This window comes from Sciurus vulgaris (assembly GCF_902686455.1).
Source record: "Sciurus vulgaris genome assembly, chromosome: 9".
Taxonomy (NCBI): Eukaryota; Metazoa; Chordata; class Mammalia; order Rodentia; family Sciuridae; genus Sciurus; species Sciurus vulgaris.
Genome location: NC_136469.1, coordinates 33,765,621 through 33,882,224, shown reverse-complemented (window position 1 = coordinate 33,882,224; position 116,604 = coordinate 33,765,621). Strand labels below are relative to the sequence as shown.

Sequence of the window (116,604 nt, the reverse complement as noted above, 5' to 3'; positions counted from 1 at the left end):
TTTATTGCCAAACAATTATAGCTACCATTATGAATCAACTCCTATGATCCAAGCACTGTTTACTCATTATCTCTAATCTTCATAACAACACCAGAACTAGAAATTAGTATTTCTAATTTATACATGATGACATTAAGGCTCACCAAGGATAATAACTTTCCTAAGGTCACAAAGCCAGTAAGCAAACATTACAAAAACCCATGTTTATTCAAATCTAAGAATGTGTTGTATCCCCTCCATTATGCCTTTTGGCATTTGCCTAGGGTCTTAGCTCAAGAATTGCCTTAGAGACTCTCTGGCACACAAATATGATATTGAGAAGGCTAATCAAATATAATCATTTAAACCAAGCATTTCCTCAGAGCAATAATACCAAATCATTTCTGCAGTTCACAGCCTGTGATCTGACTGGAAGTCAACTCTCTCATCATATGCTGCCTGAGATAAAGGTTCTTCTGTCATTTTTAAGGGTAAGGTAGGACTTACAGTCAATATGGGTTGCACTTGTTTTCACAAGTTCCACCTCAGAACAGGTTTTCTATGTTTGTTCCTTTCCTGTCAGCCTTTCTTTTTCTTACATCTCTCCTTTGGGATAAAGTGATATTTGCACAAGCAAGAGAAGTCAAAGGCATGTAATTCTGGCCAGCTCCATCTGATGTGAGGGGGACACACAGCTATCAAAGCAGAACGTGGCCTTGTCATAAATGATATTCACAGAATAAAAGACACCGGGAATACTTTCTTAGGCCATGACAATGTTAATTGTCTGCTATTCGGAATTGTTGCAGGAATGAGAAAAAGGAGTTTTAGGCTCCTACAATATATTCCAGTCATGTTAAAACATCGTTTTTGTCGACCAATCCCAGATTCTTCGGTAGTAAGGAGGAGTGTGGAATTGTCTGGGTGCCTGAAGAGAGAACGACACTGTTTTGCTGCAGCGGTTAATAATGATTCTAAGGTAAACCCATTAGTGCCGTCTCCACCGTGTGCATGCAGTCGAGCTAAAGTTTCGGTCTATTCACATTTATTCAAATGTCAGCAGAACAGAAGTGGATGGAGGTTTCCATAGAAACCACTCATGGTTTCAGGTGATTCTCGGGGCACTTGTTCCATTAACTGTTTGGAGGAAAAGGTGTACGCTGTGGCTTTTCCTGGGTGCGGTTTTCCTGGCTTTCCTTCATCCTTAGAGCTCAGCGCTGGGTTTCTGCCACGCCCCTTGGGGTTCTGCATTGGCGGACACCCGCTCACAGCTTTCCTGCCTTGGCAGAGAAGAGGGACAGGGCCAGCCTGACACAGGCTGCGCTCACTGATAGCTGATGCCACAACATTGCTTCTCCTTTGGCCAGAAAGTCTGAAAGTCTCTTACCTCGAAATTTATTAACATAATTTCTTGTTCAGAATGTATGTCATCTGTAAAGAATGTTGCCAACGTGAAGGGCAAGGACAAGCCCAATGTTCGTGGAAACCCAGTTAAAAACAAGGGCAAAAAAGAAAAAAAAAAAAAAAAAAAAAAGAAAAGAAAAGAAAATGAAAGAAGAAAAAAGAAAGAAAAGAAAATAGCAAAAGAGAGCAATTTCATGGCATTAGTAAACTTTTAGGTGTAAAATTCAAGGTTAAAGATAATAATAATAATAGTAATAATAATAATAATAATAAAAACTTCAACACAGACGCTAGGCACTTAATTGCCTAGAAATCCCTGACCATAATAAGAGAAAAAAATATTGGAGTGGGTAACCAGGGATTGAACCCGGGGTGCTTACCCATTGAGCTGCATTCTAAGTTCATTTTTTAAATTTTGAGACAGGGTCTTACTAAGTGGCTTAGGGCCCTACTAAATTGCTGAGGCTGGCTTTGAACTCATGATCCTCCTGCCTCAGCCTCCTGAGCCGCTGGGATTACGGTCAAGCACCACCATACTTGCACCTAAGGTAGAAAAAATTTTAAAGGAGAAAAAAAAAAAAAGATTCAAACTCAGAAAGAACGCAGTGACTCCCACGTGTTATTGAATGCCATGGTTTCGGTAAGCTTTATGAGAACACAGAAAACTTGGAGTGCCCTACAAAGATATGAGGGAGGAAACACATGTAATAGCAGTAAGAAACTACAAGTTAGGATCTTGGAGTCCCGAGGCAGCCTGATGTAGTTGAAAGAGCACTTCTGGGCTCTGAGGACTGAGGACTCAATAAATACCTCACCTTGTCCACGTACTTTCTGGGATCTTGAATAAGTCCCCTTAATCACCTTCCTGTCAGTCTCCACATGTGTCATGTGAGGATAATAATTCCCACCTTGGGTGATTATCTTAAGGATTAGAGATCATGGAGCAGTTCCTTCTGATCAGTGTATCCGTTATCTGAAACCCTGTAATCTCCAGGTTCTGCACAGATGCAAAATGCCTCATATCATGAAAACACTCACTGGAGAACTAATCTCTTATAAAATGGGTATTTATTCACATAGGTTACCGAGATTAACCCTTGCATCTTTCTCGGTTTCAAATTACTTGACAAGTTCTAGCTGATTCTATTTATTACTATCTGATGCAACTTGAGTGCTTGTGAATTAAAAGGAACAATGCATGCCTTGGGAAAGAGCAGGATTTTATGAAACACATGATAGTGATAAAGAACTAGAGAGGAGATATAGTGCAGACCAGTGCCAGAGTCCACTAGCATCAAATACTAGACCCAGTAGTTACTAGATGCAGAACCTGGAGCAAGGAGCTTAACTTTTCTATGCTTCAGTTTACTTATCTATAAAATGGAATGATGATACTATCTATTGCAAGGATCAGATAAAGATAAAAATAAATGTTGGTGAGGATGTGGGGAAAAAGGTACATTTATACATTTCTGGTGGGACTGCAAATTTGTGCAACCACTGTGGAAAGCAGTATGGAGATTCCTTAGAAAACTTGGAATGGGACTACCATTTGCCCTAATTATACAACTCTTCGGCATATACCCAGAGGACTTACAACCAGCATACGATAGTGACACAGACACAACAAAGTTTATAGCAGCTCAGTTCACAGTAGCTAAGCTATGGAACCCAACCTAAGTACCCTTCAACAGACAGATGGATAAAGAAAAACGTGGCTTATATACACAATGGAATATTACTCAACCATGAAGAAGAATGAATCTTTATTTTTAGTATCCTCACAAAGACTATTCCTTTTATCCTTGATTCTCTTCCCCTCTTTACCTGAATACCCATGTGGCTCACTTCTCTTCCTTCAAGTCTTTGCTCAAATTATCTCTACAAAATGGGCCCACATACTAAAAATTACAGCCACACCCAATTCACACTCATGACTCTCTTTATCTTGTTTTATTGCCCCTTACCAGTTGTAATAATTTTATTGAATGATACTTCTTTCTGGAATGCCACGTCCATGAGGTCAAAGATTTTGTCTCATCAGCCCATTATCCACTAACGTATCCTCATTGCCTAGTACAAAGACTGGCACTGAGTAGGTGCTCAGTAAATAAATAAATATTTGTTATTATGCAAGTAAAGTTAGTTCCTTGTTTTTTTAACGATACCAGTTACCCTGGGGAAAGAATGACTGCCTATATTTAAATTTCCTAAGAGGACTGTCCACAAACAAGAACTATATTTTGAAAGCAAAACTTAGTTTAAAAAAAAAAAAGAAAAAGGGTATGCATTTGAATGAGTTTTAAGAAAAGGTTAGGTGCAAAAGAACTGCTGAGGTTAACATGAACATTGACCTGTGAACTTATTATCTAAATTAAAATCTTTATCACCATACTTTCCAAAGCAATATAACTTATCAGAGATGCATATAAAAAGACTCTCATGTCTTCCTTCTCAATAGCCAGAACAGATGTACATGATTTTATTACCAATTTTGCATCAGAGAATGTTACTTACTGTACCTAGTAAAAACTAAAGATGTAAATCAGATGTTGGTTCTAAAAAATCTATGAGAGCTATGACAATCAACTGTGAAGACATCTGGAAGCCTTATTAAAAAAGATCACAGCACACTGAAAAGGCCCAGAAGAACCAGCTTCATGGACGTGTGACAGGTGCCAGAGTCTGTGCTCAGAGGGGCCCATCACTTCTGGGGTCACCACCTTGAAATTCTTAATACTCTCTGAACACAGAACCTCCATTGTCATTTTATACTGGGCCCTATAAATTATGTAGCCAACCCTAAAGCCCAGAGAGGACTACATTGCTCTTTTAGCTACCACTCAGTGATCAAGGAGTCAGGTAGAGATGGAACACTCAGAAAGGCAAAAAAGGAATTTCTCTCAGATAACTCAGGTGTATTAGCAAACTTTCCATTACTATCACAAAATACCTGAGACAATTAACTTATAAAGATGAAAGGTGTGGTGTGGTTCATGGATCTATAGGTTCTAGTCCAAGACAGAACAGTTCTATTCCTCCAGATGTTTGATGAGGACGGTACATCATGGTATTAGGGAACAGACAAATGTGAATGATGTGAACATGAGTTTAAGAGAATAATTATATAAAATGGGCCCCCATTTTATACTGACCCCCATATGCTTTCTTTTCCAAGCAGCAATTTACCTGCAGCCCTGCCTGGGTCTATGCCGAGAGGATACATCACATCCTCAGCAAACTACCTGCTATCTTCAGGAACAACACAGGCCCAAAATAATGTCAATAAGAGGAACCCAAGTTACCCTGTAGGGGGAGACTTTTGCATGCCTTCCGTAGACCAGATCCCCAAAATCAGGGAGATGAGGATAATTCCTCCTAACCATAAAATCTGTAAGAATTTATGGTCCCAATTAGAACCAGTCAGCATGGGCCAAGGTGACCTAGAGTTGTCATAGCAGTGGGTACTTGCAAGTCTGATATCATCTTGCTGTTAGTCAAAAGTCAAGAGGTGGACCTCGGCAAGACTCTGAAACTTCTCTGGGAGTGCAGAAGAAGCATGCTGTCCCTCTCCTCTCTGAGAGGATCCCCTCTGTCTTTTGAGAGTGTCCCCTTTCCCTTTTCCTATCCCTTCAATAAACTCATTCCTGTTACTCTGAGTGACATGTCTGAAATCTTCTGACTTGATCATAAGAACCGAGTTGGGAGGGGGTGTCTTCATGCTGCCTCAGTTTCCTGGAAGGCCCAGCTCTGTAAAAATGCCAGAAGTGGGTGGCAGAACAAACCACTGTGTCATGAGCCAGGAAGCAGAGTGACTGAACAGGTGGGGTCCCAGAGTCCCCTTCAAGGGCACAATCCCAGTGTCCTAAGGACCTCCCACTAGCCCCCACCTTCCAAAGGTCCTACCACCTTCCAATAGGGCCACCTTGGGACTCAAGCCTTAACACGCAGCTCTTTGGGGCCACTTAAGTTACAAACTATAGCACCATCTCTGTTTGCAGGTTGCTTTGAATGGAGGGAACTGAAGGATCCCGGCCCTGGGTCACTGCTTGTTACTCCTAAGTGGCCTGTGCAACCATCACCAGCCACATCACCTAGAAGCTTGTTAGAAAAGCAGAATCTTCACATTCCTGGAGAACCTGGGGTTGAACTATTCATAGAAGATCTGCTTCTGGAAGAAGAAAGAGGAAAAAGAGGAAGGAGAAGGAGGAGGAAGGAAATATAAACAAAGGATTAAAAAAAAAAAGCAGAATCAGGACTCACTACAAAATCAGAATGTGCGTTTCTGCTGAACATTTCCTTCTGAGTCACAAAGCTACCCTGTTCCACTTGTCACTACAGCGCATGATCAAGAACATTTGAACTCCCCAATTTCCTTAATAGAGTTCTACCTCCCAAGTCCACTAGATAATCCTTAAATGGAGAGTTGTCAGATTGGGACGTTAAACAGTTAGCTTCGAACATTTTTCCTTTTGTTCCTTCTACAGTTCATTCTCTAGGATTGGTTTAACATGAAATGATCTGAAAAACAAATGAATAAAATCAATGAGAGGAAAGCATGAATTATGGGTTATAAAGTAAACTAAGCAAGAGGAAAGCAATGTAATAAAGTAGTATTTTTTTTTAAAGTACCTTAACAATAAAGTAGCTAACACAACTCTTAAAATATATCAGGCATCTTATAAAGCATTTGCCATGGATAACTTCAGTAAATTTCATCACAAACTTAAGAAGTAGGTGCCATCTCTCTCCTTTGCAAAAAGTCCATAACATTACTCGTGAACACACTGCCATTTTCGCACGACTATAAAATTTTGTCATGTGTTTATAAACATCTGCAGCATCAATGCTTCAGTGTAAATTCACATATGTATTTCAGGTCTTGAATATTAATGCAAGTACCTTGGAAAGAAATAAAAATAAGGCCAAGTTAAATTCAACAAACGCCAGAATCATTCAATTTGAGATCAAAGGAAGAACAATAAAGAGTTTAAGTCTGGAAGTGCGTGCGGGGAGAGGTTGTACTTTCCTGTTCCTGTATGTGGCATGGCATGCCTCTTGGGCTTTTCTCTAAAAGATCAAAGGGGAAACCCTGAAACTCAAAAGCACGTGGTCAAGTCATTAAATGTCTGAAGATTTAGAAGTAAAATTAAACTATAAAACCAGCAACAATCCCAACCGCTTCCCACTAGCTGGAGGCCCAGGTATAGAGCCAGGGGACTCCACACGGAGGGTCAGCCTCTCCCCTCCAGGACCCGGCACCGCGCTGGCTCCTCCCGCCGCCCCAACCCGCGGACGGGGAGGAGCCGCGAAATCGAAAGCAGCGGCCCGGGCGGCAGCGGCTGCGGGGGCTCGGCGCGGGATGGGGCCGCGGGCGCCGCGGTGGCTCTGGATGCTCAGCTGCTGCTGCCTCCTCGGCCGCGGCGAAGCGGGTCCCCGCGCCAACGCCACGCGCACCTGGCCGCGGAGCCGCGAGCGAGAGGCAGCTGCCTTCCGGGTACGGAGCGCGCCTCCCGCGCCTCTTTCCTCCTCTCCCTTCCTATCCCCGGTCTGGGCGGGGAAAAGGGACCCCCAGCTGACACGCCTGGTGGCCGCCGGCCCGCGGCTGCGTGATGCGCCCGGGGTTCACGAGCTGCGCGTTCACAGGGAGGTTCTGTTGGCCCGTGCGCCAGGGTAACATGCATGGCTAACCAAAAGGTTTGTCCCCCGGGACTTAGGCGATCCACCCAGGGTCATCGACGGATAGCGCCACAAAATGTGGTTGATGGACAGAAGCACCCTTGTCCCTTTTAGCCGTCTCCTTGATTGGCCCCTCTCGCTGGCACAGCTGATCGATTGCACGTTTACTAGAACCAGAAACAGGGTGCTCTGTTGGCGGAAGAAGCATGTCATTTCTTCCCCCAGAAGGGGGCGCTGGTATCTTCCTCCTGTGATCAAGTTTATAAAAACAAAAAGCCCGGACTCCTGCAGGTTAAGGGTTGTCCTGCGCTGGGGACGTTTTGCTCTGAAAAAAATAAATAAATTTTCTCTTCGGATTTTTTTAGACAATTTTTCATAATACTGCGATTTTTACTGTAGCATTACGACTCTCAAAGGGATCAGTTTGCTGAGTATGAGTAAAAGTTTTTCCTGAAACTGAGGAAACTACGTGTACGGCTTTAGAGTTTGCCTCACTGTATTTCTTCTATATTTGATATTATTTAACATATTTTTAACGATCTTAAATATGTCATTATGATTTAATTATTATAAAAGAAAATTTACTCATTCTGAATCAAATAAGTCTGAATCCAGTAATGCTGCTCATTGGAAGTGTATGTATATTTTTTCCTACTGTTTGCAGGACTTGTCTATTCTGTGTTCTACCCTTGTGAGCTTGGTTGCATTTCCTGGTGAACCAAACCCCCAGGGGGAAAATAGTCAATCTTACCTATAGTGATAATGTATTCATAAGCCAAATGGATACTGGGTTTGAACGGAGATGGCTGAATAGTGTTTGTGTCCAACACTGGCTGGACACAGGACAGATGGAAAGATCCTTGCTTCTTGGCTAACCATGAGTATTAGACTTCTGGCCTTGCAGGATGTGTTAAATTATGTGGTAAATAAAACTCAGAATAACATGAATTGATTGAGTTGAGACTCCTCAGTGGTGTTTATCTACCAGTTTAATTATGTATAATGAAATGAACTTTTTAAAAATCAAAGTTTAAAAGTAAAATAGAGTAATAAGGCACTCTTTGTTGTGCTAGAGAGAACCTATAAATTATAGCTGGAAAAAGCAGGGATAGTAGATAGGTCCCATCATATTTGTAGGCTGATGGATCCACAGTGACGGCCTGAACTGTGACCTTGGAAGTATTCGGGGATGGCTACTGGAAACTGGAGTTGGAGAAAGGATCTGATTAGTGATGTCTTTCATGGCCCTGGGTTTAGAGAAGGATGTAGGTTTTTGTCATCACAGCTGCTATTGTGTGCATCTAGAATGGCCGTCAAGGACATGTGGACTAAAGGCTTGGTTACCAGCCTCTGGTGCTCTCCAGAGGTGGCAGAAACCTGTAGGAGGTGGGGCCTAGTGTAAGGAAGCTAGGGTTGGGTGGGGGGATGCCTTTGAAGAAGTTATTAGGACTCTGGCCCCTTTCTGTGTCTTTCTCTGCTTCTTGGCTGCCATGAGATGAACAGCCCTCCTCTGCTGCATATTCCCAACCTGATGTCCTCTACTACCACAGGCCCAAGCAACAACAACAACAACAAAAAAAAAAAACCATGATCTTACATAGTACCTTATGCTTCTCTAACAATTTCAGTATAAAACTTACTTCTGTGTGCATGGGATTCATCATAGGGAATACCACAATATTATATATTTAGTACAAAAAAATCACTAGTAATAGAAGACAACCCGAATATCAGTGAGGAAAAAAGACAAAATCCCCACTGCCTTCTCAGCAAATAAATAGACATAAAGTTCCTTCAAGTTTACAGATTTTCTGAGGATTCCCGGCAAGTGGAATGGCCACACCCCTCCACCAGGTACCCCTGGTGTGACTTTAGGCAAATTATATGCCTGTGCCTCAGGTGATTCATCTGTAAAAGGGAAGTAATATTAGCAATTGCTTCATTCAGGCTAATTTATATGAAGCAGGTAGAACCAATACTTGAATTAAATTTAGCACTCCCTCCGATCGCTTCAACCATATATTTAGTATAATTGATGACTGAGAACTTTCTTCTCCAAAAATTAAAAACCCAACAATTTTGTCTTAAAAGATTTGCTTACTCCTCTAAGAGACAGTTGAGTACATGCAAGAAAAATGTGTTACTTAATTTACTTTTATTTAGAGGCAGTCTGTGAGAAAGACTACATTGATATTTCTCCTCCAGGCGGTGAGTTCAGTACCACCAAATAGCTGCAGATGCTCCCATCCACCCCCACGTGCTTCCAATCTTAGAACACCAATTCCCGTTTCCCTCTCTACATATCCTAATCAAAGCAACTTCTAAGACTCTTGTTATCATAGTTGGAAAGCTGGTTGGGAGTCAGGATGCCTAAGATGAAACGAAGGACTTTCTGATTGTTTCAGAAAAAATGTTGCTCTCTAAAGAATTTTAAAACTTTAGTCTAATCTCCAGATGAGACTGGTTCCCTTCTCTTATCAGTGGAGTTAACTTTTTATTTATTATTATTACTAAAATGAAACAAGGGGTCCTTGTCTCTTATTTTAAGTAAACATTGCCCTCCCTTTGTGATTATGGGTGGGTAAGAATTTCAGAGCATTAATGAAACAGTCTATTTAGGTCTGCAAAGCAGTAAGTTAAAATACGGAAGAGCTTGCTTAGTGATACCTCACAGTTAAATTTTATTTCAAATGCGTAATCAACTCAAGCATATGAGCATACTGCTCACACATGTGTGCATGTGTGCACACACCCACACAGAGGCAACTTGAGATTTTGGTTCTTAGAAGTCTCTATAAAAGTAGCTTTAGCAACAAGGTTTTAAAGGATCAAAGCCTTATGGTGTTAATTGTTGAGATTTAGGAAACAGAATGTCTATTACTGTCCAGAGGACATATTTTCACTAGTTTTATAATAACAGGTTAATTTCCTCAAGTTATTCAATCCTGAGTCATTTTCCAGGCAGAAATCTGGCTTATCTGCTTGTAACTCAATCAATCAAACCCTTTTAAATCAAAATAAAACAAGAAGTATGTGAAGGTCACTGATTTATCACTTCTATTCAAAGACTCTTCCGGTTTATCAGCTCTAAATTTTCTCACGTGAGAGCTGATTTCCAAACTTCCGCACCTTTTAAAAGTACTAATGAGAAGTTTCCTGTATGTTCCTCAAATCTTTCCATCTTTCTTAGATGATGTTAAAGTTCACATCTGGGGGCTGAGGGTGCAGGTCAGTGGTAGAGCATGTGCCTAGCATGCCTAAGGTCTTGGGTTATATCCCCAGCACCAAAAACGAGATTTTAAAAAAGGAAAAGGTTCAGGTCTTTCAGTTTAATATCTTTAAGGCTCCAGAGATGGTAACTCTGTAATAGCTCCCTGTTCAGTCCTCTGTCGCCTTTTGTTGAGAGCATCTGTTAATTACTTCTTGACCTATGTTTGATCCCATGATACCAGTGGTTGATATGAGGAGGGGCAAGAACCTAATATACACTCACAGTTGGTGATGGTTTTATTCAATCTGCTTCAACAGCAGGATCAAAGTCAACCAGGAAAATCACCAGAATGAACAGTTAATTCAAGAAATGAAATAAATGACTTTTTAAACTCTAAATAATGTAAACCCCATGTTGGGTGGATTTGATATGTATTCTACTGTTACAGCAAAGAGGAGAATAAATGGTGTTGGATATACTTTACTGATCATATTATTTTGTTATGAAAGTAATAGATTGCTCTCCTTGATAATTACTCCTCATTTCTAATACCATGAGAAAAATTTGCTCTACTTTAACCCAAATAAAACTGAAAGGATGATCTTTGAATGACATTTTCTATAATCCAAATATTCTATGTTTAAACAAAAGGAAGATACAGCATGAGGATATTTAAATTGAACTTTTATTCTGCCAGCCTCTAAAGTGTTTTAAAAATATTTTCTTATTTAACCCCTACATTCTTCCAGGTTAGAATTACCCCATTTGACAATGAAAATGTTAAAACTCAGAGAAAATGTGAAGATAGCCAGAGACTATATGGCAATAGTAAGACATTTCAATTTGTTGCTAAGTTAAGAAGGGTTTTGAAAAGAAATCCATCCATAAATGGATATAAATGTGTGCATGTGTGTGTAGATGTGCAACAACAGAATTATGCTTTGTTCAGAAGCCTCCAGGGAATTAGGTTTAATGTTATTAGTGGTCTAATAGAATCAAACATGGGTAGAGATTGGTGGTAGGGAGAGGGAGAACCATTACACTTTGGGGTTCAGAATATTTTGCTCTTGGCAGAAAGTCAACAATTTAAATACTGAGTAGCCCCGAAATGGACCACGGAGAGATACAAAGTGACAGGAGTAATTGCACCGAAATGACATTCAAGACTCACAAATGCCATTCTTTTAGAAGCTGACCTCTACTTGAACAAGTGGCACAGTGACATTTCCACAAGTCCTGCAAATAGGTGACACCAATCAAAGAAAAATACATAAAGTGGCAGCACAAAGACTGTTGTCTTTTCAAACACTTGTATGAGACCAAAAACAAATTTTGAAATCACTGTGGAAAATTAGGGAAGTGAATATTTAAAATAAGTCAAAGGTATGTTCTTTGCTTTCTTAGTTATGCTTGTGTTATTATCGCTTCTTCACAAGCAGAGTGACTAAAAATTTGATGATGAAATGACATTCCTAAGGCAATGAGATGAAGAGAGGTACTTGGGAATTCACTGGAAGCAAGACGATGTCTGAATTTGTTGATTTCTAAGTATGTTGGCTTCAGGAAGACATTAGTAACTCAGTGACAATATTTTGTTTTTCTCATAGGATAACAAAAATCATTTAGATATCCTTGCATTAAGTCCCTAATGGAACCTAAAGTGTGGGGCTAAACTCCTGCCTCCCCTCTCAATGACACATTCATATGAGTACCCACAAATGCATCCACTGAATGCTTGCAGTTACAAACACCGATCACACCGATGAGTCTAAATGAAAGTTCTAGGCTGGGGTGTAGCTCAGAGATAGAGGGCTTACCTAAGGTGTGTGAGGCCCTGGGTTCCATCCCTAGCACCACAAATAATAATAATAATGATAATACTACTACTAATAAAACAAATAGCAAGATTTAGACTTTCTTGGGTAAACAATTAGTGCAGTTTTAAGGATTTGCAAGGCTGCGCCAATTTACAACTTGTATGTGTGTGCTGTATTCTAGTTTCCTATTATTGAAGAATGAGTTTTAGTTTTTAAACAATTTACAAATTTTATAACCAGAAATAAGATGCTATTATTATTTTATTTAGCATCATTTTACTACTAAAACTGAAGAAATTATGTATTTACTAATTGTTTTTCTATTTTTGATAAATTTTGTTATTTTCTCATACTATTGGTATTTTATTTTTTCTTATTAATTAGAAGAGACATTTGAATAATAATATTCTCAATTTTTAATTGTGGATCATTTTCATAGACTTGGTTTGCTTTTCATTTTTATTTCTGATTTTTGTGGTATACCCATACCCAAGGGTTTTTGATTTGTTTTGTTTTATTTTGTTAGTTAATCAATTCTATTGATTTTGACATTATTTTTACTTTGGTATCAAACTATAATGACACCAACTGGTCAGTTTCAAAAAAAAAATTAAGATTTTAATTGGAATGGTGTTGAAGATATAAATCATTTTGGGGAAGATAGATATCATAGAGAATACTGAGCCTTTGAAACCAGGAACATGGTATAGATCACCATTAATTGGGATCTCTTTTAATTTCTCTTTGTAACAGTTTGTAGATTTCAGTGTCCAAGTCTTACACAATTTTGTTAAATTTGCTCATTTAAAAAATAGTTAAAAATTCATTTTACTTTTCATATAAATTAAATTTTTTTTAAATTTTAAAACCTTACTTTTAATGGCTTTTTGCCAGTATAAACAATACAATTTGTTTTTTACAGTTATCTTTCATCTTATGATATTGCAAAAATTTATTTTAATAAATAAATTCAAATAGCATATTTGCCTATTTCCTTGTGTTTTCTAGTAATAGTTACCCTTTTTCCTAGAAAGAGAGTTTTATTTCTTTAAAATGTTTTTGTTTTACTTATTACTCTTTTATCAAATAGAACAGGATTTCAGTACCTTTGTAAAATAAAAGTAATGAGAACAGACACTGTTCATTTTTTCTCTTTTGAGAAAGGAAATTTTGTTTTGGGTCCTTCATTATAAAATAAAATGTAGATTTTTTCATGGATCTCTTCAATCTGAAAGTGTGTTTTCATTTTTGGTGTTGGCTGAGAATTTTTTTTTAATCAGGAAACAGCTTTTCATATTTCTTACACATTTTTTGAAAATATAATTCCATTTTTCTTATTCCCTTAGTGTTAATATAGTATATTAATTGATTTTCAAAGGTTAAACTAACAACCATTTTTGAAAACCTCACTTGATCATGATGTGTTGTCCTTTAGCTATATTGTTGGACTTTATTTTCTAATATTTTGTTAGGGTTTTCCACCTATCACCATGAGAGCTATTGGTATGTAGTTCCATTTTCTTGAGATGTCTTTTTCTGGTTCAGAATTAAGGTAATATTGATCTTGTGGGAGTTGTAAAGTATTCTCTTCTCCTTTATTTTCTGTGAGATGGGTGTTATTTCTTTCTTAATTGTATAGACTTTATCAATAAAGCCATCTGGGCCTGGAATTTTCTTCAAGCGTAGATTTTCAATTGTGAATTTAGTGTCTTTAACTGATGAAGGTCTGTTCAGGTTTTCGATTTCTCTTACATTCAACTTTCTGTGTTTTTCAGGGAATGTGTTTATTTCATATAGGTCATCAAGCTTATTGGTATAAAGTTCTCAACGTACTATTTTCTCATGCCTGAAACATCTGTAATCATGGTCCTTTCATTCCTGATATTGGTCATTTGTCTTTTTATTTTTCTATTCCTCTCTTTCTTTCTCTCTCTCTCACTCTTTCTCTCTTTTAATCAAGAGGCAATGCCTGGGAGAGAAGGGGAGAGGGCCAGAGAGAGCTGTCTGACTGCATTGTAACTCCAACCCTGAGTGAAGGCGAGAGGGAGGGAAGGTTGGGGAAGCATCCTATACTGCTGTTCAGTACAAGGGATGTTTGAAGTTTTGGCAAAGCCATCTGGGTGCTATTAATTAAGAATCAGCTGTCAAGGGAGTCCCATGTTTCCCCCAGACAGCCAGCCTCAGTGCTCAGTCATCAGCTATGTGCAGCCTGTAGAGACTGTGGCTTCCCTTCGCTCCATCATAAAAATCCAGTGAGCAGCAGTGGAACCCTGTGTGGTCTGTGAGGTACATCCCCATGGCTGCCACACCCTCCGGTGCATCCTCAACATCTGCATTCCCAGGTGGACAACTCTGGCTTATTGATTGACTGATTCCTTAGCAGTGGTCTCTGGTTTCTACGTGTTACCTCCCATATACGGAATTGCCTTGCAATTTAGTACTATGTTTATATGACTATGTCCAGATTATTTTCAGAGTTCTACTTCATCAAGATTATTTTAAATGCCTGAATTCAAAAACTATATTAATTCATTGATTAGCAATCTTTCTTGGCATTCAAAAAGGAAAAAAAATAAAGATTATGATAACTCCTAGAAATAGTTCCCTTAAAAATAAATCCCACAATCTAATCACTGCCTGAGAGTCCCACCTCTGAACCTTGCTTATTGTGAACCAGCCTTTCAAAATATGAACTTCTCAGTAGCAATTAGAGGTCCAAATCATACTACTCTTCTGAGGTTTTATTTATCCCATATGATATGATGGTGTTAAGAAATTAAAGAACCTTCATAGAAATGATGAGCCTAAGATCAATCATAATAAAATTCAGAGTTTGAGAATCTATAAATAATGATCCCATGTTTCACTCCAGATAGAAAACCCCGACTGTCTTCCTGGAAATTTCCAAGTTTGTGTCCTTTTCCCAAAGCTTTTTGCCCCAATGAGAGAGAGCTCTCTGTAAAGCTTTAATTGGAATTAGACTTGTTCATTCGTTTATTTCCTTTTTATGCTCTTCATTACTCAGCACCGAGGAAAACAAAGATGAAGAGGGCACTTTCCATACTCATAGCGTTTAATAATGAGTGAATGTCCGTCAGTCACAACTTGCCACCATTGCCTTGTCATGCTTCTCTGCAATTTGTTTTCCTTCTATGTCAGCAGTTTACCAAATAGATATGTGATGCTCTCAACACGTGTGGTGAAGAGGAACTGTACAGGGATAAGACATTTGTCCAGCCTTATTCAAAAAAGCCTGTAATTCAATGGCAGTCTCACATACAAAATGTTTATAAATCTGATATGGATATCTTATACAAATTTTCACTGTAATCTGCAGGAAATAAATCAAGCTTTGGCTTTTGCACCTAAAAAAGTGTATCTAAGTTAGCTATAAACTGATCGCTTTGGAGAGTTGATATAATAAGTATAAAATGACTTTTTTTTTTCCTTTCAGGAAAGTCTTAATAGACACCGATACTTGAATTCTTTCTTTCCTCGAGAAAACTCCACTGCCTTCTATGGAATAAATCAGTTTTCTTATTTGCTTCCTGAAGAGTTTAAAGGTATGATTGAATGATACTATTTATTGAGTTATTTCCTGGTTTAACTTCTTTGCTTAATTTTTGAGGAATTATTTAACTATAAATCTAATAAATAATAGTTGACATTTATTAAATAATTGCCAACTGTCAGGCATGTGCCATGGGCTAACCATAAGAAAAACAAATTAATGGCCACTGTCTACTAATTGTGGCTTAAGAATGAAATATTATATGTATATCAATGTCATTATAAAGGACAATTGTCTCATCACTTACGCAGTTTTCTAGCACCATTTACGTTCAGGACACCTTGGTTTCATGGATTATGGAAAGAAATGATGTCAATTATATTCATTTTTGTTATAGATGTGTTTCTATCAAACAAGTCATTTTATGTGTGAGCTCCAAACTTATTATAGGAATTCTCTTTTGTAGCTTTCAGCAGAATGCATTTAATGTTATTAAAAAAAACAAAAGAGGAAAACCTCAAATGATAGGTTCACCAAAAAGCTATTTTTGCTTGAAAAGATGCTCCAGAAAAAATCCCAAGGGGACCTCCTTATAATAGACTATTGGCTGACTTTTTTCATTTCCTGTTTCTGTTCAGCCATTTATTTAAGAAGTACACCTTCCAGGTTTCCCAGATACCCAGCAGAAGTGCAGACACCTATCCCCAATGTGTCTTTGCCGCTAAGATTTGACTGGAGGGACAAGCATGTTGTAACACAAGTGAGAAACCAGGAGATGGTGAGTTTTATATTTTTCTTGTCTTCATAGGCTAAACATTGGAATGTGCCTTGGAGGTCAAGTTCAAACTTATAGCAAATTCATTTCTCTGAGTAAAATCACACCGCAATCATCCAAAACTGACAAAGAAAGGGGGATCTTTGAGACATGAGAGGCAGATGTCAAACCCCAACTTTCCTTCCTGAAGATAAATCTTCCTTGGTGTGTTTGCTAGCTAATTGCATTTGTCACCAGCACACTAACTCAGCAGTTACCCAGATTCCACACCTGTTCATCTGTTATGGACTTCATAATATAATATAAAGCTGCTCCCCCACCCTTTATGCTGTAGTCATTTCCCTGCCTCCCAATTTACAACCTATCTTGTCAGTCTGTGAACATCCTAGGTAGCTATTGGTTCATCAGTCAGACTGACAGTCTCCTTCTCCGTTATTGGTCCTGTTAGCCTGTGGAAATCCACTGCTTAAGAAGAGCTCCCCCTCCGTTTTCTCTCTCTCTCCTCCTGGCTTTCATGCTCTCTCCTCCTGGCTTTTCACTCTCTCTCTTGTCTCTCTCTCTCTCTCTTTCTCTCTCATTTTCTTTCTTACCCTGCAGGGAGACGCTCTGCTTGTATGCTTAATAAACTCTCTTATGTGAGTTCCCGGTCTGGAGTGGTTTCGGGGTTCTTACAGACTTGCTAGTGAAAGATTGGAAAAGCAGACATGGCCACTAACTGCTTGAGAGATTCAGAAGGAAAACCATGCTGACAATGTAAAATGAGACTGCACACACTTACCCACAGAGTAGCCAGATCTTCTGGGTTCTCAGCTTCATCCTGTGTGCTCAGAGCATACAGCTGCTCGCCAGTGGTCTTTACAAGTACAATCATTTCAGCTCTAATCATTATTACTTCTATCCAGTTTCAAATTATAGAATATTCTTTGCGTCTCTGTAAATCATCCTGCTTTTTTATGGGATCCCTAATTTCATTCACTCAGTCCCCTTCCTTTCTATCGGGATCAGCCCTTTTCACTCTTTTGTTTTCTTTTGTTAAATAAAAACAAGTTAACAGACCCCTAATCAGCAAAAATGACAGCCAATATTTGGGGAATGACTAATAAGGGTTTATGTGATTAGGATATTTCAAGTGCATCCATGTTATGCATACTTAATAGGTATCTGCTGGCATTTTGATAGTCCTAATAGTAATTCATTCAATTCCTGTTTCCATCGCACGACTACAACATACATCCTCATCACTGAATCAACCTTTGGGACGGATGTGGTGTATGACAGTAGAAGCAGAGCTTCCAGGGAGAAGCAAGGATTGAAGTGTGGTGTGAAAGTCCGTACCCACTATCTCAGAGTGGAGCCGCTTAGGAACAGAAGTTATACGTTCAGCGAACGTACTAGTCTTTTAACAGATCATCAGACCAAATGTTTTCTTAATCTCTAATACTTCACTTCATCATTAAAATGATAATATAGTAAGATCACTGCATCATCTAATTTACAATAATGATCTTACTAATTTAGCTTCAATAAAGAGATGTTGGTGCTCAAAAGAGGATTTTGGCTTTCTTTTCTGTCTTAATTTGATGAGTCAGTGTAGCATTAAGTCAGTGAACATAGCTCTGAGGCTTAATTTTAAAGGGGACAAGCTTTCCTTTTTCTCTTCTCCCTCTCCCCCTCCCTAACCTGGGGGTGGGGAACAAGACCACCTTGAGTTATCTGTGCTCCACTGGAAGGAGATATCTGCCTGAGGATCTAGGAACTGAATATCTCCCAAATTAACAAGTGAATGTTAACACACCACCAGGGCACCCTGGGACCCTCTGTCAGGACACACCTGGCACTTGGCCTTTGAATAGCTCCTTTAAAACCTCCCTGTTCCTCCTGATGGGCAGAATCACAGCCTCTAGGACAGGTTTCTCCTTTGCTAGAAAAGCAAGAAAACTTCTTTTTCCTTTTTCTCAAAACCGTGTCCTTATTATTGAATTGGCATCGGGGACAAGGACCAGGCTTGTGGTCATATGTATTTTGTAAGTTTCCAGATTTTGGAAATTTTGCTGGAATTTGAGACATTGTTATATTTAGAAACATCGATCAATCGATCAATTTGACTTGGGCATTCCTGCATGATTAATCTACCCCCCCCCTCCCGCCCCCGACTTCTACTTTTGAACAGTGTGGAGGATGCTGGGCCTTCAGCGTGGTGGGCGCAGTGGAATCGGCTTGTGCCATCAGAGGGAAGCCTCTGGAAGCCCTGAGTGTGCAGCAGGTCATTGACTGCTCATACAACAACTACGGCTGTGAAGGGGGCGCTCCTGTCAGTGCTCTGAACTGGCTGAACAAGGTACCCATTCTCTCCGCCTTTTGAATTCTTTTTTTTTTTTTTTTTAATTAAAAATCATAAATTTACATAGGGTAATGTTGTTTGATTCATTCTGTTATTTTTTTCCTTCCCCCCCACCCCTCCCACCCCTCTTTTCCCTCTATACAGTCCTTCCTTCCTCCATTCTTACCACCCTCCTTATCCCTAACCCTAACCCTAACGCTAACCCCTCACACCCCCCATTATATATCCTCATCTGCTTATCAGTGAGATCATTCATCCTTTAGTTTTTTGAGATTGGCTTATCTCACTTAGCATGATATCCTCCAATTTCATCCATTTGCCTGCAAATGCCATAATTTTATCATTCTTGATTTCCGCTTTTCTTGTTCAACATGGGTTCCAAATGCAATTACTCTCATTTAGCATTGTTTCCATCGTCAGAAATGTGGATGATCAAAGCTTAAGTTAATCAGAAGATCTAAAAAAGTACTTGCTCCTAGGAAAATTAGCCACTGAGATATCAAAGGATGAAAAATCTTATCTGAGACTTGTCTTCTTCAAGACATTTATGCTTACGTCTTAACACCTCTTAATAAGTATTTTTGTGTGATTGCTTATCACATACTGTGCCAGAAAGTAATTAGAGTATTTTATCACTCATTTCCATAAGATTTCTGAAAGTTAAAGTTAAAAGAGACATTTTTAACTCTGACGAAGAAATGAGACCTGAGGGTTAAGATCATGTTGCCAAGTCAGTCACTGAGCCAGAACTGCACCTTAAATCCCCTCCCTTTAATTTCAGTACTTTGTTTAGTTAAATTCTCAATTTCATGGATTCTCTCGACATTTTTCCACGCCTAGCATCAACTGCATGAAACCAGCCAATGAGGGTTCCATTACAGTTTTGTGAAAATTTGTCAAGCTAGATGTCCCCACACCCAAGGTCCTTGCATTTTACGTTTGCTATATTTCCAATCACTAGGCCAGGATCTGCTGAACACATATTATGGGCAATGTTAAATTGTACATCCCTTTGTTTCCATTAAGCCCATTATTCCAAAAGGGAGGATCTGTATAGACAACCTAAAAATGATATGACATATTCTAGATGAATAGCAGAAAGAGGAGTGATGCAAAGAAGGCTTGACCCAGCCGTCCCCTGTGTATGCACCACTGTGCTGATCTCAAAGACTTGCTCACAGAGTCAGAAGCCCCGGAAGGAAAGTGTGTCACCATATTGTACCCATCAAAAAGATGATGAGACTTTATTAGCAGATTAGTTGGATATTTTTAGGGGTAGGGGGTACCAGGGATTGAACTCAGGGACACTCAACCACTGAGCCATATCCCCAGCCCTATTTTGTATTTTATTTAGAGACAGGGTCTCACTGAGTTGCTTAGTGCCTTTCTTTTGCTGAGACTGGCTTTGAACTCACGATCCTCCTGTCTCAGCCTCCCTAGCCACTTGGATTACTGAAGTGTGCCACCACAACTGGCAATTAGTAGTAGGTCTAAGAAGGAAAGATTATAAGAGAAACAGGATAGAAGAGAAAGAACCATGCTGATTCTAGTTGCCTAGCATGTCTGAAACAAGAACCTGAAGATTTAACTTAAGATCATAAGAACCCAAAGCGTGCCCATGTGGTGGCAAGGTAAAGATGAGCCCATTTTGAAGACTGATTTTCTATTTGATTTTTAAAATAACTGAAAACATGAACACGGTGGGTGATTGCTTTCTTTTAGACACAAGTAAAACTGGTGAGAGAGTCAGAATACCCGTTCAAAGCCCACAATGGCCTGTGTCATTACTTTTCCAGTTCACATTCTGGAATTTCAATCAGAGGTTATTCTGCATATGACTTCAGGTAAATATTCTCTTTTGGTTTTCTCTACATAGGATTAATGTGTGATGTCCTGAGTATTTGGAATTCCTTGGTTGAAGACACCACTATATACTCTTCATTACTTTAGAACCTAGTTTTTACCAGTCCGATTGGCAGTCACAATAGGGTGTAATAAGATGTTGTTTTTTTAAAGGTCTTCTTATTTTTCCAGGTGTCATTTCACTAGAAATAACAAATCCAAATTAACAAATTTCAATCCAGCTTAAGGGCTAATTTATATTTACCATATACGTCTTACCAAATTTTCATGTTATAATTCTGTGGGTGTATTTTAGTCTTACTATTGAATCAATCCAACATCACTTTGTATAGATCCTCTGGCAAACATCAGGAAGGCTACACACCAAGAAGCACTTTTTGACCCTCTACTGTCCTGGTATATCTCCAGGCTTCAGTTATTCAGAAAATGGAAACTTCTTATGAATATACCAAAGCTTTCAGATTAAAAACGAGGTAGCCAAGCATGGTGGCACATGCCTGTAATCCCAGCGACTCTGGAGGCTGAGGCAGGAGAATCGTGAGGGCAAAGTCAGCCTCAGCAAAAGGAAGGGGCTAAGCAACTCAGTGAGACCCTGTCGCTAAGTAAAATACAAAATAGGACTGGGGATGTGACTGGGGATGTGACTCAGTGGTCGAATGCCCTGAATTCAATCCCCAGTACCAAAAAAAAAAAAAAAAAAAAAAATTAAATAAATGAAAACCAAGAAGTAAAGGTGTAACATTGATGATAAATTAGGTAGCACACATTGTAAGCACCACAGGAGTGCCAGGGTGGATAAAGGTGGGCTGGGGAAAGAACTTGTGTTGGAAACTGAAGGACAGGATAACTTTGGATAGGTTTAAGGGAAAACAGGCATTAAAATATGCCTTAAAAACATGTGAAAACACAAAGCTGCACAGAGAATCATTAGAACCATTCAATGGAATGCACGAAATGTTCATGGGTTATAAGGGCCCAGGAAAACTGCATCCAGCTCTTGCTTATGTTAGGAACTCTGCACAATCTTTTGAAACAGAAAACGGGAACTAAATGAAATTTGGATAAGGGAACCAATACCTTATGAAAGAATCTAAAATATAAAAGAATCTCTTTCTTGATCCAGATGGTATCTACCCTTGGGATCTAAAGGAAACCAAGGTTGAAATTAATCCTTAAACAGTATGTAACCCTCTTAAATAAGCTAAGTGTGCCAGAGTACTGGCAGATTGTCAGCTGGCTCCTGTCTAAACCAGGCCTCCAGGGGTGACCCTAGGAACCACACAAGACAGCCTTAATTCCACTACTGGCAAGCCATCTAGCATCTATGATAGGGTGTGAGGGTCACTGGGTACCTTGGTCACTGTCTCCTTTGGGCGTAAAGGTAATGCCCTTCCTAAAGTGAAAAAGTGTGCCTCTCTAATCTGCCAGTTCCAGGGTAGAAGGAAGGGCGTGTGCAAAAGGAATCATATTTCTGAAATGTGAGTGGATCAGATCCAGAGGATCTCTTGTCATGGGTAGTAAATTGAAAAAACTAGGAAGAACAAAAATAATCTGCACTAGACTGAATTAGCAGGAAGCTAAAGAGCATGTACAAAGATTATTGGCATTGATTTTTGATTAACAAGGAAGAGACCCCAATAAAATAAAAATCTCTGGTTTTTTTTTTTTTTTTTTTTTTTTTTTTACTATGAGGGGTCAAACCCAGGGCCTTGCACATGCTAGGAAAGTACTCTACCACTGAGCCACAGGCATGACCAAAATCGTTTCCATATTTTAACACTGAACATCATACTCTTACTGTACTCTGTGATAGTACAATCTGCAGATGATTGTATTAGACTGCAAACGATCATTCATTGTTTTCATTCAGTCAGATATTTACTGAACACTGTTCAGGTTCTGGGGATTTAACAGTGAACAAAACAGATATAACCCCTACTTTTGTGAACTATATTTTAGTAATCAAGGCAGGAAATAATAAACAATAATATGTATGCTATGCTAGTTGTAGTAATTTCTAAAAGAAAAAAAAAAACAAAAATAAAGGGAAATGGAAGCATGTAATTTTAGAAAATTTTAGTCCCTCCCTGGGAAGGTGACCTTTGAATGAAGATTTGAAGATATGTGGCAACATAACCAGGCAGACATCTAGGAGAATATTGTTTCAAACAGAAGGAACTGTAAGTGAAAAGGTCCTGAAGTAGGGACATGTCTGGCATGTTTGAATAACAGTAGCAAGAAGAACAAAATGAGCCAAAGACACTAAATAATAACCTTCGAACAGGATATTAGCAGAAGGGTTTTGAAGACAAAGGATAATAGGTAAATAACCCACAAAGAGGGTTAAGCCCTATGCAGTTTTTATGGTAGATAGGAAAAAAGAGATTCAAAGAGGATTCCAGGCTTTGGGGTTGGAAAAACTAAACTAAAATAAAACAAAATAAAATAAAAATTAATTACCATTAACGAAACATCAAAGTCTAAGACAAAAAAATTAGAAGGAAATATCAAGCGTTCTGCTGGAAAATGTAAGAAGTGTAAGAGACTGGTAGGAGATGGAGAAATGAGCCAAAACAGGGAAAACTGCATCTTTATGAAACTAGTTAGACTGTTGGTGACCTGGTGTTTAACCTCCTGGGAACTCTGGGGCCAAGGTAAAATGTACCCTTCAGCACTTTTCCATCCAGTTGATGCTCACAGGCTCCTGTGATTCATTAGTGAGGCTGCAGCTGCAGCAGATGTGGAGTTGGTTGATTTCCTGGCTCTTGAAGAGACAGAGGCCTTGGGCAAAGATCTGAGGGTCTCCTTGTTGGAGGTCAGCTGGCCTGCACCACAGTGGGGAGGGCAGGGCATGTGGGAGGTCTTCCTAGGCATTTTTCCATACTCTGGCACTTCAGTACCCACTTCCCATCTGACATGGGCACCTGAGACTTGAGAGAGTCACACAGCTGTTAAACTGAAGGGCTGGGTTAGGACTTAGATCTGTCCAACTCTGAACCTGTCTCCTCCTCTCTGTTCTTAAGATCATGAGGTCCTGGTTTCCAGGGTTTGGGGAAAATGCTTTCTCAGTGCACAGCTCTCAGAGAAAAACTTCTGCAGCCAAAACACTGTGCAGAAACTGAAAAGATCTAAGTAAGGGGGTAATTAAAACACAGAAAACATCATCTAGTCTTAAAACAAAATAACCATTCATACTGAGCTTCTTTATGAGTCTTTGCTTATCAGATCCAATGAAAAGCATTCAAAACTCAAATTAGGGTATGAGAATATTATTTAAACAAGCAAAAATGAAAGGCATTTACTATATATTGCAATTGTCAAAAAAAAAAAAAAAGGACACAATACAATGCACTGAGTATAGGGAACATGAGATGGAAATCTTTAAAACCATGAAGTGGCAGTGACATCAAAGATACATCTTAAACAACAGGTCGTGTTGACAATAAAATTTAAGAGAACTTTTTTTTTTTTTTTTTAGTGCCAGGGATTTAACCCAGGGGTGCTTAACCATTGAGCTACATCCCTATCCCCAGACCTTTTTTTATTTTGAGACAGGGTTTCACTAAGTTGCTTAGGACCTAGCTTAGTTGCTGAGACTGGCCTCACACTTGCAATCCTCCTGCCTGAGCCTCCTGAGGATTACAGGTGTGCACCACCATGCCCTGCTTAGGAGAATTCTTTGAAGACTATAGATTTTATAAATTATTGACCTATGAGATGAAGAGTAAGTGCCTGGAACCAAGGCCTGATAATCTGTATATTAGCAACAGTGTGCATTTTGATATTAATTGTATATGCTAATCATGGAAATACAAATGCCATTTGGAGTACATTTAGGCTTCCCAAAAGGCAACATCTTTCTGTAAGTCAAGTGACAACAATGCCACTTGATTCAGGGGCCAAGTGGAACATTTGTCTGCTGGTGGTGATTTGGCATGTCATCCTAGTACTGATTTTTTAATATCTTTGATAACTTTCTTTATCCTGACTCAAAGCAGGGATTATTGCTAATTATTTATTTGATGCTATGAAATTAATAATCCTTTACATTCTAAAAAATTTCTCCTTCTTAATCTTCCTGCTTCTCCTATAGTGTCCCAGTAACTGGATCATCTGCATGACATATCTATAGTATATCTTCCATTATGTCAAGTAGATGTAAAACACCTGTGTTCTAGTAATGCACATATTATATCATATATCATGTTTAAGTTGCAAAATATTGAGAGTTTATAGACAATAAATTATTCATTATATGCTAAAACCTATGCTCAAAAGAATTAGTTACTAGATGACATAAATGTGAGAAAGAATGTTTCTCATAAGGTTAGTGTGTAACTCATGCTAGGCATGTTACATAACATAGACATCATTCTGTGTGACAGTTGGTAGAACTCCAGTGTACAATTGGAATTTGAACCCAGGTTTGGGAAAAGACAGTCTGTCTTCTATCTTTTTAAAAATTTTTAATTTTGCCTATCTTGGGGTAATCTTTATGAATACCATTTTTGAGAGCAAAAATTAGAAATGCCTGCTTACAAATCTCCAAAAAACAAATTTCATGAACAAATGTTTCATTAGAATATCTATTTAGGTAAAAAGAAAAGAAACCTTCCTAAAAAAAAAAAAATGCAGGACACAATACAATATAATGAATTCTAGGGAAGATGAGATGGAACTATACAAAATTTTGAAGTGGCAATGACGGGTAAGATGATACATAAATCTTGATGATAAGTTTAGGTGCACAAATATGTGAAATGAATGCAATGTTTATATTTCAATGAATTCCATTGTTATGCATTCAAGATTTTCCTCTTCTGTGTCCTTGCTAGACACTGGACCTCAGCAGGCAGGAGGAGGGATTATTTATTCTTTCAAACCATTAATCCACCCATGCCTTGCTGAAGCAGTGTTACCAAATGCTATCTTAATGGCCTGAACCATCAGTAACTTGGTTTCCGTGTGCTTTACCCACACGGCTGACCTTTGAGAAATATAAATAAGGGTTTCATCACATACTTGCAAGATCAATGAAGGCCAAATGTTGTGTAACATGAGATTATGCTGGTAGATGTCCAGAACAATTGTGAAAGCAATAATTGGGTCTCTTGAGGTCCTGGCAACCTAGCACCTTCCCACATCTCAGTCCTCCTCCCCTTCCTCTTTCCTCTCCTCCTCCCCCTCTTTTTATTTATTTATTTTTTGGATGTGTCTTCTATTGCATTATTATATTAACTACTTTTGAGCCAATCTTCTGTATTTGACATTCATTACTATAAGTTGATCATCTCTTGATTCTCACATGGTGTGGCAGAGATGACAAAGTATTTCCAATAAATAATCTTCACACTTTCATTATTAAAAGATAACTAAATAGTGTAGTGCCAGCTTCAAAACTCTATTCCCTATCTTCCTTTAGGTTGGATAAGACTGGGTTATAGCCAGTGAGATTTATGCATATGTGTGCAGAAATGGTGGATGTTATTTCTGGAAAGTCTTCTCAGTGGAAGAATAGCACTTCATCTCCTTTCCTCTTTGTGGAACTATATGTTAAATATATGAAATATATGTTAAATGTCTAGCAATTATCTTGAGCCATGCACAGATCTTGATTATGGAAACATAGCAGAATAATAGTATAGAAGAACGTGGGTTCCTGATATCCTGGGGCCCTGTACAATCCTGAAATGGTAATCTTCCAGATTTTTTTTTTTTTTTTAGCTTCTGATATTTTGATCTTTTGTATTTGCAACTCAGCCTACTCCTGATCATATAGAGATTGCATAGGTCAGTTTTATTTTTACCTTAAACATTAAATTCTTTACCCCTATACTTCCTCTTTGGTAGTGACCAAGAAGATGAAATGGCAAAAGCACTTTTCACCTTTGGCCCTTTAATAGTGATAGTAGATGCAGTGAGCTGGCAAGATTATCTGGGAGGCATAATACAGCATCATTGCTCCAGTGGAGAAGCAAATCATGCAGTTCTTATAACTGGGTTTGATAAAACAGGTAAGTGCTAATAAGACTTGATTGATTACTTTCAAGATTGACCTGTGCCTGATTATGAACAATCCATAGAATATTGAAATTTGATCTGCTGTGTCCAAAATCCCCCGTGTCAATGACCTATGTGTAAATATCCTGTCAGGTTCCACCAACCAATTTTTGATAATGACATTTTTGTTTTGTTTTGTTTGTGGTGCTGGAGATTTTACATGGATCTTACACATGCTAGACTGTGGAAAACCATGGCTGCTTGCCAACAGGGCTGCTTCAAGTGGCTCGTCACGCGGCTTCTCTTACAGGAAGTCAAGCCTTCTTTGTCTTTTTGCTTACCGAAAACCGCTTATGGCCCAACCAGCGGGACAGAAGACACGTACTCTTTAGAAGTTCATGAAGCAGCTTTCCCTTTATTCCAATAACACCCTCAATATATAAGCAATCTCATGCATAAGCAATTGTAACCAGATATGTCCATCCAATCCTGTTAAAGGTCAAGCAGTCACTCGCTCAGCATACATGTAAAGTATATCTGTCCACGTGCTAGGCAGCTGAACTGATTATAATACAGCCAATTGTAAACGCGTTCTGCCTTTCTCCATGCATATTCAGAACACCGTTTGCTCTCTGCCAGTCGCCATCTTCAGATACACGTGGTGTAAACCTGTGCCCCTGGTTCCACCCGCCACACTAAACAAGTGCTCTACCCCTGAGCTACATTCCCATTCTGATAATGATAATTGCCTATTTAAAGAGTGTGCATTCTCCATCTGAAATATTTAGGATAATTTCTGGGAAAAGAGAAGTGGTTATTAATTGGTCATATACCGAGTAATTTTTTCTTTTCCTAAATCCCTGGAAATGGTGTTTTTTGATTCTTGTTTTTGTTTTTGAATTTATGCCATCTTTATTAAACAAAATGAATTCAAACACATATTTCTGCTGTTGGAATGTGACAAAGTACAGCTGAAGTTTAGCTGAGTTACTTTTATGTATACAATATAACATATAATGTAAATGATCGTATTACATTGATAATCTTTCTCAAAACTACTAGACTTATAGGGAACCAAAATTTAGATATTGAAATCATGCATTTATAACAAACCTGAGTTTTTCAGGGTTTGTTACCATTTTATGTTTTGTTTTGTAGGAGATACTCCATATTGGATTGTGCGAAACTCATGGGGAAGTTCATGGGGCGTAGATGGCTATGCCCATGTAAAAATGGGAGGTAATATTTGTGGTAAGTAATGAATTTCTGATTAAAACTTCAGACTAAATATCAAGGAAGATTCTTTGAAAATATTAAAAATACAAATCCATTTCATAGAATGTTTCCAATGTACTCAGAGCACTATTGTGGTAATAATTTTCATCCTAAAAATAAAAGAACATTTTCAAAAGAGGTGCTATTCCACTTATTCACATTTTTATAAAGGAAGAGGACTGCACTGAAAACATTATATGTATTATACATGTATATGTAAAAACACAACATAAACTAATATTTTATTAAAGTCAATATTCAAAACCACATAACATTTGACTTGGAAACTGAACTCCTCCAGAACTGTCTCCTTGTTCCCAATTTATTTTTTTATAATTATGAATTTCTCTACTTTTTATCACTTTTATTATCAAGAATCAGTACTATAGCACTTTCCTAGCATGTGCAAGGTCCAGGGTTCCATCCTCAGCATCGAAAGGAAGGAAGGAAGAGAGGGAGGGAGGGAGGAAGGGAGGGAGAGAGAGAGGAAGTCAGGCAGGCAGGCATAAATCATCATCAAGAGTTTTTCTTTGTATCGAAATTTGAAAATTTGAGCAATAGCATTGTTTCTGACTTAATTTGCCCCTTCTTACCTACAAAGTTTTAGCAGAACACCTGCTGGAATTGAGAGGTTTAGCCATACGCCAAACATACTTTTTCATTGAACTTAAAGAAAATTAACCATAGACAAAACTAAATTAGGAAGCTCAGTACTTTAAGCTATATTATTATAATTATATTCAAAACTACATTCTAAAACTTTTGATTTAGAAAAATCAACCTATTTTCTGAATCAAACTAGATCCAAACTAAATTGCATGGGGAAACAATAATCTCTCATTGCAAGTTTTATCACCTGTAGTATATAACTTTAAAAAAATTGCAGATTGTGAGACTGATAAAAGAGTTATGGCAAAATTTGTATGTCGATTAATCAAGTGACTATTGTCTAATCATTCCAAATGTATAAGCCATGAAAATTAATAAATAGCCTGTTCTGTCTCCGCAGTATAATATTTTTCTTAAATTCGTTGAAAGGAGTCAGAAGTCTTTTGGCCAGAGCACTAGAAATCCAATTAGAATGGCTGTTATCAAGAACACAAACAATAATGGATGTTGGCGTGGATGTGGGGGAAAAGGCACACTTCTACATTGCTGGTGGAGTTGCAAATTGGTGCAGCTACTCTGGAAAGCAGTATAGAGAATCCTCAGAAAACTTGGAATAGACCCACATTTTGACCCAATTATCCCACTCCTTGGTTTATACCCAAAGGACTTAAAATTAACATACTACAGTAACACAGCCACATCAATGTTTATAGCAGCTCAGTTCATAATAGCTAGATTGTGGAACCAACCTAGATGCCCTTCAACAGATGAATGGATAAAGAAACTCTGGTATATATACACAATGGGCTATTATTCAGTCATAAAGAAGAATAATATTATGGCATTTGCAAATAAATGGATGGAATTGGAGAATATCATGCTAAGTGAACTAAATTAATCCCAAAAACCAAAGACCGAATGTTTTCCCTGATAAGTGGAGAATGATATAATAATGGGGATGGGGGTGAGGGGAGTGAGAAAAGAATTGAGGAACTTTGGATTATGTAGAGGGAAATGAGAGGGAGGGGGGTATGAAAGATGGTGAAATGAGACAGTATTCATTACCCTATGTAGACGTATGATTACATGAATGGTATGAATCTACATCATGTACAACCATGGAAAGGAAATGATGTACCCCATTTCTGTACAATGAATCAAAATGTAGTCTGTAAAAAATTAAAAAATAAATTAAAAAGAAAAAAGAAATCCATTCAGACCTCTGCTTTACAACATCACTTGGTGCTTTGATACTATTAGAACTGGCAGATAAAATACTGCTGCCAGTCCTTGAACCTGTGCTATCGATGAACATTATCCCTAATGGCAGAAGCAGAGGTGCCTAGATTTGTGCCAAGCAGTAGCTGTTTTCAGAACTCTGATAGGGGAGTTGCAAGAACATAATTCAGACATTGGTTTATAATTATTGCTTCAGTTGTAACTCTGTGACCCCCACCACGACCTTTCCCAGCCCTCAACTACGAGGATGATTTCTTCTATCTGCCTTCACAATCTGATTCTCCAGCTGCCTGCCTGGTTGTTAATTACATGAGGGAATCATATCTTTCTTGAGAGTATTTCCTGAAGTTATAGACCAGATGAAGGTCACAGTACTCCAATGAATAATGGTGTAAAGCAGATAGTATTATACAAGCCCAGGAGATTTTCAATGTTGCCGTTAGTTAACAGGAAATCCAGTCTTTAAGTACCTCGTTTATTGCATGATGTTGACATCTGTGTTGTTTTGTGTTAAGAAAGTTGAAGACACAGATTACAAGTTCAAATCTTAGAGTTTAAAATTTGAAATTATATTTAAAATAATATCCTAAGTTATTTTATTTCCTTTAAGAAATATGTATTAGTGCAATGGAGATCTTAGATGCATTAACTTATTGAATTAACAACTATTACAGTTATTTTGTTTTGTTTTAGTTTAGTTTCTTGAAACAAACATATTAAGCATCTCTTCTAATATTAATTTTTGAGGTTGTCATTCTTTACCTCCTGATAACCATTAACTGTTTTCTTAGTAACTACTAACTCATTCTAACCTAAATGATTACAAAATTTTAATTGATGCTTAAAAGACATCTGAAGAGGGAATAGACAGGTAGTAACAATTTCTTTTTTTCTCTCCTTAGGTATTGCAGATTCTGTTTCTGTTGTATTTGTGTGACATATTGGCAGCAACAGGAGATGCAAAAATGAAGATTTTCATATTGAAACGTAGCATTCTAAGCATTACCTAACTTCAAGTTTTAGCAGCTACCTAAAAAAGCTCTATGGCCTGGGTATTGAAACAAAGTTACAGAATGTCCCCCTCTTCCAAAGTGTGTAGGAGCCCCAGCATCTCAGCCTTTAGGGGAGCAGATTGGGGAAGAAGGTCAGATTAGAAGGAATTTTAGGTCCTGTCACACCCAAACAAGCTACTATTTGTTTTGATTTTCTTGTTGTCTTTTCTATTTTGCTTTGTTTTGTTTGTTTGTTCGATTATTTCTAAGGAGGTGCTTTGAGTAGGTGAAATCAAAGAGAAATCGTAAGAATTTGTTTTTGTTTTTGGGATATGGTCACTAGCCTTCGATTGCCCCTGTCTACAAGAATGGTCAACCTAAAGTGAGGTGTGCCTGTCACAGTTATATCAGCAACCTTTTAATATGGAATATCATAAAGATTTGAAATACCAGTTGCTTTACCTCATCAAATGGTGCTTACCTCTTGAACAGGAGAGGGACCACATGTAAGGAACAGAAGGCAAATCCCTTCCCAAGAGAAACAAACTGAAATTCAATGACCGTTATGGAAGCTGTGTGATCAGAATCTTCAAGTAGCATTGCCTGCCATGTTGGAATTTTCTTTGCCTGGAAATCCTCATTGTTGACAGAAATTCAAGAGATTTAACTTCTTACTTTCTTCTGCCTATATAAGAGAACAAAGTATTTTCCCATATGTTCACTCTTTCCTAATCTACTGCATAATTCCCAAATTTTTCTGGTGGTTTAGTGCACCCGACTTTAGAAATAATCCTTGTTGTTTACCTTCCATTTCTGTTTCCTAATCACTTGGCTCTCCTCCACGTCTCTTTCTTCCATCTCTTTCTTCCACCCATGATTCTGAGCACCACACCTCTCAGAGTCCCATCTCCTAGCTTCCTAGGCTCTCTGGCTTCCAGTTTTTGCTTTAGTTTTCCTGATCTCCCATCCCAACTGCTTCTTTGTGCTTCCCTTTGGCGTTCATTTGGCTTCTGGATCTTAATGCCCATGATCATTCTGGTGTCATTAATTGCATAAGTGAATTCAGGTGCTATGCCACTAATGGGGTCATGATGAACTTGTGTCCTCAGCAGTGATTGATAAATCTGTGTGCACAGAAGGGACTCTGTGCAGCTCCTACTCTGCAGCCAGGAAACGAGCAGCTTCTTATGCAGCAGTGTTAAGAACCTCGTAATAAAAGAGCTGATCTTCTGATTGAATTTTAAGTAGAAATGTATTTTGAACGTCACTGTAATAAATCTTATCAAATAATACACTTGTAACCATTTTGTCTCTAAAATCCATGATTGCTTTTTATTGCAGAAGATGTTGACAAAAATAGAAATTTGAAGGCAGCAATCACCACTAAAAAAATTCTAGGACATCTCACTTTTCCTCATTGTTGGCCTTTATCTTTCTCCTTTATTAGGAAAAAAAAAAAAAGCTATTTCTTTTTTTCTTACATGAACCAGAAGCAATCTCAAAAGAATATTGTGGACTTGTTTAGAGATATGCCAGAAGGAAAAATATTTATATTTCAATTGATAAGTATTCTAATGATTCAAGTAAGTCAGGAAGGAATTAAGTTTTTGCTGTTCTATTTTGTGTTAGGTTAGTATATGATATAAATGATTTGCTAATATTTGCTAATACTCTTTTTCAAATGCTAAGGAATTTTTACAATTTCAAAATAACTAATACTTCTCAGCTGTTCTGGACTTTGATTACATTTATACTAAAACAAGCTATATTTTTTACCTTGGGTTAAAGAGAAGTTTTTCAAGTGTATGGCTTACATTCTGTCAACATAGTATTAACGTATGTTACATTCACACACAGTTTTCTTACCCCCAAATGCATATGTTTGATTTTTGGTTTTCTCTGTAGACAACTATAATCTCAGTGCTTCCAAAACTCTATTCTGTCTGTCCAAAACACACAAAGAAGCAAACCAAAAAACTCCTTTTCCTGAAGTTTTGGTCAACAGTATCACTAAACTTAAAAGAAATCCTACATATTCAAACAAGTAAACTACACTTTGGAAATCCATCATTTAATTGCCTACCACCTCCCCAATTCTGTTGTCCTTTGTGAGAGGAGCATTCTTTGAAATCTCTTACTGCTGTAGTCTACTGTCCTGCCTAAAATAACAAGCAGAGAGAGATTCTTCAAAGATAATGAAATTATTCAGGAAATGGACATGGTAATGGCCAGATGTGTGGGCATATCTGCAGAGGCAATGGAAGAACAGGGTTTTTAAAGGTAAAATGAAGAAAACTCAGTTGTTTTGAAACAGTTATCCTTGGCTACCAGAGTCATAACCAAGATGGCGTTAGTCCAAGGTTAACAGGCAGTTACTGTGAAGATGTCCTCACAGAAGTACTTTTATAGAGAGTTATGGTGACATTTCATGCATGGTGGTGGTCCTGGAAGAGGGTTGTGATAGTTGTTGTTATCAGGCATCCATATGTAATCTCCACTTTATTACTTCAGTACCTAGTACAAGGTAAAAGGTATGCAAGTAGTTGTCATACCATATTGCTTACGGAATGATGACAAAAAAAGAACTATACAAGTTCAGTACAGATGAAGAATATTTTTAATATTTTCAAACTGCAGCTGCTTGAATCTGCAGATGCAGAACTCATGAATATGATCAAATTAATAAGTAATTTAGAGACAAAGTAGAGGATATGATCCTTTTAAGGAAAACAAATCTTGTAATTGAGATCGAAGAAATAGTTCTATTTCATCAAGAATTACTGCTTGCTAGAGATAATCTGCATTAAAATGGATGTACATTTTAGATTCCTTTGATAAAATTACTACCTCCCTTAACATAAATTTAACAGAATATTTCAATATTTGGTCAAAATTTTAAAAGGAAGATGAAAACTCATACACGTACTAAATTCTTCCTCTGGTATTTTGAATTAGATTTGAATGAGGTCATTATTTAATCTGTTTACATCTCACTTCTTCTGGAAAGAACATTCTCCTTTGGGAGAACATTTTCCATGTATTAAAGTTGACTCTTATCTCCCACACCATGGGCCCTGGAGCCAGGGAAAGGTGCGCTCTTGCTTTTTTATGGTCCAAATGGTTGAGAGTTGGGACACAGCCTGAAGAAAGATGTGATCTATATCAGGAAAGAATAAAGTTAACATCCGCAGAGAAGAGACAGAGTGTTCCCAAGGTTTCCAGGGATATCACATGATAGGAACTAAATTGAGTACCTGACATGTCTAAGGCTCTTTTGAATTCTGTAAGTGAATGGAGTAATTGTCCAATGGATCCCCTCTAAGAAAGCTTCAGGTAAATGTCTTCCATTGGTCATCAAGAATGCTAAAGGATACAATGATTCAAAAACAATACACAATGAAAGACTAAATTTATTATTTTTAAAATTTTGTTTGAATAGATCTTGTACAGAATGGCATTTATTGCATAAAATATCAGAAGGAGCTGGTTTACAAGTTATGAAGTATGAAGCAAAGAGAGACTGATGACATTTAGTGATTACATGAAGTTGAGTATCAGGAGAAACTGAATTTAATAGGAAAATGCCCAGTTTACAATGTTTCAATTCAACTGAATTATTTCTCATCTTAATGGTTAATCACAACATCACAAACATGAAGTAATTAAGTTTTCCCCCTGAATTGAATCAAAACACCACAGTGTAAAACTATGTATACAAATACAAAAATATTACATTAAGATTCTTTGTGCCTCATGAAATATTAGAAAATAAAAAATAGACTGATAAAATTCTTCAATAATATTTCAGATGACTTCAATCTGATTCATCGCTGCTGAAGTAGGAGCTGTCACAGTATTCAGCTGTGTAAAGGAATTTATGAATGATTGGGTTCATCTTTGGTATCCAGTGTCGGGGAACCAGATATGTTGAAAGGTTAAATAAGTCCACAAATACCTTGTACCTGTCACTGGGTAAAACATATGCAGATGTGTCAGATTTTTTGTCATGAAACATTTAAAATTTTTAACCCCCAAATTTCTTTCCTCAAATATTTTCCATTAAATAGTTAATATTCAATACCATATGTTGCATGTTGTATATATCATATGTATTATGTTAGTTATTATGTAGTGTTTGGTGTTAAGATTGTCCAAAGATTGTGTTCATGAAACAATATTATATATTCAGTAAATTAAGACCAGAATGATTCAGATGAAAACCTGGAATCATTATTTTCAGGCTATAGGTATAAGAACAAGGGTGTGTTTTTATTTCCTATATTTAAAAAATGGTACACAAAGCAATATATTTGGCATTTATTCTTGGTTGTTCATGGAAAAGTATTTCCCAACAGCAAAGGAACCCCATGTAATGGCCATGAAGGGAGTAATGAATTGAAATGTCATCTTGGATTAATTATAAATGTCTGTAGGAGTGATTTTCACATGAAAATTTCTTTAGTCAAGTATTTCAATGGTTTCAGTTTCATAGAGGAAGATACTTGCTTTGAAGTCAAATAAATATGGCTTTGAATTCTGATTCTGTCACCTGTAACCATTGGGCCTTGGACTTTGTGTTTAAACATCAGTGTTCCTGTTTCTAACTGTAAAATAAAACACAGTCCCTTCATTTAGCCAGGTCCCTTTGAACATTAAATAAGATGATCACACACTAGAAATACTACTATTCATGTTAATTATTCCCAATACCCACTGATGTGTGTGCTAATTTTTTACAGACAAGTACTATTTCATGCATACAGAAATTATTCCCATGGACAGTGAAAATATATAATCGCAATTTCAACCTGATCATTTTATGAATCAGCCCATCTGGTAGTAAGATTAGGGATGAATGTAATGTACTATAAAAAATGTGGGGACGGGGCTGGGGTTGTGGCTCAGTGATGGAGAGCTCACCTAGCATGTGTGAGGCACTGGGTTGGATCCTCAGCACCACATGAAAATAAATAAATAAAATAAAGGTATTGTGTCCAGCTACAACTAACAAATATTTTAAGAAATCTGGGGACAAAAATGTGAATGTCTAACTTACTTAGCTGATTCTTCCTTTCCAAGGAGCTATGTTTCCTCATTTTCAGGTGCATCTGCTTATATATACATCTATCTATAATATTGAGCATATTAAATAAAATAAGAAGGCAAATGTCCTAAAACCTGCTCAGTGTGTTTTAAGACCACAATAAATATTGACCTCTTTCCTTGTAAAGACTGTGGTAAAGGAACTCTCTGGAATAGCTGAAAGTAGCTTCACAATATAAAATAGAGTCATGTCAGGAGAAAAGAAACTATTCTTGTTATGTCATCCATCTGACCAAAAAAATTAGAAGCGTTATCAATGAAAATTTTAATCTAGTTAAAGCTTGAGCCAGAATGAACTGAAGACTTTTCTTCCTGGATACAAACACTATTAACTCCCACTAGTCACACAGTCATTGATAACAATGCTCCTATTCATCACTGGACCAAATGAATGAAGCATCATAATTGAGGATTCTATACAATTATAGAATTGTAATTCAAAGGATCAGTAGGAATATCATCATCTAACTACACGTATTTTCAGCAGTTTAGACAGTTATCTAGCAGTTTCCTAGATAACGGACATAGATATGAAGAAACAAAGAATTGGTGACTTCTACAAGATGAACCCCCTGGCCCCACTCACCTCACGGTTGAGCGCAGGTACTGATAGCCCGAGGAACCCCCAGTGCCAGCTTTGCTGCCCAGCATTCTGTGCACCATGCACACATGGTTATCTACGCAAACACACAAATTTGCTCCATGAACGGTTTTCTGCCATTAGTTCCATGATGTCCTTAAAACAAGGATTGGTAATGACTATTGTTTCTGAGTAAAGGCTGACACTTGTAATCATTTAGCCATATGGGAGGTTCACCTGTGGGAACCAGTGAGAACATGAGGTTGCCTAGCATCCCACATGGCTTAGGTGACAGGCATTTCACTCCATCCGTCATTGCAGTTAGCATGTGAACATAACACAGGAAGGCAAGGCCACATAATGACTTTCATGAGTCCATGCCAGTTTTGCCTTTATGGGACTCTTATCTTAACTCAAAAAAGTTAAGTTGATTAAAATTGTATTTTAAAATTGCATTGACATAAAGATAAGCACATATTACTATTAAATATTAAAATATTTTATTTGACCTAAACGTCATTTTTTTCTTTCAGATTATAAAATTGAAATATTTTTTGAGCCCTCAAAAATATTAAGTAACCAAACAAAATGAATTTGGGAATAGGAGGAGGACTTACATCTCCATTTGGTCATGAGTATGTCTATGTCCATAAGGAAAGTCAGCAACTGAAAAGGAACCTGGAATCTAGGCTCTTCCCTAAAGGGAAACATGAACAAGAACACATCTATTCAAGAAAATTCAGTGGCTTAAGAGGAGTGTGAGTTTTATAATTAATAAGTTGATCCTGGCAACAATGTTGTATTTGTCTAATAGGATCCTTAGCAGCTTTTGGATTATTGTCCTGGTTTCTGTTTCTTCATCTCAAAAATGGAAATAATAATACTCACTTTGCAATATTTGTTTGAAACCTAGAAAATTCCAGAAATATACACAAAACAACCAGGAAGACTTACACCTAACATAGATTATTATTAAAAGGAACATACCTATAGTAGCTCATATTTCCCAGCTAAGACAGGTCAAAAGCTTCTAGGAAATACATTAATACACAAAAACGAACAATGCTTTTTATTTCCTGTATTTGTTTTCCTTTTTTCATCTAATCCTTCAACTTTCTCAGTACATTTTTTACTTAGGACATCTAAGCTTCACTGGCATATCTTTACTTCTTTGTTTATGCTGACACTCTGAAGAAAGAGATTTGAGATGATATTAAAAATTAAAAGAGCTGGGCATGGTGGAGCATGCTGGTCATCCCAGCTACTCAGGAGGCTGAGGCAGGAGAATACCATGGTCAAGTCCACCCTGGTTAACTTAGTGAGATCCTGTCTCAAAATAGAAAATGAAAAGGCTGGGGAAATAGCTCAGTGGTAGAGTATTTGCCTAGCATGCATGAGATCTTTGGTTTTCTCCCTAATATTGAAAGAAAAATTAAAGAAATATGAGGAAGTAAAATATTCTGAAAACATATGTATTGGAATCCTTTTTGCTATCATGTTACCCTGGTTTTGACATACTTGGTTCATGGATGATTTGAAGGGAACTTGACACACACAAATGAGTATATGGACATTTAAGGAGCCCTTCAAACATTTTAGAAATTTAAAAAAAAAATATTTTAAGTTGTTGAATAAGTAGAACAATGGTTGATAAAATGTTTTCATTTAATTCTTTTTCATTTTATAAAATTGGAATAACCAAGCAACATTATTTAATGACAGAATACATTTCATAACTGAGTTTCTCAGAAAAATTGAATTTGGCCTTTTAGGATAATTAATAACATAAAATACTTTGTATAGTTTAAAAAGAATATTTGATTAGAGGAAGAGAGAGAGAAAGAGAGAGAGAGAGAGAGAGACCTCCTGCAAGGATAAAGTTATAGCTTCATCCCTTGCCATTTAAATATAAAAATTAAAAATAGAATTTAATTATTTTGTTTTCTTCAAAAATTAAATTACTGTATTAAACTATGATAACAATTTATATAACCTATGTGTCTTTACCTGTAAAAATATATCATCAACGCTCCCTGGAGAGCTTTGTATGACAGTCGTCTTTCACCTGCAAGATACATAGCAAGTTTTAATTTAAACAGTAGTTTAGAGTAGTCATATTAATATGTTGTTACTACCTTAAATAATAATATTGCCTTTTCTTAAATGGTTAATTTGTTTTTAGAGAACATTATAAGTTTTATCTTAAATATTTCATCCTTTGCTTGAAGTTGGAAACCTATCATTCAAAACATTATTTGAATATTGAATTCTAAGAGACAATTAAAAATAGTACACATAAATATACACACACGTATACATTTTATTAGTTCATTATAGTTATACGTTATAGTGAGGTTCATCTGGACACACTGATAAATACATATAACATAATTTGTTCCATTTAATTCCTACTATTTCCCCTTCCCTCCCTACTCCCTGCTACTGAACCCCTTCCTCTACTCTATTGGTCTTTCTTCTATTTACTTATTGTTTTTTAATAGTTGTATTACAGTTATACTTAAAAGTGGAATTCGTTGTAATATATTCATACGAGCACATAGCCTATTTTGGTCCATTTCATAATCTTTCAATGCCATGTCTGGAAAACCTGATGTGAAAGAAACTACTTAACTTGCCATGTGAAATAATATGATTATTGCCTTTCAAGCAATTAAACAAGATTCCTTCCAGTCTTCATTTAAAGTGGTTTTCTTTAATTCACTTAAAAGCAGTTTCCTTAGCTTTAAGGAGTGCAATGATTATATCAAAGCATCTGTGTGCTCTTATGCAAGGCTTTACTCCTAAGAACATTGTAGAAACAAAATTGGCCATACTTAACCAAGGTTTTTGACAACATTGAGGCTAACTTTTCAGCTTGTAGAATTTGACACTATTTTCGCATACTGCTATGCCTTGTTTTATAAAAATTCCCAACGTAACTTCTATTTCTTTTTTATTTTTAGTTAAACATGACAGTATTTATATAAACATGAAGTACATTTATTCTAATTAGGATCCCAATCTTGGGCATGTAGAGATTCACTGTGGCATATTTATATATACACACACACACACATAGGAAAATTGTATCAGATTCATTCTACTGTCTACTTCTGAACAAGTTTTGAGGGATGTCACAATAAAAATTCTGAATCAAAATGAACACAATAGATTGAAACAAATACAAGAAAAAAATAAAGTAATGAGGATACTGAATATACTGGTCAATTAATTTCAATTAATTATAGCTCAGTGTAAATTGCACCAAAAGTCAGCTTGGGAAACATCTCTGACAAGTCACCCTCATATTCTGAGTAGTTCTTGTGTCCTCTTATCTCTACCAAAGTATGTACAATTGCAATAATTTTTCTTTCTTTTGCGTCCCTGTTAGGCTGTGAGCTACTTGAAAACAATTTTTTTTTTTTTTTTTTTTTTTTTTAGTTGGGGATGTAGCTCAGTTGGTAGAGTACTTACCTAGCATGCACAGGCACTAGGTTCAGTTCCCAGCACCACCAAAACAAAACAAAAAAAATGTGAAACTTAAAAAAATAAAAAGTGTGCCTTTTTCCCCACATCCACACCAATATCTATTATTGTTTGTGTTCTTGATAATAGCCATTCTAATTGGAGTAAGATGAAATCTATGAGAGAACCTACAGAGTGGGAAAAAATCTTTTCCACATGCACTTCAGATAGAGCACTTATCTCCAAAATTTATAAAGAACTTACAGAACTTTACTCCACAAATACAAAGAACCCAATCAATAAATGTGCCAAGGAACTGGACAGACACCTTACAGAAGATATACAGACATACATTAATAAATATATGAAAAAGTGTTCAAAACTTCTCTAGTAATTAGAGAAATGCAAATTAAAACAACTCTAAGATCTCATCTTACTCCAATTAGAATGGAAAGCAGTGTGGAGAATCCTCAGAAAACTTGGAATGGACCCACCTTTTGACCCAGTTATCCCACTCCTTGGTTTATACCCAAAGGACTTAAAATCAGTATACTACAGTAACACAGCCACATCAATGTTTATAGCAGCTCAGTTCACAATAGCTAGATTGAGAAACCAACCTAGATGCCCTTCAACAGATGAATGGATAAAGAAACTCTGGTATATATACAAAATGGACTATTATTCAGCCATAAAGAAGAATAATATTATGGCATTTGCACATAATGGATGGAATTGGAGAATATCATGCTAAGTGAACTAAATCAATCCCAAAAAACCAAAGGCCAAATGTTTTCCCTGATAAGTGGAGAATGATATATAATGGGGGTAGGGGGATGGGGAGTGAGAGAAGAATGGGGTAAGTTTAGATTATGTAGAAGGAAATGAGAGGGAGCGGGGAGGGGATGAAAAATGGTGGAATGAGACAGCTATCATTACCCTATGTACATGTATGATTACATGAATGATATGAATCTACATCGTGTACAACCACAGAAATGAAATGATCTACCGCATTTGTGTACAATGAATCAAAATGCAGTCTGTAAAAAATAAAAAAACACTAAAAACACTTTTAATTTGCCTTGGTATCCCTCATATCTAGCACATACTGGGAAGTCTTTGCTAGTAGCTTTGTACAGTGGGCATAAAAATCTATTAACATAGGATTATGAGTGACAACATTACCCAATTCTTGTTCCTATGGGTAGAATAGAAATTTTCATTCTATTTTCCCCAAGTAAAGTTTGATAGTCTTCTAAAATTATATTGTGATATACTTGTACATTCCAGGGAAAGGAATCTTAGGAAAAAAATACCTACCTTTACCAAGGAGATGTTCATGACGTTTCTCATCAAATAAGGACAGTAACACCTCTTTCTGTTTCTGAAATTCCATCATCTGTTCCTCTTTTTCTTCAGATTCTTCTTTGGCCTTTAGGGAAAATACTGCATCAATACTCTAAATGAATAGATTTCCTTTTAAGCCAACTTCACTTAAGAGAAATATATTATCACGTTCAGAACAAGTGTACTTGGAATACTTATATTGTCATCTTATATTAAAATTTGGAAACTATTTCTTATGAAATGGAATTTTTCACACATGCGCTGTTTCTATCCTTTTATTTAAGTTTAATGATGTAAAAATCTGAAATGTTCTCTTCATAAATATCATGCAAATGGACCAAGATGAACAAAATTGTAGGTAACAAGTGGTCAATGATGATTGAATTTTAAATATCAATTATTGAGAATAGACCTAAAGTAATTGTCTTAAGAAGAGTTAAGAATTCTTAGTCAGAAAAAGATTAACTCTACTGACATTGCTATATCCAGTACTGCATTTTGTACATACAATTCAGATACGTTTTTATTCATTTGATATCTATCGATTGCTTTAAGTAAAACCTTATTTTTCTGCCTACCACACATGTTATACTTACAACTCAATTAACCAAAGGAAGCAAATTAGCTAACCTAATAATCTTCTCTCCATCAGAACAAATACACAGTATTGTACAAAGAGTCTGTCTGGATACTATTTTCAATTAATTATTCATTTATCCAGTAATGTTCATGTGAAGTTGATGGAGATAATAACTGTGAGCAAAAATTGAGTCCCCTAATCTCACACCCATTATCTGGTATGCATAAGATATTACACAAATAATTACCCAAGAATGAAATTGCAACCATGAACAGTGCTATATAGTATATTAGTGCCTTAGTACCCCATAGTGAGAAGGAGTCTAGGGAAGGTTTTCCTAAGGCAGTCTTCCTTGAGCCAAGATCCAAAAGTGGGATAGAGTAACCTGGTGAAAAATATTTTAAACCCAGAGAATAACGTGCAAAAATATTTTGCAAAGGCAAAAGATTAGACTCTGCTAGTGGAAGAAATTCAGTGTGGTTGGACCATGTGAGATCATGAAAGTCTGGTAGACAATACTAAGGATTTTTATCTTTATCCTGAAAATAATGGGAAAACATAAAAAGGCTTTAAGCAATTAGGAGATGTGATCAGATATGCATTTCAAAAAGGTTACTCAGGCTGTAGCTTCAAGAATGAATTGGAGTGGAGCCATGCAGGGAGGTAGGTAAGACAGTTGAGAGACTATCACTTCAGTCCAGGTGAAAAACAATGGTAATTTTCCTTGACTGGTAGCGTTAAATGAAAAAGAAATATTTGAGAATAATGTGGATGATAAAATTAGGATTTGGAAATAGCTCAAAGAAGTGGCTAAGGGGGTTGGGCACAAGGATCACTTATATTTGACTGTTGATAATTACATGTTTTACATGAGATTAATGTTGAGAGAGCCCCATTAGTATGAGAGAGAATGGAAGGGGCAAATTTCTAAGTTTTGTTTTATTGATGTGTTTTTGAGAGGAAGAGACACTAAGTAGAGTTTTAAATCTATGATCTGAAATCTAAGGAGATATCCAAACCAGAGATAAATGTTCAATAATTATTGATATGTAAAAAAGATATTCATTGTAAAAGATATTGAAACTGTGGATAAAAAAAAAGAGATCTTCTAATGAAAGAAAATAGAGATAGATCAAAAAGGATCCAAGTCAATGTGTTCAAAACCCCACCATTTATTGGTCTATGAAAGTAATATGAATAAGTAAAGGAAGAACTAAGAGCTAGAGAATTAGATAGAATCATTATTTATTAAAACTGCTATTTTTATTTTATTCCATTTTATTTTCATTATTATTTTATAATAATAAGTAGACATTGGTATTGAGTGCTGTTGGGATGCTAAATAAAATTAACATTAAAAATGGTCATTGGATTTATGAACGTGAATGCCATTTGTGAATAATGAGATGTGGGTTGAGGGTTAGATGGGAGATGAGAAATAAGTTTTCCTGACTATTGTTCTAAATGCTTTATAAATGTCAATCTAATTGAATACCTACAATAATTCTGTAAGGTTGACTCTTCTATTTTATCAATGAGAACTGAAGCAAAGAGAGGTTAAGTAACATATTTACTATCACAAAATTCCACAGTGGAGGTGGAATTTGAACCCAGACTGTGTGACTTCAAAGTCCACGTTTTAAGAACTATCCTGAAACAACCTAACAAGATAGAGTTTAAACAACTCTTTTAAGAAATTTAGTGGTAAAGAGAAGATGAGAGATTCGCAACTTGAGGGAATTGAAGAATCAACAGTATTTTTAAAGTAGGAGCAATCATCTATGGTCAGTAGAACACAACAAATTATAAGAACAAGGTTAAAGTTAAATGGCTAAATATATTTGTTGGACTACTTTGTGTGAATAATTGATTGAACTGATCGTAATTTGGAATTTTCAATCAAAAATAAAAATTCTAGTAAACTCAGCCATTCACCACACACAAAATCTTAGTATCTTAATTTAGTAGGTTTTTATTGCCTATGAAGAAAATTTAATCAATCATGTGATATGGCCCAAGATGATATATTTGTGAAAGAAAAAAAATGAAAAGTTAAGGAAATAGCAAAAAAAAAAAAAAAAAATTAGACTCCCAATTCTTCTTCCATAGTAAATTTATATTAGCTGCGTTCATATTTATGGCATCATAAATACCTGAATCTTTATGAATTCCTCTTCCAGGCCTTTGATGATATTTTTTTCAAATTTTCCCCAGAAGTTAAATCCAAGTGGCTCTAAACCAGGTGTTCTTTCCAGCCATGCCTTAAGTAAATATTATTTTTAGGTGAACACACAGTAAACTTTAAAATAATTAAAATATATTGTACTATCATTTATAAAATTAAAACAAGAAATATTCATAATTTTTTAAAAAAATACCACAAGTTTATTTGTAAATATTTTCCTTGCTCTTTAATTTCTTCACTTGAGAAAAAGCAATTGATATATTTAATTTTCTTAATCATTAAGGTAATCATTATTAATAATATTTACTCTATTATTTTTTAAGAAATACCTAGTTATAGAAGTTCCAACTTTCTGCTAGAAATCCATGAACATAGCTAAACATCGTTTTAATGGTATCTTCTGGTTTATTATAAAAGAACTTTATGTTTTAGAAACTGAAGAAAGCATAAGGTCTGATCTCTTTTAATTTCAGGACCACAGACCTAAAACTTTAAAATTAACAAAACATGCAATTACTTTTATAGTTCACCAAACTTCATGATCTAAAAATTAAACTGAATTTTTACACATTCGTGGATTATTATTTAAGCTACATTTATGTTTGAAATTAGTTTTTTGATTTAATTTTCCCCATTATATCATACATAAAAAGCCATTATAATATGTAGAATGTAGTAATCTAAATCTACATTTATAACACCCAGGGGATTAATAAGCATAGTATAATTCACTAAAAGTAAAGTTTAATTTGCAAGGGAAAAGGCTTTGTGAAAGAATTCAAAACAGTATAATCCTTATTTAATAATTTACTTATGAAGGATCAAATTACTAATTTCTGAAGACTAAGTATCAGTCCCTGGGGAATTTGGATATGAAGGGAAAAAATTCTGAAGAGTATGTTCTTGGTAATTCAATTTAATTAAGAAAAATGCCAAAGTGGAAATTTTCAATTACATTATATTTTAGAGAAATAAAACTGTTTAAACAATTCTCCATACCCCATCTAAAAATCAACTGAGTAAAAGTTGCTCAGCAAGAGTGTTTCAAAGTATTGTTTTAATGAGATGACGTTATTAAATATCAACATACCCTTGATTAAAAAAATTCTTGATTTCTCAAGAAGGTTCTTGATATTTTTAAAGTTATAGTAAGTTGAACTTATAAAGTATTTTTGAAATTTTGTCCTGTCCATATTTACCATGATTGTATCCCAACTTTGATATGAGTTTTAAAATTCTGACATAGCAGACACTAAATTAATGAAATGCATTGAATTAAACTTTACAAGCTGTGTGTGAGTGTATACCTCTACTAGCTGTAGAAGTGTTTTCTCCTGCTCAGACTTAAGCAGCAGTTCATTGTCTTCTCCTTTGAAGTTATCACGGTAATGTCTTCTATTATAAGGGACTCTCATACTCTGAAGAACACCAATCTTGTTTTCTAATAGTCGGAACTGTAAACTCTGGAAGCCCGATGCTGGAGATAAGTACTCTCTGAGATATATGCAGACCCAAAGAGAACAAAAAGGAAGAGATGGATTAGCATCATAAATCACTGCAATGGTTTCTTCTTTTGTGAATGGGTGGTCAGCATAGCACCGAGAACAGACACACGAACCACCTGGAGTTGTACATATGACTTCACCCTTATTGAAATAAGGAAAATGAGCTATCAATCAACTTGAAGTTGAACAGATTATACAGTTGTGAAATGTCATATATACTATACTATGTATAATATATAGTCTGAAATAAATGTTGTTATATTTTATATAAATTTTCCATAATTATATTGAATACTATATACATGTATATATCTATATATATGTTTGTATACATGTGCATGTATATGTGTGTGGGTGTATATATATATATGCTTAGTAATTGTGTGTGTGCATATGTGTTTGCTAATTTTTTCTAAGATAAAGAAAGGTAGTGTGTAGGCAACTGTTTTTACTCTACAATGCTAAAAGATTGCTTACAAATATTATTTAATCCCTTTTACACTATTGGATATATTGGATATTATCATTCATCTTGTTATGTAGTACTATTGGAAGCATCAATGAGATAATGAACATTAAAGAAATAAGGTACTGCTTAGCACAAAATATAAAAAATGTGACTACTACCTCCTTAAAAAACACCCTAAAGTCTTATATCCTTATAAATGTCTTTCACCTAATTGACACAAACTAATTTTTCACTCTGCCACAAAGAATTCTACCAATGCTCCTTTGATTGTCAAAATATGTTTGGGACATTGCACATTACAAAATATAATGCATTCAAAGTAAATTTCTGGAGAAAATTTTCTAATTTATGTGAGAAAAATCATGTATGTATGCTTTTTAAAGACACACATCCACAGCTACAACTGCCTCAAAATTTAGAGCTAAAATTTGTGGTTCAATACATAACTTATGATGCTTTGATTGACATGTTTCTCTATATATCACTACTGTTTCGTGTATTTGCAGATTTTAATTTTTAAGTTAATTATACATATTTTATTAACTATTTTAATCATTTATTAAATTGTCTAACATGCTTCTTGGAAAAAAATCTGACACACAATGATGAATTGAAATCAATTGATAATACTATTTTTATAAGTAAAAAGTGAGTCATAAAATGTTTTAATAATTTTCCAAATGCTTTGTTATGAGAGATCCCAAACTCCTTTAAGTGAGTGTCAGTAGAACAGGCTCCTCATGTCACCTAAGTCCCATTATTTTGTTTTCTAAACCCCACAGGTGCACACCTGAAGTCATTGAAGTCCAAGGCCGTCATTGTTTCCAGGACAGAAAACTGCTGCACCAGGAGCTTCAGAATGACCACCACCCGGTGCATCCGAGTCACCACCTTGAGCATGTTCCTTTCATCCCTGACCTGGATATGAAGAGAGAAAACTTGAGAAGATTACGAATAGATTTAAAGAACGATGCATCCTATTAATTTTATGTAGCTATTAAAGATGAACATTAGAACTAAAATTTGCCAAAACATATGTTGAACTAATTAAGAAATTCTGCAAAATCAGAATCTTTTTTTTTTTTTTTTAATTTAGAATAAACAGAAAATACATGGAAGTAAGGTAGAAATAAATTTTGGAATACAACTCTCACTGATTCCAACGTGAGTTTCTCTTTTATTTTTGCGTCAAAGAAGAAAGGTTAAGGTGACATGGGGACTTCTAGGAAAGGATTAAGCAATAGCAGGATAAATTTGATCTTCGGGGAGGGCAGAAGTTGCCAAAGATAAAACTGGGAAGTGTACTCTTATTCACCAAGGGGTACTGCCTGTGTATGTGTGCTTCCTTTCCTGTCGCCTCTGGGAGCAGAGGCTCAGGTGTACAGGACCTGAAGCTCTATCCCAAAGAGCTTGGGAAAGTGGGGAAGTGCTTTTGGAACTTCCCCTTCCCCTGAAGCTCTGTTCTGTCTGCCTCTTGCTCTTTGTCCTCTGGTCCTTTTCTTCCCCACTACCCTTCCTGCTCTTCTTCCCTCTTTCTTCATCTTCCCACTCTTCCTCTCCCTCCTCCTCTGCCTTTTTCACTTTCCTCCTTATTGCTCCTACCTTCCCACAGCTGGTGTGCATTACAATACCAATCCATTGCCTATTATATGAAGGATCTCTGATTTAGCTTGGTAATCTGCCATCACTTTGAAACCTGTTTTTAAGAGGAAAATACTGAGTTCAATGTAAAGAACTTCAAACTGAAATTTGCATCTCCAAGCAATGGCACTGGGAAAATATGTCTAAACTGTCTCTACTCAGAAAGTGTGCTTTTTAAAAATAAATCACGAAAAAGTGGTTTCAATATTTAGTATTAAATTTTCACATTAAAAATTTCTACATTTTCCAAAGAATATGTGAAATCAATATCATGGCATAACTTACATGGCCATTCTGAAAGATCTCTCGAACAGAATCTAATTCCCAAAGGATTTGCTTAAACCAGAGTTCATAAGCTGTTAAAAAAAAAAAGGAAAAACTCAATTGGAAAGTTACAAGAGTCTTTTGGACGATAATTATATGAAATACACATTTAACATGTTGAAAAAGAAATGAAAATATAACTTTAAAACCAATCAATAGCAATATAGACCCATTTAATCACTAGTGCTAAAGTTATAATAGCCTCCATGTATTGATTGTTTTAATATGTCAGTCCTTTTACCTATGTGCTTTATGTTCATTATTATTACTCTAGTTCCTCTCAAGAAAAATATTGTTTAGGGTTTTTAGGACACAACATGTAACCTCATTCTCAATTCTTACGTGGAAACTGCAGTCATACAGGAAAAGAGCAGTGATACTCAATTTCAATTACAAAAGGAGAAAATAATAATCACTAACTTAAATGAAATACCATAGTGTAATAAGATTGAAAATTTTAGGTTGAATTACTTAAAATGCAGTGCTTTGTTTTGTTTTGTTATTTGCAAAAAAAAAAAAAAATTCAGTAATTTATAGGCACAGGACAAATGGGAAAGTCAATGGATGTTTGTAGAAAAACAATAATGACAAAGCTTTATATTAGTCTCGTGGCTAATTCCAGGGACAACATTACAGCAATTGATTCAGCATTTTCCAGTACATCTCCTCTGATTAGAATCAATGTATTGGAAGTTACTAACAATGGTAAGTGGGATGGAAATCTTAATTTTCCTTAACTTCAGTTGACTCGCTTATAGACTGATCAGTTAACCACCTACATGTGGAAGTCTATGTTTCAAAATCTTAAGACTTAATAGTAACTTAACAGAAGAGGGAGACATTTTGATTCCTTTTTGTCATTAGACAATCCAGTGCCAGCAAAAATGGTTCTCTCTGTTAACTTGCCCTACCCATAATACTCTAAGTACAAAGAAACTATAGATTTTGTCATATTCATCAATTATTTTTTCCTTAGTACCTAGCACAGTTTTTGACATAATGTAAACACTGGGTGAACAGAAAAATTAATTAGTCAATGTAATAATGACCTCTGATAGTCAATCATCTTAGATGTCTCTGATGCATTCTGTTTGGCTCTATCATATGGAAAAGGGCTACATTTCTGTGATAATGGGAAAATCCAATTATACTCTCAATATATGTATAAGGAGATATAGGAGATCTGATTTTCATATTTGGGTGAAGAGACAAAATGTTATTGATCAGTTTACTTATTTTCTGCATCCCTTTTGCAGGTCTAACCTTATGTGGCTATTCCCATGACTACTGCCTACATACTATACTAAAATGGTGCAAGGAAAGTGTACCCATCAAATAATGAGAGCTACCAATCATTGTATGCTCATTACATGCTATACCTTGGACAAACTGCTTAATGCACATTATCTATTTCATTTTCCTAAGAATCCTCTGAGTGAGAACATAGGATTATCCTCTCTGTTTTACTAATGAGGAAAAGGAAACTGTGAAACCTAATCAACTTGACCAAGGTCATATAATGGTAGAGATGCTATTCTAAATAATTCTGAATTCCAAGTTTGTCTACTATGTCATAATTCTTCTCTCATTGATCCCCCCACCACACACCAGGCTTTGGTATTGGGGATCAAACCCAGTGGACATTTACCACTGAGCCACTTTCCAGTCCTTTTTATTTTGGGACAGGGTCTCACAAAATTACTGAGGGTCTCACTGAGTTGCTGAGGCTGGCCTCAATCTGGTCTCAGATTCTCAAGTCACTGGGATTACAAGTGTGCACCACTATGCCTGGTTTCCTATTGATTTTGTGTTGAGAAAAGCCACTAATAAAAATGCAAATATAAAAACAGGAGAAACAATACATCAAACTAACTATTTTACATCTTTAATTTCTTTACCTGGTGGAGTTTGCCATTTTAACAAGTTAGTGAGGCAAGCACCCATTTGAGAGAAGAACACAAGGAATTGATAGGGAAGGGGAAGGTGTATAGACTTGGGACATGGGTCAGCATGAGTGGGTCCTGGTCAGACACAGGACTGTATTATGCACTGACAATCACAGAGCAAGAGTTCTTAATATTTGGGGGTTGTGGGACTCTATAAGATACATATTCATGAAAATTTGCACACAATTTCAGAGTTCAGGGACATTCTAAATTTTTAGGAGTCTATGACTCCTTAAAATTGCTGCCCAGAAACTGGAATACAGAAAGGACAAACACATTTGAGAAAAGATTTATATTTTTCCCAGTAGCAGATTTTTATAAAATTATGTAAATCTGCAGTAAATTTAAATGATTTATTTCTTGAGAGTAGTTTTTTAATGTTCCAAGTCAAGAAATAGCACCATCTTAACTTGCAAATTCTTTGTGAAATTCCAAACGATGAAAAGTCCCTTCAGAGTTAAGGACAAAGCTGAAGTCCTATTTGACCCAACTAGCAGTGAAGGAACATAAAGGTGACTGTTAAAATGCCCAAAAAGGGTCCTATGAGAATTAATCTGGCAGCAAAATATTTTCAAGCTCTTCTAACAAAAACTACTCCTTGATCTTCCCCCATCTGACAGATAAAGGATGGTAGTTGTCCTCATTTTCCATGATAAATGCCCGCCAAATAGTAATTGTTCAGCCCTTTGTAACTTACCTTGATGAGTTATGATAAAAAGATGTTCATCATGGATTTTATTTCCTTTTATTTCACTTTGAAGTTCTTGTGCATTCAAAACTTTTTCCAACTTTAAATGAAAAATAGAAGAACTGATTTTGGAATTACAGAACTTGAGTCTTTTTAATCAATTTTAATAAGAAGTAGAATATAACTCTGGAAAGGTTCCCCCAAAGCCCCAAACTCTCAGAAACCAATCTAGTTTCTTTCAAAAAATATGAATGTAGGCCGTCTCATCATAGTGAGTCGAATTTGGGATTTCTGTCCTTAGAAAATTTGATTTGGCAGGACTTTGTTATAACAAATGCTATAACATCACTAAGTCTCATCTGTCTCATCATGGGAGTGTGACAAAAGCTTGACAACTGGTTTAGCCGACTGTATATCTTCCTGTCCTTTGCTCTTTTATTCCATTAAGAGCCTGGTCTGTGAAGTCTTAACATTCTTTATTAGTTCATCCTTAGAAACCCATCGATGAAGGCGTCAAAGTCCCTTACTATTTGACTTCTTAAAAAAAAAAAAAAACAAACAAAAAACACACACACAGTAAAAAAAGACAAACAGGATGAAATTTAGCTCAGAATAATATCCAAATACCTCACTTGTCCAGCTTTCTCTTTTATTTACTAATGATTTCAAGAAGATTCTCCATGTGCCCTTAATATTTCTACTTTATGAAGAGACGTTATAAGAAGAATTTACTTTTGAGATGCACATCCAGTTACCTAGGCTGGGATTTATCAACCAGGTCTTATTTATCCACATTGTGCAATGCCTGCCTGTTATCTAAACTGCAATTTTTTTATACTCTTCAGTCCAGATTCTGGATTCTGTGCTTTTTACTGTACCTCTATCAGAGAGGTGACTTTTCACCTAGAGTCTCTTTTTCCACAGAAGTTGAAAAGGCACAAATGTGCATGAAAAAAGGGAATCTGTCTTTAGGTCTGGAAAACTGATGACTGGGGGAAAAAAAAAAGTCACCTAGCAGAATTTAGAGCCTAACACTAGAGGCGAAATATTATAAGGACCCTGCCACTTACCTGCAGGTAGTCACCATAGACGAGACCTCCTCTGCTGGCTCTATTCACGCCAGCTTGTGATTTGTCTTCTTTGCTGCCTTCTACAGTTAGATTTTTAAAAGCATATCTGTAGATTTAATAAATGAGGAAAAAACAGAGCTTGAGAAAACACAGCTAATTAATAATGAGTGATTAAACTTCTATTGCCAATTTAAGAAAGGTGACAATTTTCAATGCTTTTTAAATTCAGAGAGTAAAACAATCACAAGCTTTAAGAGTTTAACTCCACTTAGGATAGAGGTCAATACTCACCCAAAGTTGTTTCGTAAAAATGGGCACCCACTCATGGCGAAAAGGCACTGAGGAGCAGGGAGGTGACTCTAGATTGATGATATCATTGACCCAACCACATGTTCTCCAGTTGCCTTTTATGCATTCTGCTCACTGTGCCCCAGCCAATCAGCACTCTCTTGTACTCCCAGTTAGGTTCTCAATTCCACTGGTACAGGGAGGGAAACTTTAGAGTGGATTTTTATTGGGTACAATTTGTTTTCAATAGTACAGCAACTATTCTGCCAAATTGAATCACCTGACTTGCTCAGTTCTGCTTTTATTTCCAAGGTGAAAAAAATTTAAATAAATCAATAGTCTAATTTTTTTTTTTAAATTCATTCAGTTTCAAGTAACCATTTGCCATAGTACTAGGGTATACAATGATGATCAGCTATGTAAAAGAAACAAATACTTATTCTTTCAGATTTGGATATTCTTATGAATCCTAAGCCAAAAACTGAACCTGAATATCTCTGGGGAAAAGAATTCATTATACGACAGAAGCTGATACCTGCTCAAGTTCACTTGCATATGATTATCAAAGTTCTTCCAGCCAAAATCTCCTCTAATAATTAGGGGCAGGTAAGCTTACAACACATTGAACTGGAATTGAAATGGACATTATTAGTTTACCCTGTCACACCAATGACAGGTAGTAGAAGTCATCCACATTAGGGTATATTGTCTATAGAGAATTTTAAAACAATAATAACTGTGGGCCCACAATTTGAAACAATGTCAGTGACAAAACATCCTTTATAGGACTATGATTTATTGGTCTAAGCTCTAAACAATTGCTATGGGGGTCCTCATATCAGGGCAAAAGCTCCTTAACTTGTCTGGGCTGGCTGCTTGCCGGGATCCAGGGTAGCAGTAGTCCATGGGTTCCACACAGGTAAACAGTGCACAGGGAGACAGCGACGGCGATGGATGGAGAATGAAAGACACAGACTCTAGTTCTGGTGCAATCAATCCCACTTTATTCTGGGGAAGGCTGGGTTTATATACATTTTTCTTCAGGCTTTGATGACAGGCTTGTGATTAATAAAATCAAAGAAGTTTCCAAAGCATAGGCAGAAATTATTTTTACCGAAGGATTAGGAGAAAACAGTAACCTTACAGATTATCCTTACCTAATCACAATTGTTTTAAGAATATCTATGTCAACGAGCTAATACAATGTTTATTTCCTTAATATCGAAACTCTATATGACCTAAGACTATTCTTATTATTTTTGTGGTAAAGCGATAGACAAATAATGTCATGTAACCATCTCTACTAGGTCCATCTGGTTAATATCTAAATTGCTGAGTTAAGGGCTACAGGAGGGCAGCAGTTGCAGTGGTTCTCGTGGCCAAGTTTTTTTACTGAATAAATTACATTGTCTTATGTAGCTCTTTTTCCCAGAACAGGGCATTGTGTACCAACGTTTATTATAGGGGTGACCTATTCTTTGTAGGAAGGAAGGAATGTTGTGAAACCTTATTCTTTTACCTTACCACCACACATAAACACAACCATCATCTGGATTAAACCACCCTGTAGGAGACGGGGGAGATCTATATCTACCTTCTCTAAGTGCTTGCCATTGATAAAATAAGCTGGTCCATATCTAGTAGCTACTGTGGGAGGTGCTTTGTGCTTAGGACTTGGGGAAACATTGTTATCTATAAGTTTCTGTGCCCCAACAGGTTCTGGCTGTGCCAGTAAATGCAGTGTTTGGTTTTTAACATAATAAAAACATTCTGCTATTGTGAGGTTAATCATCACAGGGTTTCAACATGTGTTTTGCCTCCATGATGTTTTTTCCGGAAATTTGTAGAATTATTCCCATCACCTCTAGCAAGATCCCCAGACTGAAGTGAGTAATATATTATTAGGAAAACTCCACAGAATAACATCCAAGCTAGGGAGGCATACATCTGGCTACAATCCTTTTAGGATGAGTCTCTGCAATCATCCTTCATTGGAACTCTGTCAAGCACTGCAAGGAGAGCCAGGCGCCCCCGGGAGCTCCCCCTTTTTTATTTTGTAAGAAATCGAAGCCTACTTTGACAATAACTCTCTGGATCAGCCTGAGGATTGCTTGGAGGATGACTGGAAAACAAAAGATAAGAATTAAAATACAATCACCAATTAATCCCTATTGAATAATAGTATTTAGAAAAGTACAATTGAAAATAGTGGCCTTAATATTGTTAAACATTTGAGTAGCCAGGTTATTTGTTGGAACCACAGAAAGATGAGCTTGACTTAACATTTTTATTTGTTTTTGTAAAGTCTGAATGTCCGGAGATATATTAGTATTATTCCAAACTGCTTTAAGATGATTCTTTACCTTTTCCCAATTAGTGTCATTATCTACCTTCAAGGGAGTAACACAAATCCATTTATAGTTAGCATGACACCTAGTGGTCATTCTTGTTTGAATATTTGAATTTCATTACCCATGAAAAAAATAGCTTCTTCAAGAGCATTAATTCTAGTTTCCAACTTTTTATCTACTTGTTCCTGTGCTGCCAGGGCAACGGATACATTATGAGATAAATCATTTACATGTGAAGCGGTATGAATTTCCTGTACCAAGGTTGTGGTAGAAAGTGCTAAAGAAGTGATTATACTGATAAGAACTGTTATTCCCAAGATCAAAGCTGCTATGAACCTTTTTGGCCTTAAAAGTTCATTAACTGTTTTTAAAATTTCAACACCTGGGTCATCATACCAAGATTCTGTAAGATTAACTGGCAATATAACATAATTAGGCTGATGTACAATTAAAACCACCTTTAAATCTTTAGACATGGTTGAATTAACACAATTAGTAAGAACACAATCATGGCAATAAATGTTATAAGCATCCTTATTTTTAGTGATTTTGAAATTATTTATGGTAGACATAAGAATAGCATGAGGAGCATTTATTATACAAGCACGTACTGCAAAGTCATTAGGTTTACTTAACTTAGATCTTTGTAATAATACTATATTAGTAGCTGCTAACAGTCTATATAAATCAGGAAAGTAAGAAAATTTGCCATTATTTAAATCACTACGATAGATAGGTGTCACCCATCCAGGAGTAAACCACCTATGAATTGGATCATTAGTTACAAAAGAATTAAATTCAAAATGAGGACTATCATTCTTTCTAGTCTTTAGCCATAGTTTATAGTCATAATCAGGAGCAGACATGGAATAATCTGTAATAATAGTCTTTGAGCTTTGAGGTTTGAATTGTACTGCGGCATGATGAAAGCCACACTCAAACCATTTTGGAAAATCAGTTTCAACATCAGTTAAATTCCAAGCAGTATCTTTTTGATTATTAAAGTCATCACATAATTTAAAGGAAGGAGGCAAGGTAACTGAAACATTAGTATCATTATGATTTACATATCCCAGAGAAATTATCTCAAGAGACCATACATCTCTTTCGTTGTCTTATTCTCCTGGAGAATCAGTAATGTAAGTCCTATAACTTAAAGGGAGACATCCCAATGGCACATGTAGATTATCTGTACTAAAGCACATTGGTGTCTCTTCAGTAATTCCATGAAAAGTAACAGTAGATGCTATCTTATGAGGAATCAAAGAGTCAGAAATGCCTCCAACTACCTGAGATTTATTAGTAAATACCTTTATATTGGTCCTACTCCAAGTAGTAGGATGTAACAGAGGAGGATTTGGAAAATAGGTTCAAAAAGCCTCCCCATTAGGATCAAATTGAGTATTAATAGGCAATACCTGAGCCGAGACAAGGGCAATCAAAGCAAGAAACAAAACCCCTAGGGTTTTAGGTTTTCCGGCACCAGTCACCACATCAGCAGCTGTGGCAGACAGGTGCTTCAGTTGTCCCCATGTAGGAAGATCAGCGGTGCGAGTAGCGGCAGAATGAGCAAAACGGAGTTTCTTCATCTTAAATACTAGCCCATCTTCCTCCGTCTGATTGGGTTGTTATGGGCTCCAATATCCTTTGTTCTTTTTCCTCCTTCGGATAGGGCTCATTGTAATGATGTATCAATCGATCTGGAATCCACAAAGGCGTTTCAGCATCCTGGGGAAATACACAAGCATAGCCTCAACTGGAAGTAAGCAAAATGTCAGGCCCCTTCCATTTACCTGTTAATAAATCCATTTTACTAGGGCCTGAGTTGACCTTTTACTTTCTCAATGCCTCATCATAGCAGAATTGCCTTCTTTATCAACATTTAAATGATTTAACACAAAAAGGGCATGTTGAATAATATGATGGGGGGAGGAATATTTTAATTCCCCCTCTTTAAATTTAGTAATTTGAGTTTTAAGCTTTTGATGACTTCTTTCTACTATAGCTTGTCCTTGTGGATTATAAGGAATTCCTGTAGAATGATAAATGTTAAACCTGGAACAAAAATCTTTAAATGATTTAGAAGTATAAGCAGGAGCATTATCAGTTTTAAGTTTTTTAGGCATTCCTAAAACAGAAAAACAAAGGAATAAATGTTGAATCACATCCTTGTAGGCTTCCCCAGTTCTGGCTGAGGCCACAATAACATGAGAAAAGGTATCGACTGTAACATGAACATAAGACAGCTTTCCAAATTCTGATATATGAGTCACATCCATTTGCCATAAGATATTAGGTATAAGTCCTCCAGGATTAACTCTCATCTGTGGAAAAGGAATAAATTTAGGACAAACATGACAGTTTTTAACAATAGTTCTTGTTTGTTCTCTAGTAATATGAAACTGTTTTTGTAATGAGGAAGAATTTTGATGATGAGTTTTATGAGACACAATTGCTTCTTCAATAGCTGTTAAAATAAAATTTTTTGTTAAATTATCTGCATGGGTATTTCCCAGAGAAAGGGGGCCCAGTAAGTTGGAATGTCCACGTATATGACCTATTAAAAAGTGTGAAGTTCTATTATGAATTAAATATTGTAATTCTTGTAACCTGTGAATAATTTTTGATGAAAAGGAAAGGGTTGCTGTTTCTATAGCTAGAAATAATTTGACTATATATAATGAATCAGTATAAAGGTTAAAAGGTTGAGTTACAGTTTTAAATGCGAATATAACTGCTTCTAATTCTGCTCTTTGAGCTGAAGTCTCTTGGGTCCATTGAACAGTAGGTTGAGAATCAATAATTGTTACTGCTTTTCCATTAGAAGATCCATCTGTAAATATTAAGGTTGCATTAGTAATAGGAGTTGAGGAGCACTATTTGGGAAATATTATTTCAGTTTGAAGTAAAAAATGTAGTAAAGGATTATTGGGCAGGTGGAAAGAAATTTTTCCTGTAAAATTTAGAAATGCAATAGCCCATTGATCATCAATTTGTAATAATTGGTCAAATTGTTCTCTTGTGTAAGGAATAATTATTTTATGCATTTCACAAGCAAACAATTTTTTACTTCTAAATCTGGCCTTTAATACCAAAGAAGCTACCATAGTAGGATAAGACATTAATTTTTTTTTCCTGATACTGGTAAGTGTATCCATTCAAATGGATCATTTTGCCATAAACAACCTGTTGGAGTACGTTTCGTTTTTAGCACAATAAAAACCCAAGGCAAGTTATAATTAACTTGTTGCAAGTAATGCTTTTGAATTGCAGTTTCAACAACTTGCAAGGCTTGTTCTCCTTCTTTAGTTAATACCCTACTTGAGTTAGGATCTGAATCACCCTTTAGTATTTCAAATAAAGGTTTTAAATCATTAGTTGAAAGTTTTAAATAAGGTCTAACCCAATTTATATCTCCCAATAATTTTTGAAAATCATTTAACATTAATAATTTGTCTTTTCAAATTTGTAATTTTTGAGAGCTGACACAATCTGTTTTTATAGTTCTTCCTAGATAATTATAAGGAGGTTCCTGTTGAATTTTTTCAGGAGCCACTATCAGGCCCCACCTCTGTAAATCTTTAATTAAATCCTGTAATATTATTTGTAACAAATGGCTTTGAGAATGTGCAGTCAATATATTATCCATATAATGAATCATATAGCAGTCTGGATACTTTTGTCTACAATTAATTAAGGTTTGATCTACAAACTTTTGACATAATGTAGGACTATTTTTCATTCCTTGAGGTAATACTTTCCATTGAAATCTTTGATAAGGCCTTTGTAAGTTAGGCGATGGTAAACTAAAAGCAAAACGCCATCTATCTAGTTTAGCTAAAGGAATAGTAAAGAAGCAATCTTGTAAATCAATGACTATAATATGATAGCCTTTAGGGACAGCCACAGGAGAAGGGAGGCCAGGCTGAAGTGCCCCCATAGTCTCCATTCTGTCCATCTGAGATTGTGCTGTAGCTTTGGCTAATTCTTCATATTCTGTCTTCCAAAGTAAATATTGCCCTGGTGTTAAACACAACTTTGCCGTTTGTTGCCAATCAAAAGGCGTCAGCCACTGTGAGCTCACATTCTCCACTAGCTGCAGAGTATAAGGGGAAGTAGGTACTAAATCTTTTACAGCTGCTTTTAGTTCTTTTAACATTTTAAAAGAGAGAGGCTCCCAATGAGGCTCTCCTCCTCATTTATAGCCCATACTATAGGGCAACAAATACTAAATCTCCCTGTTTTTGTGCCTCACTAACAGCACCTAGAAATCCTACCTTTTGGACTTTCCTTTTTATTTTATCTGGGGGTTTAGGAAGGGCCGGCACAACAGGAGCCACCAAAGGTGGATCCTCATTATGATATCTGAAAGCTGCTTCTTCCAAGTCCTCCTCATCAGACAGGGAGAGCTGATCAGGCAGACCTTTCTCCTTTTCCCGCCTTCATCATCATCTGATTCACTTTCCACTTTCACTCTGAGTTTCCTCTGTATATTTTTTAATGGAGGCTGTCAGCAAAGGCTCCTTTTCTGACATTTTGTCTGGTGATCTTACCCTTTTACTTAGCTGCTCACTTTCATGTCTAGGGTCTAAGCAGTCCCTAAAAAGATTCCACAATGCAAAAGCGTCGGCGGGGACTCTTCCATTGCCATATAATCTATGATGCGCATGCATAACATCGCCTACCTTTTTCCAGGTTTTAACATCTAAAGTACCCTGTTCAGGAAACCAAGAGGCACATTCTTGCACAAAATGAAAAAATCTTTTTAATTGAGCTGTTCCTACATGCGTTCCTCTTTTACTTAAAAAGTGCTTAGCAATATCAATAAATAGTGCTCTTTCTTTGCTTTCACTACTTCCCATGGTAGCTGTTCTTTCTATCCCTGCCTCTCCTTTCTCGGCCTTCTCTACCAAGGGGTCCGCGGCACCCCAGGCAGGATCCTAGCTGTCTCCAAAAGGAAAGAAATTAATATTAATAAATGGGGGGTTTACCAGAGTGCCCCACGTTGGGCACCACTTGCTGGAGTAGCAGGAGTCCATGGGTTCCACACTGGTAAGGGGCGCGAGGAGACAGCGTCGGCGATGGATGGAGAGTGAAAGACACAGACTCTAGTTCTGGTGCAATCAATCCCACTTTATTCTGGGGAAGGTTGGGTTTATATACATTTTTCTTCAGGCTTTGATGACAGGCTTGTGATTAATAAAATCAAAGAAGTTTCCAAAGCATAGGCAGAAATTATTTTTACCGAAGGATTAGGAGAAAACAGTAACCTTACAGATTATCCTTACCTAATCACAATTGTTTTAAGAATATCTAACTATGTCAACGAGCTAATACAATGTTTATTTCCTTAATATCGAAACTCTATATGACCTAAGGCTATTCTTATTATTTTTGTGGTAAAGCGATAGACAAATAATGTCATGTGACCATCTCTACTAGGTCCATCTGGTTAATATCTAAATTGCTGAGTTAAGGGCTACAGGAGGGCAGCAGTTGCAGTGGTTCTCGTGGCCAAGTTTTTTTACAGAATAAATTACATTGTCTTATGTAGCTCTTTTTCCCAGAACAGGGCATTGTGTACCAACGTTTATTATAGGGGTGACCTATTCTTTGTAGGAAGGAAGGAATGTTGTGAAACCTTATTCTTTTACCTTACCACCACACATAAACACAACCATCATCTGGATTAAACCACCCTGTAGGAGACAGGGGGAGATCTATATCTACCTTCTCTAAGGGCTTGCCATTGATAAAATAAGCTGGTCCATATCTAGTAGCTACTGTGGGAGGTGCTTTGTGCTTAGGACTTGGGGAAACATTGTTATCTATAAGTTTCTGTGCCCCAACAGGTTCTGGCTGTGCCAGTAAATGCAGTGTTTGGTTTTTAACATAATAAAAACATTCTGCTATTGTGAGGTTAATCATCACAGGGTTTCAACATGTGTTTTGTCTCCATGATGTTTTTTCCGGAAATTTGTAGAATTATTCCCATCACCTCTAGCAAGATCCCCAGACTGAAGTGAGTAATATATTATTAGAAAAACTCCACAGAATAACATCCAAGCTAGGGAGGCATACATCTGGCTACAATCCTTTTAGGATGAGTCTCTGCAATCATCCTTCATTGGAACTCTGTCAAGCACTGCAAGGAGAGCCAGGCACCCCCGCAGCTGCTCGCTAAGAACTGTCCACAGTTCCCATTTATTCCACCACCTAAAATGATAAATATTTGTCTACCTTTACAAAGTAATGAAAAGTCAGAAACCTCATTTCTAGTCTTGACCTTACCACTTACTCTATGATATGGGGAAACCTGATTAATTTCTGTACATATCAGCTTCCTCAAAATAAAAAAACCAAGGAAATGATAGCATTCAAATTGTAGTTTTGAAGATCCTGATCCACCCTAAAGTGCTGATTTGTATCACTGTATAATAAACTATCATTTTAAATGCATAAACATTGTAGGATAAACAACATAAAATGCTATAAGAAAAACAGGAAATCATCAAATCATATCCTATGCCAGTCACAATTCCTTGGGGATTTTCAGACCCTGGTGATTGATTATACATGGGACAGGGCCTTACGCGGGGAAGGGGTGAAGTCATCGCTCCTTTTTCTGGTGTCCTAGGCCACAGTTTTTGGAAGGTGAGAATATCTGATGATCCCTCTTTCTCCACTTGATTTTGCAAGTAGGAATGTGATTATGAAGAAGAGAGCTAAATAATTTATGTACTCTCCTTAAGCCTTTTGAGCTGAGAAGTGCTCTTCCTTTTTTGGTAAACATTCTATTGAAAGTAATAAGGAAATTGACTTTTCCCCTACAAATTAGAAAGAAATGGATATTTTAGGAAAAAAAAATAACTTGTCTTTTTTGGAAGGTAGCTTTCTATTCTTATCCCCTAAGTAGTGTCAGTTTAGTGGTTTGCTTTTATAACACAAGAGTCATTATTCAAAGATTTAAATTTGTAAACTTATGAAAGAATAGCGGTATTCCTTTCACCACGACAGTAACTACAAAGGCGGCCCCTCAAGCACATGCAGTTCTTTCAAGTTTTGCCATAGTAAGCATTATCTAATTTATGACTGATTATATTCTGGTCATTATTTAGCCAATATTCAAGTTTTTTAGTTGGAACCCCATTCCTTGATCTGATGTGTACCACACAGTAGGAAATTTTTCTTCATGATCATGTTTTAAATCTCTTAACCAATGATATCTAATATTCTGAATATATTTTATATACTGATTTTTTTTCTTTACTGCTAGAGATCAAATCCAGGGTCCTGTACATGCGAGGCAAACTATCAACCACTAAGCTACACCCTCAGCCCCTATAATGGATATCTTCCACAGACATTATGAAAATGCATGTTAACTCAAAGAAGCAAATCTAATGATGAACCTCAGGCATTCTAACAGACACCAAAGAAAATATGAGATGAGTAGAGGCAATGATCTCCAGTAATCTTCTATACTTATTATAATATCTCCAAATGCACATAACTCAGTGTTCACATGGATTATAGAAGCACTATGCTAGAGGCAAGACTGGTTGATGAGCTAGCTTGAAGAATGCAAATCATAAAGAATTATGAGTTTCAAATGATCCCTAGAAACTATCTCATTTGTTTCAGAAGTAAGAACACTGAAAAGTTAAGAGATAAAATAACTTTTTCCTCAGATATGCAGTAAAAGTACCAAAAAATATGAAAAATAAATTAAGCCTATTAAAATCAAAATGTTCAGCTCAATTATTCCCTTGTGATTTCTTAAGGCTATGCTATAGAACAGAAGAAAGCCCATAAGAATGGAGCAGAGAAGAATTAGCAGACACTGGTATTAGGGCTAAATTCAGAATGTGAATAGGAATTTGCAAAAGCTACTCTTTTAGCCATCCATATATCTGTTTCTACAAAATATCACATGCGATCTATTGCATTCTATACATGTTCTCCTTTTGTCTACCTCTGCAAGATCAGAACTGCTAAGATGCAACCCTACCTACCCAGTTGTGCACATTTTCTTACTCAACAGGTATAAACCACAGTAGTCCCAGAAACCTGCCCACAGGAATGTTCTGGTGGATGAAGTCTCCAGCATCCTGTTTTCCAGAGAAAATTCTGAAAGGACTATGAACCTGTTTTAGTCAACTTTTTGCCACTGTGACCAAGAGATCTGACAAGAACAATATAGAGGAAGAGAAGTTTATTTTGGCTCATAGTTTCAGAGATCTCAGTCAACAGATGGCTGACTCCATTGCTCTAGGCCAGAGGTAACACAGAGCATCGTGGTAGAAGGGCATGTTGGAGGAAAGAAGCTCAGGACTTGGCAACAAGGAAGCAGAAAAAGAGCGCCATTCAGAAAGAACAAAATATTACCCCAGCAACCCACTTCCTCCATCCATACCTTACCTACCTACATTTATCACCCAGTTAATCCGTATCAGAAAATTAAGGCATTGATTAGGTCATGCCTCCTGTAACATAATCATTTGCCTCTGAATGTTCTTGAATGGTCTCATACAGGAACTTATGGGGAACACCACATATCCAAACCATAATAGAACCTTCCCTCAAATATTCTAGAGGAACTCCTAGCACCTCACAGTATTGACATAAAGAATTTATCCTTATTTTGCTTTTCCTCCTTGGTTTCCTGTCTCCACTTCCCTAATCCTTCACTACTTCTTCTCAGAATCACCTTCTAAATAAATTCTCCCATTAAATCCTTATCTCAGGGTCTGCTTGGGACAAAACCAAAATAATATATTTATTTATACTTATACATTTAGAAATTGAATACTTCTCTTCAAAACCTTTGTTCTTTCTAAGAAAAAAAAAGTGTTTATAAACATAGAAGCCATTCAAAAAAGTTTACCTGGTATGGTGAATCATGATTTGTGGGTATGAAGTAGTTTGTTGTTCTTAATGTGTTTTCTCATGCCTTGTTTCAGAATCTGAAGATAATTAAAATCCCTTAGCTAGGTTTTACCTTAGTCATACAAGTAAGAGCTTTTCAAAGTCTTATTTGGTGAAGTCCAGGACCAGCCATCAACAAATAATGTATGCTTAGTGATAATTATGGCCTACTCCAGATAAGGCAGATAACAGTCAGCTACATGGGAGGCTGAGGCAGGAGGATGGAAAAGATGCAGCCAGTCTGCAAATAAAAGGGATTTGGGATGCAGCTATGTGGTAGGGCACCCCTGAGTTCAATACCCAGTACCAAACAAAAAAAAATTTATATATGTATATACATATATATATGTATATGGACCTTGATTTCAAGTGAAGGGGGACTTGCATTGCTAATTATAGGTTAAGTACAGCATCATTTCTTTAATGTTTTCCAAAGGAAAAAAAAAAAAAAACTTAAAAATTCTTGGAAGTTGTATATAGGTAAGGTTAATCAAAGCAGTCTTATAAAGAAACTCAGCCAGGAAGGGTGACTCACGCCTCTAATCCCAGCAGCTCAGGAGACCAAGGTAGAAAGATCACAAGTTCAAAGCCAGCCTTAACAACTTAGCAAGACCCTGAGCAAATTCTCATAAAAAGAATTTAAAAAGGGCTGGGGATGTTGCTCAGTGGTTAAGCACCCCTGGGTTTAATCTCTGACACCAAAAAAAAAAAAAAAAAAAAAAAAAAAGAAAGAAAGAAAGAAATTATCTACCTCACACAGTCAAGAAACCACAAAAAATCCAGGCATCAGAGATTCTTTTCTCAACCCAAGTTGTGGAATATGGTGTTTACTGAGAAATACTTACAAGTAAACTTGTATTTCCTCCTTATTAAAAGCCATGAACATTATAAAAATAATTCCATTGAGATTTGAAATATAAATTGCAGTTATTTCAAGCACAGGTTTATGAAAATTGCTTTTGTTTATTATTGATGGTGCAAATTGTGGTAAAATTCCAACACTCATTTTTCTGAACACCAACATGATATATTGCCATTTAAAATTGTCAATAAATAATGTTTTTCATTTAGTGAATGAATTTTAATAGATGAAATTTATACATTTTCAATTTAGTAGAATTTTAAAAAATGAATGCACTATTTATAAATGAGAAAAGGTTAAAATTATCTACATAAGATGAATTAAATAAAAATTAACTGATTTGTATGAAGTTTTTTAACTTTAATCATATATCTTAAACAATTTTTAAAGCACTAAAAAGCATCTTTTATCAAAATCAAGCTATTTTATAATGTATGGATAACTATTATAAATTATAACATAGTAAATATTTTATTATAAAAAACAAAACAATTAAAAATTTTCAGTCTTGTGGCCAGAATATACAGTTTGAATCATACAAAATCTCTAACTTATAGGCTAAAATGTTTGACTATCAGTGATTTCATGATTCATCCTATTATTACTAGTACAGTCATACTGAACATGAAACACTACAAATACTATTAAAGGCAGCTTGAAAGTCAAGCATATTTGCAAAGTGCTCAAACACAGAGGTTTGTTTTGGAAGAGAAAGGGGAAAGCATATTTTAATGCTTCCATGATAAGTGATCTCTTTATAAAATCAAGAAAATTTGCATACCACCCTCACATATCAGCAGAGAACTCAAAACGTCATTCTCTTACAGCAGACTTCAGATTTGTGTTAGTTAGCGTTTCACCTCTTTGAACAAAATACCTGACATAACTGATTTGAAGGAGGAAAGATCTATTTTTGTTCATGGTTTTAGAGGTTTCAATCCACTGTCGGTGGGCTCCATTTTTCCTGGGCCTGAGATGAGGCAAAAGATTTGGCAAAGGAAACCAAGAACCTCAGGGCAACCAAGAAGGGTGGGGGGCGGGTGTCAAAGGTGGAGCAAGCAGAACAAGATACTGTCCCCAAGAACATGCCCCCAGTGGCCTACTTCCTTGACCTTGCCCCACTTGCCTACAACTTCCACCACCATCCAATAGTCCATTAAAATGATTAACCCCTCAGTGGATTAATTGATTGCTGAGTTCAGAGGGTTCTTGTTCCTATTACTTCTCCAAAGCCCCGCCTCTAATCATTGCTGCATTAGGAAACAAACTTTCATTACATGAGTCTTTGTGGGGACATTCCAGATCCAAACTATAACAAGATCTTATGTCCCATAGCTTCCCAATGAAACACCTCATGACAAACCAGAATATAAGAACTAAATCCTGGAATCTTCTAAATTCTCCATGCCTAGATTGGCCTCCCTCCCCTTTCATCTCCTGAATTCTTTCTTTAAAATACATTTCAAATAACCTTTCACTGGGATGCTTTCCAAGGTGCCTCCAAGAGGAGCAATTTCTTCCCCAGTGATTCAGCAAACTTGGTTCCTGTTCAAATTCTTAGCACTTATCACATTTGATTCTCATCTTTTGGTTTGTGCCCAACTTGCTCATAAGGCTATATTTCCTCTTAGTCAGCACTATGCATCACTTTTCTTTGAACTCAGCAGAGGTCAGGTATATAAGAACACAACAAAAATTTCTCAACAAAATTCAATTTCATCTTTCCATCACCCTTTGTTCAAGCAGAGTCAGGATGAATTCAAAAGCCTCAGTCTGTGGCAGAGAAATAGCATACTAATAATATTTGGACTCCTGGGAAGAAATAAACATGGGACTTTACAAAAAAAAAATCAGCTGAATGAACTTTGTTTTAAGGTTATGACATTTCTAGTGCAATGAATTGTATTCTGTTTATACATAACATTACAGAGAGGGATGTCAATAAGTCTACAAGTTTTGCTTAACCCCTAACTCTGTTCTGTGTATTTTAAATTCCCATGAGTTTAAGATTAAATTGATCACTTTCAAATAATTGGAAATGTGTAAAATTATCTGTACAAATGAGTGCAGAAAATTTAAAAGTGGAGAAAAAACTATGTTTTTGAAATCTCTTTTCATGCCAGACACTACGATAAAGCTATTTTCATATACTCATGCATTTATTTACTAATATAGTTGTTCTTTTTTTCTTTTTCTTTTTGAGATGGGGATCTCACTATGTTACCCAGGCTGACCTTGAACTATCAGGTTCAAACTTCAAGTTCCCTAGTATCTTAGGTCTATACCACAACAACCAAATATGTAGGTGCATTTAGAACTCTGAGAACTGAATTTACTAGGGTTATACTTGATGGGAATTGGCACAGCCAGACATAAACTTAGAAATTTCTCATCTGAAGTCTGTATTCTTTATCCTACAAAGGCTGCCTTAAATTCCCAACTGTAGGATTTCATAACAAACCTTTCCAGATTCTATTGCCTATTACCAAGCCAGGGAAGCTGACTAGACCTCAGCTAGCCAGATTCAGTTGCCCACCTGCATAAGAAATAAACAACCAATGTAGAAAGTAAAAATAAATTTAAAGCAGTTTGTTCAAAACCGGGAAGACTCAGTTAGTCTGTCCCTCCACTGGTCCTGTAGAAACAGGTACAATTTATAGAAACAAAAACCAGGAAATATACATACTTAAATTTAGCTAAGCTGTATTAGCCAGGTAGAATCCTGTTTTTCTACCCTTGCTGATACTGTCCACACTTTGGGGTCAAATTTCCACCCTCCACTGAGATAGGGAAAATGATGACTAGAAAGCTGTGGGGGAATGAAAATCTTGGAACTCAGTGGGGCCCTGTTATCTTTCCCTATATCCAGAATAAAGACCCAGGTTTTGCACTGCTACACATTTAGGAATATTTCTAATGACCTTGTATAATAAAGAAATTACTTTTACAATGATTATTTCCTCCTTTGACTTAGATTTCAAATTTTATTTTATTGCATGAACAAATTTGTAAGGTCCAGCGTCTCATTCATATGACAAACTCACTAATGACTGTAGGAAGTAAGACATTTGTGAAAAAATAAGTCTCCTTCATTCCAAATTTACTTTAAGACAGGCTTGTTTAAACAGCCAAATAGGGAGAAATGTTTCTAACGTTAATCAGATAAAATACTAACAGGACACCTGAAGATTCATGTCTCTGATGTAATAATAAGTGAGCTATTTGGTATTTTGTACATACTATTACTTATGTTGTAATTTCTAGAACATTTTATATATGGCATAGGTTTTAGAAAAGTCCATCATCTATCCAATAATGGAGAAGTCTTTAAAATAATATACCAAAATATAAACAATCTGTGTGTGTGTGTGTGTGTGTGTGTGTGTGTGTGTGTGTGTGTTACTAGGGATGGAAGTCAGGGCCTTGCACATGCTGGACAAGTGCTTTATCACTGTTTCTAATCCGTACTCTTAAGTGTTGATTTAAATCACATTTCTACAATATAATCTAAATATAGATTTTTTTTTTTTTTTTTTTGGTACTAGGGATTGAACCCAGAGGCACTTAACCACTGAACCACATCCCCAATCCTATTGTTATTTTTTTTTTTTAATTTTGAGACAGGGTCCCACTATTGAAGATCAGCAACCTTCCAGATCCTAAGTTTCAAAAGATGAAACAGGATGGAAAAAATCTATTCTATCACAAAGCTAAAATCCATGAAGGAAATTATAATAAAAAAACTAAACAAGTTAAGAAAAAAGAAGATGAATTTAGATTACAATTATGTCTTTGAGAAAAATAAAACAGTGGATCAGATGGAATAACAGGGGTCAGAGGGATGAAAGAAGTTCACTTGGAGAAGGATCCCAAATGATGAGGATTCAGATCTGAGTGAACATCAGATGAGTTGGAATGATGCTTGTACCTCTTACAGCACTTTAATGCCAAAGAAAATTCATAAAGAAAAAATATACATAGAAAATTGTACAACAAATATGTTTAAATTCACAAATATAACTTAATGCTGTGTCGGAACTGTGGGGTAAGCCACAGTGTGACTGTTTCCACATATTCCAAAACAATTTTTTTCTGAATTTTTGCTGCCCTACAGTATCAGAACCACGTGCTGCCTCCATGATCTCAGTGCTTTTGTCTATTCATACAATTGTGAAACATCTTTTCTGAGAGGACACAGTGTTGAGGTCTGGCTTGTGCTGCTGTGAGCTGTCATTACCTACTGAGTTCACCTGTGTTGCTATGTTCTTGTCTCATTTGCCTAGATCGGTTATAGAGCAGACAGGCCCACTGGTCACTGATGAAATGCAACTGGAGCTTTCCTCTGTCAACTCAGGGGGCATCCTCAAGGCTAGGAAGGCTGGGGGAAGGATTCTCATGAGGCCCCCCCCCCCCCCATCTGCAATTGAACATTCTTGACCATTAGCAAGTATAGTGCAGTTAGCAGCTAAAATGCTGGAACTAAATAAAGCACAAATCTTGCTGTTTAGTAGGAATTAATTATTTTAATATGTCATTCAATTCTTTTGGGTTAGTTTCACAAGAATTTAAAGGTGGAAGAAAAATAAAGATGCTGTTTCTGAATTGTTCCAAACTATTAGTTGCATTTCAGATATTGGAAATGAGTTACTTTTCAAATTCACAGTTCTGGGAATTTTTTTGGGGGGTGGGGTGGGACTCCTTAACTGTTGATTTACATTATATTTCTATAATATAATGAAGGGGTTAACCACTGAGCCACATCCCCAGTCCTTTTTATACTTTTATTTAGGGACAAGTTCTGGCTAAGTTGCCTAGGTCCTCGCCCAGTTGCTGAGGCTGTCTTTGAACTCAGGATCCTCCTGCCTTCCCATCCTGAGCCACTGGATTTACAGGTGTGCACCGCCATGACTGTGTACTATGAATAAAACAATTCTGATTTGATGAAAATTTGTTTTTTCTTGTTCTTGCCAAAAAAAAAAAAACCCAGAAAACAAAAGCAAACCAATCTATAAAGTATCTATTTAGATAGTTACTAAATTTTCTGCTAACTCCAAGTTACACACATAACAGACCAACCCTATTTCTACCCTAGGTCTGAGAAAAGTTAGTCCCATCTTATTCTTTCTTCTCTAAGGTAGAGGCTTCTTTGTGCCTACCAGGCAAAATCACTTGATCTGTAATCTTTAAAAGAAGCTGTCTACTTCTAACACACTCACAGATAGAAACGAAAGCCCAGAAAATTTCAGAATACCTGTCATTCAAAAATGTCTTGGATCCAAGAATGCAATGATCATTCTCCTCTGTTATCCTCCCTTGCTAAAAGGACAGAGGGCTCATTAAAGAAAATGTATGCATGCAGGTAGTTGGTTATAATAAAGTCATTGATTGTTTATACTCTTCCTGTTTCATAACAAAAAAAAAAAAAGGAAAAAGGAAAAAGAAGAAGCCACCCAATCTTCAAAGAACATAGTCAATGTTATAAACTGTCCCTGAATTTTTTGGGGAAATGAAATACTGGTATAAATACAAAGTGTATTTTCAACAGTGCAACTGCTCTTAGGGTTGCCAACCTAAACTTCCTAACAGTCTGGGGTTCAATATCAACCATCTGTCAACCCGACAAGACCCAGTTCAAAGTCACAAAGCCCCGACACCAAAATCATGTAAATAACCTCTCCTGACTTCCCTCTTTTGAAACACTACTAAGACACAGTCAAGGCGGTTTTCCCCTACTGTAATATGGTAACAAGCCGAGCTTTGTTTGGAAAGAAAAAAAAAAAGAGAAAGAAAAATAAATCTTTAAGCCCATTTGACAACAAACATTTAAGGAACATGGAAATAAAAGAAAACAATGTAGCTAAAATAGATGTTCAGGAGGTTAATACTCTCCCCTTTTACGCAGGTAACAAATTTTGTGTGTTCTTTTTCCTATGTTAAAAAAATTCAGCACATAAGGATCTTTGAATACCTGCCTGATCATCTCTCTATTCCCTCACTCACTATCTTCCAGCCATACCAGCTTCATTGTTCCTGCTTGAAGCCCGATACCTCTACCCCAGGGCCTTGGCTCTAACTCTCCAGTGTCCTGGAATGCTCTTCTTCTATTAAACAATTCCCTCAACTCTCAAGACTTTGCTCAAATCTCACCTTCCCAAGTTAACCTGACTACCATAAGTCAACCCAAGACTGTATCTCTCCTATGATATTCCACTTCTATTTCTATAACATGTTCCATCTTCTAACACATTAGGTCACTTATTCATTTATTAGGTTCAGTGTCATCTACTAAGTCAGAAGCTCCAGCAAAATAGAGATCTTTCTTAGGTCACTGATGGATTCCACAGCTGGAACCACTATCTGGCCTCCATTAGGAGTTCAGTGTTTGTGAATGAAGGTAATGGTCCCTGGGAATGCAATGCTAAACCCAAATAAAATGCAAAAGCATTTCACATGGTTCTTGATTTACTGAAAACCTTATGAGGATTCTGGCCTCATCCTGTGACATGTGTGTTCATGAACCATTTCTTGTCATTACATTGTAACAAACTTGATTTAAAATCATTGTGTCTATATCTATCCCTTCATTCCCCCAGATTTTTACAAATTTTGTCATGCAACTGTGCAAGGGATTCATCTAACAACCTCCAGTGGTCATCTTGAAAAGTCACAGCAAAACTAGGTTATATTACAGCTAAAAATTCTTATAGTTGTCAAAGGGACTCAAAAATCAAGTTGCCACCAGGACCATTCTCCCTCCAATGACTCTAAGGCGGGTGCTTCCTTCGCCTCTTCTGGTTTCTGGTGACTCCTGGTATTCTGACAGATAACAGCATTGATCCTAATGTCTTCCTCCACCTTCACATAACCTTGTCTTTAGAATGTCTCTGTTTCCTTGTCTCCTTCTCCTTCCCTGTCTCTTCTACAAATACCAGGTGTTGGATTTGTGACCCACCGTAAATCTGGGATGAGGTCCTTAAATAATTATATGTACAAAGACCTTATTTCCAAATAAGGTCACATTTTGAGGTTCTGGAGAGACATGATCTTTGAGACACACTATTTCACTATGATGTATTAAATTTACATGGGAAAATTTTTAAATCATATATAGAATATTATCCTTCATGATTTTTGTCTTCTTGATGTTCTAAGTTTTTATTTTGCCTTATTTTTATTTTGCTTTGTTTTGGTTTTTTGTGTGTTTTAAAGGGGAAAAGTCACACCACCTATCCCCCTTCGTTAGAATAGCTTCCAAAGGTGCTAAATAATAACACATCAATATTTTTGTTCTAAGTAGTTGGAAGTAGGTAAATTTCTTCCAAATGTTCTATAACCCAGAAATAAAAGATAAGAGTTGAGAAAACATGAACATAAAATTGACGGGAGAATATCTGGAGAAACCACGCCCAGGTAACCTTGACTCAGGATGTCATGTACTATACAGACACAACATTACGTAACATCATGGGTCCAAAGTTAAGCATTAGTGGAGCTCTTCCCCCTACCTTGACCAATGGCAGGATCATTTCAAAACTTCATGAGAAACCACAGAGATGTTTAAACAGGAGCTTCCCCTCAGTGTTTGGCTATAGCTGAGTGACAAACAGAAACCTCCCACGGACTGAACCAATAGCAGACCACGGCAGACACCTGGAGTGATAAACCCAAGTCCCCAAAGCCTCTCACTTTCAAAAGATTGGGCACAACGGCTAGGTACGGGCCTTCTGGTTGTTCAAATAATTAGGATAAGTCCATGGCACATTTAACAAATGTTTGTTAATGGCGATATCACAGTTATGTAATGTTTTCCCATGTATATCACTCTTGTGTATATTACAAAAACAGTTGCTTCCTATATTGAAAGATCCAAGGATGGGGATTTTGTTCAATAACAATATACAAATAAATCCAAATTCTGTTTGGATAGCAAGTTCAACATCTTGTTAGCTACAGTGATGTAACAAAATAGAATAAAGAAATAGAATAAGATTCACTTTAATTCTGATCTTAGAAAATTTAGAATTTGGGTTTCTAGCATATCTGGTAGAAAAGTATTATATTCCTTATGAATAAAATTGTTGACAGTGCGCTCTGGTGTGAAGTTAGGTTTGATCCGGGTGCGTGAAGGACTTGGGCTCGTCTGCTGGCTGGTCCAGTGGCGCCTGCTTGATCGTGTTATCTTTCGAGATACTCTCGTGAGAGCCAGTTCTGATGAACTCTGTTCTGGAATCATCGCTGTTTTCAAACTGGGTTTTTAGATTCTACTTCTTTTTTTTTTTTTTTTTTTTTTTTTTTTTGGTCTTTTTAAACTCATTTACTTGGGCTTTCTCATCACATTCCTATCAACACTCCAAATGCAGCTCCAACTTCTTCCTTACATGAAACCTCTGTCCCAAGTGAACTAGTCTATTTATGGTTTCTTTCTTTCTTTCTTTCTTTTTCTTTCTTTCTTTCTTTCTTTCTTTCTTTCTTTCTTTCTTTCTTTCTTTCTTTCTTTCTTTCTTTCTTTCTTTCTTCTTTCTTTCTTTCTTTCTTTGTAAACAAATGGGACATATGTTGTTTCTCTGTTTGTACATGGAGTAAAGGCATACCATTTGTGTAATCATAAATTTACATAGGGTTGTTTGATTCATTCTGTTATTTTTTCCCTTCCCCACACCCCTCCCACCCCTCTTTTCCCTCTATACAGTCCTTCCTTCCTCCATTCTTGCCCCCCTCCCTAACCCTAACCCTAACACTAACCCCTCCCATCCCCCATTATGTGTCCTCATCCGCTTATCAGCGAGATCATTCGTCCTTTGGTTTTTTGAGATTGGCTTATCTCACTTAGCATGATATTCTCCAGTTTCATCCATTTGCCTGCAAATGCCATAGTTTTATCATTCTTTATGGCTGAGTAATATTCCATTGTGTATATATATACCACAGTTTCTTTATCCATTCATCAATTGAAGGACATCTAGGTTGGTTCCACAATCTGGCTATTGTGAATTGAGCAGCTATGAACATTGATGTGGCTGTGTCTCTGTAGTATGCTGATTTTAAGTCCTTTGGGTATAGGTCAAGGAGTGGGATAGCTGGGTCAAATGGTGGTTCCATTCCAAGCTTTCTGAGGAATCTCCATACTGCTTTCCAGAGTGGCTGCACTAATTTGCAACCCCACCAGCAATGTATGAGTGTACCTTTTTCCCCGCATCCTTGCCAACACAAATTGTTGCTTGTGTTCTTGATAATTGCCATTCTAATTGGAGTGAGATGGAATCTTAGGGTAGTTTTGATTTGCATTTCTCTTATTACTAGAGCTGTTGAACATTTTTTCATGTATCTGTTGATTGCTTGTAGATCTTCTTCTGTGAAGTGTCTGTTCATTTCCTTAGCCATTCACAATGGATATTACTATCAGCATTGATATTTTTAAGTTCTACATGGTTTCTTCCTGCCTCCCCCTTTGGTACTGGACATTATCCCAGCCCTCTACTAGGTTTTCAATAGATTTTTTGTTCAAGGCTTGAGGAGATTTTAATTTTTTGAAGGCAGAGGGGATATGCAAACTATTCATTTTTAATTATTATAATCATGTGGTACAATTCCATATTCCAAGTGCCCACTCTGTGGACCACACCCTCATTTCTAGCAAAATGTTCACCATATTCCCTGCCATGTTAATCCCTCCATGGAGCTACACAGCTACAGGGTTTGAACATGACTTTCTCTCCCCACACCACCCCACAGTCTCTCTTTATAGCTCTCAAATGTGACTTTGGTTGCATGTTCATCTTTAAATCCGCTTCATTCTAGTTCTTAAATCCACCTTTTCAATTCTGACACATATTTAATCTCCCTGGACCCCTGCTTTCCCATGTCCCCAGGCCCTGCTGAACTTAAAACATTAAAATGTGACAACTCAATTGAACAATTAAATCCCCAGCCCAGTGACCCAGGAGAGCTGTGGGGAGAAAGGAATTCAGACCTGAAGCTGGACCCTAATGCTTTGCATTGCAGAAGCAAGTATTAAATAAAAAGGAAGAAGACACATTCTGCAGGAGGGGAAATGTTTACAGATTCTACAAATGGCAGGAAAGAAAGTAGATGTGAGCTGAAGAAAGTATAAACAAGGAAAGGAACCAAGCAAGGACCCCTTATCAGACTGATTTGGAGCTGCTTAATCCTAAATCTCACAGAATTCAGTCTTTCACTGGGTCACCTTAAGAAAAATTCCCATGCATTGCTTTAAAATTCATCTCTATTAGGGATAGAAAGTAAAAAGTATAGACATGTAAGGAATAAGTAACTAATATCCTGTGGTTTGTCAGAATATCAGGTACTTCTGGCGGAAGGGAACACAAAAAGCGCTTCAAAGGTATTTGTCATTTATTTCTCACGTGGGTTATGGATACATCAGTAATTATAATTAATTCTTTATCCTTTTTTGAATGTGCAAATGATTATGTAAGAACTTCTAAATAAACAAACCTTAAAAGCTCAAAAAAATTGTTGAGTTATTTAAAAGGAAATTTAGAATTTAGTGTGTCTACATGCCATCTTATCTTTCCATAGTCACTCAAATAGATGAGAACTAAAATGTTTATGGATTCTATCTCTGTTTCTACATCTAAGTAGGTTGGTAATTTAAGTCACTTAACCAGAACATAAAACATTACAAATTTGAATTCTCCTACACCATATTTTCAGTTATTTACTATTAATAGGCACTTAGAAAAATAAGAAGCAATAAATGCAGTAAACTTATTTTAATTATTCCCTTCATCAACAAGGTGAATGAATGAGCAAATTATGATATACCTGTGCAATGGAGTACTGCTCAGCAATAAAAAGAAATGAAGTCATTGTTTTACTCTGCTTGGAATGCTATAATAAATACTTTAGACTGGGTAATTTATAAACTGTGCAAATTTATTTCTCACAGTTTTCATGTCTCAAAAGTCTGAGATCAAGGTGCATAGGTATGTGCATATATACATACATATAATGTACACATATATGCATGTGTATTATATGCTCATCACACTGAACCTTTAAAATAAATACATTTTATTGATTATTAGTTTATATCTCAGTAAAATTGCTATAAAAGGAAACATAAAAATTAGGAAAAGGACCAACTTAAAGAATTTCTTAAATGAATCGTCAATGAGATAGGTTATAATATATAAAATTGTGAAGTAACCAAGCTGTCCACAAATATATTAAATTTGTTTTTATCAGGAAGATCAGAAGGTAAAATTCTTCTTTACAAAAGTGTGCCAACAAATATATACATAGAATAATGGAGATCAAAAATCATTTTGTAAACACTATAGTAATGATTCTTTCAGATGAGACTCATTGATTTACGCTAGAATCATTGCGTGAAAGATTGGGAACATGATATTCTTTTCTTATTTCAAATAACTGCCTCCACTGGTTACTTATTAATTACAAAAGGGAAAAGATCCATTCAAAACGGAGAAAGCTGGCAGACCTGTCCTTTACAAGGGACCCAACTTACCTTAACTAAAGGAGGAGAAAGGAAGAAGCATTTCTTGATGTGAGGAGTCACAACTATCTGACTCCTATCGTAAATATCTGACTGGAACCTAATCATAGAAAAGAAACTGTAGAAACTGAATGGAAAAGTGTTCTGCAAAACATCTGACATGGACCCTTTGCAAATAACAATGAAATGAGAAGATAGAAAAATTAAAAAATAGATTAATGCCCAGGAATATCCTTTGGAATAAAGAAGACCAAATTGGCATGAAAATTGAATACAATCTATGATCCTTCATTGGTTCTTGGATTGGTGAAATTAAATACCATCAAGTTAATTTGGGGAAGAATCTAGAAAACTTGAATACAGATTGCATATTATTCACGTTGTTTCTGAATGAGATTCTTATATTGTATTTATTTAGGAGGATGCCTTTGCTCTTAAGAGATAAGACTATGCTTTTGGGGGTGAAGATAAAAAAAAGTGTAGAAAATTTTTAAAGAAATTTAAAGTGTAGAGAATCTGGTAAATTGTATATGGGTATTCATTGTACAATTTTTCAGGAGATAGATTGTACAGATTATCAAAGTGCAAAATGAGAAAAATCAGAACATAGAGGATAAGTCACAGAAGTGTGGTTTCTCAATACTCCAACACAACTCAAAAATGTAAACACTTCTTTTTCTATAGACCAGGGGAAGAAAAGGATATTTCAGAGGAATGGTAAATGAAACTTTTTAGGGGAACTGGATGGGTTTGGAAACTGTACAACTGGCCTGAGATGAAGTCCATTGGGGCTATAGATCAGAGGATGGATTATAAGTCTTCTCTTTTTTAAATTTTTTTAGTTGTAGGTAGAACACAATACTTTGATTTTATTTTTATAGGTTCTGAGGCTCAAACCCAGGGCCTCAAGCATGCTAGGCAAACACTCTACCATTGAGCCACAACTGCAGCCCTGTAACACTTCTCTTAAGGCTGAAAATAAAGAATGGTCTGAGACAACGTCTGTTCATTTGTGTTGAGAGACCTCAGTCTTTCTTCCTGTGATATAAATTTAGTTAATAAAACTCAGAGAGGGGACTGGAGAAAATTCTTCTTTGGTTGGTCTGGACTTTGGGCAAATAAGGGAAACTTCCAAAAAGCTTCTCTGTGCACTTTGATTCTGAAGGAACTTGATTCCAAGGTTCCAAGGCTGTTTCTATAAGCCCTTTCAATTTCCTTTAAATCAAATTGCTCAGTGTGAAAATATATATATACATATATATTTTACATATATGTATATATATATTTTTTTGTGTATTGTTCTGAGCTTCAATAGTAGTCTTTCCTCTTTGGTTTTCTTTCATTCAATGTAGAATTTTTAAAATCCACTCACAATTGTTTTCTTTATATCCAGTTTGTTCCTTATATATGAAAAGCATTCCCTTGAATGGGAATCAACACAAATCATTACCATAAATATGACTTTTGTGTCTAGTTTCTCTCTCTCCAATGTGCAGATAAAGAGCCAAAAGGAATATAATTGAAGCTTGGAGAGGGAACTCCAGATTCCAAAATGGTTAAGCATTATATGGTAGCAAAAATAATCTATTTGCAGTAGCTAAAATGAACCATGCTCTTGGGAATGTAGGTGGGATATATGCTGAGTTGGAGTGAGGATGCCACATGGTTCACATAGGTTAGGACCACAGGCTCAGAGGCCTCAGGTGATCTAGATGAAGTCTGAATGTTGCTGGGTAGACTGGTCTTGACTCCACCCTCAGGCAATCGCTGATGTTGAACTTCTTGTTTTTGCTTAAGACAATTACCTTTTGCTTTCTTAAGTTTTTCCTTTGGCTTTTGAAGCAAACCTGCAGTACTGTTGGATCTATGTTCATTTTTGTGGCCATTTCGTTCTTAAGACTGGGTCTGGGTGTGGTTTCTTATTGAACGAGATGCTCACATCTTACAGGTATTTCTCAGGGAATGCAGTTCTTTCCCTTTGTGAATGCTTCCACTGCTTGCCTGTAGGGAGACTCACAGACCCTGACATCTTCTAATTCAGATGTTTACCTATGTTTAGCTCCAGTGGCAAGCCAATTTTTGTAACTTTATTTGCACTTTTCAAAATAAAATGCTGGAAAACTCACAATAATTTTCTTATGTTATAATAATGTATTTAATGAAAACAGAAAGAGTCTGGAACAAATTTCTTAGTCATGCAAGAAGTTATCTGTTGATTGTCTCCTGTCTGCTATACATTTTTTCTATGCAGTTGGATAGATAACTAATGAAGCAGACAAAATGCCTACCTTCAGGGAACTTCCATTCTTTCTCCTTATTTCTGAGCTTCCTTGTCTGTTAAATGGATGAGAGTGGACAATGACAAGAAGGGTCAGACTTGTTATCCTAATGTCATTTCTGCTTTAAACACTATCACTTTAGAGACATGGATTTTCTTTATTTAAATAGGTTTGATGTATTGGCTAATTTCTTTCTCCTAGTCTCCTATAAAAACAATATTTTAACAAACACACTTATACACAGCCTACAATAGAACATTATTCTAACAGCTCCACTTTTCATCTTATTACGGACCAAATTAGTGCACCAGTCATCTATTTATTTCTTTAAACACATGCTAAGCTGTGAGTTCACTTTGGTTTTCTTTTTCAAGATTATTAAGAGAAAAATCTATTTTAGGAAAAAATAAAACTAGTCTTTACCTCGTCTTCTTTGCCAGTGCCTGTAGTCTCAAACTTGTCTAAATCTAAAAAGAAATAGCGTCACTATTAATGACCACATATTACCCCTAAAAGAAACTAAAATACAAGGTTTCAATTCAAAGCCAAGTTTAATAGTAATATCCAAAGATTAATGCTTTTGTAAGCTTATGTATGTGTCAACTGTATGTGTCCTTTAATAAAAGAAACCTTTTATTAAAGCACGTGAGAGTGTTTAAAAAATTAACAGGAAATGCTCATGTTTGAATGACACAAATTTACTTGTCTGTATAACTCGTACTGGGCCAGAATAAGTATACTTTCCTAGACATTGCATTTTGATGATAAACATTGTTCATGCCCTGAATTTAAGTGCAAGGTCAGATAAAAAGTTTATTTCTCTGTCCACTCCTTTTATTTCATCTTTTGCCTCTATCAATAGTAATGATATTGATTATATTTTGCTCTTGGCACTACTGATGCAAGAGTGGTGGATAACTGTAATGCAGAACTCTCTCAGTTCTCATTAGATTCAGGTTTTTCATTTAACTACCCACTCTTTTTTTGTTTGTTTGTTCTTTTTAGTTATACATGACAGTAGAATCTCTTTGGATATATCTATACAAGAATGAAATATATCTTATTCTAATTAGGACCCCAGTCTTGTGGTTGTCCATGACTGGAGATTCACTGTGGTGTATTCATATACGTAATAGGAAAGTTAGGTCAGATTCATTCCACTATGTTTCCTACTATGTAGGTATGTGGGGTGGAGACATTTGGGGGAGAGGAAAGAACTTCAAAATTGATCTTACATCACACACTTGCTACTCAAATCAGCCATCATGACCAGGGAAAGCAGAAGGCAAGAAAATGTGAGCATCCATGTTTATTTTTAATGAGATATTGTGGAAAGTTATCAAACTTGTGTTAACAAAAGGAACAAGACATAAAAGTGAAAGGGGTCCTTGGTTTTGATGTCAAATGAGGGAAAATGGAGAGGATTTCCTAACTAGAAAGGGAAGTTGAAATTCAAATTTGCTAAAGTCACTAATAAGATAGGAATAAAGAGTTTTTTTAATTGGTTCTTTTTAGATTTACATGACAACAGTGTATTTTGACATATTATACATACATGGAATATAACATTATAATTACAACCCCATTCCTGTGGTTGTACATGATGTAGAGTTTCATTGGTAGTGTTTTCATATATGAACATAGGAAAGTTATGTCTGATTTATTCTATTGTCTTTCCTATTCCTACCTGACTCCCTTCCCTTCATTCTCCTTTGTCTCATCCCGTAAACTTCTATTCTCCCCACCCCCTTATTGCGTGTGAGCATTCAAATGTCAGAAAGGACATTTGGACTTTGGGTTTTTGGGACTGATTTATTTCATTTAATCTGAGAGTCTTCTGTTCCATCCAGTTACCAGCAAATGCCATAATTGTATTCTTTATAGCTAAGTAATATTCCATTGTTTATATATACCACATTCTTTTTATCCATTCATCTACTAAAGGGTCCCTAGATTGGTTTCACAGCTTAGCCATTGTGAATTGAGCCGCTATAAACATTGATGAGGCTGCATAATAGTATGCCAATTTTAATTCCTTTGCATATGTACTGAGGAGTGAGATAATTGGGTCAAATAGTGGTTCCATTCCAAGTTTTCTGAGGAATCTCCATTCCAGAGTGGTTGCACCAATTTGTAATCCCACTAGCAATGTATGAGAATAACTTTTCCCCTACATCCTCACCAACATTTATTGTCACTTACATTCTTCTTCTTCTTTTTATGGCTTGCAGAACAGAATATTTATTTTATATTGAGATTTTTCTTTTCTTTTCTGGAAAAATTGACTAGAATATTTATTTTTAAATTCATTCAAAACTCCTTCAATGTCTTTCCAACTCTTTTTTTTACATGACAGTAGAATGTATTTTGACATATGTACATACATGAAGTATAACTTCCCACTCTCGTGGTTGTATGTGATGTGGAGTTACACTGGTTGTATACTCATATATGAACATAGGAAAGTTATGTCCAATTCATTCTATTGTCTTTCCTATTCCCATTTCCCTCTCTTCCCTTCATTCCCCTTTGTCTAATCCAATGGGCTTTCTTCTTCCCTCTTATCCCTCCCTTGTTTTCTTGATAATGACCATTCTGATTGGAGTGAGATGGAGTGAGTTGGCTTACATTTCTTTAATTGCTAGAGATGTTGAACATTTTTAAATGTATTTGTTGATCATTCATGTTTCATCTCTTCAGTTCCTTTGCCTGTTTATTGTTTGGGTTATTTGTTTTATTGGTTTTATGTTTTTTGAGATCTTTGTATATCCTGGAGATTAATGTTCTATCTGAGGTACAGGTTGCAAAGACTTTCTTCCATTCTGTAGGCTCTCCCTTCACATTCTTGATTGTTTGATACCATCCCATTTAATGATTCTTGATTTTACTTCTTTGCTTTAGGAGTCTTGTTGAGGAAGTTGGGTCCTAAGCTGACAGGATGGAGAGTTGGGTTTACACTTTCTTCTAATAGGCACAGGGTCTCTGATCTAATGCCTAGGTCCTTGATCCACTTTGAGTTAAGTTTTGTGTGGAATGAGAGATAGGGGTTCAATTTCATTCACTACATATGGCTTTCCAGTTAGTTCAGCATCATTTGTTGAGGAGGCTATCTTTTCTCCAATGTATGTTTATGGTGCATTTGTTTAGTATGAGATAACTGTATTTATGTGGGTTTGTCTCTGTGTTCTCTTCAGTTCCATTGGTCTCCATGTCTGTTTCTGTGCCAATATCATGCTGTTTTTGTTCCTGTATCTCTGTAGTATAATTTAGGTTCTGGTACTGTGATGCCTCCTCTTCACTTTTCTCTCTAAGTGTTGTTTTTGCTATTCTGGACCTCTTATTTTTACAAAAGAATTTCATGACTGCTTTTTCTATTTCTATGAAGAACATCATTGAAATTTTAATAGGAATTGCATTCAATTTGTACAGTGCTTTTGGGAGTATGGCAATTTTGACAATAATAATTCTGCCTATCCAGGAACAAGGAAGAACTTTTCATCTTCTAAGGTCTTCTTCAATTTCTTTACTTAGTGTTCTGTAGTTTTCACTGTAGAGATCTTTCACCTCTTTTAATAGATTGATTCCCAGCCTTTTCTTTCTTTTTTTTCTTTTTTTCTTTTCTTTTCTTTCTTTTTTTTCTTTTTCTTTTTTTTTTTTTTTTTTTGAGGCTATTGTCAATGGAATAGTTTTCCTAATTTCTCTTTTGGTTTATTCATCATTGGTATATAGGAACATAGTTGATTTGTGTGTGTTAGTTTTATATCCTGCTACTTTGCTGAATTTATTTATGAGTTCTAGAAGCTTTCTGGTGGAGCTTTTTAGATCTTCCTAATATAGAATCATATCATCAGAAAATAGCGATAGTTTCAGCTCTTCTTTTCCTATTCATATGCCTTTAATTTCTTTTTTTCATCTAATTGCACTGGTTGGGGTTTCAATGACTATGTTGAATATAAGTGGTGGAAAAGGGCATTCCTATCTTGTTCCAGGTTTTAGAGGACATTCTTTAAATTTTCCTCTATTTAGAATGTTGTCGGCCTTGGGCTTAGTATAGATAGTTTCTACAATATTGTGATATGTTTCTTCTATTGCTAGTTTTTCTAGTGTTCTGAGCATGAATGGATGCTGTATTTTATCAAATGTTTTTTCTTCATCTATTGAGATAATCATGTGAGTAAGGTTATTGATGTGGTGAATTGCATTTATTGATTTCCATATGTTTAACCTAGGCATCCCTGGGATGAATCCCACTTGATGGTGGTGCAGTATCTTTTTAATATGTTTTTGCAAGAAATTTGCCAGTATTTCATTACATCTAATGTGAATCAGACTATTAGAGATGCAAAGACAGAGATAGGTATAACCAAAGAGGTACAAATGAACTTTCACCCTGTCCCTTCCTCTGACTTGAGACCACAGGATAAGGACACTTTAGTGACACCATCTCTAAACTAGTGGGGCCAGCGGGCACGGTGCCGAGGCACTCACAGGGTGTTGTCCCCGATGGTGTAGGAGTAGTGGGCAGGTTGAGGTCCTGTAATCTTCACCTTTACGCATGGGGCATCTCACTGGCATTTCTGCAAGGACGCAATTCAACTTGCATCTTGTTTCATCCCTGAGTACTGGGGTTGGAGAGGGTGAAGTTGATCTTTCAGCAGAAGAGGGCACCCTCTGGATCGCTGTCTTGGTCACAGAACAAACTGTGTGCCTTAAGGGCAGAGACATTTGAAGAATGTCTCTTGGCCTCTTGAGGGTACATGTCATACCTCTAGTAGTGTCTGCCTGTTGGGGAGAGGGAGGACCCTTGGTGCAGCTATGTACATCTAATTCCTGAGCCCTGCTCAGAAATCTAATAGAAAAGCTTAACAATTGATAATAATGTTTAACCCCTTCAGGGTTCAGGCATTGTGGACTCTAGGAGGGTATCTGAGACCACCACCTTTATCTCTCCCAAATACTTAGTTTAGTCCTGAATTGTTCCCTAATCTTATTGAAATATGATCCTTTTCAATGCTATTGCCTCCACAGACTTTAACTAATTAATACCCTTAGGGTGATGTGGATCTTCTGTAAGTGAACACAGAAAACTCAAATGCTGTGGTAAGTGCTGGGAATGCAACAGGGAACAAGCAGGAAGATGCCTGCAAGTGACTCTGTGGACTAAAGTATTAGAGAGTGTGATGTGATATGCAGAAGAGCCAGGGAGGTAGGAAGGAAGGAAGGGAGTACATGCAGCCCAGATCTCACCTAATCAAGGGGTTAACCAGATTAACTGAGGGTGTTTTGAGCTACTTTGTAACTTCCACAGGTCCTGTTACAATCCCTGGATAGTATAAAGCACATGGGTTACTTATCTGGTCATTGGTTTACATTATTCTGATTATGCTGTACACTTAAATGTTTAGATGTTTTATTACATGTAAATTAGACCTCAATAAAGTTGATAAAACAAAGGGAGAAAAAAGAATTTTTGCATTTATGTTCATCAGAGATATTAGTCTGAAGAATTCTTTCCTTGATGTGTCCTTTTCTGGCTTTGGCACCAGGGTGATACTAGCTTCATAAAATGAGTTTGGAAGGGTTTCCTCCTTTTCTACTTTTTGGAATAATTTGAGGATTTGTGTTATCTCTTCTTTAAAGTTCTGGTAAAACTCAGCTGAGAATCTGTCTGGTCCTGGGCTTTTCTTTGTTGGTAGGCTTTTGATAGAGTCTTCTATTTCATGACTTGAAAATGATCTGTTTAAATTTTCTGTCCTCCTGAATCGATTTGTATAGATCATATGCCTCTATAAATTTGTGAATGTCTTTAAGATTTTCTATTTTATTTGAATATAAATTTTCAAAATAGTTTCTGATTATCATCTGTATTTCAGGAATGTTCATTGTGATATTACCTTTTCCATCACTAACTTTTATAATTTGTGTTCTCTCTCTCCTCTCCCTCTCCCTCTCTCTCTCTCTCTCTCTCTCTCTCTCTGTCTCTCTCTCTCTCTTTCTCTCTCTCTCTCATTAGCTTGGCTAAGGGTTTATCAACTTTATTTTTTTCAAAGAACCAACTTTTTATTTCATTGATTAATTTTTTTTTTCTATTTCATTGATTTCAGTTCTGATTTTAATTATTTTCTGTCTTCTGCTGCTTTGGATGCTGGTTTGTTCTTCTTTGTCTACTGCTTTGAGATGTAATTTTAGATTATTTATTTGTTGACTTTCTATTTTTTTTAATGAATGAGCTCAATGCAATGAACTTTCCTCTTAGACCCACCTTCATAGTGTCCCAGAGATCTTGATGTGCTGTGTTGCTATTCTCATTTACCTCTAAGTATTTTTTTAATTTCATCCCTGATTTCTTCAACTATCCTTTGGTCATTCCACAGCATATTATTTAGTATCCAGGTGTTAGAGTACCTCCTATTTTTATTTTATCATTGACTACTAATTTCATCCCATTTATGATCTGATATAATATAAGGTATCATCTCTATTTTTTTGTATTTACTGAGAGTAGATTTGTGGCATAAGATATGTTCTATTTTAAAGAAGGATTCATGTACTACTGAGAAGGAAGTGTATTCAGTCATTGATGGATGAAATAAATATTCTATATATGTCTGATCTAAATTATTAATCATACTTTTTAGTTCTATAGCTTCTTTGTTTAGTCTTTGTTTGAAGGATCTATCCAGTGGTGAGAGAGTTGTATTAACATCACCCAGTATTATTGTGATGTGATCTATTTGATTCTTGAATTTGAGAAGGGTTTGTTTGATTTACATAGATGTTCCACTGTTTGGTACATAAATATTTACAATTGTTATGTCTTGTAGATGTATAATTCCTTTAAGCATATGAAATGACCTTCTGGCTCCTTTCTGATTAACTTTGGCTTGAAGTCTACCTTATCTGATATGAGGATAGAAACCCCTGCTTATTTTCAAGATCCATGTGAATAATATGTTTTTTTCTCATCCTTTCACCTTCAGTCTCTTGATGTCTTTGCCTATGAGGTGAGTCTCTTGGAGACAGCATATTGGTTGGGTCTTGTTTTTTAATCCAATCTGCCAGTCTATGCCTATTGATTGATGAGTTTAGGCCATTTGCATTCAATGTTATTTTTGAGAAATGACTTTTATTCCCTGTAATTTTAATTTATTTCTGGTTTTTAATTTGAATTATTTTCTCCTTTGATTGACTGTTCTTCTACTTCAGTTCCTTCTTTTGCTTGTTTTCAATTTTATTTTTCATTTCTTCTTCATGACATATTATATTGAGTATGTTTGTAGTCCAAGCTTTCCAATTGTGAATTCTTTTAATAATTCGCTCTTATTTATCATGGAAGGTTTTTATTTCATTGTCAGTTCTAAAACTTAATTTTTCAGGGTATAGTTTTCTTTGTTGGCTTCCATTTTCTTTCAGAGCTTGGTATATATTATTCCAAGACCTCCTAGCTTTGAGAAATCAGCTGCGATGTAGATTGGTTTCCCTCTAAATGTGACCTATCATTTTCTATGGCAGCCTTTAAAAATTCTATTCTTATTCTGTATGTTAGGCATATTCATAATAATGTATGGGTCTGTTGAAATGTTGTATATTTGGGGTTTTGTAAGCCTCCTGTATTTGATTTTCCATTTCATTCTTAAGTTTGGGGAAATATCCTATTTTATTTCATTGAAAAATATTGTTCATTCTGTTAGTTTGTACCTGTGAGACTTCATCTATCCTGATCAATCTTAAGTTTTGTTTTTCCATATTATCCCATAATTCTTGGAAGTTCTGTTCATGGTCTCTTAACATCTTTTCTCCATTGTGAACTTTGTTTTCAAAATTATACATTTTGTCTTCATTGCCTGAAACTGTCTTCCAAGTGATCAATTGCATTGAATTTTTAATTTGGTTTATTGATTCCTTCATTTTGAAGATTTCTGCTTGATTTTTTACAGAATATCCATCTCTTTTTTGAAGTGATGTTTCACTTCCTGTATTACTGATTTCATTCCTTACATTATCCTTTACCTCACAGATCAGTTTAACTATGTACATTTTAAGCTCCTTCTCTGACATTTTTTCCACTGTGGTGTGGATGGATTCTATTATTGGAGTATCTTGGTTTGTTTGTGACAATTTGTTCCTTTGCTTTTTCATGTTGTTTTTCTGTCTACCCATCTAACAGTATCATTTTGAGTCACTAGAGTTTCTACCTTAAGGACTTAGAGTGTTCCTAAAGATTTTGAGTACTTCACAGTTTAGGGAGAGACAGATAATAACAACTACCATTGCAAACAATATACGACATTAAACCAAATAGTTCCTGCTATGACATCTGCAATGTTGTCACAATAAAAAATCATATGATCAGTTATTGCCCATGGTAAAAACAGTAAGTTCACAAAAGGGTTTACAATTTCTAGAGGTGAACATGAATAGAACAGAAGTGATGAAGGATGTGATGATTATGAGCATAGAGGAGAGAAAATAGAAGTAAAACACTAAATGAAGAGTGAAAGAGAGATCAATAGAGATTAGTTGTTAGCAGAGAAAAAGGGAGAAATAGAATCAAGGGAAACAGTGACAGAAAACATGTATAAAATAAAAATTCTAAAAAATACAAAAATACAAGAACAAAACAGTATGTACTAAGCAAATTTCCTGGTCCTCAAAGTGCTGATCCATTAAAAATAACTGTTTCAAACAATGTTAGAAATGAGAAAAAGGAAACAGATAAGAATATTTATAAGTGTCCATGAACCATTCAGGTCACAAATGAAAAGAGAAAAGAAGAAAAAGAAAACAAACAAAGAATTCTGGATGAAAAGTTAAAGAATTGTTTCTTTTGGAGTTCAAAATATTCTGATTTCCTTTCTCAGCAGTCACTTCCCTGGAGTGTGAATTCAGTCTGCTTCACCCTTGGGTGGTGTTGCTGGAATGTAAGAGGAAATCCCATAGGTGGGGCTCCTGGAGGCAGGGTTTAGGCTTAGGTGGGCTCCAGGTTCTTTGTTTATAGGCGATTGGTCTTAATGTTTTAAATCAGTGAGCCTCCCGGCCCAGCAATTACTGGTCCACACTGGGAGACTGCCTTCCCAAGTTCCCCTGGGTTTCACTCATGTGGTGGAAGAGCCTATCCTTGTTCCCTTCAATCACTGGTGGACCCTGTTTTCTGGTCTCAGATTCAATCTCCATCCATTCCTCCCCCGCTGCCCCGCTGAGTCTCTCCTATCCAATTCTTCATGTGGCCAGTGTTATCGCCCAACATGTATTCCCCTGTGTAAAACCCTCTCTATTTTTTATTTTCTCCTGGTTACTTAGGTTCACTCTGTACTGTGTGGTGTGGGCTTGCCAGGCCTGTATTTTGGGCCAAGCTCAGATGCCAGGAATCAGGTCCCTGAGCTGCTGGCCCCTGCTCAAAACATTTCTTTCCTCTTTTCTCCCTGGCGGCGTGGAGAGATGTGGCTTCTTTCCTGCACCAGAATATTGTGCAGCACACCTTTCAGATTAGTCAAGCAGTGTCTTTGATTTCTGACCTCTCCATACCCAGACATGCCTCAGGATTCCTAAAAATGCAGGTTCCTTTAATTGATTTATCTTCTTTTTGCTTGTGCGGTGGGTGATGGGGAATCACCTGACAGACTGCCGCCACTGGTGGCACACTGGGGATTTTTTCTTTATTTTGCTATATCCAGCTTCCAGAGTCCCCAGTCTGCTTTGAATGTCCAGAATTAACTCCCAGTAAAGTCCATTCTTCTCACCTCGCTGCAAAGCTGCCTGTCTGCTTTCTTGGTTTCACACCAAGAAGCAACCAGAGAAGTGATCTTCTCTATTCTGACATTTTCTTCTCCTGGGGTGAGATGATTTTAAAGCCTCAGACAGAAGAGGAAAAGAAAACAGTTCTGGAATGTTCACAGTAGAGTAGAAGAGACAGGGAGAGTTATCAGATCACTGATTAGGAGCAAATGCTTTTATCGTTTTCAAATATCATACACCAGAAGAACAAGTTTGAACAAACAAAATTAAGAAGTAGCTTTTATCTTTTCTGTTATCTTTTTTTTTTTTTTCTTTTACTGAAGGGTAGGCAGGAAGTGGGGAGATTCCGGTGGTCCGCCTTCTTTCCTTTCTCACTTTTTTCTCCCTATTGCACAAAGGAACTTTGGGAAAGGACCAACAATTGTGGTCAAGAAGAAAGAAGTGAAAAGAGCAAATGAAGGTTTAGCAAATCTGCACTTCTGCCTGAGCTGCGGTTAAATGAGTCCAGTTTTGGAAGACTCTTGAGTCAATTTCCTCCTCGGGAGCCTGCCTCCTTTCTCTTCATATCTGTATCTTTAGCCTGACTAGCCCTTTGTGAACTTGTCCTTCTTCCTACCAGTGGTTCCCAAACTTAAAGCAACTAATGATTCTTCCCCAGAAGTTCAAATGGTGGATAACTGACAGCAAGGCCTACTGAGCACACCAACCTATAACTTCATAAGGGCTCCACATATGCTATGGAAAGATGGTAGGAAAAATAAAGGAAGACAGACAAGCAAGGAAGGAAGGGTGAATAGGTGAGTTACTTGTTCTAAGGAGTACCTGAATTCTAAGGCTATGCCAGGATTTATAACTTAAACCCAAAGGAGAAATGTTTCAAGGAAAAATCCATATTTGCGAGATTGACCCCATTCCTAAATTCTTAGAGGGCTGGGGAAGTCCCTCCACTTCAGCTTAGTTCGCCTGCATGTAAGAATAATTTTCAATGTGTAGCACTTGGAATTGTGAAATTTCCAAATATGTGGAAAATATATGTAACCATATCAATAGTAGTGAGATTCTTATATTACCATGGCAACGCAACTCTTCTAACAAACTTTAAGTAGAGATGCATGCAGTTCCCGATTTGTGTCAACAGATGGCACCATTTATACACAATAATGCACATTCTCCAGTTTATTACTTAATATAAAATTCTAAATTCTCAAAGAGATTAATATTTTAAAAAGAATCTCAAAATGATTAATAGGAAATAAAAGAATTGACATTTATGTTTAGTTAAATTTGTATGCCTTCGGTAATTATTTCTTTCAGAGGTAATGGTTTCTTGTCTTTTTCCCAGTTATTGGCAATTATTTAGGTTTTAAACAGCTTTGTGTGTTACTGAGAAAGAAATATCAAGGAAAAGATACTTTTCCTAGTACACACACAAAAATCATCCCAACCACAATTTTATTCAAATTTGTATAAAGATAAAGGTAAAGATAAAAACTGAGGAGAGTTCCAGTCACCTGAGTGTCTACCTGCCTATATTAGAGTCACTGTTAATCTAAACATTTGAAGGGGAATATTCCTTTATGTATGAGAAAATGCTTTCATAATGTTACTTTAAAAAATTGTCACTCTGATAGCTTCTCATCAGTCCATAAGTGCCCAGAGCTGATTCAGTCAACATTTTTGGTTTGTAGATTATTTGCTTTATGAGGCAAAACATAACAACACAAATATTTAAATTGCCCCCACATTTTACAACCTCAACTGCTGTACTTTATATAAAGGCCACAAAATGAAAATTGTCATAATGAAAATTTGATGCACCCTGAGGACTCCTGCTTACTGAAATCACAAATGGAGAAGATCGAGAAATCAAAAGCATACGCTGAGAAAGGTACGTGAAGAGGAAGATCCTCTGAAGAGTTGTGATTTTCATTCCTAATGAAATACAGGAATAGAAATAAGCAAAGGGAAAAGGATATTTTTTATTCATGTGGAAAATATGATTTTCAATATTATTTGAACATAATATATGTAATATGAGTTTTTGAAAACAATACAGTTTTAGTCATTTAGGAAAAGAGTAATTTGTACTGAGAAATTCAAAATTTGTTTTAAAATATTATCATATGTTAGAACTTGGTTTGGTATGTTTCTTTTGGTCTCCAGCTATCATGTGCTGCAAGTTTTACTTTTAAATCCAGTATAACTTGTGTAATGTTCTTCAATGCTTCTATGGTGACCAATGTTCTATGCCAACTCTACTTGCCATAATTACACAATACATACTTCAGTCAGGAAAGGAAGAAGTTTCTGCTTTATGGACTGGTGGGTAATTTATTCAACCAATTCTGATCCTCCTGACAGGACTACCTCACCTTCCTTCTTCATTGTTCATCTAAAATAATAGTTTTGTAAAAAAACCTCTACTAAATCCATAGTTAATAGCTGAGATCACTTTAGTAAGGCTAATCCAATAGTCTAGGAGTAAGTCTTTATTGTATGGGCTGATTTCTAAAAGCAAACGTAAAACTAAAAATAAAAATTAAACATTACTAAAAATAAAACTTTACTAAACATAAAACATTGCCTTTCCATGGTAATGTTTACCAGCAGCCATACTTTGCTTGACTGGTTACTAGTTATTAGACTACTTTCCCCTTCTGATAACTTTAATCCCTGTAATAAGAAGGGTAAAAGTTGCCTAGAGATGGAGTTGGCTTTTTATCGGAATAAGTTCTTCATATGTGTCTGAAATTAATGACTAAATAACACAAAAATCATAATTAGGTTTATCTTTCTAATTAGTAATGACAATAACTTTTTATGCAGTCATTTTTCCCTGGGACTCTGTCATATAGTTTATATAGGCTGCCTAATTTGATACCAAAAATAAATTACATAGGTGTTATTGTAAGATTTAAGTACAACTTCAAGCTAATGATATGAATACAATTGTTCCTGCTTAATGTATAAAATCTTTAAAATAATCATAATATAATTTACAAGTGTCCAAACACTAGACAGTTCACTTCCTGATGAAATGGCACTACTATAAAATGTTGATAATTGCTTTTTAATGTATATTTACATATCCCATAACTGCATAAAAAGTTTAGTTAATTGATTGAATGTAAGTAGAGTTTGCAATCTTTTAGGAGTAATTTAATGCTGACTAATTGACTAAAATAATAATTTTTGAAGCAAATTATACAAAAGTTAAAAATATTTTGAGCACCATGGGGCAATTAAAAATCAATTTTCACATGAGAATTTTAGATGGTTTCCAAAACCCTGAATATTTTAACATTTAAAGCATCAGTACTAAACAGGTAGACTAAAATTATCTAATACTGCTGAATACTGATCATAGTCTAGGTAAGGTGCTAGCCTCTCCAAGTATTACACTATTTAATACAACAAAGTCATGAGGCAGATGCAATTACTGCCATTTGACAGAAGAGATATGAGGTTAAGAAACTCGACTGAGGTCTGCAGGTTGAGAGAGGTTAGGCCTGGATCAGAAGCCAGATCTTCCCAATGCAAAAGTCATGTCATCCTCTAAATTGAATTACTCTTCCCTCAGGCAACAGTGTCTTTGCATCTTCTACTGAAAAACAAAATAACACATTAAACCAAAAGAAAATTCTGTGAATGTTACATAGAGCCAAAAATATTTTAATGCAAACCCCTTCCAACTGATATCAATTAACACTTTGATTAATTGTTGATAACATTGAAAGGATGAATTCACATTCTAAAAAGGTAGAAAATTGATTACTTAACTAATGATGTAATTTTAATTTAAACACTCTCACTAAATAACCAAGAGAGAAATAAAATAGTTGTGTACCAAACCTTACCAAGTAGAGAAGTTGCAATTACCATAAATTATAATACTGTTGGACAAAGATTAATTGAAGAACTGATGTTTTTACCCTCATTTATGACTCTCAGAATAAGCCTAATTTTGTCCACGACATCTAAAGGACCTTGAGATTCACCAGGGAGAAGTGCTATTTTAAAAATTCATGCTCATTTTTTAAAAAGATTATCGCTTATTGTAAGCAACCATTCAAGGTGAATTAAATTTGAAGCTGCTGGTAACAGTATATTGATATGATGCCAATAATATCTTTGCTGTAACAAAGAGCACTCTCTGAATACCATTAGCATATTTTCAATAGACCCAACACTTAGACTCCTTGACTCCTGAATAAATCACCCAATGAACAGGGAAAAAGAAATGAAAAAGAATAAAAAGAGTAGCCTGATTGACCACTTGTCACTTGTGATTTTTACAGGTAACATTAAGGCTTCCTAACTCATGACTTTTTTGTTTAATTATATTTTGGGCAAAACCTTAAGGATTCTTGGGAAAGATAATGCTTTACCTTTCAAAGAAACCACTGCCATCTTCCACTGACCGAAAGAAGTTCGACCATGACTTTGCCATCTCCACTTCGTTTCATGGGGTGCATAACATCGTTCGGAACCGGAGCAAAATTCGCAAGGTGATGTGGTTGTCGGTGGTGCTGGGCTGCGTCTCACTCGTGGTGTGGCAGATCTACAGTCGCTTGGTCAACTACTTCACATGGCCAACCACAACGTCTATCGAGGTTCAGTATGTGGAAAAAATTGAGTTTCCAGCTGTGACATTTTGTAATTTGAACAGGTAAAAATTATTTTTTTAATAATTGCTCTTTATAATTTTGCTAGTATAACTCTACCATCAGTTTTCTTATGCACTATTTCCCATATGCAAAACCAAGGAAATTCTTAAACTATGCATAAAGCACAAAATTAGGGAAGTAAAGAAACTTTTTGTCTTCTTTCACTTATTTTACTGGTTGCTTTCCTTCCTTCCTCAATTATATGCTAGTATGTGGCAAACACTCTGGTCTAACAGACGTAAAAGTCTTGATTCCTGCACTTAAAATTTTTCTTAATCAGTTAAAAAGAGAAATATAAATCATCACAATGCAAATGTGATTGCATGATACAATAAAGGTACATGTGAAGCTCTGAATGCACAGGAACAGAGGAGCAGTCACCACCTGAGGTATGGAAGTCTGGATATAAAAGAGGATTAGAGTGGCTGCACTAATTTGCAGCCCCACCAGCAATGTATGAGTGTACCTTTCTCCCCACATCTTCGCCAACACCTGTTGTTGCTTGTATTCTTGATAATCACCATTCTAATTGGGGTGAGATGGAATCTTAGGGTGGTTTTGATTTGCATTTCTCTTATTACTAGAGATGTTGAACATTTTTCCATATGTTTGTTGATTGCTTGTAGCTCTTCTTCTGTGAAGTGTCTATTCATTTCCTTAGCCCATTTGTCGATTGGATTATTTGTATTCTTGGTGTAGAGTTTTTTGAGTTCTTTATAGATTCTGGAGATTAGTGCTCCAACTGAAGTATGAGTGCAAAGATTTTCTCCCACTCTGTAGGCTCTTTCTTCGCATTGCTGATAGTTTCCTTTGCTGAGAGAAAGCTTTTTAGTTTGAATCTATCACAGTTATTGATTCTTACTTTTATTTCTTGTGCTATGGGAGTCCTGTTGAGGAAGTCTGGTCCTAAGTCGACATGTTGAAGATCTGGACCTACTTTTTCTTCTATAAGATGCAGGGTCTCTGGTCTGATTCCGAGGTCCTTAATCCATTTTGAGTTTAGTTTCGTGCATGGTGAGAGATATGGGTTTAGTTTCATTCTGTTGCATATGGTTTTCCAGTTTTCCCAGCACCATTTGTTGAAGAGGCTATCTTTTCTCCATTGCATATTTTTGACACCTTTGTCTAGTATGAGAAAATTGTATTTATTTGGGTTTGTGTCCATGTCCTCTATTCTGTACCATTGATCTACCTGTCTATTTTGGTACCAATACCATGCCGTTTTTGTTACTATTGCTTTGTAGTAGAGTTGAAGATCTGGTATTGCGATACCCCCTGCTTCACTCTTCCTGCTAACGATTGCTTTAGCTATTCTGGGTTTCTTATTCTTCCAGATGAATTTCATAATTGCTTGCTCTATTTCTGTAATGTACGTCATTGGGATTTTAATTGGAAAGCAGTGTGGAGATTCCTTAGAAAACTTGGAACGGACCCACCATTTGACCCAGCTATCCCACTCCTTGGCCTATACTCAAAGGACTTAAAATCAGCATACTACAGAGATACAGCCACATCAATGTTCATAGCTGCTTAATTCACCATAGCCAGATTGTGGAACCAACCTAGATGTCCTTCAATTGATGAATGGATAAATAAACTGTGGTATATATATACAATGGAATATTATTCAGCCATTAGGAATGATAAAATTATGGTATTTGCAGGCAAATGGATGAAATTGGAGAATATCATGCTAAGTGAGATAAGCCAATCTCAAAAAACCAAAGGACAAATGATATCGCTAATAAGTGGATGATGACGAAACATAATGGGGGGAGAGAGGGGTTAGTGTTAGGGTTAGAGTTAGGGTTAGGGAGGGGGGCAAGAGTGAAGAAAGGAAAGACTGTATAGAGGGAAAAGAGGGGTGGGTGCAGTGGGGGGTAGGGGAAAAAAAACGAGGATTAGAGGGTGGGTGGTATCCCCAGGATATTGTTAAAAAACAGCAAAGCTTGAAATTAGTGGATCCTAACAACTACTTGTGATCCCAATAGAGGCAGATAGCTTCACAGGGAAATTAGGGAGACAGTCAGATAAAGCCTCCTAGAACCATTGGGTTTATTTCTGAGGATAGGCACCAAAATCTCTTCAATATGTGTGAACATAAGAACAGACCATTTTCTAATGCTACCCTTGCCTATAAAAAAAAAATCATTTTAATAGTCATGCAAATAAGTGATAACAATGGTCTATATACCTTTCCTGCAATGCAAATTTTAAAATGAAAATAAATACTATAATATAAAAATAAGGGAAACAATGCATTAATACTTTCTAACATGAATATATCTTTAAAAAGACATTTTTAATCTGTTGCAACAATTGATAATAACATTGTATTTCCATTATTCAGTTTTTCTGCAAATTTGTCAGTTACCTTCATCTAAATTAACCTTCCTTATATATATATATATATATATATATATATGTATATATCACTGTTTAATAAGCAGATCAGATTTGTTAATTTAGCTTCACTCATTATTTCTTTATTTATTTTGTTGTACTGGGACTTGAATCTCAGGGCATTCTACCACTAAGCTACATTTCCAGCACTTTTTATTCATTTATTTTTTAAATTTTCAGACAGGTTCTCTTCAAGTTGCCCAGGCTATTCTCAAACTTGCAATTCTCCTGCCTCAGCTCCTGAATCTCTGGGATTATAGGCATGTGCCACTGTGCCAAGTCACTTACAGTTTATTAATGAATACTTTAATTTTGAAATTTTCTTTCACATAAAGCAGTGCCTATTAAAATGGAAAGACAAACTCTTAAAGATACATTTGCCATTCATAAATATCATAGTGCACAATAAATCCCAGAAATTGAAATACTGTCATGCCTTTTCAAATACCTGTGTCAAAAATTTCCACTAAAATATCTTTACCATAAATTTCACAATAAATTTCCATTTTATTTAGCTAAATTTTCTGGAATATATTTTCCTCTACTAAAATAAGAGAGAAAGGCAGATGGTGTGAGTCCTGGTATTAATTAACCTGTTGATTTAGAACAAATAATTCAAGTTTTGTCTCTTCATCTTTACAATCTGTGTGCTTGCTTACCTTAGTCCAAATCTGTGTGAATGAAAAATGTGTGTGTGTGTGTGCATGGTAAAGGAGTTTTAATGAAAGGTAAAATCATAACTCTGATACAAAGATAAAATAAATACACTTCAATGATTTTTTTCAGTTAGTGAAAGAATTGATAAGATGTTGGAATTGATTCAAAAGGGAATCCAACAAACAGACATTCTTCCCTATTTTCCACTCCACAAAAAGTTCTGTAAAATATAAATTTCTTGTTAATACATGATGTACTTGGACCTGGCTTGGCAGGTTTTAATGAAAGTCTGAGTCAGGCATCAATTTGGACATCTAATTTTGCATGTGGGTCATATAATTTAGGGAAGTGCATTTAGAACCATTAATATATATAGAAGAACAGATTTAGTCTAGTCATTAGTTACCCTTATTGTACCCACCATTATTAGTACAATAGAAATGTTTTAAAAGGACATTTTAAAATCATCCCTTTCAACATTTTTACCTATTGTACTTCCACCTCCCACAAACGTGGTAATTCCTTCATTTGTCTGCATAATGGTTTTGACAAGCATCCAGTGAACATTGTGTGAGGGAGGACTGCCTCTTAGTCTATGCAAGATTCCAAAGTTGCAGGGCTGTGGAACAGATCCCTGATACTCTGTCAGTCATTCAGAGTTATGAACCTGAAGTATCTTAGAGACCTAATCCCTCAATACAGAGTTAACTGTGCACTTTCCCCCCCAAATCTATTGCTAATCTAAACTTGATTCCTGAAAAGATCCCCAGAAATACTTTTGACCAAAAAAAAGCAAGATTACTAACTATGCTATAGTTAGTGAAAATTCCACTGCAATATGGGCTGAATAGAGTCTCCAAATGAGAAAGACAGAGGAGGTAATTTGCAGGGTTTTAAGATGTGGACTGGCCTTATGAGAATCAGAGCTGGTTATATAAGATATAAGTTGATGCTTATCATGAAAACAGCTTTAATCTCTGAAATCTGAAAAATAATGTTGGTTTAGGATTTTTTAAATTTTCTTTCTTTTTATATGCCCTACCTTGACCAGGAAAGAACTAGTTATGACTTGAATTAGAAAAAAAAAAAATTTTGTATGTACAAAAGCTAATATAAAGGAAAATGAAAATAAAATGTAGGATATAACCATAATGAGATATAAACTCATTTCAGTAAGAATAGTTAATAAAAAGACAAAAGATAACAAGTGCTGGTAAGGATGTGGTGAAAAAGGAATCCGTGCACACTCTCGGTAGGAATGTGAATCAATACAGCCATTACGGAAAGTAGTGTGGAAATTCTTCAATATATTAAAAACAGATCTACCATATGATCCAGCAAGCCAACTACTGGGTGTTTTTTCAAAGGAAATGAAATCAGTATGTTGAAGAGATATAAAAATTCCCAAGTTCATTGTAGCATTACTCACTGGGGCCAAGAGATGGGAACAAGCTAAATGCCCATCAGCTGATGAATGGATAAAGATATGATACAGTGAAATGCTCAGCCATAAAAAGAATGAAGTTCTAGGCCGGGTGCAGTGGCACACACCTGTAATCCCAGCAGATCAGGAGGCTGAGGCAGGAGGATCTTGAGTTCAAAGCCAGCCTCAGCAAAATGAGGCATTAAACAACTCAGTGAGACCCTATCTCTAAGTAAAATACAAAATAGGCCTGGGGATGTGGCTCTGTAGTCGAGTGCCTCTGGGTTCAATCCCCAGTACTCCCCTACCCCTGCACAACAAAATAAAAAAGAAAGAAAGAAAGAAAGAAGAAAGAAAGAAAGAAAGAAAGAAAGAAAGAAAGAAAGAAAGAAAGAAAGAAAGAAAGAAAGAAAGAAAGAAAGAAAGAAAGAAAGAAAGAAAGAAAGAAGGAAGGAAGTCTGGCATGTTTACCAGTATGGATGGAACCAGAAATCATTATGGTAAGGGAAATAAGCCAGGCACAGAAAGACAAGTGTCACATGATCTCACTTACATGGAGAATCTTTAAAAAAGTTGATCTCATAGAGATTGAGAGTGGTTACCATTCTGGATGGAGAATTGTTGACCAGTGGGTACGAAGTTATACTTGGAAAGAAGAAGTTATGGTGTTCTGTTGCACCATAAGATAACTACAGAGAACAATAATGCAGTATGCATTTGAAAATGAGAGAAGAAAGGTTTTGAATGATTTTTCCATATAGACATAACAAATGTTTGAGGATATAGATATGTTTAACCTGATATAAATGTTACACAAATATACAAGTGTTGAACTATCGTGTTACTCCATTAAAATGTGTAATTTTTATATATCAGTTGAAAATACATGTAATACTACATGCAAAAGAAAGCAAAAACTCCATGTAACATAAGGCAAAATTTGCTTAGCTAAACAAGAGCATTTTAAGGTAATGTAGTAGTTAGGTTAAGTAGATCATTTCTGCTTTGCTCACCAAGAGGACACTTTGACAATAATGAGATATTTATTTAATGAATATGTACCTAACACATTATATTCCAGGCACATGCCTAAATGTTTTCAGAAAAAATAATTAATTTATAACATATTGAGTTAGGTTATAGTAACATATATCAATTGTACAACTGAGGAAACTAAGTGGTAAGAAGATGAAGAAATTTCCTAAGTAATACTATTAAGTGTCTCTAACAACGAGAACTCAAAAAACAAAAAACAAAAAACAAAAAAAAACCCCAGAACTTCTAGGAGTGATATAGAATAAGGAGTTTACTAGAGGGGTTAAACCCTACTCAGTTATTCACCTGGCTAAGTAGCTTTTGTAAAGCTGTTACTCCTGTTTCTGGTGCTGGTCCTTCAGTCTGAAAGAAAAATGGCTGTGTAGTGGGGAAAATAAAGAGCAAATGGAATTATGTGCCTCTTGTTCACCACCTCCAATCTTCATGGCATGAGTGACTCGAGAAGTTGGCACCTTCACCAAGCGGCACTCTGTCTCACCCAACTCAGCATTTGAAGTAGTTGAAGGGGATCAGACAGGACTGGAAGAATCGCCATCTGACTGCTGCCCAGCCTAGCAAGTTGAGTTGGCAGATAAACCCTAATGTTTTGGAGTTCCTGCCCTACAATGTACTTCAGAATGTAGCCACATGCATACAAGGAAGGGAAAGCTCAGAATTATAGTGACAGCTGTAGTGACAACTCATTTAATCAGATGCAGAACAAAACTATGAATGTAGCAGAGCTGGGATTTGAACCCAGGAAATCTGGCTCCTAAATGTAGTTTCTACTTTCTCAACTCTGCCTTTGACAGAAGGAAAAATTAGGTCTAAGATCCATTAGGATTCATTCAGATCAAGGACTGAGAGTTATTTCAGGGAAACAAAACTATATGCTTAAATACAAGATAAACTGTACAATGTAAAAGACCTTTCAGGAATTCAATTTTGCCTGAATATCTTTCAAATGTGAAAGAGTATAGAAGATATGAAGAAACTGGTAAGAGTTCAAATGTTTGATGTCTTCTAGATAATTCCAAGGCTTTATTATTCTAACTGTTGCTTTTTATTCCTACTAATAGGTTTCAAACAGATGCCGTAGCCAAATTTGGCATCATTGTCTTCTTATGGCACACTGTATCCAAAGTTCTCCATCTTCAGAAAATCAGTGCCAATTCCACTGGCTTTAAAGAGGCTGTTGATTTTGTTGAGAGTCACCAAAACTTCAGCATTACAGACTTTGTCAAGAATAATGGTTTTTATCTCGATAATAGCACTTTGCTAGCATGTGAATTTTTTGGAATACCATGTGGTCCAAAGGTAATGATTTGATAGTTTCTTCAAATGTGATGAAAATAATAAGCTACTCTTTGGTACTGTTTCACATTGAGATGAAGTTTCTTTTCTCATAATACATATAATTCTGTTATTTATGCAATTAATCTACATTTAAGATAAAAAGTAGAATATCTGGAGTCCGTTAGTAAGGAGATTTGTAGGCAACTTGGTCCCATATTTTTTCTCTATTGTCAATTCTGAAGTCTGTGTTAGGGATTCTAAGTAAACTTCAAATTCATGCTTCTGGGGTACAATTCCTTATCATTTTGGTAGCACACAGTAGACAAATAGAAATGCCTGAGAGATGATTGACAGAGACGAAGAAACTGAAAAAAGATGGCCTACATTCTCATTTAGGAGGTTTTTCTAATCTTGTTCTTTATTTACCAATATATTTCAACTGACCACCAGGAAATTTTGGACTAGAAATGAGCTTTTCAGTTGCATATTACAGAAACCCAATTCTGGTAAGGTGAAAAGTACAAAGAAAAACTGGCTTAACTGGGAACACTTAGAGGAGAAATAGTTTCAAAACTGGTGCACCAAGGAAAACAAGCACACAGATTGTAAAGATGAAGAGACTAAACTTGAATTATTTGTTCTAAAACAATGGGTTAATTAATACCAGGACTCACACCATCTGCCTTTCTCTCTTATTTTAGTAGAGGAAAATATATTTCAGAAAATTTAACTAAATAAAATGGAAACTTATTGTGAAATTTATGGTAAAGATATTTTAGTGGAAATATTTTTTTATATTTTAAAGTCGTCTCATCTTTTATTCCATTCTATTTAATCTTCAGTTTAGCAAATAAATTTCAAAAGGTATTTTTAAGATTAGTGGAAATTTTTGACACAGGTATTTGAAAAGGCATGATAGTATTTCAATTTCTGGGATTTATTGTGCACTATGATATTTATGAATGGCAAATGTATCTTTAAGAGTTTGTCTTTCCATTTTAATAGGCACTGCTTTATGTGAAAGAAAATTTCAAAATTAAAGTATTCATTAATAAACTGTAAGTGACTTGGCACATGCCTAAAATCCCAGAGATTCAGGAGCTGAGGCAGGAGAATTGCAAGTTTGAGAATAGCCTGGGCAACTTGAAGAGAACCTGTCTGAAAATTTAAAAAATAAATGAATAAAAAGTGCTGGGAATGTAGCTTAGTGGTAGAATGCCCTGAGATTCAAGTCCCAGTACAACAAAATAAATAAAGAAATAACACAAGTTGGTTTCTTTCTATATGAGTTCTCCCTACATAGAGCCAAAATGGCTGAAGGGAACCCTAGACTTTCATTATCACAGGTTAGTACTCCAGCATCCAATGCAGTATTCCTATGGAAGACTGACTAGCTCTGCTAGGGACACATATGAATTCCTGAACCAATCTCCAAAGCAAGAGGATCAGGTACTGAGATCAGCTCAGCTTATCAAAAGCATACCCCTCTAGTGACTGGAGGAGGTCAAAGGGGTAGAATAATGTGATTGACAGCTCCACCATAAACATATGGGTGGATAAGAAGTGATTTCTCAAAGATGATAGAAGCTGTACTCCACCGGTAAAAGTGTGTTGCCAAGAATCCTTAGTAAAACATAAAAAAAGAATAATTTCTTAAATGTCATAAAAACAAGTTAATTGTTATATGAAAATGTTTCATCTAAGGATTAACATGCGCATTGACAAGTGTATATTAAAGAGAAATAAAAGTTATCATTGAATACACACCTAAATACCAGAATGTTCTATCTGATATTTTTGTATTCTTGTTTAGACATCATGATTTGAAAAAAAAAAAAGTCTAACAATTTAAATCTTAGAAGTAATGAAAATACCCAACTGATTGTATTGTATTTGGTTCATTTTTATATTGCAGGACTTTAAACATACCTTCACTGAATATGGAAATTGCTTTACTTTTAATCATGCTGAAAGTATCCAAGGAAAGAGAAAAGTGAGTGTCTCTGGAAGAGGCTTAAGCCTGCTCTTCGATGTCAATCAGGTATTGAATTTTCTTCAACCTAGCCAGGATTCCAAACAAATAAAGGACATGGGTTAAAAAAAAAAAAAAAAGTATTTTACTCTGTCAAATATCTCCTAATCTTTGGACATTATTTCGGTTTTTGTCTGTTTAGCCCAAGGTCCCCTGAGTTCTATATAACTATTGACTTAGAGATTAAAAAGACAAAATTTTGAGGTATAATCTCAAGATTTCGAGTTGTCCTACTTATCTCTGTTAATGTGGCTCCAAGAATTGTTCTTGCAACAAAGTAAGGAAATCAGAGATTTCTAAGTTGCATGTATGTAGTTAATTTAAGATAACTATATATGCATTTAAGAAATAATTTGGTAAGATTTTCAAGTAGTATGTTCTAGAAAGGAACCGTATATAAACATTTGATAAACCATAGAATCCATATCTAGAAAATTAATAAGAAAATAATTGCTCTACATATATTATAGACCAAACTTTGTCCAAATATAGCTTTGGGAAAATTATAGTTGGACAAAGAAATTTTTTGAATCTAGACCTAGGAAGCAGGTATTCAGACTCTTAAGAAATGCATTGGTGATGTTTTCAAGAGCTGGTATAGCTCCAATCATGGTTAATTCTCACTTTCTATCTTGTAGAATCTCTTCCACTATTACACATTTAGAGGTACTATACTCTGTAGATTCATAAATGAGGATTATGAAATGCTTATACTTTAAGAATTCAGAATCATGCAATTAATTAATGGCAAAGATGACAAATAAACCTGGTCTCCTTGAATCCCACCAAATCACATTATTCCCTAATTGACATGAATGAGGCCATTGGCTACTTTCATTTTATTTTAGTTTTGGTATTGAGAATTGAATCCAGGATATGTAATACTGTGCAAAATCCCTAGTTCCTTTTTTGCTTTTAAATTTTATTTTGAGACAGGATCTGTCTAAGATGCTTAGGTATTCACTAAGTTACTGAGGCTAGCTTTGAATTTGTGATCCTCCTGCCTCAGCCTCCTTTTAAAGAATTTCTGTTAAGGTACTTTTACTTTGTGTATCCCATTGAAGATATTTTTATTTATGTCAAAATACGACATTGTACACCATAATGCCCCTTCCTACCCATACTGGTGTGTGTGCATACACACACACACACACACACACACACACACACATATATATATATTTGACTAATATTATATATATATGAATAATATATATGTTTGACTAATATTATATATAGGACATATATATGTCACTTATATGTGTATTTGATCAATATTTTCAAGTCATTTAAACATTAGCCCTGAGGTCAGTTCAAATATTAATTACAAATTTTATGACCTAAAATTTTCCACATATTTTCAAAATGCAAATAAAATATACATATTCAATTCTATGTTCTACAAGTAATCAGCATTGAGATATTTTTCCAGACTAGCCACTTAACTCTTTTTTAGAGGTTACAACAGGCCCAGGAGATCCAGGATTCTGTGTTGTAAATAGAATATTAAGAACGTTTATTAAAGGTAAATGCATAAGCAGTTATTTACCAAAAAAAAAAAAAAAATCATCAATTCTCAAGTTTATTCTTGGTACTTATAGCCTAAAAGTACAACTAACGACAAAGTCACTGAAAGTTTCATCTTAAATTTCTTTATGGGGCAGAGGATTTATATCAAACTAGCACTGGTGTCAACCTTCACTGTTATGGGAAAATAAATTTGAATTTTGAATAAGGACAGGGACTTTAATTGCAAAAAGAATGACAAATGACTCTCTAAAACACATGAATCAAAGAAAACAACCAAGCAGGAAGCAATGAAAGGCAGCTGGGGAGGAGAGGAGAAGAGGAAACCAGATTGCTGGCAGTTATTTCATCTAGAGTGAAAAGTGGAAAAATACAGAGGCTGGGAGCTGTGTTTCAGACATTGAAAGTACGTCCTAGGCATTTAATTTCTGTACCTTTTATGTAGAGGAGATTGAATTGCAATATGAAACAATTGATTTCAGGTAAGTTCAATGCCATCATGAGATCTGATGAATCTCCAGCTGTGTAGAACTGATCTAATTACTCTGCAATATGAGAGCACATGTATTTTCATTTCAGGAAGAATTTACTGATTACCCGGGCCTGGGTTTTGCCGATGCTGGGATCATCTTTGTTATTCACTCACCCAGGAAAGAGCCACAGTTTGTTGGCTTAGGGTTGTATTCCCCCGTGGGAATGCACGCACAGGTGACAATCCGCCAGCTGAAGGTAAAGATGGGACCGGAGAATGCATTGGTTATGGAAATAGTGCTTTTCACTAGAAATCCTTTTCTTTTGTGCTTTTAAACCATGGTGGGACATTTCAAAGTTTTAATTACAAAAATAGTTTTAATGGAGAAAAATACACAGTAAAAGCAGTGAATTCACCTATACAACATAAGAGAAAACTGGGAAGCCGAGCTAAACCACGGTGACTGAATTTCACTGGAAATTAAGAATGAGGATAGACCCAAGCTGCTGAACCATGCATGTGTTCTCATTTGAACTATGTGGGAAGGAGGAAATGAAAGAGACAGAGCAGGCAATCTTGGCATTGGGGCTGGTCTGCCAGGTTTCCATTTTCCAGCCAATTATGCTCATTCATTTCCTAAATTATCTTCATGAATTTGCATTCCCTCCCTGTTGCTATTGAGGAAGGTAATATTTCCCTTTTATAGGTATGTGAAGTTTAAGTGAAGTAACAAAGAAAAATTAACTTTATTGACTGGTATATAATAGGTGTTCAATAAAGCCTTTATTATTTGTGATTTTGATTTTTTGGTTGAGCTGATTGATATACTAACATAACATTTACATAAATTATTCTTTTTCCTTATATGAGTAATTTTTGGAATGATGAATCTGTCTGATCTTATAGATTAGCATTTGAGAAAAATGCTGGAAGGTCATTGTTATCCTTTACTTCAGGGACATTCAGGTTAATTGGGTAACCAAAATAGGCAAATATACTCAATTCAAAAACATCATGGAGCTCTGAAAAAATTTTAAAAGTGTCTGGCCTCGTACAGTGGTGCATGCCTATAAACAGAGCGGTTTGGGAGGCTGAGTCAAGAGGATGGCAAGTTCAAAGTCAGCCTCGGCAACTTAGGGAGGCCCTAAGTAACTTAGTGCCACCCTATCTCAAAATAAAAAATAAAAAGGGCTGAGGCTGTGGCTCAGTAGTTAAGTGCCCCTGAGTTCAGGTTTAATACCCAGCATCTGCCCTTCCCACAAACAAGAGTCTGCCGTTCTCTCTGATGGAAGATGGGTGGAATGACTGAGATAAATCTCCTGTGCCTCAGGTGTTAATTTTAATCTTAAGACAGTTCACCAAGAATACCCTTGGGGAGAATGCAATCCCAACATCAAGCTCCAGAATTTTCCCTACTACAGCACTTATGGTTGTTTGAAGGAATGCAAAGCACAGCACATAGAAAAGCAGTGTGGATGTTTGCCTTTCCTGCTTCCAGGTAAATAGTGACATTTCCTCCCTTACTCAATTATACTTACTTAATTTGAAACATAGGATATCAATGTGTCATTATATTGTTTTCCGTTTTGGTGAAATTCTATGCTGGAAAATGTCATCTCAACTGATAAATTTGAAATCCTGGAGTCATTGCAGAGATTTCGGGAAAAGAAAATTGTGTTACCAGGGTGGGTCCTAAATTCTTATCCCAAAGGTAAAAGTTGGATGCCCTCAAATACTTAAAACTATACATCAAGGTTTTCTTAGTGTGAAAGAGACATAAAGTCATATATGTTGTGTTTCTGACTGTGAAGATTTCTTTGAGAGGGTGAAAGTAGCTTCACATCTCCTTTGCATACTATTGGAAGCGCTTCCAGGATCGGGGATATGAGGCAGGCCTTGAAGTGGGCCGAGGAGCAGACTGGATCCGATTAAATCCAAACTAAGCAGAGCATCTCGGCCTCACAGTTTCTCATCTAGGAGATCCTGACTAAGTCATGTAACCTCTGTGCTCATAAAATGGGGAGAATATTGTTCCGCCTTGCAGGGTTGTTTCTAGGATGGACTAAGCATGTAAGTGGTTTAAAAAGTGGCTGACAGAATAGAATATAGTCTAGTAATGTTGGGCATTTTCATTCAGTTTTTTTCATCCTCCTGCCACAGGATCGTCAGGGAGATGTGGGCTGGATTTGGGCCTCACCTGTTTGGCTATACCAGTTTGCCATTATGATCTCTTCCCCTTCCTCTCCACCCGCCTTCTTCTCACACACACACACAAAGACTTACACTAATTACTCTTCTGACAAGACAATCTAACTGGTGAACTTTTCCAGGGACTTCAAATTATCATTTCCTTCTTTCTAGAATGTAGATGAATGATCTCTGGATGCCCCCCCCACCATAAAAACAACAAACAAACAAACAAAAACCTGCCACCCTATCAAACTTCTGGCTCTGATTTGCCTTTCCCAATTATATTGAAAAAGTTACTAGAGACGAGTCTGAATGGATTCATGCTGTGTAATGCTTGCATCTTAAAATTTATTATGTTTTATAAAATACAAACTGAATAATTAATATGGATCAGAAACTAGGAAAGATGCTACATAAAACAGAGCATGACATCTGCATGAACAGTAGGATATATCAATTATTTCCAGGACTAGCATGTTCTTTGGCTAAATCCTCACACATCCCTGCCTACACTTACAGAAGAGGAAACTGAGACTTATAAAGTGAATTATCTAAAGTAACACCACTAACAATTTGAAGAAACACAACCCCAAATCAGATGGGTGGAAAGTTGAAATTATATATTTTTTTTATACTGCTGCCTCTAAAACATACACCTCTTTGTATTCCATTGTAATTTGGGAAACTGATTAGCTTATAGTGTGATGCCTGTTATATTTAAATGTGACTTAAAAGAGCATCTTTTTGTGACTTCTGGCTGCTCTAGGTCTTCTGAGATATGAGATATGAGTTGTTTCATTGTCTCTTCTAATGGAAGAAATATTCTTGTGAGAATTAAGGAACAATTTGGAAAAATGAGACTTTTTACTGACAATGTCAGAAGCAGATTTTTCTTCTGTTTTTCACTTCTGGCAGTTCTTTCACAAAGAATACTTTGGTGCTATGAGGCAAGCATTTCACAAATTGTCCACAAATTCTAAGTGGATAATATCCTGATTTTCGGGGCTATTGAACAAATACTGTGGCTAACCCTGGAGATCACAAGGGTTATAGCAACAGAAAAATATTCTATTAAAGTTCAGTGACTAAGGATTTAGAAGCATACAGGGAATGAAACTCAGCTTGAATGTATCTTGATTTTGTTTTTTGTCTCAAGATCCACAGAAGCTGCTTATCAAATATTGGTACTTATCTGCCTCCATCCTACCCCTAGAAAGAGAGCCCATCATGTTAGTGTGTGTGTGTGTGTGTGTGTGTGTGTGTGTGTGTGTGTGTGTGTGTTTGTCAGGGAGATGAAGGACCAAGGGAGATGATAAGTCTGAAAGCAATTTTAAATTAAAAAGCTACTTAAAAATAGCTACTTTAAAAGTACTTAAAATATTGGTTCCACTTAAAGGTTTTAGAGTTGTATAGACAAATGGAAAGAAATAAGAAATTATACTTCCTCTCAATATAAACTTTCATAGGATCCTAACATTTTTTTCATACTCACATTCAAAAATATAAATGTCCATATGCATGGATGGAAGGGTGGATGAAGGAGGGATGTCAGTATGAGATGTATTTTTGCAGTAGGGTGTTTATTTTATAAAATACAAAGTTTTAGGACTTGGGTATAGCTTAGGGGTTGGGCTTAAGGTATTGGGCTCAATTGCCAGCACCCACCTAAAAGAATTAAATGTATTAAACGTATATTACACTTGTTTTTTAAGGAAATGGGATAGAATGTGACCTACAAAAATACTACAACTGTGTTTCTCCTATGCTTGGTAAGTTGCTTAATTTTTTTGTTTAATTTCAGGATTTATATTAAAGTTACTTAGAGTAATATGATACATAAAATCATAGTTTGGATAGCACAGAAATGAAACATAGAACAGACAATAACAGGGAATTTTTTTAAATGATCTTAAACAATTTACATAGACAATAAAAACAAAAACAAAAACCAAACAAACTAAATACCTCTGATTCCAAGACATGTCTCACTGAAATATACACAGTATCAAAGTAACAGTATCAGTGTTCTGGCTTTTATTTCCAAATCTTTATGTTGTTTTTCAATTTTTGTTCTTTTTAAATTATAAAATAGACTTACTTTTTTTCCTTATTACATAAATAAAATATTTGTTGTGAATAGTTTAAATATTACCAAATAGAAAATAAATTATGTAGGGGCTGGAGATACAGCTCAGTTGGTAGAGTGCCTGACTTGTATGCACAAGGCTCTGGGTTCAAACCCCACCACCAAAAAAAAAAAAAAAAAAAAAAAAAAATTAAAGCTCTATTACTTCAAGAATTATTCTGAGAATCATCTCTTCATTTATTCATTTTATTATATGTTCAGGTTACATATGAAATTTTTATATAAATGGAATCACAACTGCACATGCTCTATATATTAGGAACAGAATCTTCTTAAGTAGCCTTTTGCTTTGCTTACATACCTGTTTTAACTTCCAGCCAATGTTAACATTGATATGTTTTCTGCCATAACTTTCTCCACATATATTCACATTTATGACCTTAAATCATTGGTTGTTTTATTAAATGGAATCCTAATACATATCCTTTTATGAAAGCGCGTTTTTCTAATGCATTATGGAAGTATCTCCAGGATAGCTGGAATAGATTTAACAGCTTCTTTTAAGTGGTTGTAAAATATTTCAAGATATCAGTTTGAATACAAAGGATCTTATATTTTTCTATAACTCACAAGCTAGTTGTGCAAAAACAGCATTGATGACCAAAAGAGTTGAAATTATGTTACCAGTCTTTCATCCCATCCCTGATGGAGGCTGGAGGGAGAGCTGATGGTGGCTGATGTGTATATGGGGTTACTTCATGCAAGATTTTCTATAGGGACTGTTGTGGGATAACAGGGTCACAAGTGGTGTGTGTGTGTGTATGTGTGTGTGTAAGTGTATGTGTGAGCATGTAAGTGTGTCAGAATGTATTAGTATATTGAGTATGAGTATGTGAATGATAGTGTAAGGGTATGCATGTGCATGTATGTGTGAGTGTGTAAATGAATGTATAATGAGAGTGTGAGTGTATATGAGTGTAAGAAAAGAATGGTGATTTTTACTAGTAATCTTAAAGAATAAGAGGATGTATGCGTAATTACACACTAAAGGAGCGTCAGTGTTAAAGAGTGGAAAACAAGTCCAAAGGTGTCCACTGATCGAGGGGTTTTGGTGAACAGCAGGTTCATGAGAACAAAGGTTTTCTTCATTAAAACCAAAAGGAAAACAAGAATCGGAGTAGAGACAGGTGAGGAACAGTAAGAAGGTGCCTGGGAGGTGATACAAAGGAAACACCTCCTCCAGAACATTTTACCTCCAGACACATGTGCATCTGTGACTTGGTGGAACTAAAGGAGGACAGAAGAGAATCTAGTGGCTGATTGAAAATTACTAGTCCACAGAAATAACACTCCAAACATCAGCAGCACTCATTAGATTTTGAAACAAGATCATTTCATTATGTTGAAATAAGATGAATTCGGTTTAAATTCAAGTCATTGGCTTTCAAGGGTTATATTTGAAAGTTCCTCTCAAAGTGTAAATGTCACACAAAAAAACTTTTTCATCCCTCTCTCATCCAAATAGCTGATATTTTATGAAATAGGCCCAGACATTTGCTGGAAAGAATCTATTTCTAATAAAGATTCCAGTGACTCAATAAATTCAAAGATAGCAAATCTTTATGTTCTGTCTTCTTTGCGGCATGAATAGTAAATGCAAACATCATTTGTTAAGAAAGTAGTGATAAAATCTGTAATCCCTTTAAAAAAAATAAAAGTGAAATCACTTCGGACTGGGGACATAGCTCAGTGGTACAGCACTTGCCTAGCATGCCTAAGGTTCTGGTTCCAAACTCCAGTAATGGAAAAAATTATATATGATATGTATACATATAAATAAACTTATATATATATATAAACTTTTATATATACAAACTATATGTATAAGCTTATATATATAAACTTTTTTATATTATTTATTTAAAAAGTTTTGTTCTCCCCATTGTGAAATATTCTTCCCTAATACCCTGTCCTGATTTGCGTTTCAGACCATATTGAATTTAAGGGATTATGTACCATGGGAACCCATAATTCTAGCTGTCCTGTTTCTTGTGAAGAAACTGAATACCCTGCTACCATTTCTTATTCCACTTTTCCAAGTCAAAAAGCTTTAAAATATCTTTCCAAGAAGTTGAATAAAAGCCAGGAATATATCAGGTAATCTTATTAGTCTCATCAATTATTCATTTCTTTCTTCTTTGAAAACTTTAGAAGTCTCAGGAAATAAAATGCTGATCAATCAAGGGAGAGGGTAGCTTATGGAATTGAATTAATAATTTAATTAATAATAAGTATAGACATTTAACATTAGGTAAGATCATGTCTTTCATCTCCTTACTTTAATTGTGTGAAAATAAAATGATAATAGCTGGAAGCATTTGCTCAGTCTGTTATTTCCATGGAACCAGTACTTTTCAGTCTTCTGTCCTCTCTTGGTCCCCTTAGCTGTACCAAATCATGCAATCATGTACCAGGATCTGCTTGTTGGAGTCTTTTAGGTATTATAGGATCACACCTGCTTTGCCCCAACTGGGAAATAAGAATGCTGACTAACATCAATTCGTGCTCGAAAATATGACCATTTCTACCATTACATTTTATAGTTTGACTCTCCTAATAACTGTGTAAAGTAGGTTGGAACAGAAAAATTACTATTCTCATTTCACAAAGGAGGAAATTTAAGCACACTGTATTTTAAGTAACTGATCTATCATGATAGTCAATGGCACAGAAAGCAATTATGCTTGAAAACTTTGACTCTGATGCTCATGTCTTTTTCAGATTCTCAATTCTAATTCCCCTTATTAACTAAATATTAAATTCTCCTATTATACATGTTGCTCTTAGAAATTATAAATGAAATTTCCTAAGAATTTCTTGCTTTTTTTTTAAACAGAGGAAATTTAACATTTTTCCCCTTTCTTATTTATATTTTTTAGTCCTAGACCTGAAACAACAATAATTTAATATTTGCTATTTATAATTATATCTATGAAAATAAGTATATTAATTAATTTAAACTTGATTTGTATTTGCACAGTCAAGTAACTAACTTTGAAAGCATGTTTTGATTTATCTTTACCTTGGAATTTATTCTAATTATAATTTCAAAAGTTCAACCACGTAAGCAGACAATAAAATGATCTTTACAAATCAGGAATAAAAATGTATTTGCATCAAGACAGTGTTCCTGGGGTATGATTTCAAACAATAGATTAAATGACGAAGAGGTAGAAAATTTGCGGTTAGTCTTTACATATAGTGCTGCCTCCAATACAGATATCTTTTTCTATTTCATTTTAATATGGGGAACTGGTTCATTTGGAGTATTATGCCTGTTTTATTTAAATATGTCTTAGAAGAGCACTTTGTATGACTTTCAACTATTAGAGATCTCCTGAGTTTCAAAATTATTTAATTCGCAAGGAATGTAGGCATGATTTTGGAGACATAATGGTAAATCAGAAAAGAAATCCATGCCTTCAACAAGATGATACTAGAGAATACTGTTTTTTCCCTCCTGAACTCATATTATTATGAATAGTTCTCCAATTAATCCTACCATGAGTGGCTTGTAGGGACCTCAGTGGTTGTATAATAGAGGCTGTTATACAGGACTAAGGCAGATAGAGAGCAAAGGTGTGGGTCTCAGGGCTTGCCCAGATCCTGTACAGAGATAGTTAGAAGTGACACATGTAATTAAGAAATGTGTTTGTGTACTATTAGCTGAAATCAAAGAGTAGTAAATCAGGAAACACATGCAATTTCTCAGGAGAGAAAACCTGAAATCTTAGCAGCAATATGATTCAAAAAGAAGCAATCTCTAATTTAATCATGAAGCCTCTATGGGGCAGAAATCAACCCCAGACTATGGCAGTTCCAGGGTCTCTTGGGGCAGCTGCTGAGCCCCCCCATCATGAAGGGAAGAAGTTCAGCTTCACAGAAACGTGCAGTGTGGAGGTGACTACAGTGGTAAATTTGACTGAAATAAAGTTGATTTCATCAGTTGTACAAGTGAAGTTTTAATGTTTTTCTATGTTAACAAATTTTGAAATTAAAATTATATGAAACCAACCTATGCAAAACCTGTTCACTCCTTTTAACACAGCATGTTCAAGTACCTGAAAGCATTTCCTCAGCATTTGGTAATACAATAAATACTCATTTTTATTTGTTCTCTTTGCCCCTTTTAAGATTCAGATTTTATTTTATAATTCTGCCATTCCTAAGACAAACAAATGTTATTGGACTTAATTGAATAAAGTCACTACCACCAGGAGGCACAGATTTGGTGAGACCAAAATTACTGTTCAAATCAGTTGCCTGAGAGAAGTTGAGTAAATATCATAGTACTTTTATGGGAGAGGAATTTATCTTCTTTCAGAAACACAGATGGGTAATGATTAAAAATGATCATGGATGTTGTGCTTGAGAAATTAAAGTAATATTATCTGGGTACATGCAAATTAGAGCACAATGGAGGACAAAATGATTGGAATATTACTGAAATTTCTGAACTTCCAAGACAACTTTATTATTTGTTTCACTTTAGCAACTGCTTTATTATTTGTAAACATTACTACACCCCCTGATTATCTCTTTAAATATTGCACATTCTCCTGTTACCCATGGTTAAACCAATGGAAATTAAGTACACATATTAATGATGCATTTTGAATTAAGTGTATTTAGGAATATTGATTAAAACCTGTAAACAATAGGGAGTGATTTACAGCCACACTCCTTAGATAAAGAACATGACATAATCTCAGGAATCATTACCAAAAGGATGCATTCTAAGTGATAACTATCAGCCATCTGAAAATCACAAGGTGGTTGGTTTCCAGTTCTGCTTATCACACAGAGAAGTTAATTTTTATCCATTCATATATTGGTTTCATCTTTAACTTGTTACCTTTTACCATTTTTACAAATATAAATGAGCACCTGTTATGTGCTAGGATTCAAGGGATATTCTAGGCATAAAGAATATGTCAGTATAAGAAGCATAAAGAATGCTGCCTTGTTGTGCCTGATTCCCCTGGGGTGGAAATGGACATGAAGGGCTTGTACTCACATTAGATGGCACTAGGTGCTGTGGCAGGAGAGACAGTAGAAACTGGTCTAGGGAAGCCGAAGTCAGAGAAGGCCGTTCTTAGGGTTGTGGATCATGCAGGAAAGACCTTCCTGAGAAGTGACAGTTGAGCAAAAACCTGAAGCAGTGGTTCTCCAAGGTCCTTGGAGGAGTTTCACTAGAAGTACATGGGAAGCTTCAGTGCAGGGGCTAGGTTGAGCCAAAGTGTCATGATCCAGCAGTTGCAGAAGTATGTTTCCATTAACATGTAATGAACAGAGCGTGTATATTTGCTGAGGTAGGTTACCTTAAGTTGGAAGCAGAAGAACCAGTCAAAAGCTGAGACAATAATCCATGTGAGAGACTAAGGATGCTTGGGCAATGAGTGGGTTGTGAACTGGTGGGACACCAGATATACTTTGAAGAAGAGACCAAACTGGATTTCCTGTTGAATCAGCTATGGTGTTTGAAACTAAACATAAATGGGAAAGATATCAAGAGTGTAAATTGGAATATATTAAATTATTAGGCATACAAGTTGAAAAACAGGAAGCATTTCAATGTGTTAATGAAGTTCAAGGTAGTCTTTTGCAAAAGAGAGTGAGGGCCTCCAAATATAAAGAGCTGTCATTTGCAAATAGTGTTTAGCCACTCTGGTCACCTGTAAGGATTTCCAGAGGACATTAAGAAAACAGAATCTTTGCTCAACTATAACAATGACAAAAAGTCAATAACATTTATGGATCACTCATCATATGCCAGGTTCTTTGTCCATTCTGCATGTACATTAATTTCTCCCCAACACAACTCAAGTTCAGCTCAAACTCCTTACCACTGATGAGAAAACCAATTTTTACTTGGGTAAAAATGTGATTTCTCCAGGATCACATAAGTCACAAAGGAAAAAAAAAAAAAAAAAACAGGTTTTTTGAATTAAAACTAAATATACATGTAAATATTTGTAAATAGTTTAACCTACTCAGTACATGTTTACATTTAATGTCCTTTTCTGGTATCTCAGGAATGAGGCATGAATTGTGGGGTCTGGAAAAATATTTTCCCCAAATTCCAACAAGACCAAAGTGCCTTTCACATGCTAATTGGAATTAATGATGAATTAGACATGCAGTGTCTAATTCAACATTAAATAGCATCTGAATTGAAATGAGTGCTACTGTTGTCAGATGAGGAATAAAGGTAGAGCTGCCAGTCTTGAGCTGCATTAATTCTGTTTTAATCCCCAGGGAGAATCTTGTGAACATTGAAATAAACTATGGTGACTTAAACTATAAGATAACTCAGCAACAGAAGGCAGTGAGTGTGTCTGAGTTACTTGGTAAGTGTTATTTAGATCTTCCTCTATTTTCTATTTTCCTTTTATATTTATGGCTTGGCTTATCAATGAAGGAGACACAATTAATAGTGCTTGTCATTTTGCCTGCTTTTTAAATCCAACATTTTTGCACTCCCTAGAAACACTGCAAGTTGACCTCAAAGGCTTTGATAAAGAAATGGCTGATGCTCACTATCTCGTACTTATATTTATATTTTACTCTCTTGATGGACAATCCTGTCATCAAGGGGTTGTTACAGTGTTTTAGCAGGTGGGATTCAGCCACCTCATACCCCCCACATGGAGTTTCTCCCCAGGGAGGGTTAAAAAGAACTTGAGCAAGGAAAAATGGTCATTTAGTTGACAACCACTGCTCATTCTCTTTCATGGTACTGTCCCTAATGAACATACTTGCTGACTTCCTAGATCCCATTGCCTTTTAGAGGAAGCCACATAGGAGACAGAAGACAGCATTAGAGTCAGGCAAAATGACAGCACGTGGATCTAGCAGCTGATAGGAAGTTTACGGAACTCTCCAAAGCTCATGAAGTATAGAAGCCTATACTTCATGACCACGCTTTACAAAATTGGCAGGACCCTGAGAATGACTCATGGCAACAAAATAATGATTAATAAAGTGATGTGTTTAAAAAGGCAGTTGTTTAAATTGTCAAATTCACTGAGACAAAAAGTAAAAGGGTGATTGACAGGGACTGGAGGAAGCTAGAGTTACTGGCTCTTCAAACAGTTTTCAATGGGGAAAATGAAAACGTTTTAGAAATGCATGTTGCTGATGGGTGTTAAAAATGTGAATGTACTTAGTGCCACAAAACTGTACATTTAAAAACGATTAAATGATAAATTTTATGATATGGATATTTAACCACAATAAAAAGCACAAACAATAAAAATAAACACAAATTTAAAGACATTTGAAAAGGCAGTGCTGTGTTGATATATTTTAGTTCAATGAAATATTATGTATGCCTAAAAAGAAATAAAGTTTGGGCTCTTAAAGTCCCAGTTGCTTGGAAATTAATTTTCTAGGAAACTCAAATGCCATCTGGTTGTCTCATTACTTTAAATTTCTCACATAAAATTGAATTTGAAATTATTTAGGAAACTTTAAGAATTTACCTAGACTTCCTATCTTCCAAAGTCTGAGTTAGAAATTTGGAAACAGATTTTATGTTTACCTTATTTGTCCATTTAAAGGTGATTTGTATGAATACTATTGTTGCATGAAACTAGTTGCTATTATTTTATTTGTACCATATTTTAAGATAATACAATTAATCTATCTTCATATAATAGCAGTTATGGTTAATTTATTTGTTTCAAATAATTTCACTTCTAACAATGTTTAATTTTCTTTCTATAAAAACACATAACAAATTCTGAATTGGTTTTGATTACAGCAGATCTTGGCGGTCAGCTGGGCCTGTTTTGTGGAGCCAGTGTGATCACAATTATAGAAATTATTGAATATTTATTCACCAATTTCTATTGGATATGCATTTTCTTTTTGCTGAAGATACCTGAAATGACTCAGCGGGCTCCTGCATCTCAGAATCATCTGGGGAATAAAAATCGGATAGAAGAGTGCTAATGTTCAGTTAGAATAAAAGTCTTTCTTTTTTTTCTTCTCATTACCTTCAGATTTTTCACGGCTAATTCATTGTTATGATCCTTTATGCTATCATTTTGAGAGCTCAATAAAAGTCATTGAAGATATCTATTTATATATATATTTCTATTTATTTTGTTTATAGATATAAAAGAAAAAGGATTGTCCACTTTTTTTTGCTTAAATGATTAAGGGGTAAATAACTTGACTGGAAACAATAAAATGGAAGGACTATTTAGAGAAGGTATTCATCTTCAACTTGCTACAGTACTCAGCATTCAAATAATTCCTCAGATTTTTAAATATATGTATATTACCTCTTTAAGGACTGATGAAAGAACCCAGGGAGTTTGTATTTTGAAAGGCAAGACTACAACTCTTACCTACAGAAAAATGGAAGTACTTTCTGAAGATTTTAAAATATTGTGAGTACAAAAGACCTTAGGTTTACAACACAATTATCAGCAGTAAGTCCCCAGGGATACAACCCTGAACCAAACATCAGCACATGTCACGACAAAGATGAAGCCCCTTATGCAATGCACCTGTTAAGAAAAGACAGGTTCTATCGTAACCTGAAGCTGTCAATGGCCTGCTTGATGGTTGCCATGTATGAATATAAACCTATATATATCTATATATAAATATATATAGATATCTATATATAGATATAGATATCTATAAAGATTTGAGTCAACTAACAGGAGGAAAATGTCTGACAGAAAAAAAAGAAGAGTTACACAACTGGAATAAGAAATAGCAAAAACAAATGGAACTTTTGAGACAGTTGAAAAGGAATGATATACAAACAGAAAATTGAAAAGATAGTTAAAACTCACTCAGTGACACTTCATTGTTACTATTTGTTTTTCTTGCAAGAAAGGAAGAAATTTCATCTTAACTTGGGCAATTATTTAATCTAAATGGACACACCATGTTCAGTCAATTTACCATCCTTGGATGTATTTAAATCTAATGGTACCAAAGCAGAACAGGGCGAAAGGCTTTAGAAACTGGAGCTGTATATGTCAAGATCCTAAGTGGTCTCAGGACCCCCAGAAATAGCTTTTCATGTGCTGGAATCAATCTGGGTGATTGTGAAGGTCCTCATTTGGTGCAATCAATTAAAATTGAGTGAAAATTGAAATTGCCCTAATTAAGTCTTTACGCCAATATGGCAAGACCCTTACTGGCTTTGCTTATTCACTGGAAAGTATTACAACTAACAAGCAACTACAGCT

The 116,604-nt window shown here is 35.8% G+C and overlaps 2 protein-coding genes across 3 annotated transcripts; one reads left to right on the top strand and one right to left on the bottom strand.

Annotated features, from left to right (window-relative positions):
• Positions 1–6,693: 6,693 nt before the first annotated feature.
• Positions 6,694–115,345, top strand: LOC306669205 (cathepsin O-like; the record flags this gene model as incomplete). 2 transcript variants are annotated; one of them, XM_079153092.1, is made up of 16 exons in its annotated part: positions 6,694–6,880; positions 15,545–15,653; positions 16,240–16,379; positions 18,547–18,714; positions 20,440–20,561; positions 26,431–26,594; positions 27,739–27,831; positions 91,904–92,210; positions 98,806–99,043; positions 100,938–101,063; positions 103,161–103,310; positions 104,404–104,551; positions 106,956–107,012; positions 109,318–109,486; positions 113,648–113,739; positions 115,155–115,345. In XM_079153092.1, the coding sequence occupies exons 1-16, from the start codon at positions 6,746–6,748 to the stop codon at positions 115,343–115,345; spliced, it is 2,409 nt and encodes an 802-aa protein (XP_079009218.1). In that variant the 5' UTR covers positions 6,694–6,745. The 2 variants fall into 2 exon arrangements, with proteins under 2 accessions (XP_079009218.1, XP_079009219.1); XM_079153093.1 differs by lacking the exons at positions 91,904–92,210; positions 98,806–99,043; positions 100,938–101,063; ... (4 more) ...; positions 113,648–113,739; positions 115,155–115,345 and adding an exon at positions 30,606–34,371 and having other exon boundaries at positions 6,705–6,880.
• On the bottom strand, positions 34,088–52,036 carry TDO2 (tryptophan 2,3-dioxygenase). Its single transcript, XM_079153094.1, has 12 exons — positions 51,893–52,036; positions 51,602–51,707; positions 50,541–50,631; positions 47,859–47,929; positions 46,723–46,850; positions 45,266–45,452; positions 43,927–44,034; positions 41,167–41,278; positions 38,386–38,443; positions 36,996–37,075; positions 36,385–36,475; positions 34,088–34,663 (listed from the first exon to the last, which is right to left on the bottom strand). Exons 1-12 carry the CDS (start codon positions 51,925–51,927, stop codon positions 34,510–34,512), a joined length of 1,221 nt encoding a protein of 406 aa, XP_079009220.1. The 5' UTR covers positions 51,928–52,036; the 3' UTR covers positions 34,088–34,509.
• Positions 115,346–116,604: the final 1,259 nt, after the last annotated feature.

Excerpts from the sequence above, each read along its gene's own strand:
- TDO2 (XM_079153094.1), bottom strand. The coding sequence starts at position 51,927 with ATGAGTGGGTGCCCATTTTTACGAAACAACTTTGG. Across the intron at positions 50,632-51,601 it reads TCTATGGTGACTACCTGCAG|TTGGAAAAAGTTTTGAATGC; the intron begins GTAAGTGGCAGG and ends TTTCATTTAAAG. Across the intron at positions 41,279-43,926 it reads AGGAATTCATAAAGATTCAG|GCCAAAGAAGAATCTGAAGA; the intron begins GTATTTATGATG and ends TTTTCCCTAAAG.